This window comes from Bemisia tabaci, unplaced genomic scaffold (genome assembly GCF_918797505.1).
Source record: "Bemisia tabaci unplaced genomic scaffold, PGI_BMITA_v3".
Classification (NCBI taxonomy): domain Eukaryota; kingdom Metazoa; phylum Arthropoda; class Insecta; order Hemiptera; family Aleyrodidae; genus Bemisia; species Bemisia tabaci.
The window spans coordinates 47,356-156,507 of NW_027311762.1; the positions used below are offsets into that span (position 1 = coordinate 47,356).

At 38.4% G+C, this 109,152-nt stretch overlaps 3 protein-coding genes across 4 annotated transcripts; 1 reads left to right on the top strand and 2 right to left on the bottom strand.

Moving 5' to 3' along the window:
• Window positions 1-3,333: 3,333 nt before the first annotated feature.
• Window positions 3,334-78,081, top strand: LOC140225879 (uncharacterized). The gene is made up of 20 exons (XM_072305869.1): window positions 3,334-3,680; window positions 5,372-5,445; window positions 8,538-8,600; window positions 55,011-55,122; window positions 56,131-56,210; window positions 57,280-57,349; window positions 58,060-58,233; window positions 59,423-59,973; window positions 60,511-60,720; window positions 61,372-61,593; window positions 62,679-63,995; window positions 64,532-64,804; window positions 65,353-65,675; window positions 66,194-66,357; window positions 67,200-67,303; window positions 68,096-68,195; window positions 74,315-74,396; window positions 74,910-75,063; window positions 76,143-76,229; window positions 77,748-78,081. Exons 1-20 carry the CDS (start codon window positions 3,587-3,589, stop codon window positions 77,883-77,885), a joined length of 4,392 nt encoding a protein of 1,463 aa, XP_072161970.1. The 5' UTR covers window positions 3,334-3,586; the 3' UTR covers window positions 77,886-78,081.
• Window positions 78,082-79,482: 1,401 nt separating this feature from the next.
• Window positions 79,483-87,407, bottom strand: LOC140225880 (uncharacterized). The gene is made up of 3 exons (XM_072305870.1): window positions 85,390-87,407; window positions 84,053-84,133; window positions 79,483-83,019 (listed from the first exon to the last, which is right to left on the bottom strand). The coding sequence occupies exons 1-3, from the start codon at window positions 87,221-87,223 to the stop codon at window positions 81,353-81,355; spliced, it is 3,582 nt and encodes a 1,193-aa protein (XP_072161971.1). The 5' UTR covers window positions 87,224-87,407; the 3' UTR covers window positions 79,483-81,352.
• A 1,405-nt stretch (window positions 87,408-88,812) lies between these two features.
• On the bottom strand, window positions 88,813-99,760 carry LOC140225881 (syntaxin-5-like). Of its 2 annotated transcripts, none has more exons than XM_072305871.1 (6): window positions 99,283-99,760; window positions 97,442-97,831; window positions 96,272-96,528; window positions 95,097-95,288; window positions 93,150-93,271; window positions 88,813-92,831 (listed from the first exon to the last, which is right to left on the bottom strand). In XM_072305871.1, the coding sequence occupies exons 2-6, from the start codon at window positions 97,803-97,805 to the stop codon at window positions 92,672-92,674; spliced, it is 1,095 nt and encodes a 364-aa protein (XP_072161972.1). In that variant the 5' UTR covers window positions 97,806-97,831; window positions 99,283-99,760; the 3' UTR covers window positions 88,813-92,671. The 2 variants fall into 2 exon arrangements, with proteins under 2 accessions (XP_072161972.1, XP_072161973.1); XM_072305872.1 differs by having other exon boundaries at window positions 99,668-99,757.
• Between the last annotated feature and the right edge of the window lie 9,392 nt (window positions 99,761-109,152).

Sequence of the window (109,152 nt, forward strand, 5' to 3'; positions counted from 1 at the left end):
TTGAGATTTCGACGGAAAGCTCTGTAAGTTGTGTTCTAATAAGTTTTGAGCCCACATAGTTCATCTTTGAACCATTATAGCCATAGCTCTGGTTTCGTTTCAAGATGTTTGGATGTTTCTTGTTCCAAACTTTAGGTACGCAAAGAACGCCCCATTTCTTTAATTTTGACTTTTTTTCTAAGGTTTCCTTTCTCACTGACGGTCACAAACAGTGTGTCATGAGAGATTTTTGCAAGGGGGGCAAACGCCATTACGTGCATTTTGTGCGACAGAAATCGATTTCTAAGAGGGGAGGGGAAGGGGTCTATTATTTTTTCATCCAACAAGGTTCAACAATTAACTGTGGAAACGAGGCGCATTATGTCCAGTTTCTGCTATTAAAATACGAGTTTGAAGTTTCGATATTACATGGGTCTTTATGGTGAAAAGAAAGTTCAAACTGACTTTTTGACGCTAAAAAATTGGAACTTGGGAGCGAATTTTCCTCAGAATATGCATTAAGACTAGATTTAGGTACTTGAAATCATTAATATCTCAATTTTTTTTCGAAAACTGCACTTATGCGCCGTGTCCTCCAAGCCCCTCAACTCAAATAACAGAGTGCAAAGATTTTTGTTGGAATGCATTTATAAAAAAATATCCAATTCAAAAGTAGAAAAGCAGAGTGAGAGAAAATAAAAAATTTACTGAATCTTCATTATGGATCGCATTCAGCAAAAAGGAACTGGCGCGATTACAGTGTTGTAAAAATGTTGCTTCTTCATCATTAGGTATCTAAAAAAAAATCTCCTGGAATAGCAAATAGCTTTGGTTTCCCACCAAAAAATTGTTAATTTTATGAAAAATAATTGTGTAAATTTTAATACTGAAAATGTATTAAGTATTCTTAAAAAGAAAGAAAATTGCGTTGATTCCTTATTTTGCTAAACGATCCATATATTTTTTTCGCGGATCAAAATATTAAAACGAGGATAAAATACAAGTAAATTAGGGCATACAACGCATTAGTTCATGGTATAGAGATAGCTTGTAAGAAACTTCAAAGGTGCGCAAAATGTTTCAAGGGATACAAAATGAGCAGAACAAGATAAAACATAAGGAACTACTTAATTCCAAAATATCTACTGAAAAAAATAATATGCTGTTCTAGCATCTAGGATGTCAAAAATGTGTCTGGTGATCCCAAGATGCTGCCTTTACTGCCCCCGCTGCTAATTTTACATCCTGTGAATGCAAATTCGATTGCAGGGGCAATCAAATCAAGGCATGCAGCGTCGTAGGATCGCCAGACACATTTTTGACATCCTAGGATTCATAGATGCTGAAACAGCATACCATTTTTTTCAGTGAATTGATAAGCAAAATAAAAAAAAATAAAGATATAAATAAAATTATTCTAATTTTTATAATTTTGTAAAAATAAAAATTAATCAATTGTTCCGTTAAAAGCCGCAAAAAAAGGTCGGTTGCATATACTTGATGCTTGAAAGAGTAAGTCATGATTTTGCGAAATAGTCATGCGAGACAATTATTTATTCGACAAGTCGCGTCGTTCCACGTCACAGTAATTGACGGATCTTAAAGAAAACTAGATGCAGTTGTCAGTTTGTCACAAGTAGCAGGATTGGATTGCAAAGCGCATTTTATTGGTAGTACTTATAGTGCGCGCATCCCTATGAAAGTGGTATCGTGTTCCGGAAATTTCGGGAAACATGTTTCCGTTTCATAAAAGTGCTGCTTAATTTTAGGTGCTGAATTTTTTTTTTTTTTTTTTTTTTTTTTTTTTTTTTTTTTTTTTTTTTTTTTAATTGGAAGCGACGTCTTTCTGCTGCGTCAGTGTCATCCTCTCATGTAAAGTTGCCACCATGAGCGCAAGTATGTTGAATAGCCGTAAAACCGGAATCCGCACTAAGCTGCTGCTCGGTTGATTGGATTTTTAAATGATGCAACTATTGGGCCTCTGAAGCCACGCTAGGAAGTATCTTTTTACTATGAAGGCGTTTTTAAGCGTCGACATGTTCCAACAAAAAATTAACTCAGGCAACCGCTCTCACTAATCTACGCTTCCACGCTGTTGATAGGGTTCTTAAATTATGCAACTATTCGGCCTCAAGGAAGTATCTCCTCACAATGAAGGCGTCTTTTATGCGTCGATATGCTCCAAAAAAGAAATATCTGGAGCCACCCTACGCTTTATTCTATAATTCTACAATGTCGATTGGGTTTTAAGACGATGCAACTATTCGGTCCCTGAAGCCACGCTAGGAAGTATCGTTTCACAATGAAGGCGTTTCTTATGCGTCGACGTGTTTCACCATAGAATCATAGGGAGCAACTGTATACTGTATTGCTTACTCATTAATCTACGCTGCTGTTGATTGGATTTTTATATCTTGCAACTATTCGGCCTTTGAAGCAATTAACGCACCGTCTCCAAATAATTTGCCTCAGTCGTTGTGAAGAGGAGAGGCTCCAGCAATGGACACCCTCTTTTCGAAGATAGACACACGAAACACCGAGTCACCAAAAGGCGCTTCGCTGTTTAAAAACTAAGCTGCAAATTGTGATTTTCTGTCCAGAGTGTCGTCTGTTGCCCTAACATCAAAATCTTTTAATTTTCGCCTCCGTTGTGTCCCACCCTTTTCTCTCTCCCCTCTGCGTGATAATCTTGCAAATAATTTTTGCATTGGGGAGGAAATTTTTCTTGAGGCATAACTATCTTAGAAGAGGGAGTATCACAAAACACATTGATTCATGGCATGCTGTAATCTTGATACATAGAAAATACGTAACGATGCTAAAGTCCCAACTTGCATGATTCATTTGTGTAAAATAATTACTAAAACTGGCACTCAAATATTACGAGTCTGAAAATTGGACGTAAAAAACTTGTGAACACCCCGTTATAAGGTCTGTATTACATTAATTGGTCAAATGAAAGGAAATAAGTGGATCCCAACTATATATGGATGAAAACTTTAATTTCTCTGAAAGGTCAAGTATGCTGAGAGTGGTAGCTAAAATTATATTTGTGCCCTGTGGGAGATCAGGTGCCATGGGGTTTTGGACTATAAGTAGTGGATAAAAAAACACGTGGTACGATATAAATGATTTAATTTAATTAATTTCAGGGAAATGAATATTTGTTTTTGAGTCATTATTTCGAACAGTCGGGCAACGCTGGACGCTCAAGATGACTCCCGCCATTAATTTAAAAGCTTTGGCGGGTGATTTGTATTTGCCACGTGATTACCCTCTGTTCGCGCCTGATTCGCGCTATCTAGCGGACGAAGTCATCACTCAAATATTTGTTTGGTTAGGAAATTTGTGATAAGCTATCAGAAAAAATCAGGAAATCAAGACTAATTTACGGTAGTTCTGTCTTTGAGTCTCATCTATTTCTTTGCCTAAAGTAATGGCTCGTCGAGCTTAGTGCCCAGTTTTTTTTCTATTAATCGGTTCAAGCATTGTTTCATAACTGTGTTTATTCCGGGTGTACGCTTTTGTGTGCACTTGTTTCAATGATGAAAATGACATCGTAATCGTGTTTCGGTTCGGAAGAACTTCCTGCACCTAAGAAGATACAATGGCTTGGTTTGAATCAGGTCTTTCCTCTCTCAAAGGACAGCTTAGTAATCTCACAAAAGAAGTAAAGGAGGTCTTGACTCAGCCAGATTCAGGTGAGATGATACACAGCGGAGCTCCTTTCCACCGTTACAATTTTGACATCACAGTACCTCTGATGGGGCATCGCAATACTTTATGAATCAATTTAGCCTATTTTAAGACTCACATCAGCATGACAAAAGTCTGATGGTAGATTTAATCAGCTGCTACATTCACGAAAGTGTCTCATTACAGATTGAGCACACATTTTGCGATTCGAATTGAGATATCGACGGCGTTAGTCTGCAATCACATACCTCGTTTGCGGGGTCTGAAAATCTTTGCCTCTATGTCATTTTTTAAGGAGAATAAATTGACATCATTCTTTGAAGTTTATGCAACATTTTCTTTGCACGGAGAAAGAAATTCACAGCAGTTTTAAAGAATTGCCGTTGAGTAGTTTTCCATTTTATAAATAAAGTATAACAGGGAATCTGCGACGTTGCCAACCAAGTTATGTGATCGCTGATTTACACCGTCGACATGTACATTGAAAACGTTTGTCTGTCATGGCATCATGCTTACTCAGCTGAAAACTGGTTGGAGATAGTAGGTACTCATGTCCCATCAAGAACTCATGATGCCATGGTTCTATGTGATTCGAACAGATAGCACATAGAATCGTAATGTAAATAGGAGAGCTGGCGCCATATACTGGTTGACAAGCTCCGAGCCTGGTGTGTGCCTAGCTTTGGTCACTTTTTGATACATGTGTAATCCAAAACAACGGTGTGGAATACATAGTAATTCCTTTCTTCTTTGTTTACATTGGATGGCTAAGTCCCGGAGTATCGGAAATGATCAATTATGTATTCAAAAAGCGACCCGGCGTGACACAGGAGTCTCGGAATTTGGGACCGAAATGCTTAAAAGTGGCGACAGCTCTCCCACTAAATAATTAATTACTAATTATTATTATAAAGTCGCTTTATAACGCACTCTGGCGTTCTACGACACCCAAACGCCACATATGCCTGTCTTCCCAGAGGTTATCGGGCAACTGACACCGCAACATCTCTTCGTCAACGCCCTGCCGCCAGCCCTTTACGGGACGTCCCCGTCGCCTCTTCCCAGGTGGTACCCAATCCAAAACTTGTTTGGGTAACCTCTCCTCCGACATTCTTTGCACATGTCCATACCAGCATAACTGTCTGGACATGACGTCGTACACGATATCTTTAATCATTAATTACTAATCACTATGATTAATTACTAATCATTTAATAAAAAATCCAAGAAAAGGTGGAAACCCAGAAATTCTTAGACCTTAAATACGACTCTATGTTCTCAATGGATTCTACTTCACAAAAGCAAGGGTATGGAAGTCAATGCGCAACCAGAAGGTTGGGGTCTAAAACATAGCTCCATACCTTACAATAAAATTTGATTTTCTGTGAGTCAGGATTGTAAAAAGTTCTTAAAAGTAGAACTCAATGGAACAATCTCAGCCTTTTGATTTGAGGGTGGTTTTTTATCGAAGGATTCCCTCTCGCTCTCGCCACGTGCGAGCCATAGCCTCCGCGCTCAAGCCATGTCTGTAGAGAAAATACAGATGGTGGAGACAAGTCAGGCACCCTCAGGTTCTGTCATGACATAGAAATGTATGTTGGCCTACCAGCCAATAACAATCAGGCTTCAACAAGGATCATGATTTCATTATTCAAACAATTTTCCGTCAATAAAAATCTTTTTATGTGATTTTCAGATGAAGAGGTCAAGGCTGAAGATGATGATACTGCCTCAAATTCAAATAGGAAGGGAGCTGACAAAAAGCCAAGGGTAAGAAATTCAGTTTATTTTTCATGAAAAGTAATAGTGGCCAGGCTGACCTTGTAGGCTCTTTGGTCAATCTGTAAAAGCCTTTGCTACCAGCATAGGTACTTATGAGTACACTATGCTCTGGATTATCTGAACTACTGAAGCAGTTGGGTGGTTCGGAAAATCAAAGGTGCGGATAGTCTGAAGGTTACTCAAATTTTTTTTTTTTTTTTTTTTTTTTTTTACTTCTTCAAATAGCCCACAAGGGCTAATCCCACGCTTTAAGTCCCATCCCCCCTCCGTCCCTACTGAACCAGTCCCAGGCAACCATTGTTTGAGACCATCAAAATCAGGTCGCCTGGCCGGGAATCGAACCCGGGACCTCCCGATCATAGAGCAAGCGCTACAACCACTACACCATAGGAGGCCGACATTAACGTCAAACGGCAAATTAACGTCAAACTTCATGAATTAAACGATATGTCGATGAAAACACTTTTAAAATTTTTAATATTGTACTTTTGATATAATATGCATGTACAGTACAACCTTTAAATGACATTTAAAAGTACACCTCACAATTGAGATGAGTAATCAGGCTAATGATACAAATAAACATCTGTAAAGTATGATACATTTTTCGGTCTGAACTCTCCTTTCCGTTGTGCTCCATAAAGAACCTCTAAGTGTACCGAGAGAAAACAAGAACCATTATATAAATTGCCGGTGGAGTGGCACTTCCTACTTTTATGATTGGTCTCTGATTAGCCAATCCACCTGGTGCCCACTTTCTGGGGTCCTTATTAAAAATAACACAGGGTTCATTTTCCATCAAAAATATCTCAAAATCAAGGAAAAATTTAAGTGTTGGAGTTTTCAAAAATCAATTCTCCAAATTTTTCTGAAGAGATTGATGGGTAATACATGACACTTTTTTCTCAAACATACCAAATAGTTCAACCTGGAATTCAACTTGGAATATGACTTTCAACGTCGCATTCCAAGTCGAAAAAATACATTCCGGGTCAAACTGTTCAGTGTGTTCAAGAAAAAAGTGTAATATGTTGCCCATCAATCTTTTTAGAAAAATCTGGAGAATTGATTTTTGAAATCTCTGATGCATAAATTTTGCCCTGTTTTTGCAATACTTTCTATAGAAAATGAACCCCATGTTATTTTCCATAAGAGCTGCTGCAAGTGGGCACCAGGCGGATAGGCCAATCAGAGATGACTCGTAAAAGTAGGAAGTGCCACTCGGCCCGCAATTTGTTTTGCCGCTCTTGATTTCTCTTTAAAATTGCATTAAGGTGGTATTTTTTAAAAATTTTCCGAGTGAGACCCCCCCCCCCCCCCAACCCACCCTCTACCAGAGAAATTTACAGCCAAACCCTCTGTTTAGGGAGGTCCTGATTGTAGTTACAGATTTAAATCAGAGGTTTAATCGCACCCTAAAAAGTATGAGTATGAAGTGCACCGCATGTTTAGAGTTTTGATCATTAGTTCATCAGTTAAAAACTGCAGCTTATCTAAGTACAACATCTTCCGATGTACACTTTTTCTCTTTTTTTTCATCAGAAAATTAAAATATTCAAGTACCTGCCTTGTTAAAAAAATTTCAAACTTTCATGAGGAAAGTTATAATCATGATCATGGAAAAGTATCTGGTCTTAAATTTCAATCCTTGGTGTTTAATTAAACCCTCTCTTCTTTCATAAATTAAATTTCCTCCACATCTGTGACACATAAATATCCCAAAACACAAGACATTCAAGCTGTTGAAACGCAAGAGGGTGTTTGCCATGTAGACACTGTGCATTGATGTGAGTTTGAAAAATCTTGTTTTGTATGGATGGTGAGAGTTGAATAAAGTGTATCGACGATGAAACTCCCAAACCACGTATCTTGATAAGCAATGTTGCGCTTTCTGCCATACTTTACTTTTTAAAGGGAGAACCAGTCAACATCAGTACTTAGAGACTTCCACGATTATTTTTCTCTGTGCAACAAATTCTAAGAACACCTCAAGGAATGGTGTTGATTTATTCTCTTTTAAAAAAATAAAACAGAGTCAGATATTTTTAAACATTACAAGCAAGATACGTGATTTGGGAGTTTCACCCTTGATATGCTCAGTAACTCTAAATCCCCTAGGTATATGAATGTAAAATGTGCTCATGATGAACGAAATTTGGAAACTTTTTCTCTTTTTTGTGTACAAATGTCAGCCAATTTTTGAAGAGAGCCTGCTAAGTTTTGCCCTTTTTCCTCTTTAGTAATTTATTTTGCCAACGAATCAACCATCTCGCATTCATTTCCTTTGAATTTTGATTATACTTTCTCTATTATTGTGTCTCTCACCTGCATACTTAAAAAATTGAGGCTCAAATCAATATCAACACCAACCTGTTCATTCTCAGGCATGCTATCAGCTTGAACAAACACCAGTCTCTCTTTTCATCACTCTATCTTGTATCAACTAAAGATAAGATTTATGACTCGCCTCTACTCTGAACTTTTTCTTCACTTTCAAGTTTGAGTGCCCCTCCCTGTTCATCCCGCATCACTCATTGCCCTGAATTTTTAAAGTTCATTTTTTCAAATATTTCAATGGCTGCTGAAATTGACTCAGTGTTTGGTTCCTGTTTGCTGTGTTCAGTATTCAAGCCATTTCATACTTCTACCTCTTTTCTTTTATTTTCTCAGCAGAAAAAAATCGCTGATCTCCCAAAAAAATTTCAGTCGTAGGTGTGTAGTCAATTTTATTCTGGGCCGATATTTTTTTAATTTAAGCACCTGTTGATCTGTTCTCTTATTCATTTGTCCCCCCTCTGCGTCATCCGTGAAAGCAAAGAATCGAAATTTAAGGATGCTGTACCTGCAATTTAATAATAATTTATTACCTTTTTTTCCTCCTAATCTTAAATTTTTTCCCTGAGATATTATCAGTCAGTTCATCTTCTATTCCTCTCCACATATTTTTCATTTGGGGTTTTAGGAAGTCGTATCATGCTAATTAGTATATCATGTTTTTTTTTTTTTCAATTGTCATAAAATTGATTTCTTCCCTCACTTTTTTCCGTACTGTTCTTCAATTTGTTTGTTTGTGATTTTAGGTCAACCTTCCTAGTTCAGAGTCTGAGGAATTTTTAGGCCAAAGAAGCCAAAATTCAACTTTGGTGAGTTCTTCTAAGTATTACAGCTAATTATTATGCATGATACTTTGATTTAGAGTATATTTCTAGAAAAGGAAGTAGCCTATAGGACAGAACATTGGTGAAAACATCAAACCACATATCTCAATTTTTGATAGTGCAAGTCTCCTGTCACATTTTACAAAATCCTGAAGAGAGCCTGATCTTTGATTTTGTCGGAACATTGTTTGATTTTGCTTTGTCCTGTGAACAGAATTCTCTGAAATTTTTTGAGCAAGAAATTGGAGCAGCATTTTCTCAATGAACGAGATCTGAATGGAAATTTTCCAACACCTTAATTGAGATCGGTGGTTTGATAGTTTCACCATTGAGAGACCAATATTAAATTAAATGCACATACGTACAATTAGAAAGGTGGCAAATTCGAAGCAAACTTTCCCATCCTGCAGGGTTTTTTTTTTTTTTTTTTATGTGACGCCTAATCAAACTTATCAAATCAACGTTTGAAAAGACAAAAAACATGAGTATTATTTTTGTGAATGTGTATACTTTAAAAAATTCCACAATGTGTTTTGTTTTGTGTGTTTCTTTTTTTTTCTGGATTTTTTTCGTGGAGAAGTTACAAGTAGAAGGTCAAATTTTGTTATTAACTGCATACCACAGGAGAAAAAATGTCTTGAAGTTTTGCCTAATTTCCTCTTGAATTAAGAAAAATATTTTTTGAATCAAGCAGATTATTGCTTCAGAATCCTGGGTTTTTACCGGTAATTTTTTGTTGAAATCAGGGTGAAGACACCATGCCTTTTCCTTGGACGGTCATAAATTTAGTCTCCAAAAGCAGTCTTAATCGGCCAGGCTCTTCAAACTGCGAATTCTTAAACACAGTTTTTGAAAGCCCTGCAATCCTCTTAGCAGGCTAATTTTTTAAATTGATAGACAAAGAGAAAATGGAGCTATCCTATAGGCTGAAACGGGTGATTGTCATTGACCAAGGGAGGAAATGATGGACTATAACATAGGGTCTCTCGTTTGTTCCCATTTGTTAGTCTATTACTTACCATTGTCCAATTCCAACACCTGATTCCACCAGTAGGATTGCCCCGTCTTCTCTTCGTTTTCCTTGTCTATAGGTTTGACCATCAATGCCAATAATCAGCGTTACGATGGGGTAGAAGGGGAAAATTGGAAAAGTCCGAAATTAACTTTACGTTGTTTATAAGCCGTAATTTAAGCTGTAGCTTAAATTACAGCTTAAATTACGTCGTTCCAAAAAAAGATCCAGTTTTTCGCGGTTCGACTGTAAAATTTGGTAGAGGTCACTTCGTACCCTTTTAAACCTTCATGCCTCAGGTCGATGGCCAAAACACGACAGTATCTCCGTTTGCGACGTTGCAGACTTCCTGTCATCCGTTATTTTCTTTTGGAACGCTAGTTGACGTATTTCGATGAAAACTTCCTTGATTTTTTTTTCTGTAAACCTCAAGCCGTAAAGTTGGCTCATTTCTTTTCGAAAAAAATAAAATAGAAGCGGAAATTTTGAAACATAGCAATGGAAGTAAGTAGTTTCGCTCTTTGGCCCTCTAAGTATCAATAACTTTGTTCCACAAATAAAATTTTCACCGGGGAAATTTGACAGCGTTCGGATGCACATACGATGTTCCTGCTTTAGCGTGGTGCTGTTTCCCGGTGCCAAATCCCGGAGTACGCTTCCGTGTCCTTCCTCGTTCCGGCGCCTAATCTTTTGGCGATAAGTCGTTTCGCACCTTGTCGCCGGCCGCCATGCGGATGTCCGGTCTGGTGCGATTCGCACCGATATTCCCCTCTTTTTCCGCTGTCGGCCGGATCCGAGACGCGCGAACATGGCGGAAACTCGTGAGCCCTGACATCCGTTGTCAATAATGTCCAGTATGGCTCATGAGTTTTTGCACTTCCGCCCTTTTCGCACGTCTCGGTTCCATTATCGGAGAAGTACAGAGCACTTAAACCCCTCGCTCTTATCCACGGTAAGAATTGAACGTTGAAGATCACCCCGTTCACGCCCTCATCTTCGATGTTTTTCGGGTCGATGTCATGGTTAGATAAATTCCTTGCGCCCGAAATCGAGAGTCGTTTGACTTTTATCTAAATCGGCCGTTACATTTTAAGGGTTGTATGCTTTTTCGTTTCTTGACTAGCCCCTTTCCTTTAACAGCCTCTTATGGTTTATTGCGATTGAAGGAAGTTTAAGGAGAGCCTCAACAAAATATCATAAAAAGAACAATTTTAACAGGGTCTCTAGGATCAGGATTTTCCCGACTTTCCCGCTTCTATCAGGATTTGAGGTCAATCAGGATTTAATCCCGATCTCATCAGGATTTGAGGAAAAATCGGTCGTAAAATCAAGATTTGAGTAAAGTCGGCCTTCCGATCGGATTTTCTTATCGAGCTATTTTCATGAACTTACATCACATTAATTTTTCTCCCTACAAAATCAGGACTTGGAAAAATTATGAAACAGGATTTAGCAGTCAAAAATCAGGATTTCCCAAAATGGAAAAAACCTAGACACTCTGTTTTACGCATCTCAAGTAAAATTCAACAGTAAAACTTGGGAAATATGCAAGGTATTAAAATGATTTGTCACTCAAAAATTAATAAATGTAGAGGAAAAAACTCTACGAGCTGGACAAACGTAAAGGTAGGCAAAAACCTTCCTTAAAATTTTCAAACATTTTCAAAATTGTCAAAAATTTTCCCTCCGTATTTGTTATATTTTTATGGAAGAAAATTATTATAATCCTCAGCAAGGGTTTACTTACTAAGCAATACTGTTGAATTTTATTTGAGATTCGTCAAAGTTGTTCTTTTTACGATGCTGTATTGAAGATCTCGTTAAAACCTCCCTTAGTCACGATATGAACCATAAGTATAGGGGCGCCCTAAGTTGAGGAACGACTATGGATATGATCCTAAGACGCTTCTTGAAACTTCTTTGACTTGGGATCGCCTTTAAATTGCTGTAAGTATATAATGAATTTAATACGCCTGAGAAGTCTCTCAAGAAGGTTTCAAGTCAAAGAAGTTTCAGAGAGCGTCTTAAGGTTATATCCACTGTCGTTCTTCAAGCAGTTCCTTTCCTTTGGGCGCCCCTTATTTATGGTTTATATCGTGATTAAGGGAGGTTTAATGAGATCTTCAATATAGCATCGTAAAAAGAACAACTTCCAGCCCTGTCCACCCAGGGTCCCAGGCCCAGGGGTGTCGGAAGTTTTTCGACATGTGCAGTTTAGAGCAACTAGGAATTCAGCCAACGCACCATGGCATTGGGCGTTCGCAGTAATTTTCTAAAAATTAAACGCGGTCGCATTAATTTCCAAATATTCAACGCTTTCGCACTAGTTTTGTAAAAATTAGTGTGAAATATCGACACCCTTGTCATGAGCTTCCGTAAAAAGCAGTGCGTTGAGCGTTCACTCTTCAGAATACAACTGATTTTTTGATTCGTGTAGCCGAACGATCGGTTCATGTACGGAACTTTTCAATCGGTTCTTGTAACTCCATGAGTTCTGTTACACGAACTGAAATTTGGGTTTGTTGGTATGATATAGAACCCCAGGTTTTCCTTTATTTTGTGGTTATGAAATTTTATCTTCATAGAAATCAAAACAGTTGCACCACGTGTTTCGCCCCATCGAACTTTTCTACTCAGCGTTAAAGTCTCTGAGTCAGCCGAAAAGAGTTCCCGTTCTCCTTCATTTCGTGGATATGCAATTTTACCCTCTTGGAAGTCAAAACAGTTGTATCACGTGTTTCGCCCCATCGAACTTTTCTACCCGGCGTTAAAATCTCTTCTCAATTCCTGACACGCGAATCGCGCTAATAGCTCCGAGATGCGAAGGCGTATACTATTTGGAAATGCGTAGAGCAGCACGCGTGCGCAACTTCGGAATGTATGCGCACAAATGCAGCATATTTCGATCAAAACGTATAATAAATTTTAGATCATCCATTATTCAAAGTCGTAGCGTACGTAATTTTCCCACTGCATTCGCAGTTTGCGAACGATCGGTTGGGTCTTTAGTTCATAAACATTCTAGACCTCTGGTCGCGTCTTGAAAGAACGACTTTAGAATATCTTCATAGAAGAGTATGCGTATCGAAGTCCAGTTATATGATCCAATATTTTGCGCGCTACCTCAATAAATGATAAATTATTTTTTCATGTATTGATTTTTTTAAATTGTGATCCTCCAAATGATCCCGTGAGTTTCAAATATGTAGGATCAATTACTCATGAAAGAAAACAATTATTTTTCGAAATTGCTTAAATTGGTGCCTCTGCGCAAATTCATGCAAAATCAATATGAGAAATTAACGCCACTGTCATTTTTAGAGCACAAAATTTTGTCGGTGACGCGTAACCGACAGAAAAAAATGTCCCGTCGATTATGTAACCGACACAACCTTTTGTGCTTTCAATTTCTCAGTGATGATAGAGCCTCATAGTTTTTTTTCGGTGTTATTTTGATTTTTATTCTTCATGAACTTTCGCAGGGTCGCAACCATAAAAAATACTCGCAAGCCGCCGCGCCGCCCGCCCCGCGTACATTACTGCTTTGGCATGAATACCTCGAGCGCCTTCAATTTTTTGAGTATGCAATTCGGACACCTCTTGAGCACGAATAGTTGCATGCAGAGCTTGAGCGTTCGTAGTTCACGAAAACAGAACGTATTTGTGTTTTTCATAGTGCCGCCCCTTTACATTACAGTCAAGTCACTCTCTTGAGCCGTTTCGTAAAGCTTTATTTTTTGATCACGCATCACAGACCTTAATTCAATTGAAATTCACCTTAGACAAAATGGTCGGACGAATTTTAAAACAAAAAAAATCACTGCACATCATTACACGTATACAACTGAAAGAAAGGTAAAACAACTCGGAAAATTAACAACGGGGTGAGGTTTTTATTTTTGTATAAGAATTGAAAATCAATAAAGCAAAGTAAAAAATAATAATATAGAGTTTAACGTAAAAATTGGTCTAATTACCTAAATTAGGACGCGTTTCCCCCTTCATTTTTCTTTGCAAACCCGGCCTCTTTTTCCCAATCGCGTCATCCTATCGATGCCCTCCTTTTGCCGGACTTTTTGTCGGTTTATTTGGACGTATTTCTGCCAAACGGAACTATGTGCATTAAGACATGAGCCCTAAGACCCATAAGAATATATGCATAGCATGGCTCACGTCATAATGCACCTAGTTCCGTTTGGCAGAAATACGTCCATTTTAACGTCTTACATACTGTTTATTTATTCATACAAAGCGATAGTCAAAATCCTCTATTTTCCTCGTTCTACCTCTTTTTGGAAGTCCATTTTTCTTGACACCGATTCCTCAGCCCATATCATACTGCCTCCCTGCTCCCGCCAGATCCTGGCCTGAAGTAAGTCAAGGAGTCCGTTATGAGCTACCATCGCGTTAAAGTTATCGCTTTTGAATAAGTGACTCAATTGTATTTTAATGGTAATGCATTCATAGGCGAGCAGAAAATGCATGAAAGTGTGATAACATTGTCTCCCAGCTCAAGGACTCCGTATCGTCCATTCTTCCATAATATCCGATTGTTTCCATTTTCCTTTTTTGTCTGGAAAAGTGTTTTTTCCTATTTATGATCCCAACCGCTATTTTTCTCATTTGACGGCTTTTATTGGCAAACATAACGGGAATCGAAAACTTTACGGTGCGTTGCGAGGGCAAGGGATACCAGAATAAGCATTACGCAACGGAGTGAAAGAGAAGACTGCAGTTTTTCCCAAGAAAAATTCACCAGAGAAAACTTTTCAGCCATTTTAGGGGAGAATCTATTCAGATGTGGCTTGTTTGCTTGCATTCGATGAAAAAGCGTTTAAAATCGCTTAGCTGTTGCGTTGAAATGGATCAGTGGTGTTTGGAGGTCAGAGGATGGAAAACGTTTCTTCCAAAGCATGAGGTTATGCACCTCTCTGATGCAAATTGAGTGCATTTCTGAAAATTTTCGGAAATTTTGCCGTCCCAAGCAGAAAATGCCTCCGCTAATAGTAAGGAGTTTCCCTCCCAATGAAAATCAAATTCCGCTGAAATGAAATAACTGGGAAGGGAAATCGAATGAAGACAAAATGCATGACGTTACCTCATTTGTGAAAAATTGTTCATTCCAGTTTAAAATGTAGATTTTTTCATCATATTTTTCGTGCCTATCGTAAAACTTGATCCGGATCTAAAACACAACATATGCTGGGTAGGCTTCTCAGATTTATCCAAAGAGTATCAATCTCCACAGTACAACGAAAATATGAATAACTAAGGGGTACGCCTCCTGACCGCCTCGCGGTCCAACCCCGGAAGTGCTTCGCGCCTTAGGCGCTTTGCGTTACGCATTACTCTTATGATTCTATATTAGGGTATGATTAGTATACCTCTAGCATTACCTATTTCATTTTCTAACTATTAGAATCACTAGTATTCGCGTTTTAAACATCATGCCATATTTTCAACTGCAATTATTTGTTCTGGAAAGAGAATACTTCACCTGAAAGAGACTGTACTTGTTTTGACTTCTGTCACATAGAGGCTTTTCTTACAAGTATTCTATGAATTCCTCGTGGATCCCGTAAATTTGTATGTACAACCCTGCCTCGCTGCTATTTGGGCCCTCCCCTAGCGTGCAACATAAATCACTCATTGTCAGCACCAGCACCCTCCCAACATGTGGCGACGCGACATATCACGAGTACATCCACGAACCTAACTTAGGCTCGAAATAAAGTCAAGTTTCACCTGCTCTGCTGTGCATTCGATGTTATATGGAGTATACATTTTGCAATGAGAACCCATTTCTAACTTGTCGATGAATTAAAGCACCTATCTGCGTGAGGAAACAAATGGCACTTACGTTGTTCCTCAAATGAGGCAAAATAGTAGTCCCTTATTGCAAGTTATGGTCTAAATATCCCACGGATCCCAAAATAATCATAACTTGTAAGTGGAAATTTTCGATAATCGACGTTTCTCCGTATCCTATCGATCACTGAAGGACGCTCGTGCCGACGTTCAAAATGTCCGCCATTTTTTTTTCTTGAGAAAATGATTGGACGTTTTAATTTGAAATTGACCCAGAATAATCTGTGCGTATCGAGACGAAATCAACAAACAATTCTACTAGTCTCCGAAAAATAATTTCATTCAATTTCTCTTTGAAGAAAAATAAAACTGCGATCAGAAATCTGTGACGTCGCATAGCGAGATAGGTGCTTTTCGATTCCCTACATTCTATACGTATAGTTTTCTGGACGTAGGAACGGGACTGTTTTCCAACGTTGCAAAATTTGTCTAAGTTTTTGCATGAGATCGAAAGAAAAATCAGTGAAATTTTCATCAGAAACTTCCAAAATTCTCCCAGTTTACGTACACTTTGCGCGGGGAATCTGGCGAAATTGAAATTAAATTACTCTCTTTTGTTAGAGAAACGACAAATAACGCCAAAGTAAGTGTCAAATCGTCACAAAAATGAATGATGTCGTATCAAATGATCAAGCGTATTGCCACTATTTTTTCTCAGTTTATATTCTATCGACCAGTGTGTATGCGCAGCTCCTAAATTCAGAAATTTATCCAACATCTCCGACATCGATACGGTCTTATCGGAGAAATACTATTCATCATGGCAGCAATGGGCTGAACCGATCATAGGGTTCGAAAATGGAAGTTTGTTAGGTGCAGCAGTACCCGTGTTTCTTGCACACGTTGCACTCCCGGAAAGATGACAATATACCAATGGATCGCGTTTGCTGATCACAGGCCTAAATTTTTCTTCTTTCCCTTCTTTTTCCGACGCAACGATACAGGTCATCTAAAAACTATTTCTCATTTGACTCTGAACAGGCAGTTTGTCCTAGGATATGACCGCCAGACTGCAGGACAAAATGAGACTTCCTTTACTACAAGCACTCTTCAAAGTTGCCCGAATTGAAGTTACGGCGCGCGGAAATTTTTGGAAAAACACTATTTTTTCCGAACTTGTACGACGGTTATGGACCAAAATTTACGTAAAACGGCTAGCCCGCCCGCCCCGCCCCCATCCAAGTGCACCGACCAACACATAAAAACTTCAGCTAAGTTTAGGTATGAATAGTAAAGCTCTCAAGTTCTGATGGTTAAAGTTTTCTAATTTTAATTTGCTGAGTCCAAGGACGACCTCCGTTTTTTATTGGCCTCAGCTTTTGCGTGCAATCCAACCTTACAAAACCCTCTCTACCTCATGAAATCCCCATTTAAAACTGATCCGATTGTTTTCCGTTTGAATGGATGATCGGTAACTTCACCCATCCAGGTGTCTGATGGGACCTTTTCCCCTAACTTTTTGCTGCCCAAGCCGAAAGTGACCTCAGTTTTTTTTTCCATCGCTCTCAAAATTTTCGGCAAGTCGTATTATCCAAAAAGACGTGGTTTCTGGCAGTTAAAAAGGCCTTCTTCTGGATTTCTCGATTTCTCAAAAAATTAATAGGTGCTTTGAGAAAAGCTAAGGTCATTTCCGGCTTCAGCAGCAAAAATTAAAAGACAGAGTTTTGTCATAAACCCCATTTCGTCCTACGTTCATGTTGTAGTCTTTGAATGTAAATTCCGGCGAAATCAGACTCCAAACTCAAATCCTTGAATCTAATCTATTTCTTAAACAGCTAGATTCTTTCTTTAATATTCTAATATAGGTGAACGTGTTTTTTTATAAACTTTCTATTTTCTAATTTTTGACATAACATGCAGCATTAATCATATGACACATTTTGCTTGTGGATCGTTACATCTTAATTACGGAAATTTTCCAGACGAAATTGTTTGACTGTTGACGCGAAAATACTGTCTAAAGTGACGGGAAAAAAAAGAAAGAAAAAATGATAAAAGTGTGTGTCAAACATATTGTGACGCAATTTTTTCGTGAATTTGCAGTAGGTATAAAACGCCTCGCCTTTGCTGACTCACGGTTTTTGAAAAGCCCCCCGAAAAATATTTTCTCCGCCAACCTACCCGACGAGTTGTGTTCATAATTTCACTCATGTTTAAGTTGCCTTGACCTTCATCTGGCATTTTGCAATTGTCTACACGTGCTTTGCACATTCGACCTATTTTTTTTCTCTCGCATTTTTATTTTTTGGGTAGTAAGTACGTACCAAAAGTTAAGTAGAACTTCTTAAGCTAAAAGGGTCTCGGGCTGTTGGTTGTTGATTTTCAGTTAATCCTGCTTACTTCCAGGGCCGGATTTACCTTCTTGCCGCCCATAGGCCGCCTGTATTTTGCCGCCCCATCTCATTCGTTTTGAAACATCCATAGAAACCATCAGGTGAACGTGCCGGAGGAGGAGGGGTACATAAGACGCGTTTACTCGAGTTTGGCTCATTTTTTATGAAAACCCTGTCAACACTAGCAAAAGTTCACGGAACTTTGCTCGAAAATTAAGTTCCGTAGACCTATCTCTGTGTGGACGATGCCTTTCATTTATAAGAAAAGAACGAAAAAATTATGAATACTTGAGAATAAACATGAATGTGGTCTAATGATCTTAATTTCCGCCACCGCGCCAACCGCACTGTGTTTGGCGCAATGCGTGAAGTATCCCTACAGTCTTGTAGGCGCTATGCGTTTTACGCTGACCGCTGCTGACCAAGTGACCGCACTGTTTTTGACGCAATGCGTGAAGTATTCATGCAGTCTTGTAGGCACTATGAGTTTCACGCCAACCGCTGCTGACTGCACTACGTTTGACGCAATGCGTGAAGTATTCATAGAGTCTTGTAGGCGCTAATATGTGGTTCATGCCTACCGGTGCGCCGATAGGGCTTCTCCTTTCCATCTCAAGTTCTCGCCATCATTGCTCTCTGCGCCGTGCCGCCCTAGGCCAAATTGCGTGTTTGGTTTCTCTCTCAACTAGACTAATGAAAGGCGCTGTCTCCTGTATCACCGAAAGACGAACAAATTAGAAATTACTATACTTTAACTCTCAGGATATGAGAGACTTTTTCGCCTTTCCTCATTGTGATTTTTTTTCTGAATCAGATTTTTTTCTTGATACCTACATTTGAAAAATTACAACGTTTGCCGCCCCTTTTTGCTGTCATGGGCCGCGGCCCATGTGGCCAGCCCCTTAATCCGACCCTGCTTACTTCCTCAAACCTGGCTTCTTTCTCCAATGTTTGCTCATCAGTTTTTGTCGACCTCTTGAATTACTTACCATGAGCGTATTTTTTGAAAATTAATGGAATACGTTCAATCATATCAAAATTTTCAAAACGTATTTTCTGAATATTTTTCACTTTTTTTAAAGCTTTTAAGGTCTTACGTTTCTTAACGCTTGTCAGTGTGTCTATTGCCTTTAAAACCCAGAAAATACCAGGAAATTCAATGTCATCAGGAGATGTCAGAAAAATCGGTCGTGGATCAGAAAATTCTGAGTGCTTCAAGCATTTTTCAAATATTTGAGTCAATTTATCTTATATTTTGATTGGTTAAATCAAATGAGTTTCAATTTACTCACGCGAAAAGTCGGGAAATTTTAGATTATAAATGAGGAAAATCCGAAATGAAATTTTAGGAGACACCCTGCGTCTCCATATTATTTTATAATTTTTTCATCTGTATTTTTTATTTTTTGCAATAGAACATCGTATCGCCCTTGTATGGGTCTGTTTTCAAATTGTCAGTGTTGAATTTTACTCGAAATTCATTAATATTGTCCTTTTGATGGCGTGATATCGTAGATCTCCTGAGACCTCTCTTAATCACTTTGTAAACCATTTTGAGCCTCCTGAGGCTCTGTTCAAGGAACAACTTACTATGAATAGTATTCATAGTTTTTTCTTAAACATTACTCTATTCATTGAATACGATCCTAAGTCTGGATCCTATACTAGAAAAAAAGTCTCTTGGATCTAGAGTCCAGATTTTTAAAAAATTTGACAAGAAAAAATACTCTCGATTTAATCGGATTTTTGCTTGAATCGAGAGCCAGTCCTCTATTTTAAACGAATTTCCCTCTGATTCAAGCAAAATTCCGATTATATTAACACGGTGTCTAGCGACCGGGAAATGTCAGAGACTTTTTTTGTGTCAGGGTAATGAGGGGAAACGTCGAGCAATCCGCAAAAATTCGGCATGTCAGGGAATTTTATTTTGCAAGCAATTTTCGAGTCAGGGAAACGCTAGGGAAATTGAAAACCCCAGATTTTTCGAAAAATAGTTTGGGCACCATATATTTTGCTCTATTTATCACATTATTCCTAAAACATGAAAAAATTCTTATTTACATCCAATCACTAAAACCTTGTCGTAAAATTAGAAGTATTTTTCCTTTTTGTCAGGGAAATATCAGGGAATAATTTTTTTCGTCTGTCAGCTAGGGAATTTAAATTTGTTCCCAGTTTTTGGACGTTTTTGTCAGGGAAATCAGGAAAATATCAGAGATTTTTTCTTTTCCAAAAAATTGCTAGACACCCTGATCAAGAGTATTTTTGCTTCTGAATTTTTTAAGAGTCCGGACTCTGAATCCGTGAGGCTTTTTTCCCAAGTGCATTCAACAAGAACCTTATCATCGGTGTTATCAACCCTTTTTTTACTTTTTTCCCAGTGCATATGAATGCACCGTTATCTTCGCCGGGTTTCCAAATAGGGTCAGCATGTAGATTCCGTCCTTTTCCTTCTCCCTTTTTCCACCGCTATCATCCTTAGCGCGGCCGCCCGAATCCCCCCTCCCCCGCGGGGGTCCCCCGACGGGGTTCCCCTCTTTTTTTGGCGCGTCGCCCCCACCACCGGGGGCCGCTGTTATCAGCCTTTAATACACCTGGGCGTCCTCTTATACGGGCTCAGTTCTCCGGTGTCACCAAGCCGGGCCTCATTTGCCGCTATTGTTCTCCCGGTAAGTTTTTCCTCCAATTTGTCGCTCTCTTTCCCTCGCTTTTTCGTTCTCGTCGCACAGTGGATCGAGTCAATGGGAGAGGTCGGACATGATTTAAAAACTTTAAAAGTGTAGATCTTCCTCATTTATCTAAAATGTCGATGCTTTAAAAGTAGTTTCATTGGGTTTCTTGTAAAATTTTTTATGTTAAGCACCCCTTAAAATTAAAATTTTCACGGAATATACGTCAAATTTTTCAATTTTTGTCAAAAATTTCATGTCCGACTTCTTTCAAAGACTCAATCCACTGTGCGTCGCCGCGGTTGCGTTGGCATGGCGCTCGCGTTGCGCATGACTAAGCGGCGCACGTGTTTAAACAGTGCTTTTTCGGCCGCACAGCTCGACGCCCGCCCCGCCGGCCGTTACCGCTACAGGGTGTTTTCCAAGTAAATGTACGTATTTATTCTTCTCAAGTACAAATTGATCTTTTAATTTTTTATTTATTTATTTTTTTTTTTTTTTAAATTTAGGTGTATCTTTTGAGAAGTGATGGGTCGGTTTCGTCAATAGATAATTTGAAAGCGAACTTGTTTAAAAATTATTTCAAATTTCTTATTTTTACTGTCATTCAAGAGCATACTTTTTTTTAAAAAAAAATGTACCTCTTCTTTTTAGTACGTATTGATTCTTCTTAGGTACCAACTGATCTTTTTTTAAACCTGAAAATATAACTATCAGGAATGGGTGGGTCGGTATTAACAATAAGTTATTCAAAAGCGAACTTTTATAAAAAATTATTTCACTTATTCTTTTCATCACTAATTTTTTATTTTTCCTATCATTCAAGCGTACTTTTCCTTCAAAAATTTACTTCTTCTTTTTATTTCCGATTTTTACTGAGTGTAGCTTTCGGGGAAGTGGTGGGTCGACACCGTTAGTAGATTATTTAAAAGCGAATTTTTTCAAAAATTATTTGACTTATGCTTTTTAGCACTAACTTTTTTATTTTCATTATGATTCAAACGGGTGCTTTTTTTAAAAAAAAATACTTATTCTTTCTGTCATTGATTTTAATTTTTTTTAATTGTAATTTTAAATTAATCACAAGAAGAAATTTTTCCAAGTTAAATTCCGTTTGGTTTCTTCCGACTCACAATTTCAATTTTCCTGTCCGCTTGAGTAGAAGTTCTTTTTATAAATAGAGGAAAAAGTTGCTTTGGAGAGATGCTTCGGAAAGCTTTGGTCGCTTCGAAAATATTTTCGGATATGCTATTTTCTTTCACTGAAGAATTAACATTCGTTTTTTCAAACAATGACTTCTTTTCAGTGAGAATTCTCTTGGACGTAACGCGCACACTCTCTTTTTTTATTTTCTCAAAATTTTATCCCCCCCCCCCCCAAATAAAATTGGAGATAACAAGACGTTTGATCGATCTACTTTACGCGATTTGCATTCTTGTCGGTGTTATAGGAATCTCGTAGTGTTCATGACGCACATTTTGTAATTTTTACAAAATGTCATGTACAAATGTTCAATTTACATCTGTCCAATTCGTGTACTAAACTTTCAACAAAGCGTGTAAAATATTTTAGCGCCCATTGGAATTCTGCCGTAACTTACATAATTTTTGACATGTATCCACAGCGCTTCAACATTTTGTGTTACCCATAAGTGAAAGGGCATGATATCAATTTGTGATATCACGCGTTTATTTAAAAACAAATTCCGGGTCCTCAATGTGGGATTCTTGTGCAGCAGTAAGGGATTTGAATACAGTGTGTTCGGTTTGCGCGGATTCATTCAAATTACTATAATCATTGAGTTATTCTAAATGATTACAAAGTATTTGTATACGATGGAGATGTAAAGATGTTGGCACTTCATCGGTTTCTCTCGGTACTCAAATAAATCCTATCAAACTTTCATGTCGATTCTTCGGAAATACGTTTTCAATCAATCAGGGCCGAATTTACCTACTTGCCGCCCATGGGCCCCTAGTATTTTGCCGCCTCCTTCTCATTCGTTTTGAAACACCAATGAAAACCATCAAATGAACGTGCCAGCAGGGGGGAGGGGGGTGCATAAGACGCGTTTACTGGTGTTGAACCTTATTTTTTGGGAAAGCCCTGTCAACACTATTAGCAAAAGTTCACGGAACTTTGCGCGAAAGTTAAGTATCGTGAACCTATCTCTGCGTGGAGAAGGCCTTCCATTCATAAGAAATAAACGAAAAAATTATGAAAAAACAAACATAAATGTGGATTCATGATTTTAACCTCCGCCGCCGCCGCGCCTCTCAGACAGCACAGCGTTTGACGCAATGCGTGAAGTATTCACGCAGTCTTGTAGGCGCTATGCGTCTCACGCTGATCGCACTGCGTTTGCCGCAATGCGTGAGGTATTCATGCATTCTTGTAGGCGCTATCCGTTTCACTCTGTCCGCAATGACCGCACTGTGTTTGATGCAATGTGTGAAGTATTCGTGCAGTTTTGTAGGCGCTAATATATGTTACATGCCGATCGCCGCGCCGAGGGCTTCTCCTTTTCATCTCAAGTCCTCATCATCATTTCTCTCTAGGTACGTCGCGCCGTGCTAGGCCAAATTGCGTGTTTGGTTTCTCTCTTAACTCGACTAATTAAAGATACTGTCTCTTGTATCACCGAAAAACGACGAAAGAAGAAATTACTATACTCTCAGAAAATTAGAGATTTTGTCGCCTTTTCTCGTTTGTAATTTTTTTTTCGAAATCCGATTTTTTTTAAAAAAAAATGTTCTTCTTTTTAAGGAAAACGATTTTTGGAAAAACCTCGTTGGGGAGTGAAAGGGGGGGGGGGTATTATACTGAACGTCACGTATTGCAAAAGATGTAGACAGCTCGGCTTTGCAGAGAGGAAAAACAGGAAAATTCAATTTTTCGTTGGGGGTTGGAATGAAAAAAGACTTTACCAATTTTAAGAAAAGCTCTCCGAGGAATCCGCCTATTTTTCAAACGAATCCGTCTTTAAACTCACAGACATCGGGTTGTTCTATTGCATTGGGTATCTTGCGCAAATTTACCACTTTTCCTCCTCCTAAAATTAGTAAAATGTAACTCAAAAATATAAAGATTTCTCATATCTTATCAAAGGAAATTCTGAATGAGTCGCATTTGTAATCCTAAATTTTTTTTGATCCCATGTCCAAGTGAGATGGTGTTACTCATCTTCCGTTTGATAAAGCTGCCAAAATAATTTTCAGCCCCAATGAACAGCGAGCAGAAAGATACGCAACTGAAAAGATACGTCCGCGAAAAGGATGTTCTTATCACACAATTTTTAAGTGTTAGGTTTTTTTTATCTCGTATTTTTTATCTTTATTCTTCTATCCTTTCAAGTATTCTCTCCTTTTAACCTCGGAATTTCGTTGGTTCATTTTTTATTTATCAGAATAAACGATACGAGTGCTTAAAATGAAGTTGACCTCATCGCGGGGTATGTTGAGAAAGAGTGCGTTATAGGTATCAGTTAGCCACTTGTCTTTTTGGGGAACAATTTTGACTTTGAAGTTAACTTTTAAGATTTGGCTGCCGAATTGGCTCAAAAACATCGTATGTGCCATTGATACCTCTATCCAAATAGGCGTTTTCTTTGATGTGTCTCTGCACTTGGTTCCTCTCTGCAATACTTGGTCCATTTCACGTAGCAATCATCATCCATCCTCTCGCATTTTTTCCCCTTTTTCGTTTTTTATATTCTCTCCTTGCGGAGGAACAGTTCCTTGATTCGTGAACGAGTGTCAAAGATGCGGGTCATCGAAATAACCAGGCTCGAAACAATAAGTAATGATCACCGTTTCATCATTCAACGGTAACCTCGCAAACCCTTGGTCTTTTCAAACAGGCTCTGCTTTTGCATCGAGATGCATCGGGAATTAGCGACTGTCCATTAATTGGCCATTGTTCGGCTACGCTTCCATGTGATTTGTGTGAAAAATCGTAATTCACTCATGTCTAATAAGTTGCAACGGGTCGTGGCCAGTCGATCAAGGTCCGTCGTAAACCATTCTTTGACGGGGCTCCATCATGTTCTTGCCTTACCTCTAAGACTAGCCGTAAAAATGTGAAGATTGATCATCGATCGCTCATCGAACTTCGAGCTTGCACGGAAAAAACAGAATGTCAGTGGTCACATCACTTGACCGCGGGCTGATTATTGAAATTGATAGACAAAGCGATGGATAGAGAAAACGAAGGGAAACTGGAGCGGTGTTATTGGTGTGGATGTGGGTGGTTGCAATGAACGAATGGAATTAAGTTATTAACTAACTAACGGTGACTCACGAGAGAATCTTCGGATAGTCTATTATTTTCCCTTTTAGCTTTAATTTATGAAGGACTACTCGTCTCAACCAATAGGACTGCTCCATTTTCCTTTGCCCTCTTATGGCAACACATTTTTATACTGCCGTGCTAAGGAAGAACGTCTTATGAACATTGGAGGGTTGCCAAATTTCCTTCGATAAAATGTTTATTTTTTAGGAAAATTATGAATGTACATATTTCCTGGAAATTTTCAGAAGTGTTAGATCAAATTACCAACAAAAGTATCCGAGAAATTGGTAGACAAATATTCAAAAAATTTCCTGAAAATTAGTGATTTGCCAGGAAAAATTTGGCAACGCCTGAAAGCTCATACGGCGTTTTTCCTTAGCACCACAGTATAGGTAAAGATTCTTTGGCCCTGTGTCTTCTCAGTCGAGATGACATACTTATCAACTCGGGACTTGGATTATGCATCTCACATGGTTATGCACCCAAGTTTCGCCGGGAGGTCACCGATTTCCTATCGCACAAGTTGCGTATCCCTCTTTCGTCCTTCCTGCCTCTAATTCCTGTGTCCCCATTCCCGAGCACCGTTGCCAAATTTGTCACTCGGACAGTTCCTCGCCCTGAGAAAGCATTTATCAATGAACTCAAGTTCTTGACTCGCGAACCTCAACTTCAAACCACCATAACTCTGAGTTAGGTTTTATTATTTTTGGAGCGTTTTTTGTCTTAAAATGTTTGTAGAACACTCCTTTGTTATCAATGACTCGATTTTAACACAGGTCCCTTTCTTCGTGGGTATTCTTTTATGGAAGGTGAAAAGTACCAAACCGAGTACCTAGGTTCATGACGTTGTAAATCTTGCGGCGCATTTTGACCTTTTAAAGCAGGCCGGATCATTATGTTTGCCCCAAATTTTGTTGATTTTATCGTTTTCCTCTAGAATAGTTCTGAAATTTTCTGGACAGAGTCGATTCCAGGTCCCACCTTTTCTAGTTGAAGTTACAATGATGTTAAAATGTTACTTTTGTGGTGACAGCTAGTTCGGCCTCAATAAAAATACCCACTGCTAACACGAAAGTAACATTGTAACTACACGACAAGAAAAATAGGTAGAACTAGAAATCTACGAGAAGGACCCAAAAGTTTCGAGACCCGTTCTGTTATTTCTAGGGTTTTCCCACGAACTTTTCCTGATAGGGGATCAAACTGGGAGTAATTTTGAGTCACTGCACTAAATTTCAGCTCTCCACCTATTGTCAGCTCACAGTGAAATTTCCCCCTAGGGTCGTTCGAAAATTTCATCATGTCTTACAGTTGATTAAAGACGCCTAAAGAAAAATTAACAAAATTAAGGAACAGCTCGAGGGAAAATTTTTTCTGTAAGCTAACTTGAGTTCGTTGAGGGCTGAAATTTAGTACAGTGATTCAAAATCACCTCTGTTCAGTTCCCTAAAAAGGAAAGTAGCTCTCTTTGTCTTTTAGCAGCCAGTCCTCATAATAAACTTCCAATTAGACCAATTAATTAAAGGTATTGAAGATAATACGGCCTTCCTAAAAATACCCAAAATATGTTAATTACCAAAGCTTGTTATACAATCGATGAATTTTTATATAATTAACTTGGTATTGTAAATTGCACCTTACTAACAATTTGACATGTACTATAACAATTGAGGAGCTTTCCGGAAAAGGGCACGTAGCAAAAAATCGCGTTCGAGAAAAATGCATTCGAAGTTTCCATCATTATTCTATGGCCACTGACTGTGACTTACGTTCGAAATCGGGAGTCCAAGCTGTGGCGTAAGTTATCATCAGTGACCGGAAAGTATTGATGGAAACTTAAAATGCATTTTTCTCACACGTTATTTTTCACTATGTGCCTTTCCGGAAAGCTCCTCAATTTTTCTTGTTCCAAATGTACCAATTCATACTAAAAAAAAAAAAAAAAAACAAATGTTCGTATTAAAAACCCTGGAAAATGACAGCATGAGCCCCCAAACTTTTGGTTAAGTTCTAACTCGCGGCGTCCGACTGATATCATGAGTGATATCGGCGGATTTTCCACGACAACTCGGCAGTGACGCCCACACCAATTCCGCTGGCCGCTCACACGGAGACAATCGTCTTATTCCGATCATTATTTATTTGTATTCGCTTTTCGCTTGCGTTTCCCTGCCCATGGCTCGACGGGCCGCAGGCGACATAACCTAAGCGACCGGGGGACGAGGCATGGAGCCCGAAGATATGGCGAAGATACGGCCCGGCCCGTTGTCTTTCCTGCTAATTAAAATACCGCGATTTAAAATGCAAATCGGTCCGAGTCCTGATTTTCGGCGGCACCTCGTCGGCAGATTATAAATGCTTGCTCCAGATATGACTCCAAGCGTAAAAGGATCCCCGATCCGTGTGGTTTGGCGATGAAAGTGACGGGTGCGAAAATGTCCGGCGTTTATGGACTTTATCCGTTTCCCACGCACAGTGACACGATGAGACGTTACACTGAAAGAAAAATCTGGGTGTATTTACTAAGAAAAGGGTAAAATTACCAAGAATTCAGGGTTCTATTTAATCCCAGTTTTTTCTTGGTAAAATTACCATTTATGGAATTGGTAATTTTACCGAGAAATCTCGGTAAAATTATTGACTTTCTCGGTAATTTTACTGGACCTTGGTAAAAACGCCAATATTTTTTATCGACTGTGGTAGGATTACCGAGATAAAATGGCAAAGTTACCGGGAATTGATTACCAATAAAAGTGGTATTCTTACCTGAAAAAAACAGTAAAAATACCGGTTTTTAGGTAAGCTTACCAGTCTGTCTTGGTAAAATTACCAATAATTGGTAAAAAAAGTGAGATGGTAAAGGTACCAACGGACCTTGGTAAAAACGCCGAGAATTTTTTTTTCAGTGCGATGATACGTTAGGATTCAAGGACCCGACTGGTTCTTTGCGGGGGAACACCTTTTTTGAGGAGTCGCCACGGGGAAAAAAACTTCGTGCATGGGACCCGAAGTTGAGGTCATGTGGATCTCCGAAGTTTTCGGATCACCCATCCAAAAACTTGAGGTCCAGCTGCCGAAGTTCGGGTCAGACATCTGAAGTACTTAGGTATGTACCGGATACTTCAGATGTGTGACCTGAACACTTCGGTATGTATCGAAGTACTTCAAATGTCCGACCCGAACTTCGGTAGCTGGACCTCAAGTTTTCGGATACGAGATCCGAAAACTTCAGAGATCCATAAAACCTCAACTTCGGGTCCCATGCACAAAGTTTTTTTCTCCATGAGTGGATCGAACCAATGGGAAAAGTCGGACAAAATTTGGAAACTTTTAAATCTTATAACTCCGTTTATACAAAACTTTCAGGTTTTATGAGTGGTTCCAGCGGTTTTCTCGTGAGATTTTCTTCTAGGAACACCTCTTAAAATTCAACATGTAACGAAATTAACATAGGACTTTGCAGTTTTTGCCAAAAATGTCATGTCCGATCTCTCTAATATCGAAGGAAGAAATATGGGGTTCATTACAGCTTTCTTTCATGTTGAGAGGATTTCCAAATGTTGTAATGAACCCGATATTTCGTTTCGTAAACAGTTACATTATTTTCGTAGCAAACACAAATCGTTTTCCTCGCCCAACTTCAGAATAGAGCGCCATTGGTCAGCCATGCGACCGTTGGTCACGTGTGCGTGTGACCACTGACCAGGCAGGACAAGTGTCGCGCTCCGTATTATTTTAATGTCGCCTGTATCTTATCATTTTTCCGCCACGGTCCGACCTCCGAAATGAGACAAAATAACGGAGTTTTTTTTATGTAAATAATGCAAATCCTTAAAAATTCAGTCCTAATTGTTATACGTTTTCGTCGCTTTCATTTGCTTATCAACGTGGGACAAAGGGAAGGAAGTTATTTCTTATGCGCGATTGGATCCAGAAACTTGCGTAAGTTTAGGACCTGTATTTTATCTAACATCCAACCTACATGTGCAACACTTATTTTGGAAATAGCTGGCCGTTTTATCGTCAGCGTAGAACTGGAAGTGATAAATGAAACTGTAGTTTCCGAGCATTGTAACCAATCCAAATCTCACAAGATGGATCACATTTTAATACAAACCTGCACGCAAAAAATAGTCGGTGCCGATGACAGAACCTGCTGTTCACAGGGCTCCCGCACTTTTTTTGTAATACTTACAGAACTTTTCTGTTGTGAGGATAGAACTTTGGTCTTGAGGACAGAGTGCTCTGTCCTTATGACGGTAACTTTCGTAACTGTAACGAGAGTAGAGGATTCCTGTGAACAGAACTATTTTTCTCAATGTATATCTAGAAAAAACTCAGCCTGTCTCGTCGAGTCTCGACCCATCATTTTGTTACGAGAAGGTTTGATTATATTTTCATTAATTGTGATCAAATAATATTAAGAGTCAATTCCCATGCCTGCCTCGTTGTTTCCAGCGCTTATTTTCCCTTTTAACGAAACCGACCGCTTCTTTGAAGAAAGTGTCCACTTGTCCAGGGAGGTAGCGAGGAGAAGTAAGAATTAATGAAGCGACTTGTGGGTTCAAATACGAGTAGCTTCAATTTTGTAGTGTTCTATCGAATGAGAAGAGAGAATTCCTTAACAAGACCAAAGGATCATTTCTGAACGACACTATCAAGACTACAATCTTAACAGCTTACGAGGGACTCCAGCGCCCTATTCTGGATAATCTCTGACCCCATTGAACGTATCAATTCTGTAATCAGAATCAACGCTCCTTATTACGTTACAATATTTTTCTTCTTCCTTTTTCGACTTTAAACACACCCCACCCCTGCGCGCGCAGGGCCTACACGCGGTGGAACTTTCTTATCACCCCGAATTTCTGTCTTTCATCCAAGAAATGGATTCGATTTAATGCAATGTTCGTGCGTTTAAGTCCCCATCCGGCGCACAGTGGATCGAGTCAACTAGAGAAGTCGGACATGAAATTTTCAACTAAAACTGCAAATTTTGATGTTTATTCCGTCACATTTTAAAGTTCAAGGAGCGTGCTTATATGGAAGAAAATTTCACGAGGAAACCAACGGAACCTCCCTCTGAGCCTCAAAATTTTGTTTAGACGCAGTTATGAGCATTTACTGTTTCCAAATGTTGTCCGACCTCTCTCATTGACTCGGTCCAGTGTGCGAAGATCATTCTTCCCGCGAATTTTTCTCCATATTTCCGCAGTCCAATGATGATCATCTTTTCGGATTTTTAACGGTTCTCTGATAATTTTAATTACTGTCGATTTCGACCTCCTTAATTTTAAGCCCCTAAACTATAGGTAACTAACCAGGAATGTATAGATTTTTGATGACGTTACGTTTGAGCGATTTTACTAGTGAGTGGCGTGGCGTGAAGGATCGATTATCGATATATCTCCATTTGAAGCTGTAGTAAAGAATCGATTATCGATCCTTTTCCATAGATTTAAATAGCAAATCAATCGATGTATCACAAAGCACGCCACGCCACTGGATTTTATATATGTAAATCTTTGCGGTAGCCCATCGAGAAAAGAACTTCGGTTCAGACCGAGAGTTAGTGTAGGTAACTAAAGTTTTCTTTCCTAAAAACCGAACTGCGGTTCTGGTAATCAACCTTTTCGCCAGCCGTATCGAAACTCGTATTCTTCAGCAAAAATGTCAGTAATCTGAACCGCAGTTAGGTGTCAATACTGTCAATGACCGAAATCTTCGCTGTGTATCCATAGGTACCGAAGCTCGGTTTTAAACTTAACTGAAGTTTTTTCCTCTAACTAGAAAAACCGACCAACCTCGACCAATATATGTATGGGTCGCCTTTAGGACCAACGCGATTACGGTGTTTTCAAAATCGTGAAATTTCCTCTATGTGGTTCCCTACAAAAAAACAAAAAATGTATGCGCGGTAATAACATTGACACGGTCGTTTTCCGTTAAAATGACATCTTTTCGGTGAGAAAACGAAAAACAACATCCCTTGTTACTCCAGGCGTATTTTTCTCTGGATGAAGATGAAAATATACCCGATTTTTATAAAATTGCAATTGCATTGGTCTCTTCCTACTGAATGCACTGGGGAAAAAAAAAACCTCATCGGTCCTAGAGTCCAGACTCTTAAAAACATCGACAAGAAAAAATATACTCTTGATTCAATCGGATTTTTGCTGAAATCAAGAACCAAAGCCTCATAATTTGAGCGGATTTCCTTTTAATTGAAGCAAAAATCTGATTGAATCAAGAGTATTTTTTCTTGTCGATGTTTTCAAGAGTCTAGACTCTAGATCCAATGTGTTTTTTTTTCCCAGTGTGCGATCCGTTTTTATTTCCACTCCAAATACAGTGAATTTGGTAAGGGTAGACTCCGTAAAAGCGTTGATGAACTGAGGTCAAGAGGTCAGTAAGAAGGGGTCTCTGGGGGGGGGGGGGGGGGCTGTTCGGGGCCAAAGACGTTACCGGTTGCTTCCGCCAACCGGCATTTCCCTTGACCAATGACCGGAGCATCGCACCCCATCCTTGCACCCATTTCCGCATCCACGTTTGATAATATTGGAGATAACTTCTCCTGTGACACGTTTTGCTCATTTGTCATCGAGCCGCGGCGAGGCGTGAATCGACGACTTTCGATGTATTCCATTTGAAGCTATGACAAAATATCGATTATTTAGGTGCACCCTGATAATCGATCCTTTTCCGCAGGTTTAAATGGCAGATCGATCGATTCATCGCAAAGCACGACGCGCCATCCTGAACGATGGACGGGGACGCTATCTCTGGTATTTTTTAAAGGCAGAGTTCATCGTGCTATGAGACCTGTAACGGCATGGGAACTTGATTATGCTCCCTGCCAGTGGCGAGGCGTGAACATTGATTATCGATATTTCCCCATTTGAAGCTATGGTAAAGAATCGATTATTAATATGTTCTTTGGGAAGACCCTGTTTATCGATCCTTTTTCATAGGTTTAAATGGGAGATGATCAGCCTGTACATCGCGAAGCACGCCACGCTACTTATTCTCTGCATATTGCACGGAGAAAAAAACCACGTGCGTGGGACCCGAAGTTTAGGTCATATGGATCTCTGAAGTTTTCAGATCGAGCATCTGAATACTTAAGGTCTAGCTGTCGAGGTTCGGATCACACAGCTGAGGTTCTTCAGATGTGAGAACCAAAGTTTTTCGGATATGAGAACGGAAGTTTTTCGGATGTGAAAACCGAAGTACTTACGATGTAAGAACTGAAATTTCAGATGTGTGATCCAAACCTCAGCAGCTGGACCTTAAGTGTTCGGATGCTTAATGCGAAAACTTCAGAGATCCATATGACCTAAACTTCGGGTCCCACGCACGAAGTTTTTTTTCTCCGTGTGTTGGCTCTAAAATATCATTCAGATATGATTTATTAGAGTACCCTTATACAGAGGGATGGCCACTAGAGGATCCAATTCTGATTAGCCCAGCTATTTTAGAGCTCTTTAGAGCTCTTAGGATAAAAACACAAATGAAAAGTAAAGCGGACGTTACTTTCAAATGATATAAAATGGCAGAGAGTGAGGTTTCATCCTCTTCGTCTATCGTGATATTTATTCAAATTGCATAATTACGCGTATATGTTCATTTTCCAATCAAATTTGGTGTATTACTTTCGAATGAAAGTTGAATCGTCGACTTTATCATCTTTTGCCTTCCGATGGAAAAAAATCGTTCCTCTGTCTACATGATTTGAGTGCTTTCTCGCGCAATCGAGATTGGCTTTTTCTCTCCTGTGTATTAAAAAGTGAAGTTTGTTTACCTATGGATTCCGGCTTATCTATTCTTAAATACTACCTTGAATAATATCTTCCTTCACTTAACACTAACTGTCAACCGCAGTTCATACACCCCTTCCCCCCTTCCCAATATTAATTCTTGGAAGTGTTGCCGTAGTGTGAGTGAAATATTGCTCGCAGTTTCGTTTCTCAGCTAATTCTACCTCTCTACCTTAAAACAGAGAGCAAATTTACATAAGAAACTTTCTGATTTACCAGGTAAAACCGAAGAAACGGAGTTTCGGTTTAGGTGGTCAAAGTCTTTGGTTGCCATAGTGAGACTTGTACGTTTTAAATGACCTTGTCACAGTGTTTGTTCTGGTTTCACGTGAAAAATTCTCAAAATGTTTCATCCCTTCACAATGAAAATTTACTCTCTCAAAATTTAAAGAAACTTTTCAATCGCTCCTGTCATAACTGCCGCACCGTTGTTGCATTGTTGCAGTGCCATTGCTTTGCATTTTGCAATAAGGAACTACAATATCTGGCTACACTTGTGAAATGTGTTCTAGTTAAGTCGCTTTCTGCCCTCGATCATCTGATTCCATCGTTTCAGCCTGCAGACGGAGGAATGTAACTCCATTCTAAGGTTGCAAAATCGACTCGAATAATAATATATTTCAACGAATCATGGCTATGTACCGCCACTTCAAAACTTCGCTAATTTTTGCGTAAGATCGGATGGAAAATCCGTAAAATTTTCAGTTAGAAATAATTTCCAACAGCTTTTCAATAAAAGTAAAATTTGCGAACGGAAACTTTGTAAAGCTATATTGTAGTTACGTCCTTTTTTCGTAAAAACGACGATTTCTCTGATTTTGAGAGCAAACTTTTTTTCAAACCCTCGGGGGAAGCGTGAATGTGGCACTCCTGGCCGGCAGCCGTGAGCGATCAGCTCGGAGGCGCGTCAAAGCAATCGCGCGAGTAAAGTTCCTTGGCGCGCTTTTATTCGCAGCTTTTGCAGTCTAGCAAAGCGTGGGTCTATGAGTTTCCACGCTCGTAAACTTTACGATGGACAGTTCCTGTTGGAGCTGATAAAACACACCGGGTTCATAAGTCAGTCGTGCACACGACAGCGATCCCTCCTGTGCATGGGTCGCCTCGTTCCGCTGATTTCAGAAGGAACCTATGCTTCGAAGACTTACTTGGTTGACTACTCAGAGTACGAGCCGCCGCCCCCCCCCCCCCCCCCGGGCAACTGCTACGCGGCCCAACCCTCAAAGGGCGCTTCGCGCATTCCAAGGTTCGCTCCACGGGCCCCCGCGAGTTAAGCCAAATTGAGCAGACTCGTCTAGGGATTCTGATATTTTTGGTGCCATGGATGGATTTTGTGCGAATTTGTCGTTTCCCTCACTAAAGAACGTAACTACTGTCCAATTTTGCCGAATTTCCCTTCGCTAATAGCTTTACAGAATTTAGGCATTTCACGGAAAACCTGGAGAATCCCAGGCATTTTCAACTGAAAATTTCCCTGATTTTTCTTCTGATCTCATGCAAAAATCAGGAAAAGTGTAGTACAAAATTGCATCAGTACATTCTTGTAAAAAATTGAATTGTTTGAGACAGTTTTGCAACCTTGGAGTGGAGTTATGTCTCTTCGACCGAGAGGCCACGAATTATGAGGGGTATGGGTATATACACTGGAAAAAAAACACATTGGATCTAGAGTCCAGACTTTTGAAAACATTGACAAGAAAAAGGACTCTTGATTCAATCAGATTTTAAGCTTAAATCAAAAGGAAATCCGCTCAAATTAAGAGGCTTGGTTCTTGATTTAAGCTTAAATCTGATCGAATCAAGAGTATTTTTTCTTGTCGATGTTTTTAAGAGTCTGGACTCAAGATACAATGTGTTTTTTTTCCAGTATAGCTTTTTTCCCGCAAAGATCCATGACCATACCTAAATTCAGAAAAAAACGACGATTTTCCCCAAAAATTTGAGGACCGTAACTCCGACAAGGACACTTTTGGGAAAACTAAAACAACTTGTGCTACTTTGTATCAGACAGAGGCAAACAGCAGCGGTACCGCTGATGGTGATACACATACGCACACAAAGCTCGTTGGAGCACGGATATGCACCCATTTCAACTGCCTCGGAACATTTGATGCATGTGTTTTTTGACACCTCCCAAACTGAATTCCATGCGCAGGATTGATCGACGGTCTCATGATTCCAGAGATGAGCTCGCTGCTCAAACACGGAAAGATTATACAAAAGCATTTGGGAGCAACGCAATAGCACAATGTCGCCATTATCGCTAGAAAAATCCCTTTTTTTACCCGAAGTCATCGATAGGGCACACAAACCCGCACGCGTTACAGAGCCGCTGTTTTCTCAGTTCGGTCAACTTTGAAAGTTCGATCGTACGAACCGAAAGTTCACTTTGACGAACCGAATAGATAGATCAATGCAGAACACCAATTCGGTTCACTAGATCGATGTTTTTTTCAGTGCTGTTTAGGTACATTCAATTTTCCATCCATCTTCTTACGTTTCCGCCTTCTGACTATCCAAACTTTCGTTTTTTCATGGTTCGTTCTGAGGATCAACTCGTCCCTACTTTATCAGGGTGTCTAGCATCAGGAAAAACTGGAAAATATCAGGAATTTTGGCCGATCAGGAAAATCGGAAAAATCAGACGTTATGTCAGGAATTGTTCTTACGCGAATCTCCTCAGCGGAGAAGTATTGCTCCTTTTTGCCTACCGTGCCAGGAGTCAGGAATACCAGGAAATTAAAATATCAGGAATTTTCAAAATGAAAAAATCAGGAATTTTTCATAAAACCAGTCTATGTCTAAATGTCTATGATTTTAGCTGCCATCGCCAGCTTATGGCCTTTAAATACGCTCACATAAGTAAATTTCTGAAATATTCGATCCGGAGAAGCGTATTTTAATAGAACTTGCCTCACGTCCGGAGTTGCCGAGCCACTGATCTTGTCGCAGTAGAGATCACCCTGTATCGTGCTGTACAGCACCGTTACAGCTTCCAGTTCCACGCCTGATGAAGCGCGCCCGCGCTGCGCATTTCAGCGCCCGCTCGACGCGCACACAAGCCGAAAAAAGCCGAAAAAACGAGAGGTAACGGGCCAGAAAATGCTAGAAAAAGAGGTGTTTGTTGCCGCGGCATGGAGGCGGAGGTAGCGAGCGATCGAGCATTGTTCCATGTGCATGTGTACACAAGTGCATAAAATATCACCCGCCAACCGATTGGAGGCCTGCCCCCCCCCCCCCGGCGCGGGGGAGGGCGCGGGGGCACCGGTGTCGCACTGCCGCTAGGCTCCCCTCATTCCTCATTAGTCGAATTGAATTTTTATCTGTGACTCAACCTGTAAAATATACGAGTACATAATCGCTCCCTGCACGACGTTGTCAGGTTTGAGCGAAAATTTCGAGGATATTTAGCATTCTTTGTTGCTACTTGGCTACTTGAATCGAGATTCCTCGACGTCATCCTCTGGACGCATCGAGAAAAATTTCTGTTGAGATCAGTGTAAAAATCTTCCGTTCTCTGGCGGTGCTGCGTTATAAGCCACTTTAAAATCTCTTTCATCACAATTAACAGTAACTGAGTGGGTCTTTCCAAAGGAAAAAGCTGTTTCAAGAACGAGGCTCTTACTCTTTTCTGTTACGTGACGTGCGCCGTGACCAAAACTTGCGATACAACAGTTTCGACTCTTAGGTAGCTCAAATTGCATAACCGCCAAATTGAAGGAGAATTCCGTTTCTCCCGCGTATTTTCACTCGCTCAGACTTTTAAGACTCGTTCAGGCTGCGTTGGAAGCTAGTAGGTCAGCATTGAATTTAAAGCCTTAAAAAATTAACACATTCCGAGGCGTCTTTACTCGATCAACACTCTTAAAGAACTTTTATTTCAGGAAGATACATGCGAGGGAATGTAGGCGAGTATCGATTTTTGGCGGTTTTTTTGTCCATTGCGCCTTCCTAATAAATTACGAAAACATAAAGCGCGATAATCCAGGGCCACACACTGCTTCGCATTTTTGTACATCCAGTCGTGTGAGTCATCAAATCCATTAACGAAAAAACACATAAGTTCATGGAAAGATCAAGGCCCTTTGCTCCTGGACCCATCTCATACCCTACCGAATTTTCACGAACGGAGACCAATATTCGTAGCTCCTCTCACGTAAGGGCGTAGCTGTAATCCCGCATGAGCCGCGGAAGGCATAGACTTGTACGGAGACAGGGTGTCTCGCATCAGGAAAAACCGGAAAATATCAGGAATTTTGGCCCATCAGGAAAAATTAGGAAAATTGGAAAAATCGGACGTTTTATCAGGAATTTTTCTTACGCGAATCTCCTCAGCGGAGAAGTCTTACTGCTTTTGCCTACCGTGCCAGGAGTCGTCGCGCCGACTTTGTTTCCGATAATTTCTCACTTGTAGCGCTATAATATGTACAGTTATCACGAGAAAAGTCAGGAATATATCAGGAATGTTCAAAATGAGAAAATCAGGAATTTTTTACAAAATATCAGGAAAATATCAAAAATAAAAAATACTAGACACCCTGGGAGAACAGGGCTCGCTTGAAGATTTAGAAACGCCCTTACGCTAGAGGAACGAAGATATGAAGCTGAATCTGAGGCGTTGGCGGTCTCGAGGGGCCCGAACGAGGCTGGCGAATTTTCAATAAAATTTTTAACTGCGCGTGAAATTTCAGGAGCGAACGGTGCTGCGAAACGGCGCACGAAACTGATGGCTCGGCGCATCAGGGTACGGTTGCACCGACTGACTGCGCTCGATGCGAAGTTATGGCCGCGCAACTGGGTCCAGTGATTTTAAATTAGTCCGTTCTGCCAATAGAATAGTACAATTGTTACGTTACGTTACCAACAAGCAGTTACCGTTACCGAAGCAGTAAGTGCAAATATGAAGTTCTGAGGAAATGGACTCGGTAGCGTCTGCGCGGAAAATTTCATTGAGCGACTCCTCCACACGTCGTAAAATTGTCGATAATCGTCCAAAAGACTCATTAGAAATAGCTAGGGTGATTACCTCGTAGCATTCACGAAAAACTGAAGGCGTTTGTGCAACGTGTGATCCATGAGTTTTCAATGACTAAACAAAGATTGTGCGAATAATCCTCTGCAACTGTCAATAAAACGACAGCGGAGGTAAGTAAATTCCATGCTTAATTTGCGGGAATACAGAAAAAAACGAAGAAAACTGGTTTAGTGTCTTGTAGCACTCTAGACACCCCCACTGTTAGACGCGTCGCGCCACTCTCGCCCCGCTCCGTCGATGATAACGCCTTGATGCAACTATTCGTGTTCGACGGATGTCCTCGTTGCATACACAAAAAATTGAAGGCGTTTCGTTTTCAATCGCGCTCTCAGCAGCATGTGCTCTATGAGCTCTCTAAACCAGTAGTCATAAGTGCTTACGAATCTTCTTCTCTCTCTCTCCCTCCCTCTTCCCTCTTCTCTCTCTTCTTCTCTATTTTCTTCTCTCTTTTCTTCTCTCTTTTCTTCTACTACTACTACCTTCTTTAGAGGTGTAAATGGCCTTAGATGCTAAAACACCGCTTTAAAATAAACTTATATTACTACTACTACTCTCTTTTCTCCTCTCTTTACTTTTCTGTCTTCTTTTTTTTCTTTCCTCTTTTTTTCCTCTTTTTCTTTCTTTTCTTCTCTCTTTTCTTCTCTCTTTTCTTCCCTCTTTTCTTCTCCCTGTTCCTCTCTCTTTTCTTCTCTCTTTTTTTCTGTCTTTTCTTCTATATTTTCTTCTCTTTTTTTTTCTCTCTTTTCTTCTCTCCCTTCTTTTCTCCCTTCCTCTATATTTTACTCTCTCTTTGCTCCTTTCTTTTCTTCTCTCCCTCCCCCCCTCTCGTACCACGGCCGAGTCTTACACCGCGTCACGCCCGATTTGTGGAACAGCGGCTTCAGTCGTCCAATATTTCGACGTGCCCCCGTCCTCGCGGAAAACACATTTTCAGTGTCTCTGTAACGCGGGTTTGGAAAACACTGTACGTCACCGTTCGTCCGTCAGAAACCGTGACGCAACGTCGTCGAACGCGTAAAAAACAAAACAAAAAACGTAGTAAAAAAACAAATCCGCAAAATATCGCGGAGAAAATAAAACAAAAATCGAGAGTTGTGTTCTTCCGGTCTTCATTTTGAGGGAAAGCACCGTCAATTTTTCGAGTGCAGGCACGATTTCCTAAACGGGTTTGAAGCAGGTGAGAACCATTCATAATTGGATGAAGTAAAATTCTCGAGTCTGTTTTTTGTTTTTTTACCCAACACAGCAATACCGTCGCAGAATAAGTTTCTTCAAGTTTCGTTGTTTTATTCTTTTTAGTCACAATTACAACTAATCCGAAAAGGCAGGTTTGATTTGAAGTAGGGTAAAAGTGCACAAAAAGCCCGGTTTACAACATGCACAGCTTACATTTCTAACTTTAGAAGACCTTGGATTCTTGACTTAGTAACCATTTCCATACCGTGCACAATGTGTGGTTTCTCAAAACCCAGTGGAGGAAAAGAAACAGTAATCCCGGCTTCATTTCCGCACTAGTGTTTCGGAGGCCTTCATAGGAGGCCCTACAATATCGCTCATTTTTTTCTAAAAATCGTCCCACGAAAAAAAAGAAAAAGAAAAAAATAGAAAGTCCCTTCTAACTGCGTAGTTTACAAGTTGACATCACGAAATTTTTTACCCAAATTGTGTGCGTCAGTGTCAGTTTTTTACGCGGTTAATTTTTCTACCGATATGAAAATGTTGGTCGGCCCAGTTTTGTTACTGCGCGATTTTTTTGCCCGAGTGAATTCTCTCCTGGAACAATTCTCGTGGTTCGTTTTCGCCAGTGTCAGTGAAGTGTCGCTATCGTCCGTTCCTAATTCGTCTATCACTTCGAAGACCGAACTACCCCGGGTTAGTCCACAACCTGAATAGTCTTTTTTGGCCTTTCTATTCCCCATCTCCGCTAAAAAAGGGATTTAAAGAAGGAGCTTTTCTTTTTTGAAATTTAATTCAGGCATAATTCGATAAGCTCCATATTGGTCAATATGTGAAACCACGTATCTCTGTTTGCGACGATGCAATCTTCCTTTCATACTTTATTCTTTCATCGGAAAAGAAGTCAACTCAATTGCTTAAAACTGCTTTGATTTTTCTTCTCTATCAGTAGAATATTCCCTAGGAATTTCACACTGCACGGTTGACTTTTTTTTCTTCGACAAAAAAATACAGTAGCAGAGATTTTGGAAACACCGGAATAAAGATGCGTAGTTTCGCTCTTTAACCATCGATATAATCGCCACGCGGCATCCATTTTTCAGGCTGCAGCCAGGAATTGGGCTGAAAAGTTGATTTTTCTTTCTGTATCAGGTTGATTTCTCAGATACGGTCGCTAAAATTTCCTGACTGTTCTCCGCCCATGTCTTAGTTCTCGTGTTATTTTCGACCGAGTTTCCTGTTTTTCAGTTCTGCCTTGACCCCATTCGCTTTTCTCTCTTTTCTCTCGCTTTTCCTTCCATTATGCATTTACTTTGCTGTTGTATTTTTTATGTATCTCGATAGGTTTTTAAACTATGCTGAACAGGCTCTTAGCCTTGGGTGGAACTAGGAATTTTTCGTAGGGAGGCCCGAAGGGCACCTCGTCACAATGCTCCTAACAGCATATCCTCCTGAGAGCATATCTCTGTTTCCCTGTGAACCTTACTCTCCGTTTAACTCTCCGCTTTTCGGGGTTCATGTGGAACAGTAGCGAGGCGTGAATGATCGATTATCGATATTCCCCCATTTGCAGCTGGTAAAGAATCTATTATTAAGGTGTTCCTCGCGAACACCCTGTTAATTGATCCTTCTCCATAGGTTTATATGGCGGATCAATCGATATATCGCAAAGCACGCCACGCCACTGAGGTGGAAATAGAGATACGCCTTTGCGTCCAAGGAGCGACGACCATGGGGGCTCTCGGGGGACACAAAAACACTCAAGAAAGGGAGTCTGCCAGTTCCAAAGGAGGGCTCGGGAAATTTTTCTAGTTGTGAAGGGTCCTAGGGGTCTAGGGCGTCCCCGGAGTAAAATTTTGAAAAATTGTGTAGTCTCAAGAGTAATTCAAGCCGTTCTCGTCAAAAAAGTGCTCCAATTCAAATATCCAACATGGAAGATAATTTATGCTTTACTCATCAAAAACCCTTCAAATTTATCGGGGTAGGCCAAGTACATTTCTGGGGGACCTGGCCCCTCATCCCTCTAGTTCCGCCCATACTCCCAGATTGACCACCCCTAATGGGACCTTGGGTATAAGGGTAAGTCCCTACAAACTCCATATGACTGTGTAGTAGCAGTGTAGACAGGATTGCAATTTCCTTGCACCGTTTCAGAATTTGAGCAGAGAAACTGGAAGAGTCGGGGACGTTTACCCCTCGAATTTCGTAGACACCCCACAAACCAATTTCCAATGCAATTTTTTTACCTCTCTCCTCGTGACAACGGCAACGGAGCCACCTGTTGAGTGCTGTTAACCGGCCATTAATCTACCTGCCTCGCTCTCATCGCGGAGGCGCCTTACAGTTTAAACACTGCGGGCGACGTTGCCAACCATAGCAACTCATTCCCGTATTTTACACAGTTCACAAAAATTCGACCATTTTTGTCACAAAATGACAGCTGTATTGCACTGGTTGTTCGCACGCGCACTCCTCCACCTCGGTACTGGGACGACCCCCCCCCCCCCCCCGGAATATGACCCCCCAGAATGTGACCCGCACCCGTCGTCGCGTCGCGTCGCTCCTATTTGGAGTTGCCAAGTCACTCTAAATTCAGCCTTTTTCGGGGAAACACCACTGATGGGTCTCAACAGAAGAGTTCAGCCAACGCGAGGCAAATTTAGTTTGTTGATCGGTAGTTTCGGTGCAGCGAGGCTCAGATTTTACGTCAAAGATGCGTAATTTTGCAGGGGGCGACATGCCTTACCGATACTTTCACTCAGTTTAGAAACAACGTATATCGACGGTGAAACTACCAGACCACGTATCTCGTTTGCGGTGTTTAAAAATCTCCACTCACATTTTATTTTTTTGAAGGAGATCAAATCAATATCATTCCTTACAATTTCCACAGATTTTTCTCCGAACCAAGGGGAAAAATCACGGAAGTTTTCACGAATTGACGTTGAGTAGTTTTCTATTTAAAAAATAAAGTATGATAGGAAGTCTGCGACGTCGCAAACCGAGATACGTGGTTTGGTAGTTTCACCGTCGATATTCTGTTGTTTTCCCTATGCGTACAAGTGTTTTTAAGGATGAGCAAGAAATTTTAGTTCCTAATTGAAAATGCGGTCCATTTGCTAGTTGATCAGTTGGACTATGTTTTGCAACAGGAAACTACAATTTTTGGCCCATTTCACACATAGGAGCACCAGGGCCGGATTTACCTACTTGCCGCCCATGGGCAGCCTGTATTTTGCCGCCCCTTTCTCATTCGTTTTGAAACATCAATAAAAACCATCAAGTGAACGTGACGGAGGGGGAGGGGTGCATAAGACGCGTTTACTCGTGTTGGACACACATTTTGCGAAAGCCCTGTCAACACTACTAGCAAAAGTTCATGGAACTTCGCGCGAAAGTTAGGTGTAATAGAAATGAACGAAAAAATTATGAAAGAACAAACATAAATATGGTTTACTAATTTATTTAACTTCCGCCGCACCGCGCTGACCGAACTGTGTTTTTGCGCAATGCGTGAAGTGCACTACAGTCTTGCAGGCGCTATGCGTTTCGCGTCGACCGCTGCTGGCCGCACTGTGTTTGACGTAATGCAGGGAGTATTCATGCAGTCTTGTAGGCGCTAATATGTATTTCATGCCAACCGCCGCGTTGAGGGCTTCTCCTTTTCATCTCAAGTTCTCGTCATCATTGCTCTCTGCACCGCGCCACTTCAGGCCTAATTGCGTGTTTGGTTTCTCTCTTAACTCGACCAATTAAAAGTGATGTCTCTTGTATCACCGAGAGACGACAAAATTAGAAATTACTATTCTCTCAGGAAATGAGAGGTTTTGTCGCCTTTTCTCTTTTGCAATTTTGTGATACTTTGGCCGGAAGGTGACAATTTGTTCTCGGCCAAGACTGCGAAGTTGTTGAAATTGAAACATAAGCTGCGTTTCGGCCAGAGGGTTCGTGAAGAGCATACCGCCGTTTCACTTACCTTGAGCAAAAATTAGTAGTTCCTAATTCCAAAACTTAGTCCAACTGAGTGTTACACTGAAAAAAAAAAAAATCTCGGTGTATTTACCAAGAAAAGGGTAAAATTACCAAGAATTCAGGGTTCTATTTGATCCCAATTTTTTTCCCGTAAAATTACCATTTATGGAATTGGTAATTTTACCGAGGAATCTCGGTTAAATTATTGAACTTTCTCGGTAATTTTACTGGACCTTGGTAAAAACGCCAATATTTTTTATCGACTGTGGTAGAATTACCGAGATAAAATGGCACAGTTACCGATAATTTATTACCAATAAAAGTGGTATTCTTACCTGAGAAAAACAGTAAAAATACCGGTTTTTAGGTCAGCTTACCAGTCTGTCTTGGTAAAATTACCAATAATTGGTAAAAAAAGTGAGATGGTAAAGGGTACCAACGGACCTTGGTAAAAACGCCGAGAATTTTTTTTCAGTGTGAAGAGCATACCGCCGTTTCACCTACCTTGAGCAAAAATTAGTAGTTCCTAATTTTTTGTCCAACTGAGTGTTAATTTTTTTTTCCATGCGCGACTTGGCAATGGCGGCCCCCACCATATCGGCCACGATGCACGAGCACAGTTCGATTTTCGCCCGCCAAAAATCTCCGCGCCCCTCGCTTCCACCTCGCGGCGACGTTCGCGCCCGTTCGACTGCACTCGAGACGTCGACGTCCAGGTGTGCGGCCGTCGTTTCCCGTTTTTTCCGACGCCGAGTGGCAAGTGGCTAGTGTTCCCCGCGGGTGTCGCAATCGGTGTCAAACGCGCCCCGGAGTGCTCGTCAACGCACCGGAATCGATAGTGATGTGCCGTCAAGTAGCGTTCCGACTTCCGAGCCGCCTTCGTCAGTTCTAATAGCGCGTCGGGTTCGGCTTCCGGAGGGAATATCTCACCGTAAGTTCAGATTATTCGTCAAGTCATGGTGTCATAAGTGTCTGAAGCCTGAAAACCCCGGGAACTGAAAATGGAGAATTCGCATGCAAATTTTTTATTGCTTCATCTGAAAAAGCTGATTTCATAGTATTTTTTATAATTTTTTTCTGATATGGGAAATAGTGTAAAAATAGATTTAAAAGTGAAAAGATGCACCGCTTAGTGACGTCATCTGGCGGCATTTCCCATTTAAACACACGTATTTTAGCAGATTAGATCATTTTATCGTATCTTCTCCAATAATTGTTCAATTCATGATCCAAGTGTATCCTCGTGTTCAGTTCACTCAGTAGTTTCCTCTTAAACACTAAATTCATCAAATTTCAGACATCTGCAAATTCTCTATCGCCTTGACAGGATTGCCACTGGCAGGGAATACCGGGAAATGTCAGGGAAAATTATGCTTTCATCATTTTTCAATTGAGAATGAAAACCCACCAGTCCGGAAAAATGAAAATGTTGAGGAGACAAAAACTGCACAGTAGCGCATCTATGCGCATTTTCGGTCTATCAATTTCAACGTGGGCCTTCAAAGTGTCTTTTGTGTAAGTTCTGCAAGGCTTTCGGTGGCACTTCACTTCAGGAGCTTTGGGAAGTCGGTGTTTCAGAGCCACTTTAACACAAATCACAGCCGAAAAGTTACGCAATATAATCGTCTTATAGATTGTTTCGATTCGAAAGAAATCAAATGCATTATGAAACGTTACCAAAGTGCCCGATAAGGCTCGGTTTTTTCGGAGAATACATCGCAATATGCATAGACAGTCATCTGTGGAAATACAATGATGTAATCACAATTCTTGCTCCCTGCTCAAATACTCAAAGCTATTCTGCAACTCCTCTAGAAATAGGTTCCATCTGCTTAAAATTAATGTGGTTTTCCTTCTGCGTTGAGCTGAAGTTTCGTCAGAATGAAGCATTTCTCACTGTTTAATCTTGGCCTTTTCTTTTTGTCAATAGAGACCATCTTGTTTTGAACAGATCAATGAATAAAAAAGGTCTCTATCACATGGATGTCTTAAAAGTGTCACAAGTAATAAAAAATGTATCTTGTTTATAAACGTATAATGTTTAATTCCAGGCAGCTTTCAATTCGTATACCTGAACAGCAAAAATTTAGCAAGAATTCGATCAGACGATAACGCGCCCGAAGAGCTCAAATTCTTTAAACTGAATATCTTCTCCCTCCTTATCACACGCCTTCCCACTCCATATTTTACTCTGTACTTGATCCATAGTCTTAGCTTTATCACCTCCGTACCACTGTGCAGCAACTACCGTCCAAAGTGCTTTGCTGATGTCATGAATTCATGATCTACGTTTTTAAAAATTGCACTGAGGTTTTCTTCGTTTTTTCCACCAATTATCTTATAATGTGAAACTATCGCACAACTTAAGGTTCTCAATACGAAAAAATGTTGCTTTGCGTACGCCGCGGCGCGGCGGGCGGACAGCCAGCGCGATCCGCGCATTGGCGCCTACAAACCTAACAGGGATACTTCACGCATTGCGCAATGCGTGAAATATCCCTGTTAGGTTTGTAGGCGCCAGTGCGCCGCTGCTCCGCTTAGGGTTAGGCTCTAATATTTAATCTCGTGGAGTCGGCGTTTTTCAACTCATGACTTTGAAATGTTTGCACACTCTGTATGGATTATTTTCATTTTAATTGATGAAAAAAAATATGTAGTAAAGGAAAATATAATGTGCGTTTTGTAAATATTAAGGTGATTCCGTACAAACTTAAGGATTTACCAAGCACACGAATTTCTACACTATTTCTTATAGCCTTTTATAGCCGATGGCGAAAAAGCAACAGCCAGGCGATAAATTGTAAAGCCCGGCGATAGGAACTATAGCCCGTCCGTATAATTTTTTATCGCTTCGTGTAGCCCGGCCGTATGATTTTTTCCTTTTTCTACAGCCCTGTATATATGATTTTCTATCGCCTTCTTCAGTCGGCTATAAGAACGCCTATGGTATTTTGAAACGCAGCTCCTATCGCCAATTTTTACCGGGGAAGCCAGTCATAATATTGCAGAATTTCCATCATATTTTGAATTGCCAACTATTTGCCGAGATCGGACCGTGGAGTTGCCAGGGGCGCGGGCCTCCATAATACGAATTATGCAATGATACACCATCATAAGTAATGTTAACAAAAAGAGGATGAGCACGGTTCTTTGGCAACGCATTTGTCGCGAATTTAACCCGATTGAATCGAGTTTTTATCAAGCTTGCATAATCGCCTTCAAAATTCCGAGTATGCAACCCCTCGACGCTCGTGCTCGAATAGTTATCGCACAGGACGCAAGGGGCTTTTTAAGGAATGCTTCCGTTCATGACGGTTACGCACGGTAAAATTGGAAGCCTTTTGGAGGGTGTTCGATGATCAGAGCTTGGCCAATTAGAAAGCTGAAAAAGGCATCGATTACCGTTTTTGACCGCGTGAAAACTGCTGAAGACGAAAGGTGGAATGTTGTATTTCAGTGGGTGCCATTCGGAGTGGGCAAAGTTTGAATTCCAATGAGAATCCAGCCATGTTTTAAAAAAAAAAAAAAAAAAAAAAAAAAAAAAAAAGAAGAAGAAGAAGAAGAAGTAGCTCGTAGAATGTCCCCTTCAATTTTTTTGTCAAGGGAAAAAAAAGGTTGACCCGGCAGCAAACCTGCTCCTAATATCAATATCGTGGTATTAAAACAAGTCGTTAGGGTTTGTTTCCCACCAAAGCCCAGTGGATCGAGTCAATTGGGAAGGTCGGACATGAAATTTTTGACTAAAACCGCAAATTTTGATGTTTAATTCGTCACATTTTAAATTTTTAGGGGTGATTCCCGTAGAAAATGTCACAAGGAAACCAAACAAACCATTTTTAAAACCTCATAGTTTGGTATGAACGGAGTCATAAGCGTTTATCGTTTCCAAATTTCGTCCGAACTCTCCCATCGACTCGATCCACCGTGCGAAGTGTCATTTTCTTTTCGTGCAAGAGTCCTAAGCATCGAGTAAAAAGCTGTTATATCGCCCAAATGTTTGACCGTTGGCGCTACTTCTCACGCGTTTTCTCCTAATTTCCATCTGTTTAACCCCCCTCCCCCTGCCCCCCTCTTCCGCCGCGGGGACCCGTTCGGTCGCCGGGAGGGGGGCGGGGGGGTGGGGGGGTGGGGGATATTTACCGACGTCCTCGCATCGTTTCGGAGGAGCTAACACGGTAACAATATCCGTTTTAATTGATATTTCATCAATTTTTATTTAAACGCCTCTAAATGAGCCGTGTGCGAGGGGCGCCCCTTTCCTGTTCCGGTGTCGAGTGCCGCGTTCTTTGACTCCTCCCCCCCCCTCCCCCCCGCCCATCAGACGCACCACACGCGGAGTTGACCCAGAGAAGCACCAGGCACCATCCAGACAGTGCAGACTGCTTATTTTTCCTATTGTCTCGTCGACTCGGTCGTTTTGTGGTGAGTCGACCGCTCACCTGCGGGTCGATTGTTGGATCGATATGGAATGACCTTGATCGATATGTAGCATTGTGAAGATAGAGAGTTATCGATCAAACTCATCCGATAATGATCCAACAATCGGCCTGCTGGGATCTTACGTGTCTCTGCGCCAGTGCTGACATTTCCCGGAATTAATTCCGGAATTCGGAACTTATAAATAATCGGAACTTTTCCCGGAATTTTTAGTTATTCGCGGAATTTCCTCGAAACTTGCAGTTTTTCGCCAGTTTGACCATTTATTCGAACAAAAATAGGGATTTTTTTATCCAATTTGACGATCTTCGGAACTACATCCGGGTGTATTTCGGAATTTTCCCCCGGAATTTTGGCAACTTTGGCAAATCGAAATATGTTGCCGGAAATCGGCATTATTTCGGAATCTTTTGATAAAATAATATGGCAGCACTGCTCTGCACTCTCGTTTTATTTCACGGGGATGTACCAAAGAATTGGCGGTGCTAACAATCAGTTGCCCACCAGTCATAAAAAATGGAAATTAATTTTCCTGGCAGCTGCAATGTGAAGTAGCAATTCATCAATATTCTGTGCCAGTCGCGGTTAAGTTAAAAGCTTGGTGTCGAGGACCGGGAAATACTGGGATTCATCAGGGAATGGAAAATTTCAGGAAAAATCAGGGAATCTGCTCCAGAAACTGGGAATCTCTTCTTCTAACGCTTAGAAAACATTTTAAGGATTATGTTATTGCACCTGAGCCGCTATTATTGACATCATGAATCTTCAAATAGTCAGAATAATAGAGAAGCTTTCATCGATCGGATTGTATAAAGAACAAAAACGTTTTTGGAGTTGAAAATCCCAATGTGCGCCAAAGAATCGGCTGAAAGATGAAAAAATTCGATATTCATAACTGAAATTCCGGAGAATCATTTAGTTTTTCTGAAAATTTTTTTTGAGAAGTGGGTAAAAACTTTGGTTTCTCGTCAGGGAATGAGCTCCCGAAACTCAGGGAAAATCAGTGAATGGAGCTTGGTCAAGAACTCTAGACACCATGTGGGAGGTGTATCGTGCATGTTAAGTCTAAAGAAGGCATACATGAGCAACTAAATAAAGTTGTTTCTTACTAAAAAATTGACTCATACAGCAAACAGCGAGGAAATGATTCGTAAATATAAAGTTAAAGCGAACTAAAAAATCAAAAGAGCAAGTTTGAGTAGCTCATTTTCACATAAAACCCGTTTATGAGAGCATCGAAAGATATCAGCTGCGGGCTGCTGAGTCAATATATCGGCTCTGTCAAATAGCTCTTTGAAACTGAAAAAGAGGTCACGAATTGAAGAGTTGTTGAGGAGTGCAAGGCAATTGCATCTGCGTGTCTACCGTTTCGCTCTTTCTAGGCTTTCCACGCCAGTTTTACGATTTGGATACTGACAGAGGTTATCAGCGCTAAGTCACGTACCAACGGGTCCGTTTCAGAATGTCTTCGACACACAGTATAGAAGGAACTATTCATTTTAACCACATCGTGGTGCAAGTGGGAACTGAAACGTCGAGGGACTCCAATGGATTATTTTCTTGGTTATTTCTTTGGATTCAATGAGGAAAATTCAAAGAAAATAGAAGTCCCCAATGTCCCCGATTTTCCCCGATTTTAGAAGGGTGTCCGCGATCCCCGAAAGTCTCCAATGTTCTTGTTCAGTTCTCCAAAAGTCCCTAATGTCCCCGAGTACCCCCGATTTTGGAAGGGTGTCCCCAATATCCCCGAAAGTCTCCAATTTTTTTGCTCAATTCTGCAAAAGTCCCCAATATCCCGAATATCCCCGATTTTGGAAGGGTGTCCCTGAATATCCCCGATTTTGGAAGGGTGTTCCCGATATCCTCGAAAGTCCCCAATTTTTTTGTTCAGGTCCCTCAAAGTCCCCAATGTCCCCAAATATCCCCGATTTTGGAAGGGTGTCCCCGATATCCCCGAAAGTCCCCACTTTTTTGTTCAGGTCCCCAAAAAATGACAAAAATCGTCCTGAACACCGGCATTTTCAGATTTTCTCGCCAGCCGCGGCGGCGCGGTATAACCAGGAGTAAAACCAATTACCAGGTAATTGGTTCAGGAATTTGATCGTGTATCGAGACCTTTAAAAACGCTCCCACGTAGAGGACAGCTCAGCGCTTCTCTATTACAGAGCAGTATTAGAGCTTTTCCGCTCGTTTCATTTTGAATCGCTATTTTTTCGAGTAGATTTTGGAGGAGATGGCTGATTTTGGGTCTTAGATTTTGGTCATGGCATCCTTAATGTCTCCTTGGTAGCAACTCAATGGCATATCTCCTTCAGACTGCCTTCCTGTTAAGTTTGCTTAGATTCTCATTTTCGCATCTTTTTCTTCTCGTCTCGTTACTTCTTCTAGACCTGCACCGCGCCAGATCCTGACCTCTTCGCTCTTCGGACACTATATGGTCACACGTTTTCCCGGGTAATTTTGATCTCCTTTTCTCTGTGCTCAGTCTCTCTCAGTCTGATTTATCTCTCCTCAGAACGTGCCCTATTCGTCACTGCTGACGCCTCCCCCCCCCTCTCCCCCCGCTGGCATTTCCTGGGCGCGGGGTCTTTCGATAAATATTCATCGTCTCCAAGTCCGAAGGCTTGGAAATTCGGTTAGCCTGGCATAATGAAGGACCTCGCCGATGCTGCCAGACCTTGCTCATATTTTGGAGTTTTGACGACTCGAGCGCAGGAAATCCGTATTTCCACGTGTCTTGTAGGTAATGACTCCTCTGTACTCTGCGAGCAGAATACTGCCGTGCTAAGGAAGAACGCCGTATGAACCTTCAGGCGTTGCCAAATTTCCTTCGATAAAACACGAATTTCCTGGTAAACTTATCGATAGTTTCCATCCAATTTTTCAGATGATTTTCTTCGCAATTTTACCCGAAGTTCCTGAAAATTTCAAGGAAAAATATTCATAACCTTCCGCAAAAATAAACATTTTATCGAAGGAAATTTGGCAACTCTCAAATGTTCATACGGCGTTCTTCCTTAGCACGGCAGAATACTAGTAGGTATATTTTGCCGTGCTACGGAAAAACGCCGTATGAACATTCGAGAGTTGCCAAATTTTCTTCCGTAAAATGTCCATTTTTGCGGAATGTTATGCTTATTTTTCCTTGAAATTTTCTGATCCTTTAGATTAAATTGTCAACAAAATTGCCGGAACAATTGGAGAAACATTATCCAAAAATTTTTCCGTAAATTATTGTTTTATTGAAGGCAATATAGCAACGCCTGACGGTTCATACGGAGTTCTTCCGTAGGACGCCAGTATTTTCCTCGCTCTAAAATTCAAACTTTTACTTTCAAAGACTCGATATTTTCATACGGGCAGCAACATTCATCTTACTTTCTTGTCGACTGCTGATTGTGAGCTACTTGTTTAGCAGTATGCTTATCAGCTGTCTCCTGACTGTCAAAAAGAGTGATCGTGCTCGCTACCACCTCTTTTTATAGCCAGTGGTGCAAGCACGATTCTCTTCTTAAATGGACTACATTTTGCAATTTGGAACTATAAATTCTGGCTCATCAGAAAAAAACACTTTTGTGCATAGGGAAACTAATGGTACATACGTTGTTTTTAAACCGGGCCAGAATTTATAGTTCCAAATTGCAAAATGCAGTCCAAATGTGGAGGTGGTCGTCACGTTTATCTTTCTTCTCTGTCAGATGAATTGCTCACCAGCCAACGATAATGTGTAATGTCAAGGTTGAGGGGTGGAGCAACTATGCCATTGGAGAGTAGGGTACCCGTAGAGTGTATAGACATACTTTGACTGGGTCTCTCGAAGATCCTTAGGATTCAGAAAACCGGTGACGACTTCGGATGGGAGGGAGTTACTCTCAAAGTTTGACGGTTACCCGTATTGCCGCTCACATTGCCATCACGGTTATTGAAGGCGAATCCGATAGAAGCCCAGACACGCAGCGAGGTGATTAAGCAACGTGGGATTTACCTTCTTGCCGCCCATGGGCCGCCTGTATTTTGCCGCCCCATCTCATTCGTTTTGAAACATCCATAGAAACCATCAGGTGAACGTGCCGGAGGAGGAGGGGTGCATAAGACGCGTTTACTCGTGTTTGGCACATTTTTTGTGAGAGCCCTGTCAACACTAGCAAAAGTTCATGGAACTTTGCTCGAAAATTAAGTTCCGTAGACCTATCTCTGTGTGGACGATGCCTTTCATTTATAAGAAAAGAGCGAAGAAATTATGAATAAGAATAAACATGAATGTGGTCTAATGATCTTAATTTCCGCCACCGCGCCAACCGAACTGTGTTTTTGCGCAATGCGTGAAGTGTTCCTACAGTCTTGCAGGCGCTATGCGTTTCTCGCCGACCGCTCCTGAACGCACTGTGTTTGACGCAATGCGTGAAGTATCCCTACAGTCTTGTAGGCGCTATGCGTTTCACGCTGACCGCTGCTGAAGTCCCAAGTACGGTCACCGCCGAAAATCAAGCAAAACGAGCGATTTCGCAACGCCGCAACGCAGGTGCTTTTCGCGCTCGAGCTTTCGTCGACGCGGCAACGTCGGAGCTCAATTTCTGTCGCTTTTCGATATTTTTCACGCCGAGTGGGAGCCGTATCGAAATTGAGTGTGCTTATCGGCCCGAGCCCTCCCGGCACTAGCTTTCCAACGTAAGGGCGTGTTTTCATCTTCACGCGAGCCCTGAAAAGCACGGGGTCTTACGGAAGACAGAGCTCATCGCAAAATGCAGTTACGTGCTTATGTCGCAGGCGCCACGTCTTAACAGTGTCCTCTGTCCTCCTTGAGTCTCCCGCTCGCCCGGGGATGGGGGGGAGGGGAAAGGGGGCCGTGGAGTGAGCGACTTCCGTCGTCAGCTGTCAGTGTTCCTCAGTCCTTTCGTATCTCGTGACTCGTGGTTGTGGGACCCTCGAACTTGCGAGTGCGACTGCAAGCCGCGTGTTGAGTCTACTCGTGCGTGTGCCTCGTGCAGTCGCGGTTTCGTTCAGCGCGGCCTCGGAGCTTCCGCGCGATTACCGGAGGATTTGGATCGGGGACCGCCGGATTTTCGCGAAATCCCGTCGCTTGTGAAAAAAAAAACGCCGGTACGCCCAAATCCATGTGATTAGTTGATAAAGCTCGAACTTGTCTATATTTAATTGGTAATAGTTGAATTATGACATCAAAGTGCAGTTTTTGAATTTAATTGAAAATTTTAATAAATAAGAATAAAGTATTCGGTAAAAAGATTTTATTATGAAAATTCAGAATTGAATAATCTTTGTTAAAATTGAAACCATAATTTATTTACCATTTTGAAAATTAAATATTAGTTTTATCTTGACTTGGTTCCGAAGGTTTTTATTTTACTCACGTTCTTGGTAAGTTAACTAGCCCGTCATTTCGACGGCGTTTGAATCAAACGGGCAGTTTAGCGTAAAGGGGTTGGCAATCTCCAGAGTGTGAAATTTCGGATGATTTCCTGTCGGAAAATTAATATTTTGCATATCCAGAGTCAGGCGATAATTATTTTAATGTAGAAATTTAGATTAACCAACATCGTGGAAACGAAAAAAGAAAAACGATTTGGGAGAAAGGAACTTTATTGATTTTCGGTTTTCGACGCTGAACACTCTAATATTCTGAAGTACGTCAGCTCAAATTTTCAAGCCGTACTTTGTTTTATTAATGAAGATGTATACGTGTTTGAAATTAATCGTTCCCAAAGTTCCTTGGAAATTTTAAAACCACCTAGCGTGACACACACAAAAAAAAAAAATAATTAAAAAAAAGTGGTCATAGTGTAGGCAAATTATCTGTTTCACCTAACATGGCCGGATTTACCTTCTTGCCGCCCATGGGCCGCCTGTATTTTGCCGCCCTCTTCTCATTCATTTTGAAACATCAATAAAAACCATCAAGTGAACATGCTGGAGGGAGAAGGGTGCATAAGACGCGTTCACTCGTGTTGGACACATTTTTTGCGGAAGCCCTGTCAACACTACGCGCGAAAGTTCATTCCGTAAACCTATCTCTGTGGGGACAAGGCCTTTCATTTGCAAGAAATGAACTAAAAAAATTAAGAAAGAACAAACATAAATGTGGTTTAATAATTTTAACTTCCGCCGCCGACCGCTGTTGACCGTACTGTGTTTGACGCAATGCGTGAAGTATTCATGCAGTCTCGTAGGCGCTAATATGTGTTACATGCCGACCGCCGCGTCGAGGGCTTCTCCTTTTCATCTCAAGTCCTCGTCATCATTTCTCTTTGCGCCGCGCCTCTCCAGGCCAAATTACGTGTTTGGTTTCTCTCTTAACTCGACTCCTCAAAGGTGCTGTCTTTTGTATCACCGAAGTACGACAAAATTAGAAATTAATGAACTCTCAGGAAATGAGAGATGTTGTCACCTTTTCTTGTTTGTAATTTTTTTCTGAAACCGATTTCTTTGTACCTGCATTTAAAAAAATTGCAAAATTTGCCGCCATGGGCCGCGGCCCATGTGGCCACCCCCTTAATCCGGCCCTGTTACCTAATAAATCCGCGATTTGTTATTCTCTATTACTAATATGGTCCGAAAGAGATAATTCTCGGAATTTGTAGGTGTATCTGCGCTGAATGGTGTAAAATCAACCCATCCATACCTTCGTACGATGTAGTGGCAATTTTTACTGGGCATGTCGGGGAAATTATAAAATTGTGATCTGTAAAACCTGAAAATAGCGTCTGCCGCATCGCTTACGAAGTTCATAACTTCGAAACTTTTTGTTAACTTCAGGACTGTGAAATTAGGTTTCAAGAAATAGCTGCATTTAATTTTTTTTACAGTAGGCCGAAACCATCGCGATAGTATCATAAGTAGGAAAAATTCCAGCCGTTCAACTCAGCGGGCGAGTGGAGCGGTAGCTGCAAGAATCAAAGGCGCAGGATAGGCAACTATTTTAACGCTTGGGAGCGCGTATTGCATAATCACAATTTTGAAGGGATTTTCTATCACGCCGGGCAACCTAGCTAACTGTCTCTAATACACATTACGGACTGAATCCGTGCGATGTTATTCGGTAACATCATTCGATGTTAGTGTACTAGCGCAGCATTTTACCTGTATTTTGAATATTGCTTGGGGCTGCAGGTTTTACACAATCATCTTTTACTGTACTTAACTCCTCGCATATTATGTTTCACGCCAAATGCATTTATCTCTATGTCAATTTCAATCAGAGGAGTCCAAGTCAGAGGGGCTCAATTGCATGCAGCGGTCTGAAGTTCAACGTGACAACTGATTTCTCAATCCAGTAACGGACACATGCGCCAAATTAGGATGGGGGGGGGGGGGGTTGCATAGAAGAGCAGCCCGGAAAGATCTTGAAAATTAAGTGGATATCTGAGGTGAAATTCCGAGGTGCTTTTGCGGGGAAATCGATTGAATTACAATTTCAAAGCTAACAAGAACGTCTTGCCCCTATTTCACAAAATCTCTTGTCTTTCCGGGGAGGAGCCAAGTGTATTTCTAGAGAGACCCCCTGCCCCCTCTCTTCCGCTCCTCAACGGGTGCGTGCTTCATTTTGAAAATTTCACAATATTCTCGTCAAATCGCAAAAATTTTTATCGGAAAATTTTCAACTATTTTTTATCGGATAAATAAATCGAGAATGAGATTACGCAACGCTGCGATGCAATCAACCCCCTTTGGATTGATCCCTTCAAGATTGACCTGTTTTTCTCCATTAAGGTAATTAACTCGTGGTGAAATATTAGGTTACAGGAATTTTCATAAATTTTGTATCTGTTTGCAGGGCGCTTTCAGTGGTGATTCCTCAGAGCAAGGGGCATTTGTCGATGATGATGGAGATGATGGCTGGGACGTTGAGGGCTGGGCAGTCCAGGACACATTTCATGTGCCATCATGTATGTATAATTGTACACTCCATTCAATTAAATGTTGAAATGGGTGCTAGAGCTTGAAGTGTCAGCAGAAAGCATGTTGTAAAATTTTAAGCAGATTTTAAACGTACGTTAAGCCTCACTAAAAGATAGGTTTTTTATGCCGAAACTGTGTGCTCCGCTCATGAGTACGACTTGTATGAGTTTGTCTGTAACTTAGATTTCAGAGCAATATTATTCCTAAGTTTCATCATAATAAATCAAATTGCCTCTCTTAAAAACATCATTTTATAGCTTGCTAACATTTTAAGCTCTTCGCTCTTTTTGTCATTTTTAATAGACAGAATAAGAGGATTTCCCCGTGAGATGTTTCACCTTTAAAACCACTAGAGACCAAACACCGTACAGGTGTACACCACAGAATGTCATAACTCCTCTTCAAATTTATATTTTTTACTCTCAGTGTCTTACCCGGAGCAGATTTCATACTAATGTTTTTCTGCTTTGTATAGTTGGACTGCCTTTTCCAATAAGGCACGAATATTTATGGCTCATCCCCACCCATCATAATAATACCTATCAACAAAGGGAAACTGATCGCACATATGTTGTCTCCATAGTAAGCCAGAAAAAGTGGTTCCTTACTGCAAAATGAGTTCAGTCCAGCTATGGTTTAGCTCCTCCCAGTATTACAGAACTCATTCTGCAAATTTAAAAATTGATATTCTATTGGTTTTCTCAAAATATAACAATAAATGTAGGTATTCGTAAAACCTAGAATCAAATATTTGTAAATGTAAGTACCTACCTGTAAATCTACTCCAAAATTTTCTCAAGAGATAATATATTAAGCATGGATAAATCTTGTAAACTTTCTTCAGGTATACTTAATATGAACATTTTTAAAATAGACTGTGTAATCGAAATTGCATAGAAAATAGATTCAAGATTGTTTCAGGAAATTTTCCGCTGTTACAATGCCTGTCCGAAGTGTGTTAATAGTTTTTACTAATTTTCATTTATTTTTTGTAGCGACTGAAACAGGGCAGGGGAGTAGTGAAATAGATGAACTCAAAGCAGAAATCAAGAAGCTTCGTGAAGAAAAACAGCAGGTATGACATAACATTTTGAACATTTTAGAAGCTCATAACATTTTTTATTTCTCAGCCTCCTACTTTTCAACCTCCTATTCTAGAATTAAATAGGTACTTTTCTTCATGTAGTATCCATAATTTAAATTATATGGACACCATTCGAACTCATCAATGATAATCTTTGAAACAACTTAACATGGAACAGGTGTTTTGTGAAAGTGTTTCATTCTCGCCAATTTTCCATTGAACATTTGGAGACTTTCTTAGTATACAGCCTTTCACAATGGCGCTCTTAATTTCAAACCACTAACTTAATTTTCTTTAATGATCTTTTTCTCTCCTCGGAAAGCCATATTATGATGAAATTTCATCCATAAAATATATTGAGATCTCAGAAATTCTTTAATGGTTCAATTCATTCATTGTAATTTTACTTGAGAAAAAATTGAATCTAAGATTTTAGGAAACACATGTAGGCAATTTGTCTAATGGTCGAGCAGATGTTGGTTATTGGGACAAAGTTTTGGGGGCCCTTGAGTATTTCCTTATCATTTGCCAGCCTAACAGCATACCAATAACTGGACCATCTTGAAAGGACTTTATGCACCTTGAGGAATTTTAAATTTTTGGTGTATCTTAATGTAATAACTTTGCTTGAATCTTTTTCAACAAGTTTTATTTTTTTTCTAGTATGCACATAAGGACTCTGTAGAATTTGAGGTACCTATTCAAACTTTCCATTTGAGTTTTACCAAAGAAAGCATGAGCGTTACAAATTTGATTTTGACTCATTTATTCTGCTTACTCTTAGCTTAAAAGCAGCTTTATGGAATGTTTCTTCATTTTTTAGTTTCTCTATATATTTTAAATTAGTATTGGCAATGAAATTCAATTGGGTGAGTACTTACCACACAAAATTCCCAAAACGTACCACTAAATTCATGAATTCTGGAATAATTTTTTGCCATTTTCCAAGAATCTGCTTTTCTTGAAATAATTAAATTACCAACTTCTGCACCATTACTACTATAGTTTTTTTAACCTAGGACCTCAATGTTTTAATATTCCGTTCTCTTTCTTTTTTTAGCTGACTCAGACTGTTACGGCTCTGGAAACTGAGTTAGAAACCATCACTCAAATTGTTTCAAGAAATAACAGTAAGTACCAAAATTCATTTCTGATGATGTTGTAATGATAAACTTACAACATTTGCGTACTTATCGTAAGTAGGAAAATCAGTGAAGTAAAATTTATATCACCAAAATTTACGTTGATCTAACTTGTTATAGTATTTAAAAAGATCACCAAATGTTCAAGCAAGTGTGTTTCGTGATAGGGACTTTGAAAAAAGAGACACTGTTTATTTTTAGCTTGCGATCTTGAGCAAAAAACACTTCACTACAGTGCGAAAGTTTAGAATCAGTGCGAGAACATTTTCCCTCATCATTGAAAAAATACTCTCCAAAAAGAAACGGAGGTGAATTGATGGTAGGCGAATTTTAATTTTGAGTTCTCTAAAATTCAATGTTGTCGACCCTCCAAAAACTTTCCATGCAGTCACAAAATCCACCACCTCAGGATAAGAAATGTTGCTTTGCATTGTAGAGTTTCTAAAGAGTGTTCTCTGTAATTCGGAATTTTAGCAGGGATCATATCATATCCTAAAAAAATTGTTAGTCGTAGATCTGTGGATGAAAATTTTGTCCATTTTGACTCAGTCCTAAGCCTTTTGTCCAAACCAGCCAGCTGGTAATATGCTGCTTGAGGCCTCCTCAGACCTTTTCGCGTCTTGCCGAGTAGGAAACAGAAGTGGAGATAATAAATGTGTCTCATTCATTTTTTAAAAAATCGAATTAATTTTTTTTAGGAAATGCAAGGCAGTTTGAAGAATTGCAGGCGGAAGTTGTGCGATTGCAAAATGAAAATGGGCGTCTTAATCGAGAAAAACTTGAGTTGGAGCAAATCGTTGCTGCCAGTCAAGATGAAAACTCAAATCTATCCACGGGCATCGAACTGGATTTGCAGCATCAAAGGGATCTTGGTAAGAATTGGAAACCTCAAATTTTCTTAAAATGTGTATTTTGTCTTGAATCAGATAGAAAGCAGTCATCATTCGTAGATTTCAAAGAGTTATTGAAGAAAAAAGTGCACATAAATTTAATACGCTATGACCATACCAATTATTTCTTTAACAAAAATCTGTCTTTTTTTTGTTTTGGAAAATGGAAGGTACAACTAAATTTTTTCCAAGGTTCAAAACAAAAATTTCCTGGAATTTCAAATCTTACAAGTACGAACATTTACCTTGTATTTTCTTTGTGTGGTCGTGTTTCATTAAACCACATTGTTTCCTGTCAATTTGTGTCATGAGTTTATGTCATCACCTTCCGGCCAAAGTATCACAAGCGCATTTGTTGATTAATCGAAATATTGAGTGATTTTTTGGAGTTTAGGAATTTTCTGGTTTGTCTATTGCCCATTGTTTGATTTAAATTTGCTGAAGAAAGAAAAAACAGTTTATTACATCAGGTCTTAAAACATGGTATCACAAGTGCCAAAATGGACACTTAACTTTTCTCTTCAAATTTTATCCAATTTAGATGCTGAGAGTGATTTTGAACATGCATTCAAAATTTCAAGTCTTTGTGGTGTTTAAAACAACCGTAATTAAGGTGATTCGATGGATGCCATATTTTGTGTCAGAACGGCATGCGATTTATCGCATCAATAGGTTCCATTTTTTCAGCTACTCGTCATTTTTCTCCAATTTTGAGATGGCAATTCTGTTGTCAGGAGACTAAAGCACTCACTTACCAATTTTTACAAAGAAATTCAGTGTAATAAAGGCGTGGTTTTTTTAGAGAGAAAACATAGCATTCGATACTGATATTGAAACTGCACTCGAATGTGATATTTTCTCTCTAAAAAAACCACGCCTTTATTTCATTGAATTTCTTTGTTAAAATTGGTAAGTGAGTGCTTTAGTCTCCTGACAACAGAATTGCGATCTCAAAATTGGAGCAAAATGACGAGTAGCTGTAAAATGTGATATATCGCATGCCGTTCTGACACAAAATATGGCGTCCATCTAATCACCTTAACCTTTTCCATTTTATATTAATCTTATGAAGTTTGACGCCCAATAGGCGTTTGTGATACTTGGGCCACATTTAAAATGAATGTGTCTGCTTTCATCTTTGACTTTTATTTTGATAATTTTTCCTCTGCAGAGCAACTAATAGCAGCGAAAGATTCCACTCAAAGGAAGTACAACCAGCTGAAAGAAGACTATGATATAATGAAGTCGCAGTTTGAAGAATTTCGACAGATCCGAGTGAAAACAACTTCAACTGCATCTCAATCCTCCTACGACTGTGCCTCCGTTTTATCTCAGACCTGTGATGAGATTTCGTCTGCTGTTGCATCCACAAGTTCTCAAACGACGAGTGACAATCCATCCTCCAGTTCTCAGACTGTCAATGAGTCCTCATCGATGTCCTCACAAACCACTATCCAGAGTGTTGGAGCCTCGTCTCAAACAGTCAACGACAATCCTTCCGCTTCATCCCAAACAAGTGGTGTTTCTAGTTCCTTTGCTGCCTCACAAACAACATTTGCTGAGGTGTCGAATGTTGATGGTACTAGGAGGCACACTGATTCAGAATCGAGTGAAGAGGAGTGCAGTTTCCGCGATCTGAAAAATGTTTTAGACTCAGTTCCATTTAAGATTCCTGAGCAATTTGTCAACAAAACTCCAGATGATGGATCAAAAATAATTCAGGTAACTATTTTATCATATTGGTTTTTATTTTTGGTCATTCCATCTTGATTTCAAATAAATTGGTGATGATAAGGTACTCTCTAAAAGAAAACTTTTTTGAATTACAATTAGCCAAATATCCATATTTGCAGTGTTTGATTGTTATAGAGTTCAATTTTTTTTTAATCAACAGTTTTTTTTATTAGCATGGAATTATTGATACTTTATGTGTAACGATTGAAATTTATTTTTCAATGAGAAATTACTTGCATTGGAACGTTGCTAAGAATGCTTTCTTCCTTTCCCTCAAAATTTGTTCTGCTATTAAATTTGTCTGTATTACATATTGCTGTAGAATTCTAAAGAAAAGCTAGATGTGAATGAAACGAGCTACTAAGGAAACTTTCATAATTACTGTTCTTCCTCAAAAATGGTTTTCGAAAAAAGCCGAGGAGGGGAGTCTACATTGGCATGTAAACCACAAGTGTAATTGTTCAAAGTTTTTCTCTACCAATTGTTGTTAACATTTTTGTCTAAACTATTCGATTAATTTTCCAGGATATTAAAGCTCTGACTTCCATGTGTCTTAATCTACAAGAAAATGAGAAAAAATTAGCTGCTGAATTGATGGAGAAATCAGAAGAAGTGTTTTCATTGAGAGCAAAAGTGGAAGAGGCTACAAAAAAGATGACTTTGGTCGAAGAAGAACTGGCTGACTTCGAGCAGAAAGAAACTGACTGGCAAGAAACGGAACGAAAACAGAAAGAGGTATGACTGATATTTAGATAAATTATTATTTTCAGGGATAGAATTAATTGCTACCAAGTGTGACTTGATTTTTCATTATGACGGAAATAAGCCGTACCCTAAAGCTCCAGGCATATTTCCCTCTCATAAATCACAAGAGAGTAGTTGTTGCACCACTCACTTAGTTAACATTCTATTTAAACATGGTATTTTCTATATCAATCAATTTAGGTTTAATTGTATAAACTTGAGTAAAAAGATTATAGTTTTTATTATCTATGGCTTAAGGATTTCTGGGTTTCTGATTTTTTTTTGGATGATAAATTGACTAATTGAAAAGATGTCATCAAGTCATGGTAAGGCTGTGTGATGCATGTAAGGCTATAAATGCCTCTTGCCACATTATCTTTTGACTGGTAAGTGATGAAACGATAAATAAATTGCTCCTCCACTGATAGCGCCACAAATGAATGGCTCTAATTGAGCAGCCAAGAGCATTGTGATAGTTTCTCACATATATCAGTTTTGATTGTTCTTTACAATTCCGTAGATTATTTCTTAGAAGTTGAATAAGTCAGAAGCCTCAATACAATCCCCGAAAATTCCCTCAGTATCATTATTTTTGTCCTAAAAATTAAGTATATTATGTGACTCTTTGTTATAAATTTCCAGGAGATTGCAAAACTTGTGGAGGCTCATGCTACATCAGTGAAAGCAGAACAAGACTTAAATACTGAATTGACCAGAAACAAGAGTAAAATTGAAGAGCTTGAAACTCAGAAGGCTGCACTGGAGGCAAATTTGGAACAACTACAAAGTATCGCCCAATCAAATAATAGTCATGAAGAATTAAGATCAGAGCTTATGAGCAAAATAGCTGATCAAGACAATCAGGTACTAACTTCACCAGTTTTTTCCATTTTTTATACATTCATGTTTTAGCTCTCTCTTGGAATTTTAATTCTGGTACGAATTACTGAATGTATTCGTGGCAACCTTAAGATCTCTTTGGGTGAACTATTTCATATTTAAATGAATTCTAAAAAAAATAGATACATCTGTTCAAGAATATTTTGGAACGAACTAATTACCAGTTATATTGGTGCATCAAGTACTCAGGTTAGACGTGATACTTTGAGGAAAATTGAATAATTTAGATTGAAAATTTCTCAACTCTAAAATTTTCCAAAAATTTGTCTTATTGCAGAAAAATCTCAATAGGTTCAAATTCAAATTTTATTTATTTGTTTGTCGCTTGTTTTTTTTAACCTTCCAAAAGGTTAACATTGGCAATTTCTGGTCAGTTTGAAAACGACCCATTTCTTAAGTTTTAAATGGCTTATACGTATTTCCAAGACAAACAAAGGGTAGACTTTTGTCCAATTGCCTGTTGGTCTCTCCAAGTTTAATCAACAACGTACACTTAAAGTATTTTGAAATAATCAACTGTTGACTCCAATCTGTTATTTTTTGTGTGTTTTTACACGAATTCCCCTCAAAATCAGGAACGGAACAATTCAATTATACTTGAATGACCGTTTCGTTCCTTAAATTGGGCGTATCGGTGTCATTACCAAGATACACAATACCTAGTTGCCGAACAAAACTCCCCATCCATTCGAGCATTCTTGCATCTCTTGAAACAAATAGAACCTCCGGCAACTGTTTTCATTTAAATATGGTTTTTGCTACTTCAAGATCAGATAATTAAACTATAGAAAATAGTTACTCATTTAATTTCCAATCGGGAACTAAGTGCTTTTCTGCTGCTGCCTTTAAATGAATAGGTCGATGTTAAAACTGAATACGTCTTTTATATAAGCATATAATAGCAAGTCAGAATATAAGCATTCTTAGAGAGCTCAAGGCTCATCAAGATATGGATTGGATAGGTTTTTACATAGATTGTTTCAAATATTCCTTGCATCTGACTTTTTTCTGAAATCGTTATTATCTTAACTTTTTTTTTTTCATGTTAGATATCAGCTTTAACGGAAGCCAGGACAGACCTTGAATCAGAAGTGCGGCTTTTGAATGACCATGTCAAAGACTTAACTTACCGGTTACAAATGTCGGAAGCTACAACTCTAAATCAAAATAACCTAGAAACAGAAACGAACAACCTGAAAGTTGGATTAGAATCAGCAAAAAGAACTATTGTAACCTTGAATGAACAGCTTAGCTCTGCTTCAATTGATATCAACAAAAAAACGGAACTAATCAATGGGCAAACAGAACTAATAGAAGATTTGCGACAACAGATTGAAAATTCGACCAAGGAACACCAATCGCAAGCTGAATTAAACTTAAAATTATCTGAGGAAATTGCAGCATTGAAACAGAACCTGTTCAGTAAAGAGCAAGAATTGAAATCTATAGAAGAAGACTATGCAGAGCTAAAATTAAGCCACGAAAAAAAAGATCGTGAATTGTGTAAGTACATCCTGGAAGAAAAGCAGCTGAAAGATGAATTGAATGCTTTAAAAAAGAAGTGTGAAGCGATTGAAAGTGAGAAAACAGTTCTGACTGAAACTTGTGACTCGCTCACAAGGGAAGTCGTATCACTTCAAGACAAAGCCTCAACTAAAGAACATACACAGGATCAAATTCAAAAACACACTCAGCTTGAGAAAGATTTAGAACAGAGGCAACATGATTATGAGAATGTTAAGGAGAAATTGAAACAAATAGAATTAGAAAATACTGAGCTTCGGGAAGAAAATAATCGGTTGAATGAGATGCTCTCTCTAGAAGAAGATGACTTGGAAACTCTTAAAAGTAAAGTATCTGACTTAGAAGATTTTGCGCAAAAATGTCAAGATTATGAAGAATTGAACGAAAAACTTAAACGATTGGTGACAGAGCACAATGAGCTTTTGAAAGATAATAGTAGACTAAATGAAATCATCAGTCAAAGTGCTGATGAAATAGCAATGCTTAAAGAAGGCACTCAAATTTTAGAAAATATAAAATCAGAAAATGAAAAATTAGTCAAAACCAATAGTGATCTTATGATGGATCTACAAAAATTAAATGAGAATTATAGTAATCTAAAGTCAGACCTCTCGAGCAAGTCAGAAGAACTTGTCAACTTGAAATTAGTTGCTGAATCATATGAAGTACTTAAAACCAAATATGAGAGTTTAGAAATGGCTGTGAACAAATTGATGAATGAGATTGCTGATAAAGACGCAGAAATTAGTAATTTTAAGAAATCAAACTCGACCAGTCAGTCAGTCTTGAATGAAATTAGTACATTAAAAAGTGAAAAAGAGCAGCTTATTCAAAGTTTGCAGGTGAGCTATTTTTCTTATTCCATCTCTGTTCAAATTCCATTTGTTTTAACCAGCCCTTAACTGAGTTTAACGCTATTAGTGTCGAACATACAGGGAAAACTGTGAGTGAAACAGACTCTTTCCTCCATCTACAAGGTGACATGGCATGATTGGGCTTTTGCACAAAAATTCATAAGATTCTGTCTTAATTTTTAATTCAGCTAAATTCATCCTCTTATATCTGTTTTACCTATTATTTTTTAAATCTTACTTTACCGCAAATATTTTTGACTATGCTTCAATAAAATGACTTACAAACGGAAAAATAAATGATCTAAAAAGAAATTTGTCAGATTAGAGGGTCCTCACATATTTGGGAGAAAACTCCGTGTGACACTCTCAGGACATGGTCACAAGGTTTGATTGCCAAATTTTGTTAAATTATTTCAAAAGTGGATTTTGATTTCGAGTAACCTCTGACTTTATTAATGACCATAGTTTTTGAAGTTCAGAACTTTTTTGACCAATTTATTCAAATGTTTGCTTTTCTTTCTTAGGTAAAACATTCAGAGAGTGTAGGCTACCATAGCGAGCTGCAGCGTATCAATGGACTTTTAGAACAAGAGCTGGCCGAAAAACAGGAGCTTGAGAAAGCGGTGAAAGTGACTCGGGAGCAGCTAGATGGGAACGAGAAAGTTCTTAAAGCCCGAGACAAAGAGATCGATCTTTTAAAAGAGCAGATCCAAACGCTCCAAACCCAACTAGAATATGTCAGTCAGCTTCTGCGTGTTGCTGATCGCCAAGAGGCTGAAGGAGAGCCTGATATAAAAGTGAGCAATATGTTCTCAGCTATAATAATTAAATTTATTGAAGTACTTCACAAAAAGGGGTCTCTAGGGCAACATGTATATTCCATTGAGGAGGTGAAACATTTTGTAACAGAACATGTTAGTAAAAATATATGCATCCATAAAACATCAGCTGTTTTAGAATGATAGCAGAACAATGTAAAAATTCGTTAATTTGATCCAACAGAAAGAAGCTACTATTTTTAACACATTTTTAAAACAACACATTTGTTTCCCCATGGAAATAGGTGCTTATGTGAATGGGCAAGCTGAGAATTCCTCAATAATATATAATTTTGATGGGTGACTAGTTAGTGCTATGATGACTCTGTTGTTGAGATTAGCATGATCTTTATACAAAAGGGAGTAACGATTTTCCAAAATGATATTTAATTATCAATTCCCAAAAGAAAAATTTTTTTTCTAATTTCGATAAAAAATTATGTGAGCAATCTAGAGTTTTTGTCCATCAACCCTGGGTTTCTCTCAATTCATTTAAACTAAATAATGAATTTTTTTTTCAAATGCAGCAAAAAAGCAGTGACTCAGATGATCGAAACCAAATCCTTCAAAAGATCGAAATTCTTCAGGAAGAAAAGAATAGTCTGAACTGTGCATTAGAAGCAGAACAGAACAAGTGCAAAACAATGTATAATGCGCTACGAGAGGAGAAAGAGAAAAATCACGGCCTGAAAAATGATTTAGAGCGTCTTAAGTCACATTTGGTTTCAGTCGAAGAAACTTACACCCAAGAGCTAATGAATGCTGAGAAGCAGATCGAAGAGTTGCAAACACGTTTATCCTCTGCAGATGAACGAGTTAAATCATCCTCCACAGCTTATACTTCTGCGAGGTAATTCATTTTATTCTTGCAATTATTTTTATTCGGAAGGGGTTTTTTCAAAATGCTGAACACTCCTTTTAGAGTCGCGTACTAAGCATTGAAATTCAGATTTTCAACTTTCAAAGTTTTGAGACTGCATGGTACCAAGAATATTAACTAAATGAACTGATTTGCAATGAAGAAAATAGAAACAGATTCTTCTCCAGGAGTGGCACCTGTAACTGAATGTATAACTATAGGAAGATAAAATAATTTCTGTATGGCTGACTAAAAATTATGCACAACATTCTGGGAAGGGGTCTGAAGCTGTATCACAAGAGAGGACGGGGGTAAAATCCAGCGTTATTTCATCATATAAATTTAAAAAAGTGTACACATTTTTGAGAAGAAAAATGTCCTTGAAGCAAACACCCTGAAGCTCTCAAAGTCTTAACTGGTCTGGAAATTTTTCCAAGGAAAAAACATCATCTAAAATCTTTTGAGGATCACAAATTCAAGAGCATTTTTTTTAATTAATCTGCTTTCAGTATCCGCGCCAATCAGCAGGTAGAATCATTGACAAATCAAGTTAAAGTCCTGACAGAGCAGCGCGAGCTGATTCAGCAGAAATTGAATGAAGCAGAGGATCAGGTTCAGAGCCATGCTGCATCACTGACCAACCTACAGATAGTTTTGGAACAATTCCAAATAGGTCAGCCTCATCACCGCTACTATTTTACCCCATTGTTTATGTTCATTCTCCATGAAAGCCTCTCTGAGTCGTCATAGTAGTGTTTAAAACATGCGTTACTCACTAGTTGAAAGTTAACCCTTCAAGAGCAAAATAAAAATCACTTTACTGGGCTTTTACTTTGTGTAGAAATATATTTTGCAATGAGTCTGTTATCCTCAGTAGCCGAAATATCGCTGTAATTTAATACCCTTTTTTTTGGCCTCTTTAAGCTCAGTTCAAATTTCCGATACAGTTCCTTAATATGAAGGGTAAGAAGTTGTTCAGTAATTAAAATTTGCAGAGCTCGAAAAAGTTTCAGAAGAGCTTTTCCTTCAAAATCTAAAAAAAATTTGAATATTAGTTAACACAGACATCTCTCCCTCGATTATTCTTTGTTTTATAGCTGAGAGCCATTCTTAAACCAGCCGGAGCTTTTTTTGCTCAAAGTGAAGAATTCCTTTGTGCCCTCTCTATTTCTTTCTAAAATACATTTACAATCTTCAACCGTTTGAATCTCAGATTAGGTTTTTCAGGATAACTGCAATGCATCCTTTCCTGAACTATGTCTAGCTGTAGTTAATTTCCACTGTCAATATAATATAACACCACACATTAATTTTTCTGCAACTAGTTATGTCCCTGCTAGAGCAGAAAATATTAAAAAAAAAGTTAGAGGTCGAGAATTCTCATTTGTAGGATTCCAAGGGTTAAGGATGGATCAGGACTGAAAACTTACAAAAGTTGTAGACTTGTACTAACCTGAACCTGAATTTAGCATTCATGTTGTCATGCTCATCAAGTTTTTCAACTTCATTTTCTAGATAAAGAAAAGGATATTCTGCTAGCAACTGAAAGGATTCAAGAAAATTTGCAAGCAGCTTACCGGAAAAACAATCAGCTCTGCTCGGAAATCAGCACCTTGCAGGTATGTAAAATCCAGTCATCTGGAGTAGGATTAGATTTGTCGATTTCAAACCGATCACACTATTTCCCTGCCATCTCCTTCCTCCTTCACATCTTTCTTTGTTCTATTCCCAGAAAACCTTAGGCTGCTCCTTGGTTTAAGGACCGCTCATCAAATACACAACGCTGAATTTCGGATTTTTCGAACCTACACCCCTGGTAACACTTTTGTGGCATAGGTCTTTATCCTTCAACACATAAGAACAATATGGCGTGGAGCTCTCCTAGACCCCCTTTCCCCTGTAGTGTTTCAAATTTTATGAACTGTCCCTTACAAAATATTTTCTGTTTAATAAGAGCTGCTCGGCAATAATGAATGTTGAATTTTATTTACTTTTACAAAATTAAGACAATTTTTTTTTTTTTTTTTTTTTTTTTTTTTTTTTTTTTTTTTTTGATGGAGGAACTATATGTCCTTTTCCCGATGGTCATATAAAGTTGGTTATTTTATTAGTCGAAATGTGGCATATTTTTAATCTACTATAGGCGGCACATCCCCTGACCGCTTTGCGGTCCAACCAACCCCCCTAAGTACTTTGAGCCTCAAGTAGTGTGCGTTATGAGTTACTCTCAATTTTACATTATAGAGTATGATTTGAAGTCAGAATATGTTAACATGACTTTGATCACATTTTTTTTCTTATTTGTCAGACTTTTCCCCTTTATATCTAAAATTTGGTAAAAACAAATATCTTCCTTTGAATTATTCCATCTCTTACTAGTGTATATTTCTGATTGTTATTTTACCCTTTAGACCCAATTAAGCGAAGCCAATGAAGGTCTGAAAGCAGCTGCCAGATTTACAGACCAGTTGAATGCTAAATCAAGAACGATTGAAACACTGGAGAAGCAAGGTAATGTTTTAATTTCTTTTTTCCTTTTCTCTTGCTGCAAAGTAGATCAACATCAACTCGATTAAACAGCATGTTTTAGCGCTTGTTTGGCTGGAACTCAAATCTCTGTAACAGTAATTGAACTTAATAGCCTCTTAATCTTGTAATCTATAGTACATACCATCAATCAGCATGATTGTAATTAATTGTATGATTTCTTAGATATTAAGGAAATGGAGCATATAAGTTAAAGCATCATATGCCTAGCAGCATTTGCAGGGTTATCACAGCACAGTCAGGGAATACTGGAAAATGTTAGTGGAAATGACAAAAGAGTCAGGGAATTTTTTTTGAAATATCGCAGGCAAGGTTTATGTTTTTATAGTTTCTATATCATAATGAAGTTTTGACTTGTATGCTCCCTAGAATTTCACAAGAAAACTGCCGCCAGTGTCTACTCTTGGTTTTTATCTGAAAATAGTACATTTTTAGTGCATTTTTAGCTTTAGTGAAAGCCATGTCCTTTGGATTCAGGCCAGGTCACTGTTAATTTTAGAAAATCCAAAAATTTTAATATTTATCATCAGAATAGGGGCAGACAAGGCAGGTAGTCTTCTTTTAACTTATATAGCTCATTGCTTCTTTACGAGACTTATTTTATTGTTAAAATTTTAATGAATGACTGCATTTCGCTCGTCTCGCCTTGCTTCATTCTTCTTTAACCCTCAAGTTAGTCTCTTATGTAAAATTTTACCATTTATACCTAATTTTTTTTTCTTTTTAAAGTCTCTTCATCAGACATACACAGCCTTCCTTTTTTAAAAAAAATATCAGAACTCAATTGTGAAGGAACAAAAATATTTAAACAATGCAATCCATACTTCTTTATGAACATATTTTTAATATTTTTTGTCCTCTTAAGTTTCATTTTAAAGTGCTTGCCCTCTAATGTGCATACTGATCTTATCTGCGTTCTGTTCCTTCTCTTATGAAAATTCTACTCAGTTTTATACATTTTTAAATCTAATCAACGTTAGACTTATAATTCATAGCATCTTCAGTCTAGAATTTTAAAGTTTCTTAAATTGTCAAAATGGAGAATATTAGTTGACCTCTGGCTTATTGCGGAAAAGTAGACCGTTTTAAGAGTATTTGTTGACCTGAGAAAATAAATCCTGTTGCTGTAAATTTAATTTGATGTGAAAAATCAAATATCAGCTAGATGCCTGAGTGCAGTATCTTTTCAATCTCAGGTATCTACTTGATACAAGATTTTCTGTCAAAATATACTTATTTCATCTTAGATTGACGACAAAATTGCGACAATTTATTTTCCATCAACTTGGTTATTAAACCTGGAAAAATCAAGATTCAACTTGATCAAATGTTTAAAGTCTAATGAACAGTTACCTATCAACTTCTTTGCCAATTCAAGTGCATCATCTCATGTGTGATAATAATGGTACCAAACCACACATGTTTCTACTGAAAGTTCCTACTTGGAACAATACAAACTCAATTAATAGCACAACGAATTTGTATCAAGAGTTCATTTTTAAATTCAAGCTTTTATCCCAAGTTTGTCCCTTAGAATTTTACACGTGAAAGGTGGATGGAATGAAAAATTTAAAACCGAGTAATTTCTTAGTCGGTGCAATTCTATCTATTAAATGGAAAAAAACACCAAAAACACAATATGTTTTTCATTTAATCAATGCACATTAAATACAACTGCTGACCTCAAATTTTTATCTGAATAAAGAGCCAGTTTTGAACCACCAGTTATATCAATTGTGACATTCGGAAAACATGTATTTCAATGGCAGTGTCAGTACATGTCCTCTTTTTCAACTTTTCTCAGAAGGAAACCGACCAATCTTTTTGTATCCAATTTTAATCAGAAGTTTTTAGATGGTTGGAGAGAAATAATGCAAATTTTCTTGAATTTTAAAAGGCTGGTTTTCCTTCATTAAAATAAATTGTGCCAGGAACTTTGGATTATTACGAACCAAAGCTTGTGTTTTCCAGTTTCACCATTGATGTGTGTTGTTATCAATGCAAAATTTTTAAAGGACAGTAAATTAAAAATGCTTCAATTCAGACCCTGTTCAGCATTAAATTCTATAAACCGCAGAAGAGTTCTACTAATGCAGGTTAAATCTCAGGTTTTTTGGGATGTTTGCCTCTGGTTTAGCAATTCAGTACTAATGTGATCAGTAGCATAGATCTTTCCTTTTACAAAAACGCTCATTGTTTCAACAAGCTCTATTAACCCATAAGCAGATTTCAGGTCCATGGATTTTCAAATTATCCCCCGAAAATGGTCTATTAAACGTACAAACCCAAGTTTAGTGGTGAGAGTTGAACATTATAAAGTTGTAGTGGATCTAATCTCATACAGTTATCCATGAGTATCCAGGTTTTTAGTCACTCAAGGTACTGTGTGAGGTGCTATTCATTACCAAATCAAAACATCTCTTCATTTTCTCATTACTCAGTCTTTAGCCTTCCATCTATTCATTCAAAACTTGGAATTCCATTTTCTCATGCATGTTTTCTGCCCAGTGTAAGTTACATAGACTTATAATATAATCTGGACCGCGTATAGGGTCTGACTTAAGGTGGAAGAGGTATGAAAGCTAGGGGGATAATTACTGCAACGTGATTTATGTGTAGTATTGGATGCCTGAAGGTAGTTTATTCCTCGCAATTTGCTGTACTATATGCAATCCGGGTTGCCTATCTATGGTCTCATCAAAAAAGATGCACCTGTGGTCTAGATTGTATTATATGTCTATGGTGAGATATTTTTTGAAAAGAGAGAATCGATGAGGGAGCGCTCAAGTATTATGTAACGCACTTAATAGGAGGAAGGCTTACATTTCGTCGTTTCTCTGACGTAAGGGCGTATCTTGAATTCCTCGTGAGCCTTGTTTTCCATAAGACTTCATGTTTTCCGGGGCTCATACGCAAATCGAGATACGCCCTTACGTCAGTGGAGCGACGATTTGTGTAAAACATCGGGATAGAGGCCAAAACCCTGGGTCGTGTCATAATCCAAATTCGAAATAAATTGTACACTCCTTAGTCTCCATAGATTTATGGACCTCAGAGGGACAAAGCCCTGTGTTCCATAATGATCTGAATTAAAAAAGATTGCATGCTTTTTAAAAGTAAAAACTTATTAGGCAATATTTTGTTTTGTAGCAAAGAAAAATTGGGTGAGATCCTGTCTTGTGTATCACAATTTTATGAGAAAGGGGGGGGGGGTGAGAAAAATACATAAAAAAGGTGTCGCCAAAAAGTACCTAACACTTGATCGCTCCCTCTTGATTTTTGTCATCAGAATGTACGAACAATTTTCGAAGAGATATCTGAGGAATCAATAAAATAAAAGAGAAGAATAGGTTGTTATACAATTTCATATTAATGATATTAATAAATTGCAATGTCTAAGAGCTGTCTATTTTTTGTAGTTCCTATAATGCTTGTATTTATTTAACGATTATCTGAATTATTTTTTCTTTGTTTTAACCCGTATAAATAGAGTTATTATCCATGAATTTTCTTTCTTCACCATTTTAACTTCTTTTTTTCTGTAATCTTGTAATCATCATGTAAAGGTAGGGATGTTTCTAAAGCATGCTTCAGATATCAACCTGGCTATTTTTACTGTAGATTTTGTAGATTTTTTTATGCTGTTTTCTTTCTTATTATTTGGACCCAATGCGTAGTTGCCACTAAATTTTTTTGCCTGATCAATCAAAATTCAAATTCTGAACAACCAACAATTGTATTTGAAGTGATAAGAGGGGGCTTCCTGCTTCCTTCCTCGATTTTGTTAACAAAAAAAATCAGTCATAATGCTTCTTTTTTAAAGAAAATAAAATTGAAATGAAATGTTGTCTAAGATTTTCACACAAGAGAAGTTAAGAAGAAACTAAGAACTATAAATATTTTTTTTTGCTAGTATTTGTAGGTGGGATAAAAATCCAAAGAAATTTGAAATAGCATTTCATGAACTAGAGACTTTAATTACTGCATTGAAGGTTCCAGTATCAAGATGAAAACTGAAATTCTAAAATTTCAGCGCACCTTCCAGAGCTCAGCTCCATGCCTCTGTTAGGCATTGCATACGTACCCTACAGTTTTGATCTCTAAGCACTGTAGCCTCTCATTTTTGGTTCTATGACAACCACAAAGAAGTTGTGTGTTTATGGAAAAAAAAGAAGAGAAATCCCCTTGAGAAAGTATACTCTGAAATGTTTATGCAGAAATTTCAGGAAATGCTCTCTTGAAAAAAATAATGAGAATAGGAATTTTGAAAAGCCACAATCAAAACACATTAGTAAATTCATTTATCCATTCTGGACCAAGTTTCTAAAGGTTGCCAATTTTTTTTAAAAACGCGGGTTCTTTGAGATTTATCAATCAAGAAAATATTAGTCTGGATGGAGAATTTTCCAGATTGAAACATTTTTCTGAGAAATATTAAAAAGTTTCTCGCTCAGAATTCGAGGAGAAAAGAAACAAATCTTAAAACTTCGAAGTATTTGATTATTGTCAATTGATTTTTACCTCTCAACTCGTATCCATCAGTTCTTCCTTATTTTCAGTAAAAGTTAGGTTTCTTCTTTCCTCATAAACTATTCTCCTATACTCAGAAAACTTGTATTATCATTTATCTTGATGGAGTAATAGCCAGTCTTTTTCTATCCGTGGAGGATATCTTATATCTTACCAAAAGCAAAGTCTGAGAATTGTCCGAAATAAACTATTATGTCTATGGAATAAACTTGGCTTATCTAATTCAACGCTCTAATTTGAATGACTCAGCTGTTTAGCATGAACTACTTGCATTTTGTTGGCCGCTGTCTGCTGCTCAACGCTCATCGCATGTCGTGGCTGTTGGTCGTTGAGTATTACATCAGATATTTGAGTATTTTTTCACTTCGAATACCTGTGCAATGCTCTCCGATCGCCAGACCAATTCGTCTCTTCATTTCTTCGTATCTTTCAACTGTTTATTGCCCGAATGACTTATCTTCTGCATCTCCTTCTGTTTTTAGTTTATGATTTTTTTAATTTAACAATCCACATACATATTCAACCTAAGTGTATCAATCCATTCATTTATTTTTCTTTTTTATTCCAATTTATTTACTCATTTGTCTATTTTTATTCATCTGATACTTTTCTCATAGCTAGTTTATTAATTTTATGTCCATAGTGTAGTGTAAACAAAAGTTCTCACGCGGTTCAACACTGTCTTTTGTGCCTAAATATTATTATATTTTTGTTAAAATCTTTGAAGTAGGGGAAAGAGGATTGTTCTAAGTTCCAATGTGTAAGATTTGAAGTCTTTCGAGAGGGTTCTTTTTCCTCCCGTATTTTGATCAGAAGTTTCTGCATATAAAACTTGATCAATTTCAAACATAATATATTAAATATGAAAGAATCATGTTTGAAATTTTTCAACCTGACAATTTCAATTGACGTTGATTTAATAGGTGAAATTTCAAACAATCCATGCTCCCCCCCCCCTCCCCTCACCTTTTTCCTACTCTTTCAAAACAAAGAATCGAACAATTTACAAATGTAATGCTCAGGTCTTAGTAATACATGTTTTTTAGACTGCTGCGTCCAACCAAGAGCACTTGATAATTCAGCATCCATCTAAACTATTAGGATAATAATTTGTCTTATTCGGTCACTCATTATATTTTAAACAAAACGAAACTAAAATTCAACTCCTTTCAATATGTATTTACAATCGTAATCCATTTTATTTTTACTGCTCAACCAAAGAAAAATACAGTCATTTCTCAGAAAGAAGTTAATTAGTCTACTTTTTTAAGAAACATCATGAGGAAGTAAACAAACGATATTTTTCCCCCTCTGATTTCCAAGATTCTAATGGCAGCTGGAAAAATTAAACATTTTGTGTCAACTCCAGCGGGCCATCAGGGCACTCTGCGTTCAGTTTCAGTTACCACTTTTTTAATTCAATGATGAATATGATGTCATCTAAACATCAAGCATCATCCTGATGATCTCTGAGCATCACTGCCAAAATTGAAAAAGGAAAATATATAGTTCCTTTCAATGAGCACTCATATTTTATTTTTTGTTTTTTTCAGTTGCTGAGTTAAAAGCAAAATTAAGCAAGGCGGAAGCTAAGATCGATGCCGTGAGCCGTGGAACAGAAAGCAAAATAGACAGGTAATGAGAATGTAAAAGTACTATTTTGGGAATGTTTTTGCTGAACAGCCTACAAGTCATTTTTTCAGCTTCATTTTCAAACTAAGAAGAAGCATTTAAAATTGTTCATAAAATTTACCGTTTTTATTCTACAGATAAATTGATCATACTTTTTTCATGAAAATTTATTTTCTTGCATTTTCTTATTCCCCCTATAGGTTACTCGTTCATGTTGTTTGCGTACCTACTTATACCAGATTAATTTTGCAGTATCTACTTATTTAATAAAAGCGCTTAATGCAGAAAGGGCACCTCTCGGTTGCAGGGTCTCAGAATCTCTAGTAGTATTTCATCCGTTTTAAGTAAAGCAAATGTTTGGGCACTCCCAGTCTTAATTACATAAACTCTAAGCACACTAAATTTTTACAAATTTAAGGAAAATCTTTTGGAGCTGTGAAACAACTGTCCTTAATTTTGTAAAAAGCTTTTTTCCATTTCTCCTCTTCTGAACTGCCTTTTCTGATTATTTTTAAGGTGTTTGGTACGAAATCTAGTCGTTGGGTATCTCAGTGCCCCAATCAATGGCAGAACACAAGCTTTAAACGTTTTGGCAACTGTCCTTGACATGAGCAAAGAAGACAAGCAGCGTGTGGGGCTCGAGCCCGGAGGCAATGCATCCCATTTCCAAGTGAGTATCTATTTGAGTGATCTGCAAGAAGAAGAGAATGTAGTGCTATTCACTTGTCTTTAAAATCCTCTACCAGTATATGCTGTTGAGAACAAACATTTTAATCTGTAAAGAACAGCCATTCAAATCAAAATCCTTACATCCTTCTTCAAAGGATCAAAATCTTGCACTTTGATTGTTTTTTAAGTTTTTGTGAGTGACCCTCTTTACATATTTCTCAGTTTTGAATGGGGCACTTGCGCTAGTTACAGAATCGTATTTTAGTGGTCCGTAAAAAATAGTCAAATCTGTCCAATCGTCAAATTTCCAATATTCACAAAGGTATTGCCCTCTGAAAAATATGGCATAGACATCATTCACTGCGATAGTACATACTGTGGTTCCTTCCACTTCAGTTTCATCTTTGTTTTACATTGAGCAACTAGTGCAGATGTGCTTATCATTGATTCATGAAACCAAGTCAGAAGAAACCATAGCATGCACCACTGTGATGGATATTTTACAGTGTGTTTTTCAATGAGGGGTATCTCTATTAATGTTGACCGTTGAAAATTGGTGTTCGGTCTGATAAATTATTTTTAACTAGCTAATCCATAAGCCTTAACCATCAAAACATGATTATGTGACTAGGGCAGTTGACTCATCATCCAAATTTGAGAGGAAAAGGAATTGGGCAGAATGGTACATAAAAATTTTCTAAAACGTCCAAGATACGTTCATTCATTTCACATACCTGACTTTCAGTCGTTACAGTATCTGGTAAAACTAGAAAAATAGGTTAGTTGAGGAGGCAGCTGAAAAAATAGCCTATGCATAAACCCTTCTTTGACAAGGATTCTAACCATGAGAATGCAAGAAAACTCATTCATTTTCTCAAAAACGCAACAAGTTATCAACAATTTCAAACTTTAAATGCATTTTTCTAAATAGAAGGTTTTTGCGTATGGGCTGTGTTTGCAGCAGTCTCCTCAATTTATGTGAAACGGGATCTATCAACACAGTACTATACATACTTTTGTAATTTTAAAATATCTTTTTCTTCTGAACTTATCCTCTGTGATTTTTCTCTTTTGTTTCAGTCATTATCAGAGGCTTTTATCAAATTTTTAGAGAATGAGTCTCAGCCGCAAAATGTCTTGAAGATGATCCCTGAAAATAAATCAAATGTAAGTATTTCTACTTCACTAGTCCATCAAAATAATTTTGCTCAACTTGCTTCATTGTAACATGGTATACATAAGTTAGTAAATAATTCTTACTAATCGAGAACAGAAATTACTCTGAGAATATTACTCAGACTAAATTAACCGTAAAGGAACCAAGTTACATTTCGGAAGAAAATAAAGTAGGAACAGTTTGAGCCAACTGGTCTTACACTTTCCCTTGTCAGAGATTCCAAGTTGATAAAAAAAAATTTAGAGAGTGAAACGACAGGGGTTAAAAGTCATTTTTAACATAGCGCCCTGAGGAAGGATAAAACTTGTAATCTCTTTTTCATGATAACTACCTAGTGTGGCTTGGTTCCTTTCTTCTAAACTCACTCCATTTTAATATTACCCAAACATTTCAGCACAAATTTTTGTTTGTTACTCTGCACCTTGCATTACAAAACCGTCTTCATCCTAATTATATGTAACTATATGTGCTTAGGGGTTATCCGTAAATTACGTTACGCAACCTTTCTGCTTTTTTGACACCCACCCACCCCCTTGTGATACAAGCGTAACGCTGTTCCAGACACCCTCATAATAACAACTTGATATTTACCTCGACACCCACCCCCAACTTTCGCACAGGAAAAAACTGGAGAGAAATTTTCTCTCTGAAAACTGGGGAGGGCGTAGCCCATGTTAATGAAAGGCTCTGTATTTCAAGGGACAAGAAAGAACAAGACAAAAAACTTGGGACATGTGACTTAAAAAGAAAAAAAATAAGTGACAATTCAGTATGTATGTACTGCTACAACATGATACTGAGCTTGACACCATCCCACCCCTTGTCACTCTCAGCCACAAAATTATGACGACCTACTCTCTCTCTGGAGCATTACGTAATTTGACGGTGTAAGTCGGCAATCACATAACTCGGTTTGCAACGTTGCAGACTTCCTGTTATACTTTATTTTTTAAATAGAATACCACTCAACGGCAATTCTTTAAAACTGCTGTGATTTTTCTTCTCTGTGCGAAGAAAATTCTGCATAAACTTTAAGGAATGATGTCAATTTGTCCTCCTTTAAAAAAAATAACATAGAGGCGGAGATTTTCAGACACTGCAAACGAGATATGTGATTGCAGACTTATGCCATCGAATAATGGACAGCCCCTGATTTATCCTTTTTGCTGTGTGGAGAAGAACCCTTCAAAAATTTTACTCCACAGTTTTGAGCAAGGATTCATTCATCCCATCCTTTCAATTTGCGACAATTCAAAATCCTGCACTCCTCAAAATCTCTTGTTCAAAGCTGACGCTTGGTTAGCTCGTGTGTGTGCACGAATCGGCCTCTGATCAAAATAACTGTTTCAACGGAGGATTGAACGTCTGTTTTGTATCATCTTTCCATTTGATGCTTCAATGAAAACAATTTACCAATTTATTTATCTACGCTCAGTTTCATCTGCCTAACATCCATCTTAGTCTTGAAATTTTAAAGCATTAATCCTATCGTAACCTCTATTTTTCAGACAAATGTGACGGCTCACCGTCGTTCTCCATCAGGATCAGTGTTACTGTCAGAAGCCTCTCTGCCAAACATTCCACAATTTCCTGTCAATAGAAACTCAGGGTCCATACTCAAAGATGTTATGAAAAATGACAGATAATATATTTGTATTCATCGTTAGGTAAATTCATGTAATTATCATCCACTCCTTTGATTGTTACTTGTAAAATACTATTTATTTAGTTATATCTGTAAGTTTAGAATGGTGCAATTGTGAAGTAATAACTAATTTTGTTAAATGCTATGTGTTTTTAAAACTATTACTGTGGCATTAAAATTAATCTTTTTTACAAAAATTTTCTCTTGTTTTTCACTTCCTGAGTTTTTTATTTCAATAGTTGATGTCCATTAAATTTTAATGTACTGGGAGTCCGAATACCTGAGTTGGATATTATCAAACTGGATTTGCAAATGTAGTTAGAGTAATATGGTAGGAGATCAACCAATTGATAATTTTTAAATCATACGACGTTCTCTAAAAATCAATCCTTGCCGAATAAAAATTTGAATACAAATTTACTCTCAGAAAATACTTATTTATAAAGAAAGTTATGAAAATTTTTCATTTCAATTTTTAGACACTTTCCAAAAAAATTCTCTGATAATTGGGAAGAAAAATACCTACAATTTTTCTCTCAAATTCGTGATTAGTCCTAGGAAGTTTGGCAACGGCTGAAGGCTCATACCACGTTTTTTCTTATCATGGCAGAATACTACGCATTTCGTTGTTCCTTTGATGTAAGGGCGTATCTAAATTTCTACATGAGCCTTGAGGAGCATAGAAACCCATGGAGAATAGGACTCTTGTGGAAATCGAGACACGTCCGATGATTTCTAGAAGAGAGTAAGCTTTCCTATAAATCTTTCATATTTCTAAAAACACTGGGACATCCTATGGGAAACTTGTACAGATATTCAAAAGTATAAAAGCAATTTATTTATTATTTGGGGGTGGATCAATAGATGTCGCAATGAAGTGCAAAATCAGGATTTAAGTTTACTTAAAGTCTGATAATTTTTAAGGAATTCTGGCGTTTTGACTCTTTGCACTCAAATGTCAACTACCAGTCAACGAGTGCTTCATGGGCTTTGTTCATGTTGACCTTCAGCTGACCGAAAACTCGGCTCTCAAGTGGTAAAATGAGGTACTGCACTCTTCAGGGATGTTCATCAACTATCAGAGATACTTGACAGAATTTTGACTGCCAAAGATTGCTGGTAGCTCGTTCTTATGCCAGTATGGTTCTGCACTTGAGTGCAATAAAATTGATTCACCAGCTCAACTATATTCCGAGAGCCAGGCAATAGTTAATGGGAAACTCGTGACACAAGTTATGACCACTTAAATCGATACTTACACGTACTGACACAGAATATGGTTGTCTGCAACGTTGAAGTGTGTGCCATTTTTTGGCAGACAACCATTTTCGCATCCGTGCAGATTTAAGTGCTCAAAACTTGTGTCACGATTTTGTAACTAAATATCGTCAGGCTCTAGGACTACTATACTCATGTAAGGGCATATGCCCATGTATTTAAATAGAGTGCAGGAAGGGTAATCCTAAAAAAGATTTGAGGGCAAAGAGTCAAGCTAAAAATTGAATTAAGTTTGCTTTTAATCATCTTCAAAAACCTATTCTGTGAAAATCTGCTGTGAAAGTTTTTGATAGACCTTGCATAAAAATCAAAATTTCGCATTCTTTTTCAAAATAAAAGTTCTTCAACTATATTTCTTACAAGAAATACAAACATTAACAGTAAATAACTATATGTACACTTTACACATTTTCTAGGAAAAAAATAAATGTAACAATATTAAACAATTCTTAATGAAGATTAAAAGAAGTACAAATCTAAGGAAATTCTTGTACTAACTTAAGAGACTGTCACTTCTTCGAAAAATAAGAGAAAGAAAAAAACATAGAGGTGAGAATAGATCGAACAGTGAATTTCAACGACCAAGTCTAATATTTTTTGTTGGCAGTTTCTCTCTGCGCTCAAGACTACATTGATATGTGATACTTGGCATGAAATTTTTTATTTAGCCGCTCAATGTATTGATCAAAAAAGGTTAGTGCAGGTAACAAAGGTTGAACTAAGAGTTAATCATGATGAAGTTCAATTATGCGCTCATGGTTCTTCAACCCCCCCCCCCCCCCCTATTTTTTTAACATCACATGCATTAAGAGAACAGCTGCTCTTTATTAAATAACCAAATTCTTCGATAAAAATTCTTAGTGCAGCAAGTGAACTGTTACAGCTTTTTTGTAAAAGGTTCATTTTTTGGTTAAGAACTAAATTTTGTTAAAATGAGCCCTATATTTGTTGATTCTTTTACCACTGTATGCAAAAAAGATGGAAAGGATTGGTTAGATTGAACATTTAAAAATTGAGAGGACACCAAATCTTAATTTACTCATAACCAACTCATCAGTCTACACTTAAACTCCTTTGAATTTGAAACAGCAAGAAGAAAGGAGAGAAAATAGAGGTGACTGAATAGCAAAAGGAGAAACTAAAATTTCTAACCCTTCAGTTTTATGCTACCAGTTTTGACAGATTCATAATTTGTATCATACTCCACATTCAATCTATCTCACTTTAATTATCAGTATCTTTGATATCTAGCAATGGAAATTCCTGAATGGTAATAGATTCTGAGAACCTCATTCTCCATACTGGTGTTGAACAAGAGTGAAATTAAGTGCCTTGAAATTTTTTGTTAGACTTTCAAATGTTCAACATTTGTGAGCTCAAAAATTGAAAAGTAAAAACAAGTAGGAAAAAAAAAATGATTGATTTGCCGATTTAATATTAATAAAATATTCCTCAATTTCATTACTTTAAAATATGTGCTTCCTTCATGCTGGAATAATATGGATTGAACATTAAAGCTATACTTTTTTTTGGACCAAGAAAGGAACAATGACCAAGCTGCAAGGAGATTTAAAAAAGTTGGAAGTAAGAGCAGTTTCTGGAATAGGGAATGGCAGTCCCTTAAACTTATAGAACTAAGGTAGGTACATCAGACTTTAAACAGTAACAATTGAAAAGTGTTCATCGAAATTTCAAACTAAGAAATCTTCCTATTTCTTAACTCCTCCACCCATAAGGCCATCAGTAACCAGTTTTTGGATCCTAATTTTTTGGGAGTGAAAATATGGTTACTAGTATTATGCCTCGCTTTTAAGCCCAATTTACACTATCAAACTTTTCATCCATCTCTTGGATTGCAATTGTTGAATGAAAAGTTGGACAGTGTGATCCTAATGAGAGAAAACGACAATTTGATGAAAAATTGAACGGAAACTTGAATGTGACGTCACATTAAACTTTTCGTTCGTTCGAAAGTTGAACGAAAAGTTGGAACGAAATCTTCCGACCGACACGAGCTGAAACTGTATCTTCACGAACAGCAGACTGATGACGACATCACACTTCAACGGTAATTAAATAGAATTTTTTTGCGTCCGACTTTCCATCCAACTTTTCCTTCGGTTATGTCGGTTGAGAAGTTTGATATTGTGAATTGGACTTTACCGCACTCTTCATTACACATGCTAAAACTCAACTTAATTCAGAGGGATCCTCTTGATTGGCAGCTTGTAAGATGTGAGCCATAAAGTCATGGCACTCCATGACAAGCGATACTGAACACATATAACTCTTCATAGTCCAATATGAATCATCCTTCACAGCATCCCTGAACTTTTGCGTAACTTTGAATAAAATACGACCGACTTGATACACCGATATTGCAAAAAGTACTGACAGATACTCATGCCCTGGTTTGTGTCTGTAGTGGAATAGGGTTAAAAGGAGCTGATTTTCTTCACTAAGAAATCTATGTGTAATAATTCGACGATCTGAAAAAAGAAAACCATGTAAGAGGGAGAATTTGAGCTTATTGATGCCGGTAAAGAAGATTAACTTTGTGTCCGTCAATTGTTCATACGACATTAATGGCTCCCACATTAAGGCACTAACTGTCTCAGTCTGGCTTTGTTGATCACTTGTTTCTACTGGCTTAGCAGATTTTCTGACAATGAACGGTTTAGGTTGTTCAAATGCATCAAATGAAAATCCTTTCAATTCGACTTTTCCTTGATTTAATCGAGACAAAATAAGGCTTGCACCGAGAGTTTCATCTTTACAAATTCCACTCATGCTGCCTCCATTTGAATTTTCCTGCCTATTTTCTGATCCATCTTCAAACTCACCCAGACTGTGCGTGGTGTTGTTTTTTTCACTTCCACTTTCCTCAAGCTCAAGGTTGCATGTTTCAGATTCATTTTGACTTTCCATCATAAAAAAGTCATCAATTGCACTATTGTTGTCACTATAATCATCTGTGTCCATCTTGTTATTGTATTCGATGTCATCTTCAGTTTTTACAAGACTCAAATCTGATTCATTGACATACGTTGAGTTCATACCATTTTCAGAGTGTACTAAGTTTGAGACACACTTGCCTTCAGAGTGATTTTTCAAGACTTCATCGTTTGTTCCCCCCAACAAAATCTTAGTTTCCTTCTTTTCACCTCTTTTGTTAACAGGAACATTGCTAGAAGAAATAAGTGCATTTCTAAGTTCAGCTCTGGGTTCACTTCTAGGCAAAGAGTCAGGGGAAATTTCTCTTTTACTGTTATCAGTATTCATCGCTTTTGACTGGTCTTCAGTATCCGATTCTATTTCAGTTTTAATCATGATTGAAACATCAAGTGAATCAATTTCTTCCGTTCTGTCCTTGGAGAAGTCGGCTGTGATTTCTTTTGAAATTCTGCCTTCATTTGTTGTGTCCATTATACTTTCATCTTCACTTTCAAGCTCAATTTTGATTTGAGGCTGAGTCGATGACGCAGTGGCTCTTAGATCATTGAAACTTGGGCTTTCAATAGCATGAACCATATACTCATTTCCAGTCCTTGGCTCACTTTGTGTATGTATTGCACTGCCTCTTGGGGGTTTTTTTCCTGTAGAAATATCACAAGAGCTGTTACCTGATTCTGAAAAATTGAGTTCATTTTCATCCAAAATTTCCTCTTTGATTCTGACAACTGCATCAATGCTTTCATTTGGTTTTTGTACTTTTTCACTTGGAACGGTTTCTTCAGGGACCATCTCCTCCTTTACGCAATCAATCAATGGATTCGTTGCATCTCTTCCTATTTCCAAAGTGTCTTCTGATGGCATCTCCAAAAGAAGCCTTTCATCACTATAATTTTCACAGTTTTCTGAAACATTAAGAATAAAATGTGAGACGGATCTCTTTGGGATTGATTAGCATGCGTTTGATATTGCTATGCTATTTTTCTGATTCTGTAATTTAAATGTTGCCATGAAGATTCATCCCCAAAAAAATTTCATCATAATACAATGTATCTTATTTCATCTCCGTCTCAGCCACATCTTTCAACCCTTTCAAAAGAAACAGAATGCACCACTAGACAAGACACGAATCTAAGCATTCTGATACATGTTTCCATTTCAAAAATTTTTGGGGACATGATTCAAGCTACGAAATTCTCTGAAATTAATTCTTTAACCCACATATTAATAAACTTCTTCTTTTTTTTAAACATTGGTTTATATTTTACCTTTACTGAAGATCATTAAAATGAAGCTGTCACCATAAGTATTTTGAATAAAAAAATGATTTCAAATTGATAAAAACCTACCCTAGTGGCCTAAAATTGTTTTCAAAAACTCTGGAAAAAGTGTTCAGATATTCGTATTGGGAAAATCTTTTAGGCTATTTTTTAAGTAAAATTTACAATAAGTAAAAATTAAGAAAAAAGTGTTAAAATTTTTTTTGAAAAATTACTGTAGTTTTTTAAACATTTTTAGTGTAAAAAAACTAGGTGCAGTTGATATTTTAAGAGTTTTTTTAACACTTTCATTTAAATTTCACCGTTCGTTAATTTTACTTAAAAAAATAGCCAAAGAGGGTTTCCTAATACCTAAGAGCATTTTAACAGGTTTTTTCAGAGTTGCCTATTCGAAAAGTAGGAGTTTTTCAAAAGTTTTTTTAACGGTTGATGCTACTAGGTAATAATATAAAACCAAAAATCAGTTCTGACCTGCTTTTACCAAAGATATTACCTTTTAAATAAAGTCTTGAGTGAGGATAAATGGAAGATTACCAACATTATGGTAAAGTTATTAGATCTAGGAGGTCCAGCGGTATGATTCCTGGGAAAAATGTAAATTAAGTATTTATCTTTCTTTCGTATCTTTGCTGGTGAAAAATTATGGGACAATACTTACCATCGTCTAATGCTGGTTCACTTTTGAAATAAATGACCGTGGTAGGTTTTGGAGGTGAAAAATGTTCATCTTCAACAGGATCTGAAAGACAAAAATAAGCGTGATATAAAAGTGAAATGCGATACGAAGACTTACATATTGCTGACTTGCAGTTCATGAAGAGAGAGAAACTGACCAAACCACTTGGGTTTGGTTGATAGTAAGAATTCCATAAGGCCAAAATTCATAGGTGAACATAATATCACAAGCAGAGAAACAATTTTGCAGTTAGCGCAATCTGACATCTTGCTTGAAGGTGGATTTATGCTGCGGATACAGATCCTTGTAAAAAATCTTGATTTTCTCGCTAACCATTTGATCAAAACTGCAGAAATGCGTATTTAGGTTGCAGTGTTTGAAAATCTTTGTTCCTATTTTATTTTTTAAAAGGTGACTGAGCCCCAGCATCAAGGCTTAAAGTTGTCACAGAATTTTCCTCACATGGAGGAAAAAATCACAAAAGTTTTCAAGAAATGATGATGAGTAGTCTCTCAGGTAGAGAATGAAGTATGACAGGAGGTCTGCAATGCTGCAAACCGAGATGCATATTTCCGCTATTGCATCATCCGTAAACCAAACTGAAGCTGAGCTTAATAAGATTAGAATAAATTCAGCACTTCTACCTTCAGAACTCTCCGTTTTGGAGGAAAATTGGGGAACTTATATGATGCAATCTACTGGTGCAGATAGAGGTGGGCCTGATGCAAAAGGTGGTGTCAGCAGCTTTAATTTTACTAGCAAACCAGAGTCACAAACTCAGGCTCGTTTTTAAGGTGATTCGTCAAGCTCAAAAGAAGTGGTCGAACTGGCATGCGATATATCGCATCTTTTAGATCAAAAATCTCGGCAGATTTTGAATTTTCAGTAAAGAAAAGGACGATAGCCCCTGCGCATGAGCCTAAAGAATCATTCTAAACCTTAAAATCGGCAAAATTCAGAGAAATGAAAGCAGGATAGTGTTTGGAAAAAAACCTCGCATTCGATTCAGCTATCGATTTCGGTATCGAATGCGAGGTTTTTTCCAAACACTATCCTGTTTTCATTTCTCTGAATTTTGCCGATTTTTGGGTTTAGAATGATTCTTCAGGCTCATGCGCAGGGGCTATCGTCCTTTTTTTTGCTGAAAATTCAAAATCTGCCGAGATTTTTTACCTAAAAGATGTGATGTATCGCATGCCAGTTCGACCACGTCACTTGAGCTTGACGAATCACCTTAATCTGAAATCATGTGATATCTGCACCTTAAGAACCCTCATGTGATCTTTACAAGAAGAAAACCTTAATTAAGTAATAATTACCATCAGAATTTTCAATTTGCATTGACAAATCAGCGTAGGGATAGGGTTTAAAATTTCCATTGTTCATAGAATTATTGTGAAAACCATTTGGTAGCACACCGCTCAGAAGGAATGATCCAGCTTCTAACACAGCCTCCATTCCAGAGAGAGAAACTGTTGCATTTGGAGTCTGCCTTTCTCGGTGCTGGAGCTTTGGGTGACAATTTGCAGGTGTAGTTGCCGTTCCCGTAAATGCTGAAACTTCAGATATGTCAACATGGTCATTTGTTGGCCCTTTCGCTTTATCTTCATGTGGTTTCGGGATTTGTACATTATCCTTGATTTTGCCTCCTAATGATGAAATGCAGCGATCAGAATTTTTAAATGTCTCATCATTCATGTGGGAAAAGGGCTCTCTGCTATCTTCAGTTTCGTGCGGAGGTGATGGTGAATTTGCTGGTGAAGTTTGTATCCCTATACTTACTTTATTTATTGGTGTATAAATGTGATCAAAACTCAGTTTACCTTTAAGCTTTTCAGTTTCCAATGCCCCTCCAGGGTCAACCCTCCTTGCCCAATCCGAAAATGCACTTCTTTGAGTCTTTCTGTCGGCTATTTCTCTAGCTTCTGTTAGTGAAGATTTGCTCAGGAGCCTGTTTAGGACTGGGTCTTCGTTCATCATTGTCTTGGTAAATTCATTGAAACTTTGAGATGAGACCTCTGTGTTTGCTGCACCAACAAAAAGTTTGCTGTAATGTCCACTTGTTGGTCTGGAGATATCCTCAAAAATTTTAAAAGTTCCTGGTAACACTTTTCCTCTATACTGACGCTTGGCAACAGTCTTTTTCGACTTTATGCTGTTGTTAGCAGTAGTTTGCATACCTCTTGGTTGATGGGGATTTGTTGAATCAAACACCTTATCAAACTTTCGAGGTATACTTAGAAGTGGATTATTCAGCCCTGAGGCCCAACGTTGTTGGTTTAAGTGGTTGACAGTGGATGCAGAGGAGCTTTCAGTATCCTTGGATGGAGGGCGTAGTGAAGTATTCCTTGGATCTGGTGTAACATTATCAAGTAAATTCTTCTGAGAGGTTGCACTGTTGTCTTTGCACTGTCCTAGTGAGTTATCTGATGGACGGACTCTCGTGAATGTCCTACATCTGGCAGCAGATGACGAATTTCTTGATTCTTTGGTCAATTTGATGGTGTTTTTAGCCTGTATAGGCTTCTTCTTTGGAAAACAGCGCAGAGAAGAAGGCTCTGAGGGAACTAAAGAAGAATGTCGTATATCTAACAAATTGATTTTCGGAGCAGTAGAAATGATTGGTGGTTCCCAAGTCATTACGGTATGCACTATATCGGTAGGAGTGTTTTGGCATGGTTTTCTTCTTGACAAACTGGGTTCTGCAAGTTTATTTGTAGGTAAAGGAGTCTTGTTGGAATTTTTCTTACTCTGCACAGGAGAGATGGGCGGACACTCTTCCCATTTAAGTCCTTCAAGTTGGTCAGCATCTAGAGAATCCTTTTCCGGTAGACTTGCGTCGGGAGGTGGCTCATTAGCTTTGCTTAAATCGATTACCATTGGCTCTTTGTCACTGAAGATAGTTTTCCGCTTTCCTTTACCTCGAGGCTCTCTTGCTTTTGAAACTACTAACATCGAATTTTTCGAACGTTTTGGACCGGTGACTGCAGTGAGGTGCTTGTGTTGGAAGCGAGTCTTTTTCGAGAAAATGTTGAGCATTTTCAGAAATTCGGTGGAAATTTCATTAACATTGTTCTTGCGTCTTGCCTTTGGTCGAATAGGAAGATTGGAGAGAAGATCAGCAGTTGACTGAGTCACAGACTTTGCAGACATTGCAAAAATCGCGTTAGATGAATGAGGGTCACCTCATTCAAAACAAAATACAACGAAAATTATAACATTTGAATGATTTGACTTCAACACCCTCCATGACCCCCCAAAGTTCGTTTACAATTACTAAAGTTCCGATTAAAACTTCCACAACAATAACAAACAAAACCTCATGGATATTGAGGTTGAGGTTATGGTCAACGACGGCACCGGACTTCATCTTTTGGCGGTATTATTTTGTCCAGTTTAAAATGACACATTTTAAAGGACATCTTACACTTTTTCCTCCACCTATAAATAAAATAATATTCTCTAAACGTAGAAGAACATAATTCCTGAATATAATTCTCTAATGATAATACGGATATATTAATCATGCGGATATATTAATCATGCGGATGAACTTGAAGAGATGAATAACCTTCTCTCTGCAGTATCATTTAGATTGGTATTACATGGTATTACCTAGTGAATTAGAAAAACTGCAAGTATGTACTTACCTATTTGGATATAACAACATGATCTAACAAGACCATATTTTCCTCAGTTACATCGATTTTCTCAAAAGGTAAAGGCAGCACTTACAATCAGTTATAAATATACATATGTATAAATAAAATTATTCCATTGAATCTATTGACGGTGAAACTGCAGGAGTGCATAGGTACCTCTCAGTTCAGTTTGCCTGTTACAGACTTCCCGTCATACTTTTTTGTAAGAAGGTAATTTCTTAGCAACTGCCCTGATTGGTCTTCTTTGTGTGAAGAATATTCAATGAGAATTTCAAGTGATGGCGTTGGTTTTTTCTCCTTGGTCAAAATGAAAATGGAGCAAAGATTGTGAAACACTGTAAACAAGACACTGTTTCACTATCAAATGTGATGGAGCTTAGGGAGGTGCCTATTTTAAGCAGGATGTTTCAAAATCCCCAACTTAGTTTAATTTTTAATTTAAATGTTTTCCTACATAATAATAGACTGGCTTATATTTTTAATTTAAAAATCACAGATCTCTTCAGTCTTCTGTACTACATTACCTACCAGTTATGAAAGTAAAATATGAATTTTTCCACCACACGATGAAACTTTTTAGTTGAAAGATTAACTGTAGAGTTTTACAGAGCCTTTTTGAGTTTTTGACACCGTAGCTCTAGTTCTGAATTCACGAGCTTCTTAGATTTCAGGTTTTTTCAAGCAATGAATATAATTAATTTTCACTAAAAGAAAATTGTGTAAAACATAACTGAATTTTGCACGTAATCAACTGAGTGGAATCTCCAAAAGAAATGAATTGATGTGGCTCATTGATTGAGAGGTTTTTTATTAAGATTTTCTTACTTACTGATGCCTCAGGTAAGAATATTCTCTTGTTTCTTCTTCTTTTTTTTGCTGCAAGTAACAAAATACGTGTCACTCAAGCATTATGATCATATCAAGAGAGAAGTCAGCAAAAAAATATTAATATACTAAAGTAAGTATCTAGGTATTACATGAAAAAAGAGAATATTAGAGGCAAATTTTTGATAGCAGTAACCAATTCACAGTGTCTGACATTTTATGGCTGAGAAACAGAGGAATATATACAAAACTGGATATTGTAAACAATTCTTTATATTCAACATTATATAATTTACAAAATAAAAAATAAGTTCGAGCAACGTACTAAATACCCATTGGAATATACAAAATAAGAATAATAGAAACTAATTAAAATATAAAAGAATAATCTAACAGTCAAATTTCCAAGTGACCAGAAATGTTCCTCTTCGCCAATAAATTTGTAAAAAAAACTAAGTATTGGTAAATTAGGTAAAAACAAGTTGTTGGAGTATATTCACTCTTTAGGTTTGTAAGGAGAATCTTTTAGCACTTAGGTTGAAATTATAAATACCACAAATGAATCAGTAAAAACGAAACCACACTAACTCAGTAACTTGAAAATGCTCAATTTTCATTCAAGACAGTCAATTTTCTAAAAGTCATTGAAGGAAGCACATCTGTTCCAACAGATGCCCAAAGATGCCTTTAAAGTGTCCTTAAGTACTCGTCTTTCAGCACCAAAAATCTTTTTTTTTAGACTAACTTCTTCACCTACTGTACAGTTTTGTGTGTCTTGATTATTTTCATTTTTTCTAGTTGGTGCATTTTCGTTCTCACTGATTTAAATAACCTCCAAACATATTTTTGTAAATTGGAGGTAGGATGTTTTGAGTTTTGAAAATTACAGAATGAGAAAAAAAGTATGAGTTTTCTTCTTGAATTCGACGAAAATTACACTTAGGGACATTCTTTTTAGATTCTGAAATCAGAGCCAATTCCTTTCACTCTTTCTGTATTCGTCTTACAATAGAGGTAAATCAGGGGCAAAATTCAGAGGGTAACTGCTTTCCGACTTATTCCTGAATATTGTGGTTCAAGATTCCGGCAGTTCAGTTTGATAAAAGATTATGGCGAAAAGATTTTCCTTATTTTCACAGTTCGGAATTGAATTACTCAAAATCTCATAAATGTTTACTTTGCTCTTAATGAGATATGATAATTATAGAAGGTACTTTAATACTTCCGAAGAATTCTGTATCACTTATTTTTATTTTAAAATAAGATTTAACCTCCTCTGAAAATCTTACAACATGAGAATAATAACACGTAACTTAACTGAACCCAGAGTTTTGACTTTAGTATGAAGTTTGACACCTAAAGGTATAGTTAAAGGTCGCCTTATACCTACATCCAAATGCCTGACAATTTACTTCATATTTAAAAAAACGAATTTCCATGTAGATAAAAGTGATGAGGGACACTCCTCCCCTTATCAGGGTGTAAGAAGTTTTGGTACTTCAAAATCCCTAACGCTATTTTTTCTGACATTTCTTCTTGGGAACGTTGTAAAATCAGAAGTTCATGAAGAATATTCAGTAAAAATCTCAGTGAGATGCATGCCTTCACTTTCCGTAGGAATAAAATATTTGCAGAGATTCTGAAGCACCATAACCTATAACTGCCCTTCTCTCACCCAGTGCTTCAATTTCAACAATTTTGCAGCAAACATGGAAAGTAAAAAATTACAACTGATGAATATGGAATAACAATATAGAAAAAAAAGATAATGAAATAAAAAAAAAATTGGCACCTAAAGTATGATAAAATCCGAATCCCCGAAGTTAAAAAAGAATTAATCCAAACAACTTGTGATTCCTCCATTTTAATGAGACTTCAAATCATTCCTGAACTCAAACTTATACAGCTCATTACGTTGATTGAAAGCACAAGCTTTAAACAGGATATTGACAGTGAAACTCCCAAACAACGTACCTCAGTTTGCAACAATGGAGTATTCTTTTAATGTAAAACCACACAACATCAACTCTTGAAACCTTCAGTGATTTTCCTTCTCTCTGAGAAAAACAGTTTATGAAAATTTCAAGAAATCATGTAGAGTCGTTCTATTTTAAAATGTAAAAAGGGAGCGGAGATTTTGAAACACCCCAGACGTGATACATGGTTTGAAAGTTTCACTGTCGATATCTGGCGAGTTAAAAATCGGGAATGCAAATCCAGCAACAAATTCGAGCATGTCTTAACAAAGATAATAGTTCATTGGGACCATCAAAATCAGTATTTTCCAAATTACAGAACAATTCATTCAGTGGCATTCAGTGCCGGTAATTTTTTTTTCTTTTTCTCAAATCAATTTTGAGTGAAACAAGTAAAAAAAGAGAATAAGTGAGTTCTTCAATACGATCTTACAGGTAAAAATCCGGCAGCCCTGCTAGATCGGCGATGTAGATCAACCGGCCATTTTATTCTCAGCATAAAAACAAAGAGAAGTCTTTCAAAAGAACAAATCTTTTAATAACAACAACAGCATCATATTAACTTCCAACTCAGAGCTTGTATTGAGGGGGACATGTGCTTGGAGGGGGACAGCAGGCTGATTGTTTAAATTGATGATGGATGAGGCAACAGACAAAGAAGACAAAGAGAAAATGAAGCGATTCTTTTGGTAGAAACAGGTGGTTTCAATGGACAAAAGAGGTAAGTAATAGACTAACCAATGGCAATCCACAAGAGAACCTGCAGAGAGTCCATCACTTTCCCCCTTAGTCTATATCAACTACCTGTTTCAACCTAAAGGACCTCTCCATTTTCCCCATGTCCTATTCGTCTATTGCTTTGTCTATCAATTTTTATAATCAGACGGCAAAAGTCTGAGTCTGCTCAAGAGGGAGGAATGAGGCTAAGGCCGAGAAAAAAAAAAAAAAAAATTAATGAAACCATTTTGGGGGTAGCGCTTCTGGATCACACTCTGTAAAAAAAAAAAAAAAAAAAAAAAAAAACTGATGTACAGAGAGAGAGAGAGGAGGTTTCTATCGAAGTACTTCATAATTTATGGCAAGCAAGGGTGTTGATCTGTTTTACAGATAGTGTGCATGGGAGAAAGGGCGTTAAATAAAAAAAGACGGAAAAATTATTTTTCCTTACAATTTGACCCTTCACAATTCACATCCAGTCTGGAAATATTAGAAAGTATCAGGTTTCAATATGATACTCATATATATTGATGGTCAAACTATGAGCCTACAGCCAACTCAGTTGGTGACTGCGGTTGTATTGGTGTCAAATTTCTATCACATTTTACATTTTTGAAGGATTTTCTCGGTATTGCACAAGATTCTTTGTGCAATTCCTCCCTACTCTTTCTGTATTATTCTCCGTAAAGTTTGTTAAAAAATACATGATATCTTTTCTTACAAAAAAATAAAACTAGGGCAAATTTAGGAATACCGCAATTGGGTTATGTATTTTTATGATTTTACCATGCATAGGCATTTTTTCAAAGAAAAAACTTCACCAAATGAAAAACCCAATATAGTGAAAATTAAAACACTACAAGATATTTTTTCCCATCAAAATTTCAAGAAGAACACATGGATCATGTTTAAAAATTTTGAAATCCTCTTGTGAATGAGATATTAGTGTTTACAGTATAGTTTACATCAGTATAATCAAAATCAAATTTTCTGCTTGCCAAAAAATCAAAATCAACAAGGATCAAATTCACCATTACAAACAAAATAACAATCGAAAAAAAATAACTGGGGTGTTTTACAAAATCCTCCTCCTTTTGATACTTGATTCTCTTAGGATTATGGAGAAAATTCAGCACACTAAAAAAATTATTTTATCCTAGGGCAAACTGAAATTAATTTCATAAAAACTTTTGCTTAAATAGAATTTGGTTTTTTTGGGCGAGTCAGAAGTTTGAATCGGCAGATATAGGGACGGTAGTTATGAGTGACTGACTCCCACACTGAATTTGGAAACTGTCAACATGACCATCGAATTCTGGGCGAAATTTTGATAGGAATCCATACACTGAGGGGCTGAAGTTCTTACTCTCTTTCGCCTGTTGATGAAGAATGGTAGAGATGAAGATATTGCAGGTCCAACTTTAGGTCATAAAAATTACGAAGAATAAAAAGAAAAATATTAGAACAGCAAAAATCTTTATCATGAGCCAGCGATTAGAACTGACCGACTGAAAGTATCGCAGGATTTCATGATGAGCTGCATCTACATTTAGAGTTGCATCCGTAACATTGGAGTCAATCCTGAAAACAGAGAGGAATCATCTTGTTAAACATTTCTGAGGAAGTTTGTATTGATGAACACAAAACTTTAGTTTGAAACTCAGATAAATGAACTAGGATAAGTTTAAAATTTCCTTACATCTATCGTAATCCACCTAAAATTATGACTGAGAAACAATTGAATACATGAGAATGAAAGCACATCAACTCTGCAAAATAGAGTCACTTCTGCACTCAGTCTCAGAGGATGTAAGTGGCTGATAAAATGAATGTAAACAAACGAGTTAGATCATGCAGTTCATAGTCTCAAAAAAACAAAGAGTTAGGTAAACTTTTTACCTCTCAACCATTTCTTCTTGCTCTTTAACCATGACTGCAAGCTGCTGGAAAATTCCTCCTAGTTCAACGATTGTTGATTCAATATTCTGCATCGTCTCAGCCCTGCTTTGAAGATATTGATCCTACAAAGTTACAAAAAAAAATTAGGCTCAATCTCTAATAACGTGAATGGATTACATGTTCAGACAATAACTCAATCTAATTGTTGACGGACAGTCATGAAATGGACAAGCAACATTTCATAGCGCTTCCAATTTGAGGGCAGCTAAATTCACAAAAATTATGATTTTGGTTTCTAAGCTCAGCAGACAGCTCCAAGTAAGCTACTTTTTTATTTCTATTAAAAGAAGTTCAAGATATTCTGTGAAAATTGATGTGGATAAGAATATATCGTACTTGCAAATTCTCTAAAGTACATAGAGGATAATTGCACAATAGAAAACTTCAAATATCTCTGAAAGAACTTTCACGAATAAAGGAATACCATGTATCTATGCCAGTAAAATTTAAAAGTTATTCTGACAGGTGATAAAATTCTACGAAATTTGACGGAAGATTCAGACTATGTAGGCCTGTAGTTACAAATATTTGCAAAGAAAGTTTAATTTGAAGCACAAGTGGAGGCTCTAGATATTAGCTGCCCAGATTAAAAAATCGTTGAATGAAAAGGAAAATGTACGCAATTTTTTGAGGACCAAAAGAAAATGTATGTAATTTTTTGAGGACCATAGCCGATTTTTTAGGAGCATTTTAACAATGCCACCTGAAGGTTTGGGAACACTGCCAAAAGATTTTGAATCTAAGACCAGCCTAGGTCACAAGATCAAACCGTACCATCAATGTATCAGATGTTGCAATTGGTTCAAGACATCGAATAAGTCGATCACAACATCTAACCTTGATATATGAATCGTTTGACCCTGCCTAACCAGAGATGCAGGGACGCTTTCGTACCATTCAACCTTGTGAACTGATGTTGGTAATTTTTGTTACCTTGTTTGTTCTTTTTTAGAACTTACTCTGACTTGGCGGCTATTTAGGAATTTCCCAGAAATTCATGCGTCTAAGCTCCACTTCCATTTAAAGTGATTCAAAGTGATCGGGGAGCACGATTCACTACTATGTAATGATGCTACATAGTCTGTGTCTTTGAGAGGCAGTGTTTTGCAAGCAGTATATCGTAATGTGCGAATGGAGAATTTGCATGCAAATTTTTTATGGCTTCATCTGAAAGTGCTCAAAAAGCTGATTTCACAGTATTTTTCATAATTTTTTTTCTGATATGGGAAATAGTATGAAACAGATTTAAAAGTGAGAAAATGCACCGCCTAGTGGCATCATTTCCCATTTAAACACACATATTTTAGCAGAATAGATCATTTTGTCATATCTTCTCCAATAATTGTTCAATTCATGAACAAAGGGTATCCTCGTGTTCAGTTCACTCAGTGGTTTCAACTTACACACGAAATTCATCAAATTTCAGACACCTGTAAATTCTCTATTAATGCAAGAAACTGCTCCATCTGAGATTATCTGAATAACCAAAGGAAATTTCACAGAAACTTTCATTGGATTTCCTTTGACAAAATAAGACTTGAGAGGAAATTAGGCAATTTCAAATGCAGTTACGTTGATTCTAATTGAATCTACCTAGTTATAGTTTTGTTGTAAACACTAAACTTTTGGTATGGAGTGTAGCCAAGTGCTAGAAATAATGTGACAACTTTTTTTTAAAAAAAACCTTACATTTCATTAATTAACTTTGACCAGAGGTGAAAGTTAATTAATAAAATGTAAGGTTTTTTTTTAAAAGAAAATGTTACATTATTTCTAGCACTTGGCTACACTCCATACCAATATATTCAGTGCTACTGCCTTTTAGACATTGTGTAATACGATGTTCGCTGAACTTGATTAAACTTTCAGTGAAAGGAAAAATCTCACCGTTTCATCATACATCATTGTTGCCTGTTTTTGAACCATACTCTGTTGCTGCATAGGGACCAATTGATTATCTAGATTGATGGCTACTTGCTCATCTTGAAGGAGCACCGAGTTTTTGAGCGGACTCGAGACGGATGCACTTGGAAGAGGGGATGAAAACTGATCTCTCCTGGCTTTTGCTTGTTTTAGGCTCTGAAAAGACACATGGGTTGAGATTAGGATACTTGGGCACTTAGGTGTTTTTTCTAGCAGGCACAGTGAAAAGAGATAAATAAATATTTTATTGTCATTCTGGTCCTTGCACACGAACTAGCTCATTTTAACAGAATGAATTCATTCCGTTAATTACAGTTACAATTCTAACTATCTTCGACATTTTTCAGAGACTCCGCAGTTTGGATGTCTTTGATTAGACTTTAACTCCACTTCAAAAAATGCCTCTTGAACTATCTTTTGCATAATAATTTATGTTATGTTTAATATTATGTTATGTTTTATATTATGTTTAATATTATTAGACATAACATGGATAGTGGATATATGTTAGATGCCAACATCCGACAAGTATTATCTTGTGCTTGTTTTTTCAGAAAGGACTGCCACCAAGAACATGCTGGAGCATAAGAAAAATTTTCTTTTACTATTTCGCAAACATCATACTCTCTTACACAACCAATGAGACAGTGGTATCCATTTTTTTAAATTTATTATTCGAAAGTGCGGAGAGAGATGAGCTTCTAAGAATTTTTCCCGACTTTTTCAAACCCGAATGACGAAGAGACTCCGTTTCAAAAATGACAAAATTGCAACTAGTTTAACGGTATTTTTGGCAGGCTATGGTAGTGTAGCCAGAAAGGGGAACCAGCGTTTGCTGATCGGCTGAACTCAGCTAGAGGCTTTGCCTCGCTACGTCAACTCGAAGCTCAGTTTTTGATTGGTCAGATTTTGATGTGCTTTTTCTTCCTTTAGAAGTGCTTCTATGAGTTTTTTGGTTTTTTCTTGAACTGTCACATGGGATAAACGGTACTACAACACTGTAAAAGTTCCTTGCCATTGCCCTAATTTTATACTTATAAAGTCTGAGTTGATGAACTCTGCAAAAGTTATCATCACCAAGAAAAGAATCACCTTTGGCCTCACAGACTGAACTCTAATTTTAAACTTTTTTAACTTACTTCTGTCCGAACTTCTAGGACTTGTTTAAATTCTGAAGACATGGAAGCTAGTTTTGACTGGAGCGCTATCACAACACTAGATGAATGTGACAAAAGGTGATGTCGTCCATTGTTCTGTTGTGACTGTTTTTGAAAATTAGCCACTTCATGCAGTTTCCCAATCTCCTTTCGCAAACAGTCAATATCTTCTTTGATGATGTACGTCAATTCCTGAATTTCTGTTGGTCTATCGTTAAATAGAGACTTCCGCTTTGCCACTGTATCAAACAAACCAAAACTGGTAAGATAAAAGTTCCGATTGCGAGTGGATTGATAATCAATTAGAATCATCTTTGGCAGGTTCTACTCATGTATAGGTTCTTAAAAATCAGCTTGGGCACTAGAGATAAAAGTATCCACTCAAACTTTATACTTGATAATAATTATCGAGTGTTAAGTAAGTAATTGATCTTTTTCAAAATTATTTTGAACAAGATCAGTTACAAAGAGTCAAATATTAGTGCTGATTTTTCCTGCAAGCAGAAAAACAAATAATGATATTGATATAGGACTGCTTCTGAATAGGCAAGCACTATTCCAAAGCATACAACTTTGGGTATCTTTTACAGTGGTCATGACACACTGCAGTAGGAATTGAATGACACTTCGGTGCTACTTTTAGGAGAGTCTTGAGGTTTCATTTACACAACCAATTATTCTAATAAATGCTGTCAATCACCATAAAGTGGATATGTACATTTCTTTGAAGTTAACAGCATTTTATTAGTCTGCTTAGCAACCTTTCTGTGTTTTCCTCTGTGATTTTCTGTCCTATCTCAGTTTGACTTAGTTGGACCTAAGTTTGGAAGAATTATCCTTTTTTTTTCTCCTTTTTTCTCTGAATAAACTCGAGGTAATGACTTTTTCATCAAATTTATAATAAATCTGAATTTGACCATTAATCTGTTCAGACTTAGACGTAGGATAGGAGTTCTATTGCATTTAAGCTGAACAGCCGCAACTGTGCACAAAGGAAACATTACGAGAAGGAAGCATTCATCATTAATAACTCATTAAGACTACTGTGAATTGGAATCGATGTGCAATACAAAGGGCATTGCTTGCTTCAAATGAGATGGTTTAAAAAATAAATTGAAAATTGATTGATGAAAAATTTGTGCGCACACTTACAAAAAGTTAATTTTTCTAGTTTTGCATAAGTGCTACTGATATGTTTTCCTATTACTTTTGCCGTGTCCATAAATTCTCTATAACTTTGAAGTGATTTTGCTTTTCGCGGGTCCTGAGATTGTCTAACCACAGTTTTAATCTGTCTGAACTGGAGCGATTGGACCGCATTGCAAAATTCCTTTGTCCGGTCTCGACTTGACATTTTAGCCACAGGTTGTAAATTCAGGCCTTTGTTGGGAGCAGATCCTGTTTCATCGCAATTGTAGATGCTCGGATTTAAACTTGAGCTGCCAGGAAAGCTAATAGTGTCCCAATCCCCTCCTTGATCTAGTTCTGAGCCAACCCTTCGGCGACGAGCTGTCATTTGACTCGACCACAAAATGCATCAATCTGTAAAAAGTGTAAGGCATTAGATGAAAATCCAGTTAACCATGAAGGGATTGGTAGTCATAGAAAAATCTCTGGGATATACTTCAGTTTGAAAACACAGGATGATAGAAAATACTCCACTCGCAGCAGCCATTTGAATTGGATATCACTGTTGATTTAAATTGGTAAACAAAAAAAAGTACGCCATAGTTTAGAATGTAGACCAGTGTTCTGCCTTCCTCCTACAATTTTAGGAGCCACCTTGGCCGGAAAGCTCAATTCTTAGGAGCCAAATTAAATTTTTGCATGCGGGCCATAGCAAATGAAAATTTTTGGAAGGCATGAAATTCTCGCTCTCGGGCTGCGCTGCAAACGGTGCGTATAGAGAGCGCTTCATTGCTACCGCTGCTACCCAATTGCAAGTTCAATCCGTCACATTTTTAAGGCGCCACAATGGCCCAGCCCCCCAATTTTTAGGCACGAAGGCCCGATTTTTAGGTGCATTTAGCGCATGGCTCCCGGGGAAGGCAGAACACTGATGTGGACTGTTCAAAAACCTGGTGAAGGCCTCAACCATTCTTATACAATACATTATGATTTGTTAAGGCGCCATCTAGTTGGTCCGGAGCAAGGATTGCTCTAGTATTCAACCAAGCATTCATGGAAAGTAACATCGAATTTTATCTGGACTTTGCTCGGTAGAAATGAGGTTTCTAAAGAGAAGGTTTTTAAATACAACATATTGGTCAGTAGATTATTTCTTTAACTCTCCGGAGAAGATTAATCTGTTCTACTGTATGATGACCATACTGTGTAAATGGCAAATATAAGAACTCTATTATAAGGTGCATACGACCGTCAAGAGGGCTAATGGCAAAATTACACATATTTCTGTCAAACAAAACTATGTGCACTAAGACATGAGCCCTGAGACCCATAAGAATATATGCATGACAGGGCGCACGTTATAATGCCCATAGTTTCGTTTGACAGAAATACATCAAATTGGTCCTGATTTCAAATTGTCTCTTCGATGGACACCACTGATTCTTCAGCATCGAAATATGAGGTTACAAAAGGTCCAAGTCTGCAACTTTAGTTCAACGTGTTTGGACGCAATTGTGATATGCATCAGCCTCAACGGTGCTTACCAAATAGTCTCATTGGGAGTTTTACGCCATTGTTGAACTCATGTTAGAGTTGCGTACTTAACCTGTGACTGCCAGGGCTGTGCAATACTCAACCAGTCTACCCAGTATCTCTAAGCCGGTACAAAGGCTGCGGGCAAGGTCTGAGATAGTCAACATATTTGGCAAATATTAGGGTTGAGTTGTTACTGTCAGATCTCTGAGCGATATCATTAAAGCATCCCTCGACACATTTATATTTCAAACAGTTGACCTGTCGAATAGGTATTGGTCGCCACCAAACTTGTGCTGTGAACCTTAAAACAAGAATTGTCGGTCACTAACCTCACTCGGAGTCCTCTGCGACTCCCTCATAAAATTGGACTTCAGGTAGTTCCAACTAGCGGTGATGACAAGATTCTGATCCTACGAATGACAGATGTCACAAGTAAATTCACAGTTGATTAATGATGCCCACAAATGATCATTACTTGGAGCTTTATCAGTTGCTGATGGATGGAAAAAAATGATATTGCGAATGAAACTGACAATAAAAACTGAGATTGATATACTTTACACTGTTATCCATCAGTTTTCAAACTTATCTACTCATAAGAAACTGTCTGGATTAGGTGCAGGAAGAACAGACTGAAAACTGAAACACACCATTCCATATTATAAAACAGCAGAGCTACACCATGCTACACTCGATTATTCAAATTCAAATTACCTAAATTCATGGATAAAATTGTGAAACTTATAGGAACTATTGGAGGAAATTGGTCATTTCTAACCTACACGTCACAACAAACACGTAAGAAACGGCGGGGTGCATGGAGAAAAAGAAGAAGCGGCGGTGGCAGGCGGAGAAGAAATGTACTTTTCTACGTCACAGCTAAAAATGAAACCGCCCTTCTGATTGGTCAATAGGACCGCGGGAAAACCGAGACCTCTTTGAAATTTAAAACGGAGTGGGAAAGGTCCCACTTACATGGGCTCTAACACCTCGGAACTATGACTCTTCATGTTTCAATATGTTTTTCTATCAATGTTCGACTGGAGCTGAAAATAATTTGGAAGTTAAAAAAATATATTTCATATAATAACAACTTTTATCTCGACTCATCCCGTTTTGAAGGTATAAGAGGGGGTATTTTCAATATTTTATGGAGAAACGCACTTAATGTTAACTTTTTACCCATATTCTAGCGTATTCGTATTCTGTAAGTGTTTTTCCACTGAAATAAAGGGACTCAAGTTTTTTATGGATCCTTAGGTTCTAGTTATTGATCCTTGGAGGTCAGAGTACAAAGAAGCAGTTTCATTTCTTTGAGAAAAATGAGTCGGAATTTCTAAATTTCATGGCACCAAATGGTCGAAATGAATTTTGACCATAAATTATGCAGCTTAAAAATGATGCTTTGATGTTCAACTGTAAAAAGTGTCACATTGCGACTAGCTTCAGTAGAGCACCAATACAACTATCTTTAAACCTTTTTCTTTATTTTTCTTTTTTGGTTTAGTTATTTTTTTTTTTCAAAATCTGAACTTGCGCCTACCTCTCCAAATATCTCACATTTGAAAGAAAACAGATTGAAAATTGTTTTCTTCTTCTCTATCCCTTGTTTCAATCAAATAGTTAAGACCTTAGAAAGTTAGAAGCTTACAGAAGGCAAAAGAGGGCTTGCAGTAAAACTAAAAACTTCACATACTATAGTTGTACAAAAATGCATTTATTATTAGGAGTACAAAGAAGAACGTATGATTTAATTAGCAGCCAGAAACAGTGCAATGCATCAAAGGCAGATTGCATTTTATGCAGTGAAAATTATAAATATGCAGGTGCGAAAATCAAAATTGACAAAAAACATTGCGGAAAACCCTACCTGAAATAGGTATACTATCATTTTTTATACAATTTAATTTATACAACCTATACAAATGGTAATGTTTCCAATATCTGATGGCAGATACGCTTTTTACGTTTTTCTACAGTAATGTGATGGCACTGCCGAATACTGTCAATGAATTGTTAGGCACACCTAATCCGATCAGTATCAGCTTTGTTGGAAGGTGTATGTTTACCTCAGGCATCGGTTTTGGCGTGATTGCCAGTGGAACTTGTCTTCAGAGCAAGGCGGAAGGCCATTGGGCTGACATCTAAGGTGGCACATAAAAATTTAAGACAAATTTTTTTTATTTTGTTCAATGCCATTGATGTTTAATTTATATTCTGTATTAAAGAAGCAGCTTGACTCACCACCCCTCTTTCTATGCCTTTTCACATGGACCTGCTTCATTCAACTTAACAACCAATTCTTCTTTTGAGTTTAGTCTTTGAGACCATGGTATTCAACAAAAATTATTTTCCTATCTTTTTCAAAAATGCTTTTACAATATTTTCATAACAGGAAGTATTATCACAGCATGGACTTGGCTTCATTGATTTATTGGACCCTGCATCAGCGGCCATTTTTTTCATTTGTCTTTTATTAATGCGTTTTTTTTTCAATTTAGGAGAGTCAATTTGAACAGAATTTTGGGACGAGAGAGGAGAAGTTTGGAAAATAGAAGAACTAGGTTTGCTAGGCTCAACAACAGGGTCTTGAAAAATAGAGTCTTGTAGAAACAAACTAGAGGAAGTATGTTTGGTAAGATCAAAAACTGGATCTTGAAGAATTGAGTCTTGTATAGGCAGAGCAGAAGAACTAGTTTTGTTAAGGTGACTCGTCAAGCTCAAGTGACGTGGTCGAACTGGCATGTGATATATTGCATCTTTTAGGTAAAAAATCTCGGCAGATTTTGAATTTTCAGCAAAAAAAAGGACGATAGCCCCAGCGTATGAGCCTAAAGAATCATTCTAAACCCAAAAATCGGCAAAATTCAGAGAAATGAAAGCAGAATAGTGTTTGGAAAAAAACCTCGCATTTGATACAGAAATCAATAGCTGAATCGAATGCAAGGTTTTTTTCCAAACACTATCCTGCTTTCATTTCTCTGAGTTTTACCGATTTTAGGGTTTAGAATGATTCTTTAGGCTCATGCGCAGGGGCTATCGTCCTTTTTTTTGCTGAAAATTCAAAGTCTGCCGAGATTTTTTACCTAAAAGATGCGATATATCGCATGCCAGTTCGACCACTTCTTCGGAGCTTGACGAATCACCTTAAGTTCAACAACTGGATCTTGAAAAGGTGGATCTTGCGGAAAATTTTGAAGCTGTTGGACAGACAATCTGTCCTAGTTGTATTAATGCTATGTTGGTAGTACCTATTCAAGTGCACCTCTGGTGCTAACCTCTGTTATCTTTGTAAGATCCGCCATGATCCTCTAATTGCTCATGTACTTCTCTCAATACAGCTTGTGTCTAATGGCCTAATCCTCTGCGTTCTCGTTCTCTTCTTCCTAAATGATCGCTCCAACAGAAGCAAAGAAGAATCAGAGGTATCTACAAGAACATAAGTGTAATTACTATCAGGTACACGATCCATGACGTTAAAGTCAAAGCTGATTGGCACTCCACTAGCCAACAATACTTCCCAATTTATTTGGGAATTCAAATTTTCTTCGCACATCTGGAACATGCAGAAATAGAAATAATTAGAATTGCTCAGAAACTTTTGAATTGAAACTGAATAAAAGCTTAATTCTGAAATGTACTGCTTTAATTGTAGAATCAATCAAATCATTAGGGCCTATTACATTGATTTTTTCCAGCAAGTACTGATACAGGGACAAGATACACTGGCCAATCGTTCGAAGTTAGAGGGAGTACGTGGTATCACAACCTACAAGCCTCGATCAATAGGATGCGTTGAGAGCTCTGTGGGGTACAAATTTCTGGAATGGTATAACCGCACCATTTTGGATATTTTGGTGTTACTTTCCTTTTTGCTGGCCCTTGCAGAGCTTCCTACAGTTAGATAGAAAAAGTACTTTCCTGTTATAATTTCGTAAAACTAGGCTAATGATTAAATAAAAAAATTGTAATGGAAAAATTCTCCTTCAAACCAAGCAATACTTTCTATCTAAGTAAACATGTACACCTTAAAATACTGACTCTATGTTTGCTTTGACGGCTGTAATTGAATCAGTGAGGATGAAAAAATGCCAACTTAGAAAAATGTCAATGTTCAGAGGACCCATTAAACTGCACAGTAGCGCATCCATGCGTATTTACAGTGCATCCATTGCAATTTAGCGTTTTGAGTGTCTTTCCATACACCTTTTTTGGCACTAAAAAGCTTTTTTACACTGACCATTTCACCTACTGTGCAGTTTTTGGCGTCTCCTGAACATTTTAATTTTTCCCAGTTCTTCATTCTCACTGCTTTAATTAGAAGTGTTCTATCCATCCTTTTTGGACAGTGCAGATTGCAAGTTCTTGCATTGACTCTTTGTTGGATGGACTGGGTGGTGGTGGAAGTCTAAAATAGGAAGTGCTTCATACAAACGTCAGTCAGTTTCTAATGTACTCAAACACACTGTGGCTCAGCTTTTTAAGACTCAATAAATGATTGCCATATTCAAAACTGTAGTCAGATGCAAACTGAGTGTAAATGATGAAAAAATTAAGGTTCTTAGCTTGCCATGAGAAAGGAGAATCATTCTTTTCCTTTGATATATCTCATCTATTAGGAATGACATCACACTTTAATACATATTTTGACTCTACCTGTATGCACATCAATTAAACCCTATCTTCACTTTTCGGGTTCTGTAGACCACTGGAAACTTGGTAAAGATTATTAAATATAGGTACAAGACCAAGAACTCACCTCTTTTCAACTGGATGTTCTGGGTTAGTATTTAAACAGTCCTCTGATGACTGGCTGAGTTAAAGGCAGATCAGTCTTCAAAAAATAGAAAACATGGTAAGCAAGTTAGGGATGCTATAGCCGCCGACACTTGTAGGCACTATGTAGAGGAATTACCACCTTGAATAGGACCAAGAACTGCTTGTGTTCAACTTCACGTTGTAGAGAAAATCCAATGAAACCTCCTGAAAAATAAAACAATGAAAATTTCAAGCCGGAAGAATACAGTAGTAGTAAAAGTTAAGGTTAAAAAGTTGCCTACCACAATGTTTTAGGTACATAGCGATGGTGAAACTGCAAATAGCGTATGTAGGGGCATGGGACGTGCCCATTTTTATAAGTTTTCTTTACGTTCGTCTTTTGCAGTCTTTTAAGTATTATTCGCCCAGTGAGGCAACAGTGCGTTATATAAGTTTTATATAAGACTTGTTTTCTTTGCTTGTTATATAACCCATTGATTGTTATGTAATCACTATGCCTTGTTGCATAACCCATTGGCGGTTACGCAACTACTATTTTCACATTATGTAACTCAAGGTCAGAATTACGCAACCATTTCTATATAAGCCCATGCGGTCAGACAGGCAGCAGTTAGTCTTCCTCTTCGCTCTGTCTTTGCACGCCGGTCAAGGCTGCTTCCTCTCACCTTTCCGGCACGCTGGTAAAAGCTGCCACTTTCTAACTTTCTTGCACGCTGGTTAAAGCTGCATTCTTCTAACTTTCTTGCACGCTGGTTAAAGCTGCATTCTTCAAACTTTCTTGCACGCTGGTTAAAGCTGCATTCTTCAAACTTTCTTGCACGCTGGTTAAAGCTGCATTCTTCCATCTTTCCAGCTTGCTGGTAAAAGCTGCCACTTTCTAACTTTCATGCACGCTGGTCATAGCTGCATTCTTCCAACTTTCTTGCACGCTGGTTAAAGCTGCATTCTTCTAACTTTCTTGCACGCTGGTAAAAGCTGCCATTGTCATCCTCTGAACTGATCATGAGCACGCCGGTCAAGGCTGCACTTTAACTTAAGTATATCCTTTTTTCCAGATGTCATTTTCGTTTCTACTTTTGTCAGCACGCCGGTCAAGGCTGCTTAGGGACGTATTTTTTTGCTCCATTGGTTTGAAGGGATTTTGAGTTATACGCCGGTCAAGGCTAGATTTTATGTTTTCTCGAAGTTATATTTTGTTTACATCGGCGCTCGCTGATGATATTCGCATCTGACTTCTCATGACGTCATCGCGGTTCTGAGAGCGCCCATTCATTCTTGGTTAGACCTGGTCCTCCGAAACACTACGATCCGCGACAGCGTATATCAGTTGTATTGCTTCAAACATTTCTGCTCCTATTTTATTTCTTAAAAAAGATACCGAACCAACATCGTGGTTTAAAATTCTCAAAGAAAATCCTTCGAAAAGAGCAGAAGATCTCTGAAGTTTTAACAAAAATGACGTTGAAATAACTGTAAATATTAGCTAGACGACGAGTTCAGAACCTCAAGTTTCCTGACTTTCCTAAGCCAGCATTGATTCCTTGATTTCTGAAGGTTTTGCAGCTCATCAGAAACCCTTTAAAGATTACAGAATACATATACAAGACCAATTATTCAGTACTTTCTGACTAGATGTTTAGCGCCAGTACTTTCACAGTCCTCTAACATCAGGTTCAGTAAGGTTGGATCTTCCTCCAAAAACTAAAAAACAAGGTGTGCTGGTTGGGCATGGTATAAACGCCAATACTTAGCTTTATGTACAGGAATTAGCACCTTGATCAAGAACGCTTGTGTTCTACTTTGGAGGTAGAGGAAACCCTTTATAATGATGCCGGCTGAAAACCAAAACAATACAAATTTCAAGCCGGATAAATACAGCAGATTACTGCTATGGTAAAGAAGAACGCCTTATGAGCATTTATATGTTGTCTAATCTACCTTGATAAAAACAGAGAATTTTAAGGGAAATCCGTAAACATGCTCCTTCCAATTTTCAGAGAGGATGATTCACAATTTTAGATAGAATTATTAGTTGGATAGAAAATTTCGAGGAAAAAAAATTCCTATGTTGCCTGAAAAATTAGGTACTTCTTGATTGGGAGAGATTTGGAAAAGTGTGAATGTTCATACAGCGTCTATTCTTAACACAGCAGAATAGGTTGTTATTGTTAACACATTCCTTGCTGCAGGGTTTCGGTTGCGTATCAATGCAGCTGCGGTGTTTTAAAATCTCTGCCGCTATTTTATATTTTGAAAGGAGACGAAACCAACACTGGCTTGAATTTCTCTCAGAATATTCTTTTCATAGTGCAGAAAAATGTAATGTTTTACGAATGAGCTGTGTACATTTAATAGATGGACTTAGAGAGGCTGTCCCATTTTCCATAAGAAATGGCCACAAGAGCTTTTACATCCATACTTTCAGGAATCATAACGGATCATCGGAGAGGCCTAAATCCGGTGACATTTCTCGTCTAGCCCTCCTGGGGGGAGGGGGTCAAAGTTCAAACACATCGACAGCCATAACTATTGAACGCAGCGGCGGATCAACTTTATCTTGTGCTCAAATGAAAGCTCTTGACAAGACCTTTCATTTTAGGTATGGTATAGTCTGTTTTTGGTAATTTTTCAATGTGGAAAAAATCATTGATTGATTATTCAAGCACAAAAAATTCAGTTTTTCTGGTTTTTCTTGGCGAGGGAACGCATGGATCATGGGTCATTCCATACAGAACCTACCAGCCATGCAACCGCCCGACTCGGATTTTGATGGTAAATTTTTTTCTTGATCAGACCACCAAATAATGAACTTATGCAAAATATTAGGTCTCAAATCGAAAAACTCACTGAGATATGAATTTTTGAAGTTTTAAGAATTTTCAAGAAAGTGACGTTTCGAACTTCCGAGAAAGAGAGGGTCATTTTTCCCAATAAAATTCACACCGGGCCCATTTTTCGTCGGATTGAAGTGAAATTTGACACAATGTCAATGAAAGTATGTAGATTTGAGAAAAAAATGCATGAAATGTTCGACTTCACTCATTGATGTGCTGCAGTTGATTGTTTGTTGTGATTTTGTCTGATATTGGCGACAAAACCTTCCCCTCTTCAAATGCCTATAACTTTTGAGCTGCAGGTTATTTTTTGCTCCAATTTTTTTTAAAATGCTCCTAAGAGCATTAGAAAGACGCCTTAAGAACAAATCTGATGGTGTTTTGGGCTTTCGTATCTTTTTTTTTCACTTTTGTCCAAAAAAGCCGTAAAAAACTGAAAATAACACCAAAATGATTCCGATAATCGACCATTACCCTGAAAAGTCAACTCAAAAATCGCTCATTTTTTGCCTTAATGGTTCTTACTGTGTGGACAATATGTTAGAAAAATACAATCAAGCCGCAAAAAAGGCTCATCCCGTTCCCCCGCGACCCTCTGAGAGCGGTTGCGCCCTCGGTTGCCCTTGGCGGCTCGCTCAAGTGTGCGAGAGGGATAGAAAATCGCCCGGCGGGACGCTTGGGTGTGCGAGAGAGACACAAAACTGCCAGGCGGCTCGCTCAAGTGGGCGAGAGAGATAGAAAATCGCAGGGCGGGACGCTTTGGTGTGCGAGAGAGACAGAAAACAGCCAGGAGGCTCGCGCATAAGTGCGAGAGAGAAAAGAATTCGCACGGTTGGACTTGCGTTGTTTTTACGGAAAGGCGCATTGCGCTCTCCCGCGAACCCCTGAGAGGGGTTGCGCCTTCGGTTGCCCTTGGCGCCACGCTCAAGTGTGCGAGAGGGATAGAAAATCGCCTGGCGGGAGGCATAGGTGTGCGAGAGGGACAGAAAATCGCCCAGGTAGCAAGCGTATAAGTGCGAGAGAGATAGAAAATCGCCTTGCACGACGTGATTGTGTGCGAGTGAGACAGAAAATAACCAGGCGGCTCGCTAAAAAGTGCGAAGGAGACAGAAAATCGCCCAGGTAGGAAGCGTATACGTGCGAGAGAGACAGCACATAGCCAGGCGGGACTTGGGTGGTTTTTCCGTCAAAGCAGTATCGCGTTCCCCCGCGACCCTCCGAGAGTGGTTGCACCCTCGGTTGCCCCGTTTAAGGGCACCTAGTGCGAGAGAGACAGAAAATCGCCCAGGTAGCAAGCGTATAAGTGTGAGAGAGATAGAAAATCGCCTTGCACGACGCGATTGTGTACAAGAGAGACAGAAAATCGCCAGTCAGCTCGCTAAAGTGTGCGCGAGAGACAGAAAATCGCCCGGGTAGGAAGCGTATAAGTGCGAGAGAGACAGCAAATAGCCAGGCGGGACTTGGGTGGTTTTTCCGTCAAAGCAGCGTCGCGTTCCCCCGCGACCCTCCGAGAGTGGTTGCACCCTCGGTTGCCCCATTCGAGGGCACCTAGTGCGAGAGAGACAGAAAATCGCCGAGGTAGCAAGCGTATAAGTGTGAGAGAGATAGAAAATCGCCTTGCACGACGCGATTGTGTACAAGAGAGACAGAAAATCGCCAGTCAGCTCGCTAAAGTGTGCGCGAGGAGACAGAAAATCGCCCGGTAGGAAGCGTATAAGTGCGAGAGAGACAGCACATAGCCAGGCGGGACTTGGGTGGTTTTTCCGTCAAAGCAGCGTCGCGTTCCCCCGCGACCCTCCGAGAGTGGTTGCACCCTCGGTTGCCCCGTTCGAGGGCACCCAGTGCGAGAGAGACAGAAAATCGCCTTGCACGACGCGATTGTGTGCGAGAGAGACAGAATATAGCCAGGCGGATCGCTAAAGTGTGCGAGAGAGACAGAAAATCGCCCAGGTAGGAAGCGTATAAGTGCGAGAGAGACAGCAAATAGCCAGGCGGGACTTGGGTGGTTTTTCCGTCAAAGCAGCATCGCGTTCCCCCGCGACCCTCCGAGAGTGGTTGCACCCTCGGTTGCCACGTTGAAGGGCACCCAGTGCGAGAGAGACAGAAAATCGCCCAGGTAGCAAGCGCATAAGTGCGAGAGAGATAGAAAATCGCCTTGCACAACGTGATTGTGAGCGAGAGAGACAGAAAATAGCCAGGCGGCTCGCTACAGTGTGCGAGAGAGACAGAAAATCGCCCAGGTAGGAAGCGTATAAGTGCGAGAGAGACAACAAATAGCCAGGCGGAACTTGGGTGGTTTTTCCGTCAAAGCAGCATCGCGTTCCCCCGCGACCCTCCGAGGGTGGTTGCACCCTCGGTTCCCTCGTTCGAGGGCACCCAGTGCGAGAGAGACAGAAAATCGCCCAGGTAGCAAGCGCATAAGTGCGAGAGAGATAGAAAATCGCCTTACACGACGCGATTGTGTGCGAGAGAGACAGAAAATAGCCAGGCGGCTCGCTACAGTGTGCGAGAGAGACAGAAAATCGCCCAGGTAGGAAGCGTATAAGTGCGAGAGAGACAACAAATAGCCAGGCGGGACTTGGGTGG

Coding starts and splice junctions, on each gene's coding strand:
- LOC140225879 (XM_072305869.1), top strand. CDS start 3,587: ATGGCTTGGTTTGAATCAGGTCTTTCCTCTCTCAAAGGACAGCTTAGT. Junction 59,974..60,510: donor ATGGATCAAAAATAATTCAG/GTAACTATTTTA, acceptor TTAATTTTCCAG/GATATTAAAGCTCTGACTTC. Junction 67,304..68,095: donor CGGAAATCAGCACCTTGCAG/GTATGTAAAATC, acceptor TTTACCCTTTAG/ACCCAATTAAGCGAAGCCAA.
- LOC140225880 (XM_072305870.1), bottom strand. CDS start 87,223: ATGTCTGCAAAGTCTGTGACTCAGTCAACTGCTGATCTTCTCTCCAAT. Junction 84,134..85,389: donor GCAAATTGAAAATTCTGATG/GTAATTATTACT, acceptor TTTGTCTTTCAG/ATCCTGTTGAAGATGAACAT. Junction 83,020..84,052: donor TGAACCAGCATTAGACGATG/GTAAGTATTGTC, acceptor TTAATGTTTCAG/AAAACTGTGAAAATTATAGT.
- LOC140225881 (XM_072305871.1), bottom strand. CDS start 97,805: ATGACAGCTCGTCGCCGAAGGGTTGGCTCAGAACTAGATCAAGGAGGG. Junction 93,272..95,096: donor CAATGATGTATGATGAAACG/GTGAGATTTTTC, acceptor GTAACTTTGTAG/GATCAATATCTTCAAAGCAG. Junction 92,832..93,149: donor CAAGAAGAAATGGTTGAGAG/GTAAAAAGTTTA, acceptor CTCTGTTTTCAG/GATTGACTCCAATGTTACGG.